The sequence below is a fragment of the Dermacentor variabilis genome, chromosome 6 (assembly GCF_050947875.1).
Source record: "Dermacentor variabilis isolate Ectoservices chromosome 6, ASM5094787v1, whole genome shotgun sequence".
Classification (NCBI taxonomy): Eukaryota; Metazoa; Arthropoda; class Arachnida; order Ixodida; family Ixodidae; genus Dermacentor; species Dermacentor variabilis.
In genome coordinates, this window is record NC_134573.1 from 174,386,011 (window position 1) to 174,530,189 (window position 144,179).

General features: G+C 44.8%; 1 long non-coding RNA gene across 1 annotated transcript; it reads right to left on the minus strand.

Annotated features, from left to right (window-relative positions):
* Nucleotides 1-13,003: 13,003 nt before the first annotated feature.
* Nucleotides 13,004-118,185, minus strand: LOC142584448 (uncharacterized). The gene is made up of 4 exons (XR_012828791.1): nucleotides 118,056-118,185; nucleotides 52,444-52,606; nucleotides 52,272-52,332; nucleotides 13,004-13,118 (listed from the first exon to the last, which is right to left on the minus strand). It is a non-coding gene; the product is annotated as an uncharacterized LOC142584448 (long non-coding RNA).
* Between the last annotated feature and the right edge of the window lie 25,994 nt (nucleotides 118,186-144,179).

Consider the following 144,179-nt stretch of genomic DNA (forward strand, 5'->3'; position numbering starts at 1 on the left):
TACAAATGTCTTTATTTAGCCCTAGGTAATCCGTAATGTCGTACAATCTTTATGTTTATACACTGCACCGTACACATATACATTTGCCCAAGAACGGGGTAGCCAAAGTATAAGGCGATCAAAGAAGCTTTTCAATGTCATGATCTGCTCCGATAAGGGGTATGCGTGCTTTGGAGATACCTGAGCCGACATTAGAGTATCCCAGCTAATGTTAGCCAAGGTTATCTAACACAAAAATGAAGAAAAAAAAAGCCATGGTGCAAAGTACGATAGCAAGACCTACGATGTTCGGTCGGCAGACTTTTGACCAGCGAACACCATATGTTTTATAATTGCGTCTTCCACCGAGCATTTTTTCTTCATGTCTTTTTTCTATCAGCTTGGCTAATATTAGTTGGGACACGTGGTACATAGGCTCTAGGTCGTGACATATTGTTTTATTATGCCGAACGGAGGTGTGCCTACTGGTAACACCTTACTTCTCATCATCACTACTATTATATATATATATATATATATATATATATATATATATATATATATATGGCAGAGGAAATCACCCTCACCCCTGTAGCAGAATGAAGAAAAAGAGTACGACGTACGTTGGGGGGGGGGGGGAGGGAATAATCACAGTATATTGAACTGACTTTGACAAAGGCTGGTCCACCAGCCGAAACGTCAGTGCAATATACTGTGCTTTTTCAACATACGTCGTACTCTTCCTTTCTTTCTCTCTCTCTCTCTACATATATATACATACATATATATATATATATATATATATATATATATATATATATATATATATATATATATAGTTACTTTCAGAATTATTCTCTTAGATTTTTTTGTTTTTGTTGATATAGGTTCGTGGAACACACCGACAATGTGAAATTGACCAAGAATTGAGTGGTTAAGAGAAACGGTCAAAGACGATGTCAAATAGCAATATGGCAGACATTACTCATGAGAAATTTCAGGTCGCGCAAAAAAAATTAATAACCAATTTATTTTACTTCCCTTTTCTCACTTCTCTCGCGCTGCCTATTTTTTCTATCCTAGTTCAGTGTAAATTTAGCTTTGACGCGGTTGATGAAAACAGCCCTAATTCTCGTTGCGACATCCTAAATTGTCTTTGTTGTGCGAGAGTGCGAGGCATGCTGCCGGGCAGCAGTGAAAGAGACACGCTGTTCTCTTCGCTCGGCAAAGTTGCAGGTCACAATAACGAGGATTTCCCGAGGCTATTAACGCCTTCGCCTGTGTGAAACCAGCTGTTGTCACCCGAATCGTCTGGCCGATTCACAATCACACTGCACCAGACGACGCGCCATTAGTGCCGCCAGCGGCCGACGCGAGATGAGAAAATGATTACGTCTTGGGTTCCACGACTGAGCGCCGTCGCGAGGTTACGCCGCCTCGACCAGGTCATTCCTGCGAGGTCAATCGCCCACGCGAACCGACTCACAGAGAAGAGGTAACGTGATTCCGTGGCATTAAAGGAGGCGTTCCATCAGAAGGTCGTAAGTAATCTTGAATTTTCTCAGTTATTCACGGAGATAACACAAAGGAAGTAAAAGGAGGCTTAATTTTTGTCTATGTTGATGGCGGTCAACTTCTTGAAAATGTGGGCATCGCTGCTCAAATATAAATTTCTTTCTTTTTTCTCTTTCTTGCCTTCCCTTTTGTTTCTTTCTTTTACTGTTTTGCATTCAGCATATGGAAAAGAGTCAAGAAAAAGCAACAGAAAAATGGCTTGGAAAAAAACGCCCATGCCTTTTAATAACATGATAGAAATGCGAGGCAGACAAAGAAACGTAAGAAATAAAACTAATAATAAGTATATGTAATCACACACGAGAGAAACCACCGAGACATCGACTTAATGAATTAAGTATATGTATGTGTAATTGTATATACTCGTACTCATCAACCTAAATACGGCAAAAGCAACAAGCTTGCAACTAGTTCGATGAATGCTTCGAGAATTCAACGTAACCAATTAGTACGATGTCAGTAAAAAGTATCTATATAATCCGCGCGAAAATATCATGTTGAATGCAGTGAATTAATTCTTAGAAATGCTGCCAAATTGGCTCGGCTGTTCTGTGCTCGAGCCGACGTGACCGCGCCTACAGCTTGCCGCTATACCCGTCAATAAAACCCGCAGCAATGTGAGATCAATATCTGTTTCTATTTTGTCACATATGCAAGACACATTTTTTCCGTACCTGCATTTTCAGTGAACAAGACGTTTTTTTGCTTACAGTTACAGAAAACACTAGGTCTAGCCTATACCGATACAGATCCCTGAACTGTAATATACGGTATTTGTTAAACAATCGCGTCGTAGGATCGCAATTAGAAAGATTCGCAATTACCCGCACTCAGTTGCTACCAGCTCTGCAGGAATATTGCCCTAGCTACACTAAATGAAAGGAAACAAATAATTGAAAAAAAGAAGTAGATCGACATAAAGACCTTGCAATTGTGGAATAACGAAGAACAGGCGATAAGAGCAGATTTAATCTAAAGAAAGAAAAGCAAGTCGGAAAGCTGCAATAAAAGTATAGGTTATGTTTGAAGTTTTTTTACGAATAGCAATTTTCAGAAAGCCGTTACCCACCTTTAAAGTAGCGAAATTTCTAACAGTGCTTTCCTATAGCTAATAAACAACCACTCGAGGCCCGTAGTGCGAAATTACCTATAGTCAATACTATATCATCACGACATATTAATGTAGGTGCAATAAATGTTGTAGACATAATCTTTTTTTTTTTGCAGTTCTTTTTCTCCCTGTAATGCCGTTTTCCACTCACTGTGTTTCCTCTCAAGCCAGTAAGCGAGCACTCGACTTCGTTCTCAGGTGAAGTTAAAAGAAAAACAGAAATGCTCAGTTATGATCTACATACAAAGAACAGTTGTGAATACTGTAGATTGCAGCCTATATGTTTGCAGACAGGACAGGCCTTTTTTGTGCTGTCCAAAATCGTAAGGAGGGGAGGCTGTTCCCTACTGTAATCATATACGGACCAGCTGTAATGAAAACATTGTTGACATAGTTGCGAAGGCACATCGTCCCAAATTATTTTGTAGGAGTTCCACTTACCTCCTCATATATAATAACGGACAGCTTACCTCATCAAGTGAAACTGGATATCTTTTTTTGTAGTGCCGTCGTTAACTGCTTCTTTTCTTTCTTTATTTTTTGTCGAACTGCAACTGATGTTTCAGGTTCGTCGTGTTATTCGCGATTGGCAAATGGTGTTCTGGCCTCACTAGCTTGAAAGAAATATATGAGCAATGAAATGTATGAGACATTCCTATTATATGGATGCTAGAGATGAGGGCAAAGTGTCCCAAGAAGATTTTTAATTTATACTATAACATGGAAACTTAATTTAGGAGTAGAGTGTTGCCCCTCACTTGCAACTCTCCTTGTCTTTTTCTTCTATTCCGCGTGGTCAGCTGACTTGTAAAACAAAGGTGCATGCCTTCAAGCATAGCGTGAAAGGGGTGCGCAGGACGACAGTGGAGATGATGAGGATATGTAGTGTTTATTGGCGCAAGGGCCAAGTGCGACAGTGGAGACGAAGACTGTCATCCCGCGCGCCATTTTGTGCTATACCTCAAGTCACGTAGGGCCAAGCAGCCCACCAGTCTGTTCCCCTGAAGATGGGTCCGTCTACGCGATGCAGTTCAACATTGTATTAGTGACGTTCAATAGCTAAGATTGGTTAAGTATGAATGCTTTACAAAGTGGTGCCTAAGAGAACAACGGAGAAAAAAAAAGAGAGAAGAATTACAATAAAATATTCGCGCAAGAAGCTGCAATAAGGCATTTGTTTCACTACCAGAAATCGCCCCTTGTGTTTTTCCATACACTTCTTGCTTTTTACCAGATATCCGGGGAATCATTCCGTAGGAAATGAGCACTACAGACAAGATAGCAGGCTTCCACGCAAACTTCCCACGTAAGACAGGGACGGCGGACGTGACTTTGGCGAGACTGCCCGAGGCGAATCGCCTTTATTACATTTAGGAGCTGCAGGCCGAGATCGTGACCAACCACTCTCCCGCGGTCGTTGTTGCTATGGCTCAAGTGCGCTGGCAAGATTATTTTCGCTATATAGATAGAAAAGCAGAGGTATCACGAGTATTGCAACGTTTGCTAACCGTGGGACGACGACAAAGCGGAATATAAGTAACCGTGATTATTATTTCACTAGCTGCAGTGGTGACTAACTATTACTTCATTCAACCTCAGATGGAAATTTCTTGAATATGGTTAAATGACGATAAAGCGACCAAATATATACGAATAGGAAAGATAGCTCAAATTTAGGTTATAAGGATTGTCTTACAATATGTCTGAGGCAGCTTGCAGAGTAGAAGAAGGAGCAGTTGGATCAGACGAAGCTAGAACAAACTATTCCCTGCATGGGAGCGTCCGATTTGAGCGATACCTTATCTAATAAAATGGCTTGCTTCGTTTTGTGTATCATAGCCGGGGAATATCTTCCGTCAATTACTTGATATACTTCGACTTCCCAAAGAATCACCTAGACTGTCATACCAGTTACGTAAAGGCAGGAGACTTCGTTGACCGGGTTTACTAGGCTGCAGCCGTGGGGGAGAACAAGAATGGAGCCACCGACACTAGCAAGAATTACGTATTATTCCGAAACACATTCGGTGCGCTTTTTGCCTAGTTGAAAATGTAAAAAAAAAATTGCCGTATTATGTGTAATAAATAACGCATGCAAAGCAGTTTTTCTTTGTTGTTACCTGCCAACTAATACACTTGGTGGAACGATAGAATAATGAGAGGGTGCAGCGACTGTATGGCCACGTGACTAAAGCTGTTTGTGCCACCCAAACGATTTTTAACCAATGAAATTAAAGATTTAGTGAAGTTTGGGTTTCATGTATTCATATCACCAATTAATGTTTTTTATCTCTAGATGTTGTCAGAGCTTGGGAGATCCCGTGTTTCGTCAAACTAGAGCCTGGCTATGTGCATAGTCCCCCAGAGCAGTGTGTCTTGGTTGGTCGGGTTCGTTTGACCTCCATGAATGGCTCATAGCCACGATGGGGGATTGGCCAAGTATTAGAGGAGTTGTAAAGACAAATCTCACAAAAAAGTAATAAACGCAGAACACTAAAATAGCATACTATTTTGAGAAGTTAGAAAAGGAATCGTCCTGATTTCGATTGGGAATTTCTCAATGACTGCGCAGGCATTCTTATGACAACGTCCTCGAGAGAAGTTTCCTAAAAACAGAACATGGAAATGTAGAATTATTCAACACCGTTTAACGGTCGTTTTAAAATGGTTTTTCTGAATGACGAGGAACGAGTTTCCCCCCTTTTATTTTACAACGAAGGCAAAGACGACACGCGCCCCTAACGCAGCACTTTGTTTTCCTTTTTATCAGCGCGGGGAGATCGATCTGTTTCGTGTCATACTTCTACAGCCGTATTAGCCAAGTAATTTAGGCCTCCTGGGCTGTTTAACGTGTACAAAAATTTCTTTGCAATTGCCTGTCGAGTGGCACAGAGCTCTGCTGTTTTCTTTGATACAGAAATCGGTATGCGAGCGCTCCAGTAGAAGTTCTTGTCTGGTACCAAGAATGTTGCTGAAGCTCGCTTAGTTAGGTCTAAGGAGCTGTTGGTATAGACGATCGTATAACCGAAGTGTCGATGGTCCTTTGTATGTTCGACTAAACGCTTTATAATTGCAGGCTGGATGACGTACTCTTTCATGGTAACAAGGCACGTCGACGAACACCTCTATGGCACGTGACCCAAGGCAGATATGTAGCATCATTATATCGTGCGTCATCTGATTCTGGTAGTTCGCTTGAAGTTCCGTGGTGTTTTGGGTAACGTAGCAAGGCAGGAGGGAGAAACGCCTAATGTAGGCTTTTCCACTTGAAATGTTCGACAACCTGTTTGTGCGCGTCACAGGTGCTTCAGGGCGCGAATAAAACATAGGCTGGTCTCCTGCTTCCGTCATGCAAGATCTCGTTGATTCAAGAAAAATAAGGCAATCGCAACGCTATCCAAGGACCTTTTCGGCGTTCTGTTCACGAAGGTTCCCAGAATGGCGTGGTTGATGATTGGAACGGTGCCACGTACGTTATTCGTGGCAGGCAATGGGCCCCTTAGGCACAGATCCCCACCGCATTGTACATAGTGGTCGAATGATGGCACGAATATCTGTGCATTTACGTGCAAGAGCGGCTACGTGCTTGCGCCACTGGATCATCTGGAGTCGAGAATCCCACTCAGATAACGAAAGTGTCGTAGACCTCATATCAAAGTGGATAGTCTCAGACAGAAGGACAAGACGGCAATAGTTTCGTCGCAGTCGGCGGGTAGTGCTTGTCAAAACAGCAGTTTTTTGTAACACACTGTGAGCCTCAAGTGTTATAAGCTCTCTGCGATGCCGTTCGGATAACCTTGGACAGGCGCACGCAGTCATTTGCGTTCAGGGTTCGACGCCCACTAACATGTGTCAGCGTAAATGATTATTACACTTAAGATAGTGGAGGCTGGTACGCTGACCGCAATGGCTGCCATGACGATAATCAACAGCTACCGTTTTCACTGCAGCTTTCTTTGTCTCTTCCGAAGGTTGTCAAGCAGTGGTCAGTAGGCTTCGTTGCGTTTCCTCTGGCGTGGCTGAGTGAGGTTGCGGATACATTTTGCCGCCGAAATCCGTTTCGCGTCTCTTACTGTGTGATGCGTCCTTTCGGCTCGCCTGCTCACCAAAGCTTCGGTTGCACCGGTTCTCACAGTGCATAGGATCTGCATTATTTTCCTGAGCACAAGTATGACAACAGCAGCTATAAGGCTGCAGCAAGAGGAACGGCAGCGTGGCGGCGCATATTTCCGCACTTTGGCTTTTTCTTCCCGAGCCCGCCGCACTCACTGCCTGCAGGCACTATCGGCGCCAGCCATTTATTTCCATGCCTTTCTGGTTTTAACGCGTCCGGCCTTTCCTCTGACAGCATTGTATCGGGGCTCTGGCAGTGCCGGCCGACAGATTGGTGCGTGCAATCACGGCTTCTGCGGACGTGGGAAAACCGCCCACGCTCGGCCGCACATTTGATCGACGCGACCTTGATCAATCCTTCCACTCCCATGCCCCGCTTCTCACGTTCCTTTAGCTTGCGGCCAGAAACCTGTCACGTTTCTCCAGCGAGTGGCGAATGCGCCGACCCTGGAGAGGCCTGCTATCAGTAACTGTATGAGCAATATCGCATTAGGCTTTTTAGTGCTTGTTTAGAATTTTGTTGCGTTTTTGAAAAGACAGCGACGTCAATACGCAGCTGGTATGAGCGGGAGCTTGCATTTCAGTGCGGAAAAAAAAGTATTTAGGGTCAACTAAAAGAAGGTCCTAAGTACTGCTAAACAACAGTTATAGTTTGCCCGACAATAGCGATCAGAATAGTGCAGACAGTGGATGCAGGAAGAAGACTGAAGACACTGGCATGGCAGCTCTGGAGTCGTAGACGCAGGACCCAGTCGTGAAACAGACAATAATAGTTTTCCTCAAGTTATACTACCGATGAAGCATAAGAATGATAAGCGTGACACTGCATGACGCTGCAGCGGTAGTACGTAGGCACAGCTCTGGACTAAAACCTGACTCACGCTGCCCAACTAGCAGGTCATGTGCGAGTGCGGGCGAGTGAGCTGTGTGGCATAGTCCATAACTGAAATATAGTGAGCGGTGAAGTGAAAGTTAATAGAGGGAAAATCAGGCATCCACCTGTTCGTAGCAAATGCTACAAAGAAAACCCATACGGGTTCCTCGAAAGAAAAGCCTCGCAGTTGAAGAAAAGTTCGTTCTCGCTCGAACCCGGTACCACCGCCTCCACGAACACCCACGAACAGGTGGATGTCTGATTTTGCCTTTATTAATTACTTCTCTCCACCTTGCGGGTTTCCGCAGAACTCGTACGTCAAACTGAAGTGAAAGTTGTAGGTGGCCTCTCGAAACTTGTCTCTGCTTTGGTGCGTTTTAGTGGCATAAAGACGGTGCCACGCTTTCATCCTGAAATGCTCCTGCAGCCGCAACACTGCCAATAAAACGAGACAGTTTTAAAGCAAAGTTGAAGTGTATTCAAACTTTTCGAGTAACAGCATCTTCGACTAAGTTGGGTGGAAGTAGAAATACATTTTGTTTCCAGATGTGAAATATGCATCCGTCCATATCAAATTATATTTGCACATACGCTTGTGTGTAAGCTTGCTTGCTTGACTGATTTCTTGCGCGAAACAATAGGCGCCAGCTTTAGACGGGATAGCGAGGCTGACAAGGGACAGGCACTAATACCCGTGTCACACGGGCAACTCGGATCTCCTTCAAGCTTCCTTCCCTTGAAGGACCGCAAGGGAGTTTCACCTTAAAGGAGTTAGCTCCGTGTCACACGGCCTATAAGCGAGCTTTTGAAAGCTACCGCTGGGGGCCCATTAGGCGCTGCTGACCTCGTACGCAGTCATGAAAGAAACACGTTATATATTGCTAAACAGTTTTGGTTACTTGTCTTTTCTTACAAAATACAATTATTTATGCATTGCATTGTAAAAAGGTCATCTATATTAAAGACAAAAAATTCCGAGAACGCCCGGTTCGAGAGTCGAATGTGGCTGCTCAACTCAAATATCTATGTCAGTGCTCAAATACTATATTATATGCAATAAAAACAGTTATAATTGCTGGTAAAAGTGAAACTAATAAAAACGAGGGTGATTCCTTGACTCGAAATTCAAGTGCGCTGGGAACACGAGCACTCCCTTCAGTCTGCAAGGGAGATCGTCCATCTCCTTTCGCTAGGAACTTGCGTAAACTTCCTTTGCTAAAGGACTGCCGTGTGACACGGCGCGCATCTCCGTCGAGATAAAGACGTCCTTGGTTGAAGGGAGTTAAAAGGACTTTAGCCGCGTCCGTCTGACAGGGGTATGACTCCCAACTGAATTTTATTGGAAGAAGAGAGAAGAGAAAGCAAGGAGAGGAAAGGCAGGGAGTTCAACCAGACGAGTGTCCGGTTTGCTACCCTACACTGGGATTAGGAAAAAAGGAATAGGAAGAGAAAAGAGGGAGAGAGTGACGCTACATGCGTATATGTATAGAAACAAGGCAGGTGCGGTGCCCGCGCCACCTGATTTATTGACTCAATGACTGATTGACCGGCTGGCTTGCTGGCTGGCTGGCCGGCTGTGTTTAACGTGGCAAAGTAACCCTGGGGCTGTAATTGACGTTGCAGTGGAGTGCCATGCAATAATTATGACCAGCTGAGTATTAATAAACGTTATTGAAAGATAGATGCTGGAGGTGCTTTTGCATTCTGTTTCGTTTAGAATTTCTCCGTGGCCAGGAATGCACTTTTGTTTCTATATGGAGCGTTTTTCAAAAGAGCTCCTGTGAACGTACACATAAATATCAGATGACGACGCATTGGCTCACCTAGCTGCCGTCTCAATAAACCACTGAGCAACGTAATCTCTCCATCAACTCCCTTCCTTTACAAAACAATAAAAAATTATACTTACGCAATTTATCATTATTCATAAATACTTACTTCGTCGCTCATTAACCGAGAATTATGAGTGGGGCAGGCCGCATGCTAGAGCGCTAAGTTGGGACTTTCTGACATCATGTGCCGCTGTAGCTTAAAAAAAAAACTAATGATAAAAAATGCGGCATATCGGCCTCTAACATATTGAAACTGAGGACGTTTCACTTGACACCTGGTGCTTTATAGCTCTCTGGCTGGGCTACTAAAGTATTTTGTTCGTTGTTGCTATTATTTAACATATATGAAAGAAGGTGAGGAAACAGTCATAATGCTGTAGTTTGAAACACCATAAAACCGGTACGACATGTGACAGGGAAGCAGAGCAGAAAACAAATTGAATTATGGGGTTTAACGTGCCAAAACCACTTTCTGATTATGAGGCACGCCGTAGTAGAGGACTCCGGAAATTTCGACCACCTGGGGATCCTTAACGTGCACCTAAATCTAAGTACACGGGTGTTTTCGCATTTCGCCTCCATCGAAATGCGGCCGCCATGGCCGGGATTTGATCCCGCGGCCTCGTGCGCAGCAGCCTAAGAGCAGAAAACAGACACACACAACTCGTTAAAAATAAATTTAATATTTTATTACTATAATAGGCGGACATAGTTGAAATAACCCCGTCTAATTGCGGTCATTTTAGCATGTTTATGCTCTCAATAAAATTTATAGTTGCCGTCTTACACGAACTTGGTAGCGTTGTCGGAGAACCCTGAAACTGCAACTCGACTGTGCCAACCGAAACACCTGGCGAATCAATCCACATAAGTAAACGCCTTTTTATGACTACAGTTTAATATGCAGTTAACAAGTGATATTACGTATAATGACGGCTCTGTCGCTGCATCACTCCTGAGGAAAGGTTATTGCTCAGCCTTGCATAAACCGTACTGATGGCGACGTTTGCTATCACAAGACCGCAACATTGCAGCAAGTATTGAAAAAGAGAGGGCATATAATTTTTTTCTGTAAGTCGTTTATATTTTGCTATATGGAAATGCGGATGTAACCGCGCGACATGCATGCATTCGAAGCCCCTGTCGGTAACGCGATTTCCGGCGACGGCGAAATCAGCTTACTGTTTCGAAGTCTGCGTTGAGAGCCGGCGCGACATTTAGTCTTTCGGGTCTCGGCGGATTAAATCGCATTTACTCGACACGACGCGCGAGTTATAGCTCTCGCAAAGGCACCACGTAGCCGCGTTGCTGGCTGGCATCATTTGCATTGAGGCAAGTTGAAGCACCGGTCGCTTAGCAACGATGTTTATGAAGCTAACGATATGCGGTTCTGCTGCTTGCTTTCAACGCAAAGAACCAAAAGCAAGCCGCGGTACAGTACAAGCGCGGGCACTTTACAAGCGCAGGTACATTTCTTTTATTTCCGTGTAGCTTCGTCGTGGTGAAAAACCATCTCGAGTATTGATTATAGGAAACCCGGCCACCGTAATAAACATATGATAATTCAGTTGGTGCCTGGTCTATCGCACATTGAGCCACTGTGATAATCGGGCGTGCGCGCACAAGTTAATCGCAAGCGATACTCGAGTGTGAACAACTATACGTATGCTGCTTCAGCGAACGACTACTCGATGCTAGCTCATGTTCCTGCAGTATTGCACGTATCTAATGAGACGGTGTACACAGACAGCACGAGTTGACAACTACAGTTGAGAGCGTACAAAGTGGATTTCAACACGCAACGCCCGAGGCCACAGGTGCTGTTGTAGCCTCGCCGTTGGGATTTGTAACATTCCATCTAATTTTGGGTAGCCTGAATTGCGATGACGTTGCCAAAGCAGGCTGGTGCTGTACCTGGAGAGGCGGCGAAAGTGCGCACGAATCAGCTTAATTAGGATAATCTTGTTCTTTTCTTTAGCCGGCGCTCTCTGAAGCTTTTGACACAAAGGACGCCGCGTCGGTGATCTCAATCCTTGTCATTATAAGAAGGAAAGAAAGAAAAAAGTTCGAGTAGCGCTGCGGTTGCGTTGCAGGTCAAAGTATGTCAGACCACAACTCACAACTCAGTCCACAACTCATTCTCTTGTTAGCGTTGCTTTAATTATCCGAAACAGAAACTCTGAGCTAGTGGTTCTTCAGGCAATTGAAAAGCCAAAAGGTTGAGTGTAAGCTTGACGAAGACGAAAAAGAACACCGAGTGGAGTAGAAGGAACATTTTTTGCCTCCTTTCTCTCTGTGACCATCGTCTTGAGTCATCGGGCTCTGTAACAACGTGATAAAGCGGGACGCTACAATCTAATGAATCTAATAACACAATTTCTGACCAGAGGAGTGTAACGTACTATATTGGAGCATCCATTCACGCGATTGCCTGTTTTGGCAGCAACATATACAAGTGTTCTTGCTTTAGCAAGAAAGATAAAAAAATTAGCTGCGCTCTCTTTTTTATATAACGAAAATAAAAAAAAATATATTATTTTACAGTTTCCTCGTTCAATATGACTTGTTATTTAGTACAACAACTCTATTGCATTGCTATGCCTTCTGAAAACCCAGAGTCCAATACAACATTCAGTGCTCGCGTGAAATAAGATCCTGCAACGCTTATGCAAGGACATCATCTTACGTAGTTGAGACTGGGCGAGCTTTGAGGTGAAACTACCTTACTTCCATTGATTGAAGCGCAGATCAAATAATGAACAAGATATATGCATCTATGGGTCAACATGTATTAGAAAAGCAGATGCCGTCATCAGCGAATGAAAACTTGCATGACATGGTCACAAGTGCTGGGCTAACAAAATTTAAGAATGCCTTTCGCTCAATTATATTGCATTTTTATCACCAATTGTTTAGGACCAGTCGATCCCGGTCATAACGAAGTCAGTGCGTCGCTTGGAGCACTGAGAAAACTTGAAAAGTACTAGGATTGAAATCAGTGCATTAATTCGACCCTAACACCGCAATTTTTGCGCAGATGGATGGAAGCTGATAACAGTAAAAAAAAAAAAATTATATATAAACGTGCTGTCAGATGCCGCGTGAGGGCCCCATTTCTCGTAGACGCAATTATTCGCCACTATACATACGCTGAGATTCCCTGATAGGAGCTCTCTAATATTATGCAGAGAACTCTCCTCAAGCCAGGCTTGCACTCAGCGGTTAAAAAGTGTGCCTTAGTATCATTGCCTATATAGAGAAGTGCGGAATTCATGCAGCCGGCTCCAAGTAATTAGAAATCGGACTTTGCATGCGCGAGTGGTCCACGACTTAGTGGCGCTGATGGATAGTTTAAAAGCAGCCATTCATTGAAAGCTTCAAAACGTGAACTCTCAAATGAAAGTAGCGACAGATTAGCCAATATCAAATATAGCCTCCAAAGCGTCCCGAAGCTAATCTCTTAACGCCAAGGATTGCTCGGTTCAAGTGAATCAATATATACATGCAGGTTACCGTATGCGCTTTCTTCTTCTTCTTCTTCTTCTTCTTCTTCTTCTTAGAATAGTGCAGCAGTCTTCCTTGATAAGATGTTGGCTTGAAGTTTCTTTTTACTTGTGACGAAATTTGTCGAGTTCTGAAAAAAAAATGCAAGGGGATTTTTCTGCCTAATTTTTACCGCAATTGGGCCAGCTAAAAATACGTTCCTTCGTGCGCTTATATTTGATTAACAAGAAAAATAAATCTCGTGCACTTGGAATGACGGTAATAAAAATTGACACTAACAATAATAAAATTTGAAAGCAGAAGAAAAAAAGGTAAATAATACAAAACGTTGCCTTCCGGTGTCGAAAACTTCCTTGGGGGTTTACTGCGAACAGATGCAGAAATATGCACGGAGGAAGGAACTAGAGCCGACCGCGTATCCGGACAGAGTGACGCATCATTTGCTAGCAGAAATGATAACCAAAACCCGAACGCTGCAGGCAGCAACAACACGATGCGTCCGGACCGTCCCTGAAAAATTTGATCAGACGGAATCGACGGGAAAGCCGTTCCTGTCACGGTCGCATTTTCGTCTTTTGGCCTGTTATGACAGCATGGCCTCAGGATGAGGCTATCCGTTGGAAGATCGCCACCACTGCCCTTTTATTCCAAGCACCGTCGTATCCTGGATCGTTGGCGATGTACCCTCTCGCTGGAATATATCGAGAGGGCAGGGGAAGGTCCACCAATATTTCCACTTCAAGAAAGCAGCAGCAGCAGCGGCCAAAAAGGGGCGGGGTAGCTGCGCTTTCAGAAATATTTCTGTCGTTGTTTGCGTCCATTCACCATATTAAAAGCCCCATTGGCGCCGCCTTTCCTAGTTCTAACGTAAAAGAGGCTGTACGCACAATTTCAAATATGCAGGTTCTTGTTGTTGTTCACGATGATGTTGTCGAAAAGGAGGAGTATCTTGAAATATAGGTTGCCGAAATGGCCGGATATCCCGACGTCATCAATAATAAGGATCCAGCAAAAAGAGAGAAAAGCAAAAAAAGAAGAGTGATGATGTGTCTAAACATTTGTTCTGACTTATACAGCTGATAAAGTGTTCAATATATAGTAGACAAATACGGAGAAACTCTTTCACAAAGCAGCATCCTGCAAAGCTTCAAACTCCCTTCAGAGTATAGTGGTTAGAATACGTGCAGAGCTATGAATTATGTGCATTATACATGCGTACCTTACCTTCATTAAATGTGCTAGGTTTGATTATATGCAAACACGAGGTTTCTGACATCGAGGGCAATCAATACCAGCATGGTGTAGGCCGGGCTAGCTTCTTTAACGTAAGATGCGTCCAGAAGGGGCTGGATGCGTTAAATGCATTTGAGATAAAATGTTAGAGTAGAATGCATTTAAAGTGAACAAGAATTCGCTTTCGTAAACGCTGAAATCAACAAAAACGAAGTGGAAGAAACCTCTTAAGTTTGCTGTAAAACTGTAACATTGCGAGTACAGAAACGCTTAAGCAAACCTAGGTTGCGGCATTGCGGTGGAATCACCGTTTCTCACGCTGAGGTTTAGCTGTATTCGATACCACGTCCAAGTTGTTATTGCGATAGCAATTATATGGACGCTTTAGACGCATTTCTGCCGTCGCTGTGATGTTCCGCATAAGGGCGATAACATCGTAGCCGCGCGCCGTTTGCTGTATGTGTGAGTGAAAGCGTGCGAGGGTGAGCCGGCGATGGCGGCTCAATCTTCCAAGTTCAACGGAGGAAAGCGGGGAGGAAGCGCGCCTTCTCCTGTCGCGCGCAAGGCATTGGGGGGAGGGGAGGGACGGGGAGAGAGCGTTTTACTCCGGCGGCTGCTGAGTATGGCGCGGCCGCGTCGGTCCTGTCTTGAAAGCGATCTGCAATGCGGCAGAGTGCGCCGAACGCTGATAGCTTCGTGTGCGCCATGTTTTCGCCGCTTAGTTCGCGTTAAAGCGAGAGGCAGCGCGAATTGTCAATTCCCTCGTGGCTGCTATCGCGCTTCCTCCCTCCAGCGTTTTGAGAGCGAGTGTGCGAGGTCATCGAACAAGATGTGTTCATGTTTTGCTGTACGCGTGACACCATGCTTGTTAACGTAATTAGTAAGCGAATGTGTACAAGTACATACGGCCGATAAAACTACTATTCTTACTGCGTATAACTGTCTACTAATTTGCTGTCGCAATCGATGCTTCGATTATTGAGCGAAACTGCGACTTCTTTTTTTTTCCTGCTTCATCCTCTGTAGTTTACAGATAGCAAGGTACTCGAAGATCCCATAACTCTGATTTATCTGTGGAACCGACATTGCATAAGAGCAGTTCTGATTCACAAATACTTACGCACAAAACGGCTGTGCGTGATTCTTCGGGGTGCTTGCCTGGGTAATTTTTGGCTATGTGGATTCCCTAGAGCTTGGTGACAGCGTTTCAACGTAAAAAAATACGCGATCAGCTTTTTAATCAGTCACATTCAGGTAAAGCTAAATAAAAAAGAAAATACGCCGCGCAGCTGTAAGGAGCCGGAGGGAAATGAAGTTTTTCTGCGCGAATATTCATACTGCGAAATATGCCTGATAATAGGAAACCAGGGCATTACAGCTCTATCATCGCCTCCTAGATAGAACAAGAACTGGGTGCACAGTGCAATTACTTTATTTCAAAGCGGCTGATGTTCATATTGTCGAACGCGCAACGACCAAAGTATGAACTCAATAGGCACTGGTTTTACCTCGTGTGCACCGCTACATTAGCATAGGTTCGTTGGAAAAGCTATTACGTTGTGGATGTTTGTACCTGTTTGAAAAAGCTAGAGCGCTAACATGCCACGACGACCTACTAAAAGACTTTGCAGCCATTATAACCACTCCCCATCTTTTCCGTTATTAAGTCGTTTCCGTAATCGTTGTAAAATCAGAATCCTTTTCTAAGAAATGATGATTTTCCAGAAATATGTGCAACAAGGACGCATACGCATTGCTTTTCTTTTTCTCCTTGTACAGGGAGGCCCGTTTCAAGAAATGACCGAACAAAGTGGCCCGTTCCGAACTGCCGTCTTCATCCCACCTCTTACAAACTGCGGGCTCCCGAATGGTTCGCTATCTATATGGCCAGCGCTTCGTGCCGATCGATGTAAAACTACAGTCGACAAACAGCTCACTTATCGAGGTGCAATCGTTTCCTGCGCCAGCATGTACAAAGCAGGCTCGGACACGACGCACCGGAACAAACAAAACGTGGCCCCGGGACGCCGTCCACTCCGGGTCGTCGCCGTGGTGTCGTTGCGGTCCCTTCATCATCGAGGGCGAAAGCGAAGTTGATTGTGGCGTGCGCGCTTCCCGACGAATCGTTTGTGTGCTTGCACGCATGTATGACAATCTCATTCGCCACTCCTCTGTCACGGGTCACGTACGTGCATGGGTGCGACGGAATACGTTTATTGATTCTGCACTCCTTTTGGACGTGCGTTGTGGATATCGGTACCTTTTGTTTACGCGCTCCCTACTTTCTTCGTCACCGATCCCATCCACCTCTTTTTTCCTTTAGGATATGAATTTGAACAAGAGCCTCTAAGTAGTGTCGGTTACTTCCCGGCGGAGGCCAAGAAACAATGAAAGCACGAAAAAAGCACTTAAAAAAACACCTAACAGAAGCGCGACGACGCATGCAGAATTTCGCACACGCGCCCGTCACGCCACTGCCTCGCCGACGACAACCCGTCTCGCCCCGCGGCGTCGCGTCGCCGTATCTGCTCCGTCGAGGCACGCTCGGGACGTGGCGCCGCAGCCAATGGGAATTTAAGTGCCATTTTGCTTCTACGGACACCGGCGTTTTTGCTCATTGGGCCGTTTGATGCTTTTTAATGAACGAATGAATGAATGAATGAATGAATGAATGAATGAATGAATGAATGAATGAATGAATATAATGAGGAGTTTCACCTAGAAAAACGCACTTACTCGTCAATACAGTATTGGAAAAGAATTTGTGCGACCCGTGCCGTTGAGTGATAAACTGCAACCCTTTTGCTATTACAAACCACCCAGTATCTGCGAAACGGTTGACTTTCTACTGCTTGCCATTAAAATGTACTTTTTTTGTGATCTGCTCATGCCTCGAAACTGTACGTGCGTTCTGCGTCACTTTATAATGCCTATTAAGCTACTAGGGAAAACACGGGGAAAGCGGGAGATGGAAAGTCAAGACAATGAGCAAAACGAGAACAAGGTTAAAGCGGGAGCCAACGTTGCGATAAGTGGGCAAGTACACTTGTGGAAAGGTTGTATCATGCAAACCACCGCAAGATTGTCGGGAGAATGTCGACAAGTTTTAGCACAACAGTTTTCCAATCAACCGTTTCCGGCAGAGCTGAGACACGTGTTAGAGGCGCTCCTGGCGTCATGCACTCTACTATACGCTTTGAACCTCCACGCGCCGATGGAATTGTGGAACTTTGCTGCCCGCGTTCGAAATTCTGTACCATCCAACTGACGCAGCTATGAAGTACATCTCAACGTGTAGATTTTGCTTTCGTTGTTCTAGACAAAACTAGTGCGGGAGTGTCTGATACTTCTTGCCTTTTTTGTATATTAAACAAAATAAATTGTGGGGTTTAACGTGCAAAAACCACTTTCTGATTATGAGGCACGCCGTAGTGGAAGACTCCGGAAATTTCGACCACCTGGGGTTCTTTAACGTGCACCTAAATCTAAGTACACTCGTGTTTTCGCATTTCGCTCCCATAGAAATGCAGCCGCCGTGGCCGGGATTCGATCCCGCGACCTCGTGCTCAGCAGCCCAACACGATAGCCACTGAGCAACCACGGCGGGTTTTTTTCTATATGTACTGCTATTTCAAACACAGATACTTCTTTTAGGCGCAAGGAAGACAGTGGTACTGGCTAACGCAAATAGGTTTGAGCGTGCATGCTTCACTACGTCTAATTTAGCCATGCGTGCTTCAACAACATTTCAACTGCAACATCTCGTTGGAGGGCGCTGACGCCGTTGAGTAACCAAGATGGTGAGCCGATTACGTAATGGCATGAATATTTCTCCGCCACACGCACACATCTCAACCATGAAGAGAAGGCGCCGACAAAATTCGCTATTTCTGCGCAGACTTATAACTTTCTTCGTAGAGGCTGCATATGAAAACGACGACGAAGTGCAAAAGTATAGTGGGAAAGGAAGAAGCAACGCTAAATCCACGTAGTGGGCACGCATCATAACGTAGGTTAGTCTGAGCTAGGCTAGGCTATGCTACGCTAGGCAAGACAAGGCACGCAACACTACTGCTGACACGGTACCTTCCAGAGTAGCTAATATTGCATGACCTAACCTCTACCAAACTCTGTGGAGAAAAGAACTGGACCACCCATTCCCAATAGGTGCAAGTTGTGGTCTGCGCTCTATTTGTGTGCCGCGTTTTCCACAGCAAAGACACCAAATCATCACCTACGCTATTGGGATCTCGCTGATTACAAGCTAAATCCTACATGTTATATTTGTCTCTCTCCTTACGTACATAGGATGCGCCTGTTTGTGCCTTTGCCTGTGAACATTTCAGGCTCCTGCTATAAAATTTTATTTTCCGCGTGATGCCTTTCGCATTTTGTTTATGTTGCCCAGCGGGTAAGTTCTTTGTTTTTAACTGACTGAGTATTCAATGAACAAGGATGGTTTGTCTATTTCAATGGATCTTGGAAGTCCGTTACTGAATCGCGGAGGACGTGTTCGCCCGAGCCATCGTCTCGTCTCAAAACTCGTATGCACGAATCTGAGGCACAGCGTGCGCCTCTTGAGATCGAGTGATCGATTCCTGGGCGGATGAAAGCAGACGCGTGGTTTCTCACGGCCGAGACGAAGTCGGCAGTGCCCTCAAGGCGCCAGCTTCGAAGAGAGGAGAGCTGGCCTTGGCTCGTGAAATGGTAATTAAAGCTGCATTCGAAATGGCAGAGCTGCGTTTGCTCCAGTAGCTCTATTAACTCTCTCCTGACGTTCCTTAACAAAAAAGAAAGAAAACCTTTAATGGAAAAAAAAATGCTGGATGCACATTTCTAAGGCCGAAATCAAGCCGCATTTTATTTTTTTTATTTGCGATTGTCCAATTGTTCTCCAACGGTCCAATTAATTTTTCGTTTAGCAATTGTCCAATTAGCAACGTTTTGTTGTAGTTTGACCGTTTTTTACAATTCGCAATCCCTGTTCTCGAAGTAGGTTTCTTGTTCCCCTAATTACTTTCTCAATTTACCCTGCATATTCGTTGTCCTAAGTGTTAGATGCCCCTCCTTCTAGGTTGCAGCGTGCATGACCTGCACCTGATTCGTCTATGGGGTGCAAAAAAAAAACTTTTTTTTGATAGTCTTTATGGGCGATTGGACTCTCTGTGAACAGGTTCATGCGCAACTGTGAATGCTGCATGTATGTAACAAAACATGTGCGGATTTCCACCTTGTGAAATGTGTGAAAGTTTTCCTTCTTTACTTGAGTAGTGTTTTCAGTAGGGTGCGTATATTAAATTTTGGGATAGCCTGCTATAAAGAGGCCTACATTACCATTTTTCTACATTGAAAGTAAAGCAATATTTTTGAAATTCCTGAATTAGCTCCGGCCGAGGCTCGCTAAACGTTCATCATCGATCGCAACGACTACACTGCGCTGGTGGTGGTGTGTCGTAGCTGCAGGTGGGTTTAGTCTGGCGATCGAGACCAGAAATTGCTTCTCCTGAGCGTCTGTTTCATTGTCACTGGGTATTCGCCATCTCTGTCAGAAAGAATCGAGCACAGATTGAATAGTTTATTTGTGCATATGTCCATAGCTAACGAAGAGCATTACACGATGCTTCTCGTCGAAACGTGCGTCATAAGTACAGGTAGAAGCCGTCAAAGAAAGCACGCAGCACATGTCTTCGCGAAAGCGTTCAACGTCTTTTCTCGCGAGTTATTGTGAGCCGTAAGCCATGCGTGCGCAAGCGCTAGTATCCTGCTCAAGTTAGGACAGAAATAGAACTATGACAAATGTAGCTTCAGATTTTTCTAACTTTGCAATAAACCAAGAAGTCAAGGCGCCAATTTCTTAATCGATATACCAGTTGCAGCACAAGGCCAGTTTTACTGCCCTACACGAGCACTTGTGTTGCAACGCTCGCTTAGAGCCACTAGCCAGTAAAGCTAGCGATATTCTCGCTTATTTTGTCGAAGTCGAAGCCCGCTGGTGTGTGAACCTTTGCAGGCGGTCACACCGACCTCGAACTCGTTTCAGTGGTTCCTTGCGTGACTTGAAATTTTGAAACTTGACAACACAGTCAGATGGAAACAAAAAGGTAATATATATATTTTTTCGTTAGCAGCGTCTCTGGGCAAAAACATACGAAAAAGTACTGTAAATTGCATGTATCGCAACTGTGCAGAGCTTTAAGTTTGGCTACGTGCACAGACACAAAAGAAAAGTAATTTCGACACACGGATACACTAGCTGTTTTCATTAGGCGTTTCACCAACATGCAATGGTGATAGTAAAATTTTTACAAATTCATGGAAGCAAGATTTCACACAGAGGGCGATACCGAGCAATCTGTTGATCCTTACCGCAATTCGGAACATTCATTTCACATAAATTGCTGCGGTTTTCATGCCTCTATCGGGGAAAGATAAACAATTCTTGCAACAAGTCGAAGATGTAGTAAGGTCAGAACGTACCGAAGAGCCAGGTTCGTTATCGCAATAATCACAACCATGCTGCTGACGATGTACGAAGCGCTTTTGGGCTAGCCTCTTTTACGGATATGCACCTGTAGTCGAGATCGTTTTAGTAGCTTGTTTTACACTTTGTGTCAGTGCTGTTTCTGTGTACTGTGCTACATCAACTGATGCATAAGTCAAAGTGCTTTGGAAAAAGAAATGCAACGCTGTGTTGCCGCACAGCGTGGTAGAGCGGAAATTGCAATCTATGTTTCTTCCGGTCGATACACTTACCTCTCTATTGTCGCCTTTGTTAGGTTTTAAAAGGAAATCGCGATGTTTTAGTTCTTCCCGGTCGATTAAACACTCCTTGAAAAAGGAGCTTTACTTTTAAATATTTCTTCTTTTTCTTTATGCCAGAAACTTTTTTATAGTGTGGTGAGTCGAAGCCTTTTAGGAAATCGTTATCGACAGCCTTAGTATGCAAAAGGTTTGAACTCTTCGCGCGTACCTATTTATAAAGATACCATTTAAGCAGAATATATAATAAAGAAGCGGTTCTGTTAGTTAGCGGGTTTTCTGGAGAAAAATCAATGGTTGCTATATTACGCCAATCACAAGGTCTAAAAGCACTTTGTCACATTATCGGCATCTGTTCTTCTTTGCTTATGCTTCTCTAAGGGGTAAACCACGTGAAAAACTAAGTAACCAAATCTCCTGGGTGAATTTAGATGCACGCTGCTCGATTTATTGCCAAAATCTCCTCGTTATTATTCAGTTTGTTTTTGGTTTCGTTGAATGGTAGGTCATCACAAGCAAGAGTGGATTGACTTTGTCGCAAGTTCGTATATGGGGCCTCGAATGAAACATCATAACTCTAATCTCACGAACTCTAACTCTAATCTCACGAACCTACTCGAATCAGTTCAAAATAAAGCCGCGCGGTTCATCTTAACTTCCTACTCTCGATATCAAACTGTGTCCGCCTTAATGAAATTACTTAATCTCCCTTCACTTGACATGCGCAGGAAATTATGTCGGTTGTCCTGCGTCCATAGCCTTTACCACAGCAACATTACATTTGCTCGAGCCCATATTCTTCCCGCTTCCCACATCTCGACCCGCACACACCATGTTCATAAAGTAAAACCTATACTTGCTAGGACTAACGCTTATCAAAATTCACCTCTAGTTTTATCTATTGCCGAATCAACCTCGTTACGTTCAAACATTGTCTCTCTTACGGAATCATCACCATTTCATGCAGCACTGCTAACCTTTTTAGAGTGTATCAACTTGTCCGAACCAACATTTGCTTGATTATTTACTTAAACAGTGCTTTCATGGGCTTGGTATTGTATGAAAGTCATTACGTTTCATCTGATGTGTATATCTGTGTAGGTTTTTTACCTAATCATCATTCAATTGTTTCCTTAAACTCATTTTCTGATGGGTACTGATTGTCTACATCGCACTTTAGGTTCTCATGCGTTTTTCACCATGCCAAATATTGTAAAACTCCTTTTCTCCTTTCTTTCTTTCTCCTTTCTTTCTTTCTTCTTTCTTTTGTTTCTGCTAGATGTTTAGATCATTGTTTTTATGGTTCCTAATACCTTCATATATTTTCGTCGTCCCCCCCCCCCCCCCTATGTAATGCCCTAAGGGTCCCTTAGGGTGCTTAAATAAATAAATAAATAAATAAATAAATAAATAAATAAATAAATAAATAAACGATGTGCTGCGCGTTCGACTTCCGCATTCACTGTTCAAACAAAAAAAAGTTACCAAAATAGCCGTTTTACAACAAAAATTTCAACATGTTCGGCTTTACCTGGCTATAAACTTCGAACACAAATCTTGTTGACAGAAACGCGTAACAGAAAAAAAAAGATAAAAAGAATTATAAGTAATTGCACAGAAAACACGTTACTAGCAACCATTATTTTACTTGCTCACAACGTATGTACAGTCGAGTGCAAAAGTGTAAAGACCACGGCATATGGAATATATATATATATATATATATATATATAGTCATATCATAAGAAGCCAACAAACACTGACACCAAGGACAACATAGAGGAAATTACTTGTGCTTAATAAATGAAATAGGGAAACGATAAATTAATGGAAATTAAAGTGGATGAAAAAACAACTTGCCGCAGCTGCGAACCGAACCCACAACCTTCGAATGAGTGAGAATAAGACGGCGCTCATGTGATTCTGCTCAGATGAGCTATAAAAGGGATTATCTGATTGTACTCACAGATTAAAGCGTGCTACTAGAATGCCAGTAACACAAATATTGGACGCAGGAAACAAGGCGGGAGAGCGCTGGGTTAGTGCGCTTAGCTGTATGCGGTGCTTGCCCCTAGCTCTTGACGTTCTCGGTTCTTCTAATATTTAAGTTTCATGCCTTGATATTCTAATGTCTACGCGCATATGTACTCGCCTGAACAAAAATATACGGACCAGTCATTCCGCTATAAAGCCAATTTTCTTCTCCGCCTACGAATGTACCCTGATATTGAGGACTGCACGTCCAAACTTGGCGAGCCTGTGGTTTGTACTTTTTTACGCGCAAGCGCACATGCGCCGTCTGTGAAATCGGAAGCCGCCGAGCTGGGAGAGGTGCGCAAGCGCCGGAAAAGGAGGGCACCTGGAAACGCAAAGGAGGAGCGTGGTGGAAGGAGGAGGAGGAAGGAAGTGAAGCGTCGCGGAGGAGGAGGGTGGGCAGAGGCGCGCTGGATTCACCTCTTCTGGCAGTGGTAACGGGCTCTGTGTGCGGCTATGGATCTACCAGGTCCGTCCGGCGATCGAGGCCGAGCGAGAAGGATGGAGCAGCAACTCAAGCGGTGGCAGGCCCAGCGCGAGTCGACCGACCACGAAGTCGTGGGCAAGCGCAGGGCACGAGCTGAATAAGACCAGCAAAAGGTGCGGGCTCGGCGCGGACGGGAGACTCCCGAAGAACGCGCAAGGCGGCTTGTGGCAATGCGGGTGCGTCAGGCAAGACGGCAGAGCTTAGAAACTCCGGAACAGCACCCATACGCTTGCGCGTAACCAGCGTTCGCGAAGTGAAACATCCCTACATCTTTTTTGCTGACGGGTGTACAGTCGAGTGCAAAAGTTTAAGCACCAGAGTTGCCGCTACATTTCTTTATTTTTTCTTCACAGCCTAGGCTGCAATCAAGTTTACTGTCCACGTGCGCCTGCTTCAGCAGCACCATGCTTTTATACAATTTCAAGCCAACAAACACTGACACCAAGGACAACATAGGGGAAATTACTTGTGCTTAATAAATGAAATAGAGAAGCGATAAATTAATGGAAATTAAAGTGGATGAAAAAACAACTTGCCGCAGGTGGGACGGACGGAATCGCCGGACGGACCTGGTAGATCCATAGCCGCACACAGAGCTCGTTACCACTGCCAGAAGAGGTGAATCCAGCGCGCCTCTGCCCACCCTCCTCCTCCGCGACGCTTCACTTCCTTCCTCCTCCTCCTTCCACCACGCTCCTCCTTTGCGTTTCCAGGTGCCCTCCTTTTCCGGCGCTTGCGCACCTCTCCCAGCTCGGCGGCTTCCGATTTCACAGACGGCGTATGTGCGCTTGCGCGTAAAAAAGTACAAACCACAGGCTCGCCAAGTTTGGACGTGCAGTCCTCAATATCAGGGTACATTCGTAGGCGGAGAAGAAAATTGGCTTTATAGCGGAATGACTGGTCCGTATATTTTTGTTCAGGCGAGTACATATGCGCGTAGACATTAGAATATCAAGGCATGAAACTTAAATATTAGAAGAACAGAGAACGTCAAGAGCTAGGGGCAAGCACCGCATACAGCTAAGCGCACTAACCCAGCGCTCTCCCGCCTTGTTTCCTGCGTCCAATATTTGTGTTACTGGCATTCTAGTAGCACGCTTTAATCTGTGAGTACAATCAGATAATCCCTTTTATAGCTCATCTGAGCAAAATCACATGAGCGCCGTCTTATTCTCACTCATTCCAACTCAAGATGGCTAAAGGTTAGAATGTCTAAGGACTTCCGAAAAAAAAAGAATATATTCATGCAAAACATAAAAATTTATGCGTGGCTCTGATATCGCAAACACAAGAGACCACTGGAGCTGGGGGAAGGCCAGTAAAGTAGTGCCAAACCGCACATAAGACCAACGAGCGCCGGCAACGCGTCCCTACGGCGTCCGCCAAAGGCGTCTACTACTGCGTCCGCATGGACAACGCCGTAGCAGGCGCCGCGGTTGTCTCCACTCTGTACGGAGCGGTGGGCGAGGAGGACATCGAGGCACCCTAGCAGCCGCCGGAGAGGAACACGCCTAGCTCCTCCCTCGCCTGACTCCCCAACCTCAAGTGCCACAGGAGGGGGCACGCATCCGTGCCGCTTTTCTCGCTCGCGTACGCGCAGCTCCTTCTCCCCCGCTTGGCTCTACCTACCCTCGCCGCGTCGCTATGCTGCACGATGCTATTTCATATTCTGCTTTCACTCTCACTCTCTCTCTCTCTCTCTCAGCTCTCCCTTGCTAAGATTGGCGAAGCTTCGCACGTCAAGAGAAACCCAGCGAGGTTCTAACAGCTCTAACATTTAAACGGCGCTACTGTAACAGTAGCGCCGTTTTCATAATGAGTTTGTGCCAGTGTAGCATATTTGCAAGGCACTGCAGGCCATCAAGGCATTATGTGGCAGTTGTCGTTTTTGTGAAACCAATGCATCCCGCGCTAATCGCGAAAACGTGCACACGAATGTATACTTCCCGAGCAGTACAGGTTCAGTACAGTACAGGCACCATACCGTTTTTGCAATTAATGTCTCTGCTGTCACCGTCCCATTCTGAGAGTGTAGATGCATGGCGAGAATGCGCACTCCATGTCGCACGTGACTGCTACTTCTCTGTATAACTAACAAGCAATTTCTAGTAATGCTAGTGTGGTCTAACGACCTTGGAACACATGCGTGCAGCTTTGACATCTTTTACTTCATCCTCATTGCGGAAGTAGCGGTAGTCATCAGCGATAACTTTTCTGCCAGATGGGCAGAAACAAGCTTTAGCTTTTCGAAAAGCTAAATGGTGCGTTGGTGACGAGTAGTGGTTATCGCATTTTCCACACCAAGGATCGTCGGGATAGGTTTCAAAACAAGCAGAAGACGGCAAATGTCGGTCGCTCATCTTATAGGCGTTTATTAGCAAACGTTAACTCAGATGACGGTATGGCTTGAAAACACATTTGCAAAATGGTAAAGGGGGAGGGAGAGAGGAGGGCCACATTTAACAGGTTTCTAGCACCAGCATCTTTATAAAAGAATGAAGAAAATTGCTACGTCAATATATAGCAATAATCTCAACATGTTTGAGCGCTGCGTAACCATCAGGAATGATAACCCTCGCCAAACTTTTGTTTTGTTTACGTATTTGCTTTTTCGATGCTTTTTATGACAGCCAAGTTGGACAAAACTAGTCAAGCACCTCTGATGCTGAGATGCACATTAGCTCATATGCCTTGTCCTTTCAGGCATCGGCAGGCTTTAAGAAACGCTATATGTATACAAAGTACACAAATAATTATCGAACTTACCATGACATCGCCCGAATATTATTTCTCATGCAAATACCGAGCCCATCTTTGTCATACCTTTTTTCTATTCTTCCGGCCTCTCTCTCAAGGCCTTTCATTCCGTCTCCCCTTCATGTGAGTAGCATGCATGCGGCTATACACACGCCAGCAGAAATCTCGCCGTTTCCTTAAAGAGCTGTCTCTCTATCTCTAGCGGCTTTTATGTTGGTAACAACTATTGCGTCGACCAGTTGCTCGGCATTGAGCATTTAAACTATGCGGACAGTGTTTCATGCCACATGTCCTAAAATTCACAGCAGAGGAGTGGAGGGAGGGGGAGCGGTAAAGTATTTAGTAAGTATTATCTGATCGCCTGTAGGGGCATCTGCTCTTGCACAGCTGCATGTGGCGTGATTTTCAATCAAGGAAAAAAAGGGGGAAATAGGGTTTCCCCACGGTCTACCGATGACTAAAGGAAATTGAATATCACGCTTGCGCAAGTAGTTCATTGCCTTCGGCGGCGAAACTTCAACGTTCCACTCCCTAATCGCTTCAGTGCTGAAGGAGTGCTCAGAAAAACTAAAGTGAGGGTCAGTTCCTTTTGTGTTCCGTACTTTATACTTGCGTAAGCGATGCCTGTCATGGGCAAGTCAAGCAGGGTCTTATTAAATTCTCTTTAGAATGACATCCCCTCAAGACCAAGAGCGGGCGCAAACGTCGTTCTCATGACTTTAAAATTTTTCGACGCGTCCTTGAGATGCAAAACGAAAAACTAGAACAACTAGTAAATTTAGGTTTAGTTTGGAGGGACAAAGAATGCGTACTTTTAACATTTCTGTTTCCAGATTGTAATCAATCTGTAATCAGAGACAAACGAGTGCTGAAAAAAAATATTCCAGAGGGACGTTGCCAGAACGTGAGGAGAATAAAAATAAATCCCAGGCAGTCTCAGACTTAGTACTGCCTAGTCTCTGTGATAAAAAGAAAGGGTGCATTATTGGCAAAATGATTAAAGCTGAGCTCCCTTTCGGCTATGTCTCAATCATTGACAGTCCGCACAGTGAAGTTCACCTACCGCCAAGAGTACGCAGAAAGCCGGTAGTCGTAGAGGACGTAGCTGTCGATAGTTCGACCAAACATTATCAATGCTCGTTCTTTTGCTGAATAACCACCATCGTGCAAAAAGAAAAGAAGAAAAAGAAGTGAAAGAAAAGCAGGCATCGTGTATTCTATATTCCTTGATGTCAATGGCTTTTTTTTTCTCTGATTCGGTTCAACAGATGAAGCGCTTATTTCTCAATTGCCAAAGTTTCTCCATTCCTCCTTATGGCCAAACCTGACTTCTTGCTTCTTCTTATATAGTTCCCGCTTTGTGTGCAGAATACGTTCCTCAGCTGCACGGACACCCTCAAGGAATTCACTAACCCAATTACAGCAGGCGCAAATGCTAATTGCCGCGGAACGAGAGGTGTAAAGGCGACTGCGTGCGTCCACTTAAGCACATCGCCCTCTCCAACTGATGAGACCCACAGAGCACAAAAAGACGAGGACACAGAAGGACGTGGTAAAAACAGACGCTGACTGCTGTAAGTCAGCGCCTGTGCGTACCATGTCTTTCTTTGTCCACGTATGTTTGTGCGCTGTAAGCCTCATCATGGCATAGCAACACGCCCAAACGCCGCGGTACTGATTTCCAACTGAGTTTTCCGGACAAAGCGCATACTCCGGCGTCGCTTCAGCTTCAGTGCAACCGTCCCCGCTTTGAGAGACTTCCTTTCACTTTGAGCCCAGTTCATTTATGTTCGCTGATGCTGCGGTCGCGACGTGGTTTAGCGCTGCTTTCCGCTGTTTTTTGCCAGGTGGTTCCTGATTTTGTTGGTGCGTTCCTGACATACTTATGCGCTGTCTAATCACGTTTCCGTTCCACAAGGACTCGTGTTCATGCGACTTGTCCAGCGTATTGCGCACTGGGAGGCCATGCATCAAGTATTGATCTATTTCGAAATCTCTGGCGAGCAGTTTTAAGTGCCAGCAACACTGGCTACATAAAATACGAGTGCGAGCCCTAGCATCCATCCCCTGTTAAAAAATAATAAAAGAAGAACAAGTAAAATAAAGGGGAAATCATTCATGTAAACTAGAAGTCGATCGCATGTATTCTTACCGCTCAAACGAGAATATTCACGGAGAAGGTGCGTAATCTCTTTGCACCCACAAACTTAATATTAGGAATTGCTAAATTTCAGCAGAGCTTTATGCTGTTACTTGAACGAAAATATGACCGACAAAGGAGAGAATGAGAAATAGACGGAAAGACAGGGAGGTTAGACGGCAAATATCGATCGACAAATATCGTGTGAGTTATATTCGTGCTGTATTCGATAAATAATATATAGCTACACTCGACGTGTTCTTTCTCTGTTTTGCGCACGTTGTAACGACGTGGCCGATGTCGAGCTCTTCGTCTGGTCCTGCTAGCAGACTTCAGTAGCAGAGAAGAAGGGAAGACTGACAGTTTCTATATGGGGGTGCGAAACAACCATTGTTTACCAGGGCAGAATACACTGAAAATTGAAGGGCATGACGGTATATATCCACATTAATGTAGCGGAAACAGGACGGCGTATGTAGGAGACTGGATATAGAACTATTCTCAGCTCTCGTGTTTATTTGTATAACACGCATACTAACATAGGAACCGTGCGCGATAATTAAGCTCACAGTAAACACCATTACCAACAAATGCTCGAGGTGAAACGATTACTGAAAACAGAAGCTGATACAGTTCAGATTGTGCTGGTCATGCTTCTCTTGTTTCGAGCGCTGCTATCTAGAGCAGTTTTATTGTCGTTGCGATTTTGATCACTTGTTTGCAATGGTGTGTGCTAGGTTCATGTACGTCACAAGCGGTCCCTGCATGATTATAAGTGTTATCTGGGTAGACAACATCGGGTAAGTTTGGTGCTGCTACCTGTCTGCTTCATGTCGCGTCGTGTATAACGTTAACTTTTGTGTATACCAGGAAGGCCCCGGGATAATCACAAAGTAGTACTTCCACTTGTTACTCATATTTCTGTGTTGCACTGCATTGATGGACACATGCTAGCACGCAATTATGTCCCAGCAAAAGTCGCTGGCGTGGTAAATTTGCGGGATAACATTGCCGGGCCATGCTCTGCAGAAGCGCCCAATGGCTTCCATCAACCAAATAACTACATCTTGTCATACTATCATATCGATAAATGCTAGAGCCAGTCTCTGGACATTGCGGAAAGCAAGGTTATGCAAAAATGGCAAGGTAGAGATGGTAGTACAGATACGAACAGTAGTCAACACTACTTTCGTAGGCGCATCTGCGACCTCTACCGAAGAAAAGGAGAGAGGGAGAAGGAAAGTGGTTTAGCAAAACCTCAAGATGTTTGCCTTGCAGCAAGCCTAGCATGCTACACAAGGTGAATGCGGTGATCGATGAAATTTTACTCTTAAGACATAGGGAGCATACGTACGAGGGCGAATCAGAAAGTAATTGCCCCCCTTTTTTAGCCGAATTACGGCTATAAATGCGAAGTCAACGCACCAATTCCTAGCGGTGGACCTTTCTTAGAGCAACCCGGCCTTATCAGCCGGTAGCTCCGCGGCACGGCACTTTATTGAAGATGGTGGTTGTGCTTTACACATCCACGGTGTACGAGCAATACCTTTAGCACATGGTGATAGGTTGGTTATGCTCTACGAATTTTAATATCACCGCCTGACTGTCTATGTCAGAAGAGTAGCGGACGTTCGCTTTTGAGTATGTGCGGTGTGAATAAGAATGTCCAAAATGTGTTTGTGCAAGAACATTCTTTTGTCGACGCATCGTTTATGTCTCTGGCGCGTACCGCGCCAGTGCCACATGTTTGTACAAAGGCGTATATAGTTGATCGTACTATGGCATCATCATCTGCCGTCTACATCTTCTTTCCCTTGCTCCTGGCCTTTTTCATTACCTTGGTGAAAAGTGGTGGATACATACTATTCTGGCTAACATTCTCCGCTTTCTCATCAATAAAAGTTCTGCCTATGTATTATTTTAAACGATGCGACGTTGAAGATCCAAAATGTCAAATATTCATGTAGCACAAGCACCCTGGCTTATGCTGGCGCTTTGGTTGCTCGGACGAGTAGAGAGAGCTCGCGTCAGTTCCAGACTGCTTGCGTGGAAGCGGGAAAAAAAACATAGTTCTTTCTTAATTGTCTTCCTGCGCAATCACTCATGGCTGATAGAACCACGACGCGTTACTTCCATTCGAGAGTTTGGAGAGAAAGAAAGAAAAAGTAGGCAGGACATAAAAACCGGAAGGTTAACTAACTTTGTCCAGTTCCCTACTCTATACTTACTTTGTTAAGTGCAGAACGACGGACACAATAAAGAAGACAAGACAATGAATCGTTTTGTGCTAAACAAAGTAATTATGGATTCGCGCCAACTAGCCCGCCAACGCATTGTGCTCACTACTCTACGCGTGGGTACGGGGATGAGTTCCATTTTGCATACCAGTCACAAGCCTTTGGTTTCATCGACCGTCATCTCCTGTCTTAGGTGGGAATATGCTCCCAGCATCTCCCAATATAAGTGTCAAGCATGGATAGGAAGTTGACTTTGCCTATAAAGCACCGACGTGACACAAAAAAGCAAGTGAAAATTAATAAGGAATAATTCGGATGTATCACTTTCTTTATTCGCTGCTGATCTTCACGAAAGGTATATAGCGTAATATCCGTGCCTGCACTGCTGACTGTTCCACGAACTGGGATTTTCCTCTTCGTTCTATTAGAATGGTTGATAGAACAATGTGATGTTGTCGATGTGAAAACAAAGAAGAAATAGATTAACGCAGATCGCCACCACAGTAAGACTAAAGGCTGCAGTAACAATGGATCTCCCGCGGTGTAGTGCTCTGTGTCAGGTTTCGCCTGTGCCAGCACTGATCAGCAGCCACCATGCAGTCTGGCGAGTAGAGATAACATTGTATAACACTGTGCCTGCCAGAGCGGACGTTAATTCAATGCTGCCTGCAGCTTTTCGCTTCTGCTGTTCGAAGCTTTTCGACATTATTATTGAGTGCACAATGCGAAGCTGTGGGGTATGGCAGAAATTTAGCCCGTAGTGCAAAAACAATCAATATATCGTCCTTACAAGCCAGGAACGGCTAATGTAGGCCACGAAATGTAGAAATGCGCACTGCGTTTGCAGGAAAGCCGCAGGACCCACGTGCTCTCTGTAGCACTGCTTTCCCACTGAGAGTTCGTGCCTTTACGTGTTATTATGGAGACAGTAAAATGCGTGCGAGACAGAAGGTGACTTCAACTTCACTGATGAGTGACAGAGGAAAAGAAAACAGGAGAAGGAGCTATGTTTGGCCACCCTCTGCCGAAGGTCTCCCGAGACTGCGCTGTTGTTTTCCAGAAAGAGAGAGAGAGAGAGATAATTTATTTGAAAGAAGGCAGAGAGGTCGGCTTCAGGTAACGCGCTATAGCCAGCTACTTTGCACAGGAAGAGCGGGAACGGGTACATAAAGGTGTGATATGGGATGATGATGACATAGAAATAGGGATGCACAACGGTGAAAGGAAGTTCAACATTCTGATGATGAACATTCAGAAATCTCATCCATGAAGCCACTGTCAGGTTCCGTATCTTGTCTGAGTCACTAGTTCAAGTGAACCTAGAGATAAAAGTGCTAAGACGAAGCTGGTGTGTGCGCTTCCCCTGCGTGAGCAGCACAGGCAAAGCTTTACAGCATGTAAAGAGCTGCGACAAGCGGCTCTGTTTTGGCAGTCTCTTCGCTATGTCTGTTTTGTAATGTAATAGAAACAATTGACCATTTTTATGATGCGCTGCAGTTTCTCCTGTCTGAGCAAGAGAGCGTTGAAGATTCCGATGCGCCAGTTTGGCTTGCCCTTGAATGTTACTGTAATGTTATTTTCCTTTGAATATTTGCATACCCGAAGCGCACGCACAAAAAAAAAAGAACATGCAATTCCATAGAGAACTTCATTTTTAACTCTCACAAATGGCTAACAATAGTGTTATTTTAACAATTTCTTTCTTTATCACAATTTGCTAGCATTTTATTTCTTTTAGTGAAAACACAGAAATGATATTATTCAAGGTTGATCGCTCAATCCCACACGTTAGTGAACTTTTAGTGAACTAAAAGCCCATTCATTTAATGCATTTTTTTGCCTGCGCCTCTTTATTTTTGGGCACTCTCCCTTGGTATAGGCCATAATATGCGACATAGTTTGAGGCTATCATCACAAAATGAAGGAGAGGTCTTGACCAGCCTATCTGCGTCATTGTTTGACCTTACGCCAGAGATTGCTGCAGCTACGTACAACGAAGGCTTCTGAGGTTTCGTCCGCCTCGCTCGTCCGATTTATACGCGAAAGGACCGATCCGATGAGGAAACAAAAATTATTTGTTTCCTAACAATACGCAATCACGAGTTTATGACAAGCGCTTGTGTCAGGGGAAAGTTCCGGCGTCTATGATATTTCTTCGGTCCTTGAAGTGACGACGACAAGACATTTAAACCAAGCGCAAGTGCAGGTGCTTGCGAGAACGGTGGTGGTGGTGGTTTTGCAGCAGGAGGGGTTAGCCTGGCATACATAGCCGGCAATTGTTCCGCTGAACGGCCCGAAGCCATTACATTTAATTTATATTTGTCCAACTATATTATGCTCTCGCGTATGGGTATCACCCCTTTCTTCTCGTTCAAAAAAAAAATACAGAGAAAACGCGGTATTTTTAGCTTCCAGAGTCATAAAAATTTAACAGCCGCGCATTGCGGTAGATACATCAAGCGAATCGCTTTTGTACTTGAACGGCGAGCTCCATGCATTAGGGTAAAGAAAGGAATTTGTATCGGGCTGTAGTAAAAACAAAAGGAAAAATGGCATTAGAAGCTTGTTTCGCTCATTATTTAGCAGTTTGCGGAACCTATTCATGCATGAAAAAGGAATGTAACGTGACTTCGTGTAGTATTTTGCATCTTTTATTGGCACTGTTTATAAGTGAGCTAGGCATGCCCACAGCAGTGTGGAGTTTTACCATGCGGTAATGTATTAATTCAGCTCTGGTGTTCTGCGTTAGCGGTGACAAACACATTAACAAAAGGTTTTCGAGAAGTTGTTAAATATGTTTTTGTCTCAGCTACATATTTTGAACAGTTCTTTTAAGCTTTAATGCGAATACGAAACACGGCGTTCAACAAAATGTGCATGCATTTATTCGATGTCTCTTTCTACATTTTATTACGTGTACCTTTCGGCAATCTTCAAAGTTGGTACGCCGCATTCAACTATATGTTTTCTCATTAGCAGCGCGAACGCTTGAGCAACGATGTATTGCAGAAGGGGATCGTGAAACACGCTGGAACCAATGCCTGGAACGGTACCGTTTGTTAAGTACTTACTGTTTGTTATTTAATTTGCCCCTCTTCAGTTTTGTGAAAGGAAACGATCGCCATCCAATGGAATGAATACGCTGGCCTATGTGATCACCTTTGTCCACGCGAGGCTTTTTGTTTTTTGCTCGCGCATATGTTTAGGTAGCTTTCTCTTTGACTCTCTCTCTCATCTTGGTATTATTTTCTTCCGCCGTACCTGTGTAGGGTAGCCAAACGGATGCTTTTACAGTTTATCTCCTTTCCTTCCTCAGTGCTTATCCTCATTTTCTTATTTTTCATTCGTTTATATCATTTACTCGTTTTTCGTGGTGAGGCTATGGGAGACCGTTTGCTTTTTGCTTAAGTTGGCTTTTCTCTAAGAAAGGAAGTAAAGAAAATAAGATTGTTTGTAAAAACGAGAGAGGCAAATGAAAACGTTTGCAAGTCCTATTATCTACAGTGGCGAAAACGTGTCATTAAGCTACCATGAGCACTTGGAATAGGATACCATGCAACCATCATTAAAGTGGCTTCGCGCAAGTCTAGATAGTAGGAAAGTGGGAGGTCGTATTCAAAATGACTCGACTTTAGTCAGATAATTGCGTTGGCCCCTATGTTTCTCCTTTCTTAATTCACCCTGCGTTATGCATCTATGGTGAAACAAGTGACGAACAGGCTGACATTTCAAAATAAATAAATTAATTAAAAGCTCATTGCTTGCTTTCGTCATACAGCAAACTGGTTGGGTGCAATTTGTCGCAAGCACATCATGAACATGACCTCACGTTATTGCAAATTGTGGCTTTGGTAAGGGAAAAAAATGTATGAGCTGATGGACACGTGCGGGTGACGATGAAAGCTTTTGTCGTTACTTTTTTGTAGCCTCTCGCAATTAAAGAAACATTCAAAAAATAAAAAAAAAGAACGCGAGATTAAGAAGCCAGAAGGAATGGCGACAGAAGCTAGAAAGGCAATTAAGAAAAAAAAATAAAAGGTTCTTTCATGTACAATTGCTTTTTAGCAGACAGAAATGTGGCCGGTCCCTTATGAAATCTATTATCAAGAGAGATGTCTTTTTCACCGCCAACTTCCCTTTCGTCTTAGTTTTCTAAGACAGGTGGTACTTGATTGTTCTCGGTACAGCAAGCGTCCATAAAGTCGATCAAGAAGCGACAAAATGGTAAGTGGAACTTAGATTGGCGTTGGCGATGCGATAGAAGAAAAGGGAAAAGCTTTAAAGAGTACACAAGTGAGAGTGAACGTGCAGGACTCTGTTGAAGAGCGGCTAACTGGGATGCTGGTTTGCAGCGAGACAGCTCTTAGCTGCTCGAGTGGAGAACCAGTGATGGCTTCATTTACTGCAGCTATCCGGAGACGTGGGCGGGCAGCCTGTTTGCCGAGCAGAATGTTGACAAAGGACTTGGCGGTTCTGCGAACAGGCTGCTTGTTGGTCGCGGTGCAAACGCTTCCGCTACGGTGCTCAGCCTTTCAGTATCGATTTCCTCTTCATGAAATTTCGCTCCCAATGCACGCTTCCATTGTGGCCGTATTGTGGGTCAAGCCTAGTAGGCGAAATTTAATAATTGCATGTTCATGTGTTAATAAACAAAAAAGTTGTCTTATTACTCAAAGAAAATACGGGTAGTTTTGGCTACCTATCTCCCATTTCAATATACAACGTTAGAACAAAAAGGTCGCTGCAGTTAGGAACGCAAAGCTACCATCTGCTTGTCACATAAAAGCGTTACTAATTGAAGCTAGCTGCTGTAGCGTTAGTAAGACTTATTAACTGGAAAATTAGTCGACGTTACTTATGAAGCTTAGTAGCTCCAAAACGTAAAGACTGTTATCAACGCACTAGCATTATCATAAATAGCATTCTAGTGGAGGCCTATCCATTTTGAAGCGTCGCGTCCGTGTCCATAATTACATCACGCTTTGAATAAAAAACAAGAAAAAACTTATAAAACTTATAATTTAATATGAGAACCATGTTTTCTTGTATTCTGTGATAATTCCTATGCTATCAATTAATAGTTGGTCATGGTGATACCCCAAGTGTTGATAGTCGGAATTACACTGCGGATAAAGCAAAAAAAGACACAAAAAGAAAAGAGAAGGAAAAAGAAAGCTAGATGACAGAGAACACGTCGCACAATGCAACTGACGGGTCTGCTATACAAAGTGTGTGTTACAATGACCTGTTAAGCATTTAGAGCCGTAACATTTTGATAGCGCGCCCCCCTCCCCCGATTCCCCTGCCCGCCATGATTATGTGCAGGTATACTCCAAATGGCACCCGTTTATCACTGACTGATTAACAAAGGTGGCAGAGTTAGATAGGTCAAGAGCATTTTTTCAGCCATGATTGCTTCGCTTGTTCCCCGCACTTTCCGTCTGCTAGCTACCGCCTCGGCCGCCCTGATGGCTTTGTGGCAATATGGCGTTGCGCTTCTAAGCGCGAGGTCGCGGATGCGGTCCTGGCTGCGGCGGCCATATTTAGATGAGGGCGAAATGCAAAAGCTCTCGTGTAGGTGCGCGTTAAATAGCTCCAGATGTTCAGAAATAATTCGGAGTCCCCCAACACATGTCTCATAATTAAATTGCGGGTTTGTGCGTAAAGCCCCCGAATATACATTTTTATTTAGCTGCGGCCTTGCAAGATGCGCGTGTCCCGGAGAAAGTGCAAACCGAGGTGTTCCGAGTCAACACGTGGCATTTGATATCGAGTGAAGACGCAAGCCCCAACTCAATAAAATGAGGCATAGACATGTGCTAAATGCGGAGGAGCTAGAGGATCGGAAGAAGCGTCGTCCGGATCAGGACTGTCTTCGACATTGAGTGAAACTGGTTTATTACTCGAGTGCATGGTAGCTTTGAATCTTCGTGTGGAGTGTGCAATAGACTCTGGTGTCTGTCGCACTTGCCTGTGGCGTTGGATCGCCACACGTTTACGATGATCGAAGCGCCTCTCAAAGCAAACGCATGGAACTTCGTCGTGAACTCTTTGACAAGAACAACGTTGCTCGCAAAACACCAGCGTGAGCTTCGCTTAAACCAATTTCCACGGAGCGTGCGAATCGCATAATTTTCCTCGAGGTCTCCCACAGACATTCGTTGCCGAGAAACAACACGATCACCCAACATGGCTCAACACAGGATAGGCCGAGTCGGTGTGTATGTAGCCATCATTACTACTGCTACAGATTTGTCGTTCGCAGACTTGGTTCTCTACGGAATTACATGAGAGGATGACAAACACAGCCTAACTGTAACATACATATGTCTTCAGGCGCGTCACTGTTTTAATAAAGCGAATTGATTTTTAAGGTGAAAGCATTATATGAGCCATGAGGCAGAAAAGCCGGTGTTGTCCGCAACTGGGGGTAACACAAATGATCATCATCAGTGCCGTCATCAGCGTCTTGTATGACGCCAGTAGCAATACCGAATTAAAGTTAGAACAAGTTAGATTAAGCTGGCTTAAGGTGTATTAAAGTGAATTAAGGTTAAGTAAAGTGAATGAAAGTGGATTAAAGTGTAATAAAATAGATTAATGTTGGTACAAATTATAGCAAGGTGAATTAAGATGTATTAATGTGGATTAGGGAGGAGTAAAGTGGATTAAGGAGGATAAAAGTTGGTAAAAATTAGAGAAATGTGGATTAAGATGGATTAACGCAGAGTTGTGAAGGACAGGTGACCATGTATGATGTCACGTAGCATGGACAGAACGAATTAATTAGAGAAGTCATTAAGCTGGCACATTAAAATAGCGTAAGGATACTTGAATGTCATTTGCTGGCTTTTTCTGACCTTTTAAAGCGAACAGCGTTCTTTGTTTTTGTTTTTCGCCCATCATCATACTTGAAAAGTCACGTTCATTAGAGGCGCGCACATGTCGTGCGAGAGCTTTGCTGCGTCCGAAGGTTTGGATGCTCGGTCGGTGGTGCCACCGCGTCGCACGTTTCTTCGCCGCTAAAGATATTCTTGCCTTCTGATCCACTCTCTCAAGATACAGTCATCCTCTAAAGGTAAAGCACATTTTAGGATCATATATTTACAAAACCTATGCGTGAGCACGTTTACTGTTCATGTATATGGCACTCAGCGGCTGCAGCTTCTGTGGTAACCTAGCTTTAATGAGAAATCAAATAGTTTAAAATATTACGTTTTTTTCCCCAGGACAAATGAAAGCACGCGCGTGTTCGTCGCGTCACAACACTTTTGCCGTAGGGTGGTGTCGAGTGCGCCATCGTGGGAGGAATGGCACTGCTCGAGCCGATAGGGAAAGGAGTAAGCTTGCACAGTGCCTCCTTCGCAATTTCCCGTCTAGCTGTTTGCCGGCTCGTTTTCCGGGCTGTGCAGACTCAACGAGCCATTGCCGATGATGCTCCTCGCTAGCGAACCGGAAATGGCATTGCGCCTTCCCGTCCTAATCTCCACCAATGAACTAAAGCTAACGTTCGGTGAATTTCTTTGGGAAGTATTTGTTCTTTTTGTTTATTGCACTGGCACGTACAAAAAAGCGTACGAAAAGCGACTTTGGTAAAGAACAATGAAACAAGCCTTGACGATTTAGCGTCTTTTCTCGATTCGTCAGTTTTCCGCTTACTTCCTCCATTTTCCGTTAGGAGCAGCGACGTCGATTTGCTTCGTACATCAGGACAGGAGATAAAGGCGCCCATGGAAGCAGAAAATCCAATGGTCGACGTATACTTCGTATGCTCCATCAGGCCAGCGAGACAGAACGTGTCGCCGATATTTCGTCTCTCACTTAGCGATAAAAGGGAGAAGACGAATGTGCAAAGAGGGAAAAGGCTGACATATCGTCGTTGGCAGTGATTATGTTTTTCAAGATGCACATTATCTGTGTGGCTGCGGATCAAGGTTTCAGAAAGCTTGCTTCGTATCAAAAGCATTCATTCATTTGTGCTTGATTATTATCATTGACTTTTTTTGAACCTGTAACATTTATATACAATTGTCTGTTCCAAACGTCCTCGGTGAAAAAAAAAGAATACGTGCGCCTAATATCTGTCGTAGCAAAGGACGAGAAGTATAAAAGAATCAGAGTTGCCAGATGTCCTTCGTTTTTTTTTTGTGACAACTGCATAAAGAAGCACTATGTGAACAGACAGAATAACAGACAAAGCAGTATAGTAAGTAGTTCTATAGGAGGGACATTACATTTTAACCCTGCAGAGGCCAAAACATTATTCTTTGATGCGCTAAATAGGACGCCTCCAAACTCCTGTTTAGTGCGCGTCCTTGTTTGTATGGTTTGTTGTTGTTATATTGCTTCCCTATATCATTACATACAAACTAATACAAAACACTACCCTTTTAACCCCTACTTAAACGCGGGAAAGATAACTGAAAGCAAATAGTAGCACTTTTGGGTAAGCTGGATCAAGATTTCAGTTGCTGGTAGTTCAGGACACAAATTGTTAATTTAGAAATACTGTACTACAAAAACAATACCAGGATAATCAATTATTTATTTTAAAAAATTTATAATTTTTATTGTACGAACGTACTTTCTGTGGCCAAAAAAACGAGGTTAAAGAGTGAACGGATTAAATGCGACATAAACATCTCACTGAAGTGCTCTTCCCCTATTCACTACGTAAGAGCAAGCAATAGCGCCTGTAAAGGCTGCTCTGCCTGCAGTGACGCAAAGCGTTAGAGAAAGAAAACTACAAAGGTAAAACTGCGTGACGGGAAAAATTTAAGCCGCACTACAACGAGAGAAGAAGGGGCGCATTGAGAAAAAAGGTTTCTGTGTTTAAAAAGCGCAGTTTTCATCGTTATACGAATGTAATAGAATTTTCTACAGAATAGTGAAGAAGTGAAAACCAGGTGAAGTGCAGTGGGGCATGGAGAACACGCCAACGTTGCAGAAATGAACCGCACTTTCAAAGAGAAAATTAGACCGACGAGGGCTTTGCGCACGCGAAGAATTGCGGTCTTATGTGAAATTTGTGTTTACTGATGTCGCATCGTTCATGCCATCATCATTATCATCAGCCTCTTTTATGTCCACTGCAAGGACGGAGGCCTCTCCCTGCGATATGCAATTTCCCCTGTCCTGCGCCAGCCGATTCCAACTAGCGCCTGCGAATTTCTTAATTTCATCACCCCACCTAGTCTTTTGCAGTTTTCGAATACGCTTCCCTACTCTTTGCACCCATTCTGTAACCCTAATGGTCCACCGGTTATCTAACCTACGCATTACATGACCTGCCCAGTTCCATTTTTTTTCTCTTAATCTCAATCAGAATATATCCCTGTTTTCTCTCTGACTCACACCGATCTCTTCCTGTCTCTTAACGTTATGCCTAACATTATTCGTCGGATCGTTTTTTACGCAGTCCTTAACTTGTTTTCGAACTTCTTTGTAAGTCTCGAAGCTTGTGCCCCATGTGTTAGCACCGGTAGAATGCATGATTGTACATATTTTTCTCAATGATAATGATAAGCTGTCTAATAATGATGCCTGCCGTATGCGCTCCAAGCCATTTTTATTCTTATGTGAATTTCCTTCTCATGATCAGGGTCCCCTGTGAGTAATTGACCTAGATAAACGTACTCCTTCATAGACTCTAGAGGCTGACTGGCGATCGTGAACTCTTGTTCCCTTGCCCGGCTATTGATCATTATCTGTGTCTTCTGCATATTAATCTTCAGTCCCGCTCTTAAGCTATTTCGGTTAAGGTCTTCAATCATTTGTTGTAACTCGTCCCCAGTGTTGCTGAACAGGACAATATCATCTGCAAATCGAAGGTTACTAAGACATTCGCCGTTGATCCTCACTCCTAAGCCTTCGCAGTTTAATAGCTTGAATACTCCTTCCAAGCCCGCAGTGAATAGGAATTGGAGAGTGCGGTAACCCATGAACATGACAAGCAAGCTATTTGCTTCAGTGCGCATGTGAGTACTCTTTCTGTCACACCTTCCCTCTCCCCTTATATTTTCTTTATATTTCCGAGCGTGAATAAACCCTGCGCTCTTAGGCTGGAACGACTGCCTCGTTCACTACGGGAGGGGCGTTGCCTCCACCCATCAACCATCGTAACAGAGATTTAGTCTTCTTGTCTGTCCCCTTTCTTTACAGCTATCCTCTTACTTTTCTTGTGGAGAAATAAGGTAGCTGTGGAACCTCTCTAGATATTTCCCAAGATATTTCCGTAAGCGTCCTGTACTACTTGATTACGTAATGCCTCTATGACTGCTGGTATCTCTACTGAATCAAATGTCTTTTCGTAATTCATGAAAGCCATATAAAGAGGCTGATTGTACTCCGTGGATTTCTCGATTATCTGATTGATGACATGGATGTGATCCATTGTAGGGTATCCCTTCCTGAAACCAGCCTGTTCCATTGGTTGCCTGAAGTCCAGCGTTGCCCTTATTCTATTGGAGATTATTTTGGTGAATATTTTATATAATACTGGACGCAAGCTAATAGGCCTATAATTTTTCAATTCTTTAACGTCTTGCTTTTTGTGAATTAGTATAATGATAGACAGTTCGTATAAAGGGTCGCCAGTTTTTCAAGCATTATGTCTCCTCCATCTTTGATTAAATCGGCTGTTATTCCATCTTCTCCTGCCGCTTTACCCCCTTCCATATCTTTCAAGGTCCTTCTAACTTTACCGCTAGTTATAGAAGAAGCCTCTCTAACCTGTTCTTCACTACTTCAAATAGAGCTATCGTGGCTGCTCTGGGTACCGTACAGGTTAGTATAGAAGTCTTCCGCTGCTTTTACTATATATTCGAAATTGCTGATGATATTACCCGCCTTAGCTTTCAGTGCATAAATCTTGGTTGTCTTATGCCAGGTTTCCTTCTCACTGATTTCATGCTGTGTTCATTCTTTTACTGCTTCTTCAGTCTTTCTCACGCTATAATTTCGAATATCCCTATTTTCTCCTTCTTGATCAGTTTTTTACAGTTCCGCGAATTCTACCTAATCTCGTGAGTTGGATACTTTCAATCTTCATCGTTTCTTTATTGGGTCCTTTTTTACTTGGGAGAGCTTGCCTACTGGTTGCCTTGATGCCTTACCTCCCACTTCAACTGCTGCTTCTGACACCAGCCTAGTTACGGTTTGAAGTCGCAGGTCCACGATTGATATCGTGGACCTGCGACTTCAAAGAGACGCGATACAATGCTGACGCAGTTCTCTCGCATATACTTTTAAATCGCCACTGATATTTTTATATTCTGGATGTGAGCAATCACTCAATAAAGCTCTGTGCGCATCACTTGCCTCTCGGCAGTATAGTACGGGCAGACACAAATTATATGTTCGAATGACTCGTCACAGTTGCATGTATCGCACGCAACCCAGTGGGTTGTTCCAGTGAAGAAGGCAGAAAGAGTTAGTAAACGTGACGCCGAGCCACAAGCTGGGCAAAACGGTTGGTTCCCTCCATAATAACTTAGGCGGTAGACGAAGTATTTGACTGGGGAACAGCGAACGTAAGGTGATGCATACACATGGGATAATGCACATTCACGGCGCATTTGTTCTAGCACTCACTCACGTGATCGGGCGGCTTCGTCGGCGCGGTCATTCCCACAGATACCGCGGTGATCGGAAGCCGTTGAAAAAAAAAACATACCATGTCCGTTTTCATGACTGTGGTGATAAATGTGTAGAATTTTAGAAAACAGTTGCTGATTGTGTCTACGGCGTATTCTGTGTTGTATGCTGGGGAAAGATGCTTTGAAGTCACAGAAAATTCAACTTTTTGGGATGGCCCCTGACTAACAAACTTGTGTATACCACGGAGTGCAGCAAGTTTTGCAGCCGCCGAAGTATTCAGATATTATGTCTTGAGCTTGATTTCTTGAGATTTTGCCGTGTTTGACGACTGCAACCGCAAAGCTGTTGAACGTCACCGAACCATGTGTGCAAGCATGTTTGATTATGTGCACGTTGCGATGTTCATAGGTTGCTTGCTTAAAAGCTTAAAACCGCATAGCAGCTATATTATTGAAGTAAGTTATGACACCGGGCTTGTTCATGTTCTTATGGAAACCCAGAATAATGCTTGTTGAAGAAAGCGGAATGGTTCAGCTGGGTAGATCAAAAGAGCTCGCGTGTGAGGAATTGACCAATATGACATGCTGATCGAGTAGGTCAGTCAAACATCACGATACTTCCTAGCTCAAAAAAGAAAAAGAAGCTACAGCTCCGGCCAAATGTCTAGAGGATTGATTTTATGAGTAGCGAAGGACGAAATATAAGAAACACTAGTTCTTGAGGACACCAGTAAAAAGAAAAAGTAAGAAAGCGTATTTCTTTGCGAACTTTGCTTTTTTCATGAGAACTTGCTTTTTACAAAGCAAGCACGTCATTTCGAGCAAAAATAGATAAAAGAAGCAATAGAACTAAATAGAAAGCGACGTACAGAGGTTTTCTATTTCAGAAATGCATTGATCGAGCTTCCAGCTTACAATACCTGAAAGCATATTGACTTTGGGATCTTTTGCTCATCAAAGAGCGTTATGGATGCAAAGAAGTTGTGTTAATGAACTTCCTCCATCATCGGCGTCTGTGCATTTCAAAAGATGGGCTCTGCCTTTGATCGTGCGGTGTCTGTTAGGAATAGGCTTGAAGGCGGGCGTATTGCGTCAAATATAAATAAACCACTCGTGCCCAAATACGCACGCACGCGAGCACGCACGCAGGCACGCACGCACGCACGTAAACAAGAAACACTGAGAAAATAAGTTTTGTGATCAAATCCTCTTCGGAGAAGCCGTGGCCTATATGCATTCAAGAAAATCAAGATATCACAACAACTGGCTACGGAGTGGAGTTGTTTCTGATTTTGTTATGCCAGAGAAATGCGAATGGGAAGTGAAAAGAGAATAAGATTTGCGCATTATGTGTGCATGCTTATCTTTTTTTAGTACTTCATGAGAAGCGATGCGTACTCGAGTTTCATGTTAGGCGCCAGTTTATATTCTGAGCATTCCGTCTTCATCAAAGGCAAATCTTTTCCCCAACACAGGCAGTCCAGCTGGTACTTGCACTGGCTAACCTCTAACCTCCACTTTTCCCCCACTTCCTTTAAACATTGTTTGATTTTAATTACTTTGTCGTTTGTGCTCGGTACTTATTCTTATTGGCGAGAGATTACCGACACTTCTGCCCCCTCTTAAAGAGATTAGCTTTCTTTGGCTATTTCGTCCGTCCTCGTGGTGCAACTTCGTGGTGCAATTGCAACCAACCCTGACGGGTTGGTTGCAATTTACTCATCGGTATACGGATGTGCCGATACAAAGGGCACGGGCTCTTGCGCAACCGAGTTGTGGGATACTTTCGTCGCTGAATCCCGACCATAGCTCTTCGAGAGGCAAGCGCTGTCGCGTACCTGCACCACCCTCCCCCGCCGTAGTGGCTTAGTGGCTTTGGTGTAGCGCTGCTAAGCTCGAGGGTGCGGGATCGAATCCCGCCCGTGGTGTCTGCATTTTGATGGGGGCCATATGCAAAAACGCCCGTGTACGGTGTATTGGGTGCACGTTAAAGAATCCCGGGTGGTCAAAGTTAACCCAGAGGGCCCCGCTACGGCGTGCCTCATAATCATATCGTGGTTTTGGCATGTAAAACCGCAGCACTCAATTCAATTCAGTTCTATACCACTGCTACATATGTACTGGTTAACGGCGTATGTCCTCTACGGAATTACGCAATGAGGCAACAAACGCTACCTAAACAACCTCCTTTCATCAAATATGTGTCATCAAGCGCGTAATTCCTTTAATGAAGCGAATAGACTGCAAGAAGCGTGGATGCTATTCGCCTATATTGACCGTCACCGCCAGCGGTTTCTGCACAATATTTTACTTCCGCGTGGTCTTAGCGCAGGGTTATTTCGCCAGTCAAACTACTACTCGACCACGACTCATAGGCGACGGACACGACACCCTGCCTCCAAAATGAGTTCTGTCAAGACTCATGGTTTATCCAAGATCCACGGGGCAGACTTTATCACAGCAGGTCTCGAGAAAGCACGCCGCCTGATGGGCGCTTCCAATCAGGCTGCCCGCAAACACGGTTCAAGCGTTTTCACTTGGTTGCTCATTTGGTCGACGTGTCCGTTGATCGAAACTTGAGAAAATCCCCACGCTCTGTCGACTTCGCTTTTTTATGACCTTTTAATATTTGGAGAAATGGCGGAGAGTCTCTCAAGGAAAGAGTGTGATTTGTCGGGTTTATTATTCGTTTTTTCCTTTGTTGTTTCTTTTTTTTTTACTTTTTGCTTTAGTGAGAGCTTTCCTCAGAATGTACGTGTTGACAGGCGTGCCAAGTGCGGGAAATTGCTTTGAAAGCCTCCGTACACAAAAGGTCAGCCCTGCGCTTTGGGACATAGCTTAGACGGAAACCCCTCGCAGTGGCTCAGTGACGATGACGTTTCGCTTCCGGGCACCAAGTACTGCGTTCAATACCCGGCCACGGCCCTCGCATGGGAGCGAAGTGAGGTGCCATGTTTTTATATAGTATTTGCTATGTTATTTGTTTGTTTATAGACCATGATAAATGAAGTAAACCATTGCGCTAAATTAGAGAGGTAGAATAAGAGGAAGTTGCAATTTCTTTCCGCGAATGCCTTCGATTGCTCACAACAAACGTAATAGCTCCTTTATCAGTGTGCTTTCAGAACGTTCAGACGATTGAAGAAGTTCGAAAAGAGAGCTAATTCCGGCTGCTTTATTTGTATACATTCCGATACAACATGAAATATGTTACAGCCATCCTCAGAAGTGCTTGGACGCTCTCTATATTTTATTCAGAAGGCCAGAACTTTTACAACTGAACTTCCTCTTGCATCGTTAGAGCGGTATTCACCTTTTAGCTTTTTTCAATACTTACATTTTTCTTAGCTTTGGAAGAGATACTGAGAAAAACGACTGAACAAAACCGAGTGAATTGAACAAGACTCAAAAAATTAAACAACGATTTATGTCTAGGCCAAGAGAGAGAGAGAGAGAGATGCAAATCAGAGAAAGGCAGGGAGGTTAACCAAAGTTAACGCTTCCGGTTTGGTTAAGTGGATGTAAAGACGAAAGAAGAGCGGGGACAAAAAGAAAGGTGTGAAAGAAAAGGGGGCGGGATGGGATTATTATAGTCTTTCTAATTGGCCACTGCCACGTAAAAAAGGTCAACAAAGCCTTGACCGACCTTCAGTGCGACGACAGTTAATGTCGGCGTTCCAAGACTGTCGGTTCTGAAAGTGCCTGCCGTCAAGGCGTGCCAACACGGCCGCTAGTGACAGCAGGTGCGCGCTGTATCGAAGACAGCAGCAAAGTACATGTTCCATGGTCTCCTCACCGCCGCAGTGACTGCAAGCCGCGCTCTCGTCCATCTTGTGATCTTGTGAAAGCGACACCAAGCCACAGTCGGCAAAGTAGTGCTGTCTCGAGTCGAGAGAGTCCAGATGAAGGTCGAAGTCGAAGGGACGGGTCCAATGGGTGTAGACGTGTGTGCTTCAAGCTTGGTGAGTTCCATAAGGATCTTATGGTTTCATTTGCAAGCACACGAATTTTCATTGCTGCCTGTATTCTTGAGAATGGAATAGAGTCTTGCAAGCCCTCTTCATGTGCAGATCGTGCACATGAGGAGGGCTGCATCGGCATGTTCATTGCCCGTTATGCCACAGTGGCTTCGAATCTAGGCCGAGACGAGCACGGTACCAAAGGGTATGATGTGGTTTAGATCAATCCGTGGTTCTCTGTGTCGTCAAATATGTCATTGTTGGGGCGCTTTTCTTTTCTTTATTTTTTCCACCTTGAGATTGCGGCTACAGCCTGAAATTGAACCGTCGACCTTTAACTGAGCAGAAACGTGACAACCACTCGCATATTAAGTGAATGCGTTGCAAATTAAGGCGTCAAGCAGCTAACTCCGGATCTACACCAGCCACAACACTGCGCAGATAGCTTCAGCAAGTCCTTGTGCTGCAGTACAGGAAAAAATTGTGTATTCGTGTGGACAGAAGTGGACCGGGGTCAAAGGACCAGGATGTGCCTTTCTGCATCGTCAGGTGGCTTCAGGGAATGAAGGGATCATAAGTGTAGAGGGGGGGGGGGTGAGCGTTGCAGGGCGATGGTGAGCTAGGACGGCTGCCTAATCCTCTGCAACCTTTGTGCAAGGAGCCGTTAAGCGTTCTGCGATGCAAAATAAACCCATCGTCGATGGAGGACGTGCACCCATGCCCGAGCGTCGCGCGCCACTCAAACAATTATGCAAACGACGCGCCATTGCCCTGAGAAGCACTCATCCAGCAAAGAGCACAGCTGTGTTTTGTGAAGCCGTCGACCCGGACAGAGCCTGAAAACGCGTAGCGTAACAGAGGCTCGCCTTCGATATGGCTTTCTTTGCCTGCGGCTTAGAACGAGCGTTCCGGTAGCCGCTCCCCGACGTTCAAGAACATAGGTTGCGGTAAGAGTACGTAGGTGCTCACATGACCGAGAAGCCCGTGGCACGGCCTCTCCAATTTGGCTCACTCTGCACGTGGTCGGGATGAACAGCATTTTCTTCTCACGGTGTCACGTCTTTCCCGCAACCTTAAGCATGCTGTTTCTCGAGAGATGTTAAAAAAATCGCTGAAATACGTTATTAGGATAGAGTGTCCCCCTTACTTCACCGGCAAACTTCGAACTTTCATATTAAAAGGTCTGATCAGCCCTTGAGTCAAAGAGCGAAGCTCCAGAGCATGTTCAAGTGTACATTAACCCCCGTATTTTACGTCGGAATATCGGATGTCCTTTTTGATGGCTTTAATGATGTGGAAGTTGTTACTCATGTACCATTAGACGTAGGGAGAAATGGACATGTAGTACTCAGCACTCGTATAACGAAAGGGAGCACTTAGTTTAAAGATCAATTGTCTAGAATTATTTTGCCGTTTGTTTCTGTAGCACTGCTAGGTCACAGTATTTCCGTTGCTTAGAATATAAATTAGTATTTTGAAGTTTGAAGTATTGGCAGTTAAAAAAGAAAAAAAAAGAACTGGGCCACTCGTCCGCAATTGAAAGACGATTGTTCAAACATAAACACCAAGTAAAGTGTGCTTAGGGTACGGTGCCCGCTTTCAACCTGAAACAATAAGCTACGGCACTATATTACGTAATGTTTCATTCCCTACCTACATTTTTTTAACGACCTTGTTGTCTTTCTTTTGTCGCGTTTGGTAATAACCTTGTCTTATTTTTTGTATATCGCAATGGCGACACACTTCGGTGACCTATATTTTCAGGTTTGCATCACTTAATAAACAACAGCGATCTCAATAAACGCCAGATAAGGTAACTACACGAGACGTTTATTTGAGGGATCGCCAGCCGTTTGTGCACAGGCGCGAGTAAGAGCGGATGCGAGAGAGAAATTCTGGGGGATTTTGTTCCTTGAATATCTGACTCTGCCTAGGCACTACAGAGGAGGTTTCTTAGCGCGTGTTGTGTTTGTCCTCTAGACATGCCGGCATGGCTAAGTGGGGTCGAGTTTACGTTCCGACGCTGGCTGCCCGGGCAGTGAGGCAGTGGGCACAGACGCGCCATTTGGTGATCGCTGTGTGTGAAGGTACGTCAGACAGACTTTCTCGCGCCTGCGGTGCTGGTGCTGAGTCAGTCATGCCGGACTAAACTTTTCTTGCCTTTGAAGGGGCTGTACCTTCAAAAGAACATGACTGATTTTTCCAGGTGAACAGTAGGGTGAAATAAATTTTGAGTGAAATACACGCACAGCGTCTTGGCAACCGCGGTTTAATGCCACTGCCTGATGTCACGCCGTGAGGATTATTGGATTTGCGTCTCGCCCACGTTAGGTTAGCTTAGGATTACGTTACCTTAGGTAAGATTAGGTTAGCGTAAAAGGCGTTAGGGTGGCACGGCGTATTCTCACAGCGGTTACACCATGAGGATTATTGTCTTTTCGTCTCGGCCACGTTTTCTTAGGTTAGCGTTAGGTTAACGTTAGGCTAGGTTAGCATAAGAGGCCTTAGGGTAGCGCGACGTATTTTCATAGTGGTTGCAAATGCGTCGAGCGTGACCGACGGCGTTTTCAGCCACTTGCGTTCAAACGTGGTTGCTAAGGCGCTCTAACTTCTAGATTTTCAATATATGCGGCCCGGCCTGTGCTACAGTCTCTACGGCTCGCACGGAAACATCTGTGCTGTTATTTCCAAGGTACATCGCCGTAAGGCGCGACAAAGCTATTGTCCGGCTCGACTGGCTGAGCACGAGCTTCGCAAATGGAAGACAGTCCGCCCGACACAGCAGTCACTAAATGGGGCGCCAGTGCCCGCTGCTTCACCTATTTGACCGCGCGGGCAGCCAGCGTCCGAGCGTAAACAAACTCGACCCCACTCCGCAATGCCCGCGCGCCTAGAGCTAAAGGCATATAACGCGCGCTAACAAACCTCCTCCGCAGTGCCTTGACAGAGTCGTATACTCAAGCAGCAAAAGCCCCTAGATCTTCTCTCTCGCACCTACTCTTACTCGCACCTGCGCACAGACGGCTGGCGATCCCTCAAATGAACGTCTCACGTTAACTACCATATTACCAGCGCCACTTAGAAGAAAGATCCCGTACTTTGACGTTCAACGTACCAACAGTCTTGTGCCGTTCACAGCAGTCTTCGGCATACGTAAGCCTCGAAAAAGTTGGGTTGAACCGAAAAGCTGGGTTCAGCCTCTAACTGGCTAGTGCATGGAGAAATTTCACTTTCAATGTTCCTCAATCAATTCTTTGCGGCGTGCCTCTCCACAAAGTGGTGGGCAAACATGGTAGCACAGTGACCCGCTTTGCCTCCAGTTCTCAACGTTTCGCCGATCGAGGAAACGGCAGTTGCGCATCGAAATGCCATCGCACATCGGAATGCGGCCGCTACGCACAGAAATAGAATCAGGAGCTTCGTGGCCGGTAACAGAACGCTTCTTACACTGAGCCACAGATGGGTGCAGAAAAAAAGGAAGATAGGCGCAGCAGGGTATTTGGAAATGTCACGAGATTAAATCAATTGCGTTGAAGGGCATCTCAACGAAAATAATAATAATGTATCGTATAATGCTATAATATAATATTCGTGCCGGTTGACTAATCCATAGCCTAATGTATTTAGCATGCCTAATTCTACGCAAAAGGTATTCAGCGTCTGAATAGAAGGTTCTATAATATAATCCTTCTGAATGCAAAAAGGCCTCGGTGTTTCGAAAAATTAAAGCCTTCGCTACAGACGTAGAAAAAACTTGTAAAACCAAAAATGAGTAAAGCGTGGATAATAATACCTCTCAATAATCTCCTGTGCACCATCTCACTCCAAACATTTAGAAATGATTTCGAAAGCAGAATGGAACTGAGCTGCTTTAGAAACAGGATAATGCTCTCTGTAGTGCGCTGAGCAATGAAACCTGATAATAGTTCTGTGTGCCTAATTAATGAAAGCATGGCGTCCATGGTTGTCCACAAAGCTGTGCTTATGACTTTGAAACGTCGGAGAGACGCGACTGACACAGCCGGAGAGTTATTATAAGCACATGCCTTACCACGAACAAAAGCGATCGACTTACTCGCGCTCACAAGTGATAGTAATAATGCACTGAACAGGGACGGAAGACGCAAACACACGATAGGAAACTTCACTCTCTCATCGTGCAGTTCCACAAGCCATATTAGTTTAAGCCACTCTCATTTGAGTCCACCTAAATATGCACGCTACTTCGAGAGCACCATTGGGGAGTAATTCACGCACGTCACTTTCCCGCTACAGCCATACTGACTCGTCCTTCGAGGGCGAATATGCGTATAGGTGTCGCAAGGCCTCGTAAATTGTGTGCTTGTGCAACTGCACCAAACTATGCAGCGTGCTTGTGTAGGTATGCCGAATAAACGAGAACGGGCTTCATTTTCCTCTCTCTTTTCGGTAGCGCTGGAAGCAAGTTCTGCAAGTCGGGTTCACGTTTCCTAACCTCCATCGTTGAGCAACCCGCGCCATCTCGCAGAAGTGCCTCTGGGTACACGAGTGGCTGATTGACCACTGGCCACGGCGGTCAGTGCTGTACTGTGCTGTCGACGAGGCAAACGTTTTCTGTGCGAACAGACATATGCAGGGTGTTCCAGCTAACTTTAGCCAGAGTTTAAAAAATATGCGAATGCCACGTAGCTAGACAGAAACAAGGCAATGTTGTTTGCCGTCGCTTGAAGATGTTATTACTTTTTTCATTCCGTCTTTAATCGCATAATCAAGGAATAACAAACAAATAATCGTTAGTCCAAACTAATTAATCAACTTTTCAAATATTGTAATTCGATGAAAGGTGTCAATGAGAAAACTGCAGAGAGACATGAAAAACTCCCGATACAGCTTTCTGCAGCTCAACACATACTTTATAAAAGTTTTTCCGAGCGCAAATGCACGCAAAACTGCCGCGCTAATGGCAGCTCGAGGCACTTTGCGTCTATTCGCGGGTTTCGTTCATGCTCGGAAAGACACTTCTATGTAGCACGTATTGAGCAATAGAAAGCTGTATTGAGAATTTTTCATGTTGCTGTACAATTTTCTCATTGACACTTTTCCTCCAAATATAATATTTCAGAAGTTGAGTAAGTAATTGGGATTAAATATCTAAATAGGTGAAATGAAAAAACAAATTGTCTTGGTATATCCAAGGGACAGCAAACAACATTACCTTGGTTCTGTCCGGCTACGTGGCATTCGCATATCTTTAAACTATGGCTAAAATTAGCTGGGACACCCTGTATACCACCATGTAGGTAGTTAAGGGAAATTTTCTTTTATCTGCTTATTCCTGACTGCTGTTTAACTATTGTCGTTTGGGCACTTCTCGGACACCTTAGTTTGAACGCCGGCCACACTTTGCGTAGATATGTCTTTGAGGCGCTCTAAGCCAAGACGGAGGGCGACAATTTTTACTGTAAACCTTTAGTGGCAACGTGAAGTAGAGAAACAGGGTTATCTGGAGAAATTTATGTGGTGGATGTGTGTAGTTAGGTTGACGAGTGTAATTTGGTTGTGTCTTTTCAGGTGTGTATTGCGCGAAATGCTGCGCGGTTCCAACACATCTCTGATGAAAACGAGTAACGGCGCCGGACAACGTGACGTGACTGAGACCGACGAAGTGCTGTCAAGTCCCGTTGTACAGCGTTCTTACTCGTGTTCTTCAGACATGTACGATGTAGCCCAAGTTAGCACGTCATTGGAGTTTAGCTCACTGTAGAAATCCGATATTGGGTGGTGCAATTGTGGTGTCACTTGTAATAAATTATGAGCCGCTGCCAAATTATGAAGCCTGAGACAGGCTGTACTGATTGAATGTCCAGGAATACGATGTCTACTCTTCTTTCCCGCCAGCATGCGAGCAAGATTTGTCATTGTCGTAGGCTGAAATAGAGGGATGCTTCTTAGTTACTACGATAAAAAGACCCTGCTACTCTCAAGTTCAGATTCGCAGCACGCAGTGGAGAGGCTACACATCGTGTCGACACTCGCTCGTAGTGACCTTACAAACAGGAATATCATTACCTGCCGCACACAGTGAATTCATGGGATATTACCTTCATTAGAAAAGGAGCACGAGGTAAGAGTAGTAGACCAGGCGCACGTCAGCTTGCTGCCCTAACGCGAGGCAGGTGGTAAAAAAAAGTTTTTTTTTTTAGAGGACACATCATAAAGCAACACGCGTAAAAACCTAGGCTGTGCTAGTGCGGGACAATGCTTGTGCCTTACCGACTTCACTTAAATGCGACGTCGACCCTTGCACTCCTTATTTTTTTCTTTTACTTTTTGTCATGTAGAAAGGGAGGGAGAAAGCTTGTCGTTAAGAAGGAGAGAGAGGTCCACCTGAGTTGCATTTATCGAGCTGCTTATTTGGCCCAGCCAGGCGAGAAGACTGAAAGATAGAAAAGCGGGTTACAGTGAGAACAGAGAGAAGAGACGAACAGCACGACGGGAAGTACTACTAAAAAATCTACAGCTCGAATCCTGGCTATCTAAAAGTGCGAGCAACGCTTCTATGGCAAATACTCACAAAGTGGCACCAAAGAGACGAAAATAACGTGCTTTCGCATGAATTGGTTCCCGAAAAAAGCAACAGGAGCAGCGAAACTTTGTTGATCGTGCTCCTTGTGAGGGAAAAGGCATAGTATATGGTCCATATATAGTTCCAGGCACATCGACTAAGCTGTCAGTCTGAAAACTCGGTGTATCGCATAAAGTCAACACAATGACATCTAAACGTCACTCCCAACATGAGCCTGCGCAGAAGACGGACGCTGCCAGTCTGTCAAACATGGCAAATATTCGAGCAGAAGATACGTTATGTAGTTGGAACAAATGTTCAGCGAAATGTTGGCATGAATTCAAATTCCCGTGGATGGGATTGAAGAAAGAGAGCAGCCACTTAGCCCAGAAAATAAACCTTGGTGCATGGCAAGCCATGCATAAACCATGCATGGCTTGGTTCAGATATTGAAATTTCGTTCTTGTTTTCGTTAAATAAGGCAAACATTAAATATATAAACCCTGCTCTGAAACCTCTGCTTTGTATTTTTCGTAGCATTTATTCCTATGATATCCATATAAATAAAACATGCGTAGTCCATCCTCAGCTTAGCGGACCACTTGTTTCTGTGGTTTGTAAGCAGAAAAACTGACACCAATATGTTTCATTTTGAATGTTATCGAATTATCTTCTATTTCCTATAGCGTAGTTACACCAAAAGCTTTCTCATAAAGCTGTCAAGAAAAGCACACAAGCACTTATCACGATTGAGGGAAATAGTGCTTATGTCGCTTTCTCAGGATTTGAACGCGGTGAGCTTGAAACACGGCAGTTTTGAGGAACTTCCCCAGCATCTAGTGCAATGCAGCTAGTGCAACTAGTGCAGCACCATCTGAAACACTGCGCGTAACAAGAGGAATCTCTATGCCTACACAATTTATCTGGTTTCTTTCTTCATTTGCTTATAATATGTGGCGATGAACCTAATAATAACAGCGATAATTCATCATTGTGTAGAAAATTGAAGAACGCGTCACTGACGCGTACTCGTAGTACATGACAGCTGGAGGCGATATAAAGAATGAAAATGAAAGAAAAATGCAGCTAAATCGAGTAAACGTGTTAGCACTTCTCTGCCCGCCTTTGGTGTTACCATGACAGAAGGTGGACAAGCCTCGGCAATAAGCGCCTTTTCTCAAATGTCGCGGCAATCGGGTCATTAAAGCAGGAGCAGCGAGCCTGGACGCAGCCACTGATGTATGGCGTTTTGAAGAAGACCAGCGCTTCACTCACTCACTCACTCACTCACTCACTCACTCACTCACTCACTCACTCACTCACTCACTCACTCACTCACTCACTCACTCACTCACTCACTCACTCACTCACTCACTCACTCACTCACTCACTCACTCACTCACTCACTCACTCACTCACTCACTCACTCACTCACTCAAACAGTAAGTGGATCAGTCAGTCAGTCAAATAATCAATCAATCTAACAATGTTAATTTGTGTACTGTAATGCATAAATAATCGTTTTCTTGAAAAAAAGTAAGTGGAACAAAGGAAGTTTGACGGCGCATATCTCGAAATCAGTGCCATTCTCAAAATTATTTCTGAGTCCGTAAACCTTATATACACGCTAGCTACAATTCGTCGACGGAAAGATGTGCCGCAAGGTAAATATTAGAAAGTTAATTAGAATTATCATGTTAATTATTCAATTAAGCTTTTTGATCTGTCGTAGAAGTAGAGACCACCTCATAGAGTAATTTACAGGAATGATTAAAATTGTGCTGTCTATCACACGAAATTTTCTTTTAAATTTGGTGCAGCTAAAAACACACACACACCGCATATTCATTGCATTCAGGATATTTAGATGGCATCTGTTGTTTTGTTGCGTAATTCTGTAAAAAAAAAAAAAAACGCTGGTGAGCGTCACCTCTGTAGAGGTAGTACCGATATAGGCATAGTCCGAACTCGCTATATCTGTGATATTCTGTGTAAAACGATCACGTATTTTCCGTGAAATGCATGTCTCCGCGAGACCTATAGAAACGCACTAATGCTGTAAGAAAAGGCGATCGTGCGGTAACTGGGCATTGACATGCAAAGAATGAAAAATAGGTATAATAAAATAAGAATAAAAATAATTAAAATAACAAAAAGTAACAAAATAATAAGTATAATAAAGAAAAGGTAAGCAAAGGTAAGATGGGCCCAACGCCTGCCTACTCTTTCGGGAGGACGGCATGAAAAGAGGCGAAGAAGAAAAGAAACAAAGAAATATAAAAAAAACAGGAAATAAACAAGTGACAGAGACACAGACAAAAAAAGTATCAACACAGAAAAAAAGTCTATAAGTGGGAGGCCAAATTAATTTTCTGCATGAAAGTTAGGAAGACTCTATGGGCCTGGTCGCGTTGAGCAGCACTCCCTCTCGGAAAGAGGCAATCTTCAAGGGTCGTACGCTTGAGCCCAGTCAGTCCATATTCCTCAGTTAGCAGTGCACGTTACGTGACGAATGCGGGACACCCCAACATAAGGTGCTCAAGTGTCTCACAGGAGCCACAGGACGTGCACGACGGACTGCCCACACGTCCTTGTCGATACAAGCGTTCGCGCACCAACACAGAGCCAACTCTCAATTTCACTAACAGTGCTCTACGCTGTGCCTATGCCATGGACTTACTAACACTAGGCCACTTGTTCACAAGAGGAACAGCAGACAGCTGCAGCTTACTGCAGCTTTCTCATCCGTAAAGCTTTTTGCAGGCACTGAAAGCTGTATGAGCCACGCAACGGCTTTTACTTGAGGCATGTGTGACCGAAGTATCATGCCGCGCTGAAGAGGAAAGTTGGGCTACCTATATAGTGTTCTTGCTATCCATGAGATATCTGGTATAGCAATAAAAAAATCAAAGGTCCATAAAGAAAATAAAGAACCATGCTCAGATGCACTTGAGGAATCCTTGAATGTACCTCGATGCGCTTATGAAAAATAATAGAGAAAACTCTTGCGTTTTACGTGTCAAAACTACGATCTGATTTTAATGCACGCTTTATTTTGGGGGAGGCTCCCGGATAATTTTGACAATCTGGAGTTCTTCATCGTGCACCCAATGCACGGTACACGAGCATTTTCGTATGCCGCTCCCATTGGAATGCGGCCGCCGTGGCCGGGATCGAACTAAGCTATCTCGAGCTCAGCAGCGAAGCACCTTAGCCACTAAGCTACAGTGGTGGGTAATGCGTTACATGGCTCAACAGTTACTTTATAGATTTCTCTTTCTAAGCGTGATATTTTTTTCATGTTGCGTATCTACTTTACTTTATGATGAATACGAGTACACAATTTTTCTCTCTAGTTTATTTTTTTTTTTCGTTGTTGGAACTTCATATGAATGGGCACAACGATAACAGGAAGAAATCATAACTGGTACATTCATGAAAAGAGCACGTAGCAAAAAGGGTTGGGCTTCTTGATGGGAAGACGACACGCTGGTATAGTCCAACTATAGGAAAAGTAATGTTACAGCGCGACAGAGTCATTTGCACCGTAATATATATGTTTCCTGATGTCAGCGACAGCAAACCCAGGGGCCAGTGCGTACACCGCGCAAAAGATCAGCGAATTGCCACGCTCCCTGACCGACTGATTGACTCGAGGCACATTAGCCTTTGCCATAACACTGCACGGAATTACTGGGACGTAGTACAGGATAACACAAGTCCGCGAAGGCGCGCCGCAATGCGCCGTCAGAAACGCTCCCGAAACAATACCGGCGTCCAACGCGAATCGTGTCTATACCGTGAAATACACGGCGGGCCGAAATTGCACGCCCGCCCATTCATACGCGAAAGGGTAGACAGAGCGAATGCTCTGTCGACCTTATGTCTCTGTCTTATAGAATAAATAAATAAATAAATAAATAAAATAGACACCGTAGAACACAGTGTCGAACGTATTCTTTTTTTTTTACTATAGTGCTGAAGCAGCCCCAACAGCCACGCGGTTGATTCATATATATTGCCATTTCTTTTGCCCCCACTTATGTGTAGATTGCCTGCGTTCCCTATGATGGCAGTATACAATATAGATAACGGTGATTGCATGTTTGTGCAAGATGCGTTTCTCTGACGAAAACGGGGATTATATTTCGTCGCTCCATTTGTCGGACAAAAGCGAGCTTGAAAAAGAATCGAAACGTTCTATTTTCGTGAAGGTCGAAGACTGCTCGAGACGAATTCAGAAGTCGGTGCAACCATTGTTCGCGATTGTTTTTTTTTCCTAAACCATTATTTGCTTATACTTCACTTTGAACCCGAAAACATTCTTGGCGCTCATTCTCGAGAGTTAGAGTTAAGTCTCTACAAAGACTTCGACCACAGTGGAAAGCACTTTAAACACAGTACCTAAACCGGTCTCAGCCAACGACGATGTGCAACTTGTCAATCTTCTGAATGTGCTTGTCAACGTCACCAGATCTCTAATCGCCGGTCGCCCGACACCAGCAGCGTCACCAGCAGAGCAACTTTTGGAGGCCCTCGTTCCAGTCCTCAACGGCCTTCCCTAGTCGTTTTACCAGAAACAATTTTAACAGTTATCAGCAGCCTCGCCCCTTTGTGCTTCAGTGGAATGTCATGTCGATGCGACTGCGGCACGCTGATATAGTTCTTCGACTCATCGCTATGGAGACTCCGCCAGACGTTATAGCGCTTCGGGAAACTAACGTAAGGAAAAATTAATATCGATTGCCAGGCTTCGTGGGGGTCCACAGTAACACCTTATGCGCTGAAGCAGCTTGTGGTTCTTTCCAGTGTGTGGACGCTGCGCATGCACGCAATGCCTCGAAAGCATCAGTGTACGCACGTGGTGACTTAGATTTAGCAGTTCATGACACAGACGGCATCTGTGATGATGAGTTTGAGTGTGCAGCTGTTACTGTGAGCCTCAGGTGTGATCCTCTACGACGGTGGCAAGCATATACAACAGGCCCACACGTTCTTCAGATACCTCACTACTTGAGTGCTTAGTGTCTCGGTGTGGTGCATCGTTTGTGTTATGCGGAGACGGTAATGCCCACCATCCGGAGTGGGGTTGGCGTCCACAAGACAATTCTGGAGCAGAGATGAATGAGATCATTATCAAAACGAGCTCCAAATACTGAATGACGGTTCACCTACATTTATGGGTAGAGGAAAGGAGCATTCCACTATAGACCTAGCGATATCAACGAGAGATGTGTGCTTAGTCTGGTCATGTGAACCTGACCCGTGGGGCTCAGATCACCTACCCTTTAGGTTAACACCAACACATACTGCGGGGCGCCAGACTGTCGTGTATACAGTGACAAACTGGGACAAGTTCCGTCAGCTAATCTCAGAGGCACCATTTCAAGACAGCCTGTTCAAACTGATGAGCGAGTGTTTACGAGAAGCTACAGTGCAACGACGACGTAGTATCGGCAACCCAAACACCGATCTAAAGCTCTAGCGGCTCCACGCATGTCGACGGCGCGCTTATAGGCGGGCAAAGCGTTCTAAGCGAGGCACCGAAAGGACAATATATAATCGCATTGACGCAGCCATACGGCGGCATATAAAACAGCTTCGTCGCAAGAGCTGGGAAGTCTTATGTAGTTCGCTGCATACTGGAAGTGGTTTACTTCCAGTATGCAGACGAAGTGATTTACTTACTCCCGAAGGCTCTCCCGAAATCTGCAAGAATCCTACGGCTGAATTGTGCATAGCGACTGGCCAGTCACCAAAAGTTCTAGCGGCGGCGCTTGCGCACCTTTTCGTCTCTCCTGCATCCAGTGACACCACAAATGGTGACCTTCCTTCTTCGACACATAACCGCTTTTTACCGTCCAGCCTGCAAGATGGAAGAGGTATATTTCACTCTTGAGGAGCTGCGACAGGCGCTGAGCCTCTTCAAACGCCGCACTGCTTCAGGTGAAAATGGTGTGACATATCAAGCATTGCAGAACGCTAAAAAAATTTAATTATGAGTTTTTGCGTGCCAAAACCACTTTCTGATTATGAGGCACGCCCTTAGTGGTGGACACCGGAAATTTCGACCGCCTGGGGATCTTTAACGTGCCCCCAAATCTAAGTACACGAGTGTTTTCGCATTTCGCCTCCATCGAAATGCGGCCGCCGTGGCCGGGATTCGATTCCGCGACCACGTGCTCAGCAGCCCAACACCATAGCCACTGAGCAACCACGGCGGGTGCAGAACGTTGATAAGAGTTTTTATGACCGTATATTGGACGAGTATAATTAAGTATGGAGAGCTGGTTTAATCCCTGCTGAATGGAAATCGTCCATGGTGATACCACTTTTAAAGCCCGGGCGCCCTGCAAGACACCTCGTGTCCTACCGGCCAATATCCCGAACTTCGAACGTCATCAAGTTAATGGAGCGTATGGTCTTGTTTCGCCTAGGTGTCATGCTAGAGAAGCTGAATTTTTCCCTGATGTCATGATTGGTTTTCGTCGCCATCGTTCAGCTCTGGACAGCATATCAGACCCCGAATTTGCTAGACGAAACAAGCATTCCACCTACATGCTCTTCCTAGACATACAGCAAGCTTCCGACTCAGTTCCACACAAGACGATTATTTTCGCTCTCGCAACCGCGGGAATTTTGGGTCGTCTGCTCCGCTTTGTGCATAATTTTCTATCGCAGCGCCAGATGAAAGTGCGTGTCGGAGGAATAACTAGTGAATCCCGAAATGTGAAGTGCGGTGTTCCACAAGGCAGCCTTTTATCGCCGCTTTTGTTTAACATCGTACTCGCCGCGTTTCCAAGTGGTTTGCCTCGGGACAGTGACTTCCTTCTGAGCATAGCTGTCTACGCAGATGACATTGCTCTGTGCATAAGCGGCCCTTCGCACCTTGGTCCGCGGCTTCGTGCAAGCTTGCAAAGAGCTCTTTACTTAACTTCGGACCACTTGGGTGAAGTTGGTGTCCACATATTATGTGCTAAGTCAGCTGCAACAGCATATCACTGTAAACAACGCGCTCGTCGAACAATGAGCCGACTGTACCTTGATGAAATACCTATAAACTGGGTGCCACAACACCTTTATTCGGTGTTAATTGTGGATGATCGCAACTCTTGGCGCCCTGCCATTAAATTTGTACGACGCAAATCGCGCTCCCTCCTGAAGTATGTGGCCGCCTTGACTGCTGGAAGTGCTGGCTGCGACCAAACAACGGCTGTCCATGCGTACCAGTCATCTCTACACCCAGGCATTGTGTGTGCGCTACCAGTGCTGAGCTTACCCACCTAGTTTGATGGCCCAACTGGGACGAGATCACCACGTTGCCCATCGACTAATGCTTGGATTAGCTCGTGAGGCGTAATCTGTTGCATTACTCACTGCCCTGAGGCTGAAGCCCCTGAGGCTGCAAGCAGACCAGAGAGCTCTATATCATATTGAGTGTCTTCACCGCGCATCTAGTGGTCAATCACTCCTTGCTCGTCTCATTCAGCGCCCGCTATCTTGCAAAGGGAAAATGGCGGCATTTTTTAAAATAAATATCACTGACATTTCTGAACATGCTGCCTCAGTTACAATTCCGCTTCCGAAAGGTATCATGAGACAAGTGTTCTCCATTTACCTCACAATCCCTGGCATACACAAAAAGTCTGATATGCCTGTTTCGGCAATATTCCAATTGGCTCAGTCTCACATATTCGAAAGATTTCCAGATTATCTTGATTTCTAGATTGCATGATTGCGTAATTTACCGTAACATTACGAATGACACTGACCGCCACTCCCTACAAACTGACCTCCATGCAGTAAGTACATGGCGCTCATCCTGGTTATTGTCCCTTAACGTTTCTAAAGCTAAACTCGCGTTTCACTCGTACATCTCGTATTCCAACCACTTACATGCTTAATAGCAGTACTGTAGAACTAACAACTTATAAGTACCTTGGGGTGCACCGTCAGGGTGACTTAATATGGCATCACCATATCGACCTCACCTTTGCGCCTGCTAACCGCTCAGTTGGTGTTCTTAAACGTAACCTCAAACATGCTCCTATCCACGTAAAAAAGCTTGCTTATGCTATCCTAATACGCCCTAAAATTGAATATGCTGCGTCAATTTGGAACCCCGATCAGGCCAACGCTATTTCTAACATCGAATCCTTGCAGAGCCGAGCTGTTCCTTTTATTTTTTCAGACTAATTATCCCATACAAGCGTGTCAGAACTAAAAAAGCGTGCCCATCTGGAAGACCTATCGTATCGCCATAAACTTGCTCATTTAACACTTTTCCATAAGCTTTATCACCATCCATCTCTTCAGGATGATTTCTTTCAGTCACCCCATGCCATCTTTCAACGACGTGATCATTCTTTCAGAGTTAAACGCCTAAAGCGCCATTCATTATCTCATGCCAACTCATTCATTCCTCGCACGATTATTCAGTGGAACAATTTGCCATCGCACAACGCCACAGAAACTGACACGAAAAATTCCAAGATTTATTTCGCTGTGATGGAAATGTGTAATAATATTTTGTTCATTCTTCTTTTATTCATCCTTTCCTTTCTTATTATGCTTTACGTTTTCATTGCTGTTTTTATTATTGCTCTATATATTGCTGTTGCTTTTTCTAATATCTACAGCGTTATTCATGATTGTATCGCCCCCCCCCCTACGTAATACCCTCCCCGGGGGGGGCCCTTAGGGGTAACATGAATCAATAATAATAATAATAATAATAATAATAATAATAATAATAATAATAATAATAATAATAATAATAATAATAATAATAATAATAATAATAATAATAATAATAATAATTTAAGGGCATATATTTACTGCGCTCTATTGGTAAGATTGGTCAGCCAAATGAATTACGAGGATACCTGCAAGGTTCAAGTAGATTCGAAACACAGAATCATTGGACTTCTACATAAATTCAGGTCGGAGCTTGAAAGTGAAGCCTATGGGCTCCATTAGAAAATAAAAAAAAGAAGAATAGACGTTCGCAGCTGAAGAAACATTGCATTTTTCTTCTGAACCTGATGCTACAGTCGGCTGAACAGGACCCTTCTTTCTCTAGACAGAGGAATCAGACGGAGCACTCAGACAGCCGCCTGTATGTCCCTAATGGGTCGTCGTTTTTGTTTCTCCACGCTACACCATCCGTACTGTTTCCAAGAAAGAGCATTCTCACTCGGCCTCTGCCCTCGTATTGATGGGAAGTACAGTGCAGTCGGGATCTTCCTCCGAGCTCAGAAGGAAGATCCAGGCAGCACTGTGAGCGCGTGCTGGGGCAATGGCGGCGAAGCCCCTGTCTGCATCGCGATACAGATTTCGAGAATCCGCCTCTCGGTCTACAATTTAGAACGTTTCGATGAGTACGCTCGGTCAATACGTACATTGTCTCTCTTTAAATCCGCGCATCCTTGTAAAAGTTGGAGCCAGGGACAACTCATTGAGGTTCTGGTCACAAAAGGAACTGAATATGTCTATATGCGCACGCGTCCTTGTGCATTTTGTATGATGAAGCTCAATTGCGTCTCTTCTGCCTGTGTATTATGTAATATACTTATTTTTCTCATTCGTGCGCCTGTTTATGTAGGACGTCATCGCAGTTTAAATGTATATATCTTGGGAACTGACTATGCGCGTATGTCTTGGGACTCAGTAGCTTGTATCGTGCGACTTGTACTACCCCTTTGTCTCTGAAATTCTAGTGTGTCGATGACTGTATGCAGTTGTCATTTGCTCTTTTTAGCTGACGCCGCTGTACATTTTCTGAGCCTGTGATGTTTCTTCCTAAAGTACGTTATTATTATTATTATTGTTATTATTATTATTATTATTATTATTATTATTATTATTATTATTATTATTAGTAGTAGTAGTAGTAGTAGTAGTAGTAGTAGTAGTAGTAGTAGTAGTAGTAGTAGTAGTAGTATCCGCCACTATTATAGGGTGGCTCAATCTAGTTCCTTTAATTTTATTTCAATAAAAAGTAATTAGACAGTCTAATAGAAGTTGATATACGTTCAACGATGAGGTGTGAAAAAGACAAAAAGAAAGCCGGAAGACTTGAGGCGTCAAACTTCAAGTGTTATCTTTTGGCTTTCGACTATTGACGTGTTTGGAAGTCTATGAACTACAAGCGAGCAGAAAGAGACTTGTTAACAAGAAAGGTCTGTGTACCGTGTATGGCAATGGCGACGTGTATGCAAGAAGAAAACACAGTCTGTTTGACGTGTATACGCTTAAGACTAACTATGGTGGTGTTTGTAAGACTTTTCTAATTCAAGGTTTCACTGTCTGCTCTAGGTTCAACCACTGACGACGGTTTTAGCTACACACGTTTAGAAAAGTACACTTCGCCTTGCACGGAGCAGTAAATGCAGTATCGACAAAACCTCTGAATAAATTTGCATCCTCTTTTCTGCTGCCTTATCGCAACAAAAGGAGATCTCTTTGTTATTCAGTCATTGGACATTGTTTCTTGCTGTGGAACCGGAATAGCTCCAGTGCCATCGACTCAGAGTTTCCTTTGTATTCACGGCATGTTCCTCGGCAGAGACGAGATGAGCGTGTGTGGTGGCGTAATGGCGGTCGCTAGGCTAGCCTCTCCAGCTATCGTTAAACTTTCTCTTTGACGTTTTAATGAGGTTCATCACGAAATAAAGCCTTTATTCTGTGTCTGCGAGGTGACCATTGAGTTAAACAGCTTAATACGTAGGCTTCTTTGTGTATGCGAAGGAGGGCATGCCTCAGAATTCCCTGGGAGGGGTCCTACCGAAGATAGCTCTCACTTTTGCAAAGAAAAAGTGGGAGCTATCTCTCTTTTGACATCTGAGGCTTCACATCTCACATCTGAGCCCCACATCCCAGATCTGAGGCCCCACTTTTGTGATGTAGAAGTAGGGTTTCAGATGTGGGCCGTACAGATCTAACACTTGAATACACAGGGAACATTATGGCTCCTCGCTGTATGTATATACTGACGTATCTGTCTCGTCATAGGCGTCAGCCGCGGCTTTCGCCGTGCCTGCACATCGTGTCATTCGACGGTTTCATCGCCGTAATGGAAGTAGTGGCCATCAGAGAGACCATTCTCTATATTTTGCTACAGTCACCTTATGTACGGATAATCTTTAGTCACCCGAAATCGACTCTTCTGCTAGTTAGAGTGGTTATGAAAGAAAGCTCCTCATGAGTGTTGGCTCTTCAAACTGCCGAGCTATACACCCTAGTGAAAGAGAACTGCCAGCACATTACATTTCATTGGTTTCCCAGTCACTGTGGTGTTTTGCATGGTAACGAAATGGCCCATGTAGAAATGAAGAAGGCACTGGAAGAATCTTAACCACTGCTTGCAATTCATTATTCAAGAGCGGATGCCAAAATGCCTTCTCTCAAGTATCATGCGAAAAGCAGCAGAAAATCACTGGAACTATCCGGAAAATTGCCACAGACGACTCCAGATATTGGACCCTAACATTAAATTTAGGCTACCACCACTGTGTCAGTCTTCTGCACAGACTTAGGCTGGAGTGGCGTTTACGTGTGAGTATGTGTACCTAATACGAGTCACTGAGTCTCCAGACTGTGTTGTGCCATGTGCATGAGACTATATAGTACATGTGCTGTGACTGTCCTCGGTACGTGGAAGAGCGATAGACGTTGAGTAATGATCTCGCGCGCTTCGACAGTCCATAGTTGTCGGAGAACGTTATTTTAGTCCCTTCCAGCTCTTACCTTACTGTTTAAAAAGTACGGATCTAGAGTGTAGGCTTTGGGTAGTTCTAATTGCGCGAGACAGGAAGACAGCTGTGGTGGATTAGAGAGCAAAAGGGGATGGCCGATCTTCTAACTGACAATAAGAGGAAAAATCGGAGCTGGGCAGGCCATGTAATGCGTAGGAAAGATAACCGGTGGACTTTTAGAGTTACAGAGTGGGTGCGAAACAGAAAATATGGTAAGGGTTATGAAATTAAGAAATTTGTAGGGGCACTTTGGAATTAGCTACTGCAATACAGGGGTAACTGGAGATCTCTGGGAGAAGTCTTGGTCCGTCAGTGTACATAAAGATAAGCGGCGGTGGTGGCGGCTGCTGCTGAAAACGATAAATTGCTTGTTATACGTATTGCATCTTCGTTCTATCGTCATCGTCATCCATCATGCTTCTGTTTCTTTCCCCCAGCGAAGGAATGTTCTCAGGCTAACATCTCTGCATTTCGTATGCTTAAACTTCTCTGTCTCTCCCTCTCTCTCTGTCCATCTCCCTATCTCTGCTATGCATTATTTGCCCGGTTAGTCTGTCTGATTGCAGAAGGCCGGTGCCTGTCTAACGTTGCAATGCTCTCCGCATAGGGGGTGGTAAGAGACAACTATCTCCCATTATTAACAAAAAAGCGGATTCGAGACACCACCAATTTTCTTGCCAAAGATTCGCAGAAGAGGCGCCAGCCAAATTAGTGAAATGACCGTAAATACGCAACATGAACGATTACCTAACTTAACACTTTATGTTTCAAATTTATTTTGAGGACTTTCGCGCTCATGTCGAACTTAAGCCGATCGGTGCCCAAAGCACTAAGCTAGTGGCTTAAACTCAAAGCAGTAAGCAGGAATGCCGAGACTAGCAGCACTGAAATATCCGGCTCAAAGCATGCGGTGAAATGCGTTGGTGGTCTAGTAATTTTCCCAGCAGGTCTTCCTTCTGCACTGAGTAATGAGACGGTTGAAAAATGGCCTATCTTGTGGTAGATTTTGATAAAGATTATTGCGATCTTAGTCGAATTTGGTCTCCAATAGCTATCAAAACGTGACAGAAACAAGTTCTCTTTCCGATACATGGCTCTTGTGCAAGACAGCCCTTGTTCAACCACTCGACTGTAGGCCACTGTGGCCGCATTTCGATGGGGGCGAAATGCAAGAATGCCCATGAACCGTGCATTGTACGCACGTTAAAGAATCCTAGGTGGTCAAAACTAACCCGGTGTCCCCCAATATGGCGTGTCTCATAATAATATAGCCGTTTTGGCACGTAAAACATCATAATAAAAAAAATAAAAAAAAGCAACTGATGCTCGAGCTGTCGGAGGGCGACAGAAACCACGGCTTCAACGCCTCCGAGCTGAAAGCAATTGTTTCTAAAAAAAGAACGATTATGAAAAGTGCTGTGCGGCGTACTGATTTTAAATAAATAACCTAGAGCTATCTATGGAGGAGTTAATGACATCTTAGTTGAAATCACGAAAAGGAAAATGGCATAGGCAGTACTTGTAATGAGGAGCGAAGATAACCGATCGTCATTAAGGGTTACGGACTGGATTCCAAGGGAAGGGAAGCGTAGCAGGGGGCGGCAGAAAGTTAGGTGGGCGGATGAGATTAAGAATTTTGCAGGGACAACATTGCCGCAGTTAGTACATGACCGGGGTAGTTGGAGAAGTATGGGAGAGACCTTGGCCCTGCAGTGGGCGTAACCAGGCCGATGATGATGATGATGATGATGATGATGATGATGATGATGATGATATATGGAATAGCAGGCCTGACTCAGGAAGCAACAGAATTCTGTATTAATACCGCCAACTCGGCCTGTATTAATACAGGCCGAGTTTGCGGTCGTGTTTTGCAAGCCGTATTGGTCTGCATGAAGATGCCAGTATGAATGTGACTCGGCACAGCAGAATTCTAAGCCACGTTTGCATGAATGCGACAAGTGGCGGCATCTAATCGCTTTCGTATAGCGTCACATCGGCATGTGTGCGACGTTGATGCGCTAGAAAGGCGAATCGCAATAATGCGCGAGGTGAACGTAGATTGAGACGGGTAATTCGAATCACGTGGTGCACGTAAACGCTTGCGTAACCAATCGAGGTAGAGAGAAAAATCACCGCCGGCGAGCGCACTCCTCCACTCACCGGCAAAACACACACTCCTGAAATGTCTTCAGCCTGTTTCGGACGAAATGTGTTGCGCAACATCTAAATGCTGTCGCATAGTACTGCTGCGATGCGTCATAAAATGTGACACGCTGCTGTCGCATTCCTGTAAACGCGGATCTAGAAAGGCATAGCAAGAAGTTTCCTGTGTGCAACTCGGTATATTTCCGAAAAAAGTTGGTCATGTGCTTTGCCTGAGAATAAGACAAGTCATCTATATCTGATGTGTAAGCATCGCGTTTTCTGTTATTTCTGGCGCTGGTTTCCTAAAGGAAACCGCACCTCAACAAACAAGAATCATTTAAGTTATCTCGTGCGACTTCGTACACAACGGCTGACAGTACGTTACCATTTGATATACATAAAATGACTGGCTCAATATGCGCTCTCAGTGGAAGAGGAAAGGGATGAACCCCGGCCAGATAGATCCAGGATTAAAGAGCCACAATATTTACGAATCTCGATGATCTTGCAGTATTGCCTCTCCAACGAGCGTGCGCGACGGTATTTAAATTCGCTGAATCTGCCTTGAGTACCATGCATAGTTTTCGGGCTTCAAAGACAATTCTTTGCTATAATTTAAAACAGCACTTGTAGAAAAAAAAGGTTTCTAAAATTTCAAAAAAAAAAATACAAAGGAATGGAAGGGGAAGGTAAATAAAACTGTTTCCTCCCACACGTGTGTGTGCAGGAAAAATAAGGCAGAGCGGCGCGATTGCTGTTTTTTTGTTCGTTATTTCCTTGCGGACAAAATAAGTCTAGGGCTTTTTCTTTAGAAAAGCCATATCTAAGCTTCCGATCTACAGCAGTAACCTCAAAATCGCTAACGATATTGCGTTAATGTGATTATGAAGTGATACGAATCATGATCTAAAGGTGGTTTAAAAAGACAACTTTTGTGATGGTAACGGAATCGACCACGCATAGGTGTGGGCGCCGACTGTAATCTGTCTTGACTGCGTAGTGTTGTAACTAGCCCGTAAACGCATATTCTGTCTCACAACGTTTTAAACGGAGTTTACCACTGCAAGCTGTGAAGGAATACATTTCCCTCTTCTTACTGAACTGAGTGTAACAGGCTTTCAGCGGCTAGCTGCTGTCATCATGTCATTAAGAAGACGAACGGGCTGCGGTACAGCGCTCAACCAAGTCCCAAGTAATGAGCACACAACACACAGCGTCTCCCTTGCAGTTCCATCGCACCGCCACAGTCAATCCATTTGCGGTGCCAGCGACTTTTTCTTGCTGATGTTTTCTCCAATGTTTCGGTTGTTATTTCAGGGAATGAGAGAGAGAGAAAGTGATAAATTACAGTCTCGCTTGCGTACTGGGCACGTAGTTTATCGTTCCATTAGGACTTCTCCTCACTATAGGCTGAGCTATCTGTTTAATTTCGGTTTGGAAACTGCAGTCCGGGCTTAACGGAGTCCTTTACTTCTGTTTATAAAGAGACAAGTTAGGGCGAGGACCTAACTCGATTCAGGAGATTCCTTTTTTTTATTATTCTAGTTTTCCTGAGGTGAGCAAGATTACGCAAAGCTGCTTAACTCGGAGCACCTCTACCAGGTATAGCTTAATTCCATATCAGCGCCAAGCTATTAGAAGAAAGTCATGAAAGCGGCATACATAAACAACCTAAATGCCAAGGGCCCTTAGGATATATGCCATTATTTCCAGCCAGTCGTATCGAATCACAATAATGCATACGGCTGAATGTTCTTGCCGATTAGTAAGGACGCTAATTCAAACCAGAATGACCTATACTGCGCAAGAGACCATTCGCTAAACGGCACACGGCAACTGTTGGTCGGGAAACGTGCGCGCTATGTCGGTTTCCGCCTTTAGCAACACGATTCCGGCTTTGCAGTAAGGTTGTGTTGAACTCTGACTGTTAAACTCGACATTGTGACCTTTTCTTGTACACAATGAGCCTAGAGAAGTGGCAAATTACCATTTAGTTTTAGCGTTGCCGCTTTCTCCATCGCGAAGAAATCTTACGTGCGAAACTTTTTCTGTGTATTTGAGAAAAATGGCAATAAAATATCATGGTGAATGCAACAGCGCATCATTTCAAACTTTTCATGTCTTAAAGCTGATTTCCCGTCTTACAGCTGATTTCCAGTCTTACAAAAGTCCTCCAGAAATCTGGCTTCGTTTCTAAGATCTGGGATTAAGTTCTTTTCTATTGCGGCCCCATCACTTTTATTTCTTTTATATTAAATGCCACAAGCCAAGAGTATAATATTTCCTTCAGGAATGTTAATTGATAGATGTGAGAAGAGGTTTAATATCAGCCCCTTATGCAAAGTCACAACGAGCGGGAACGGCGAGGCATCCCGAAGCACCGTCCAAAAAGGCGCCAGCAACCAACAGCGCGAGCCGAGCCGAGCCGCGCGTTGGCGGTGCGGATGTACCGCGAGACGCGTCTTCTTCTTCACATATGAAACAAAATATTCGTTGAATATATTTAGCGCAATGCAGAGTTTACTTAAGCCAGGTTCGCCGTTTGCGCATGGCAACCCGAAGCGACGATATATTCAAGCATGTTCTACTGCTGCTTGACCAAAACATCGGAAGGCATGTTTTTTGAAAGCTTGGCACAAAGACACCCATTCTTTGCCTCTTCAGAGAACAATGTGCAATATTTTGACAATACATCTCAAATGCAATTTAAGAACTGCCGTAACTGTAATTTCAATCTCAAAGAAAATTGTATAGCACGCTGGCTTTCTTGAAAGCAAATTATTTCGTCTGTGAATAGAAACGAAAGTGATTTGAGCGAAAATAAGGAGCTGAATATGGCCATAGAATATGTAGAAAAGCGACAATGAAGACCCACACAGAAAATCCGCCAGAACCTAGCCATAGATAGTTTCGCTGTGAAAAATCAACCGAAGTTGGAATGGATCAATGGGAATATGCAGAGACCGTTCGCAATTCGCAATTCCTTAAACAGAATCAGGGACGCTTGCATACGCGCCAAATCAGACGCTACGTTGTCGGGTGTTCGCACGAGGGCATTTTGACGAAACCTTCGCTTGTGGCGAGCATCGGACGCACCCGAGTGCACTCGGCATGAACACATTTTCCTGGTGGTCTTTGTTCGATGTTGACGACCACTCGTGTAATTTGACAAATAAGGAAGAACTAGAGAGAAAGAGACCAGTAGAGATAAATCGATAATCACCGAAAAGAGTGGGAGCGTCTTAAATCTTGCAGCAAATACGTTGCCGTTGAGCATAGCTCCGTCCCTTAAGCCCTGAAGTGCACATAGAAGGATTTGTAAGAATACAAGCAGAAAACCAAAAGATTTCGGACGTCATCTAGGGACCGCATATGTTGAGACTGATCCTGAATTCCACAACTGTAACAAAAGTGGTGTATGTATGAATGTATGTATGTACGTATGTATGTATATATGTATGTATGCATGTATGTATGTATGTATGTATGTATGTATGTATGTATGTATGTATGTATGTATGTATGTATGTATGTATGTATGTATGTACGCACGCACGCACGCAAGCATGTACGTACGTACGCACGTACGCACGCACGCACGCACGTATGTATGCATGCATGCATGCATGTATGTATGTATGTATGTATGTATGTATGTATGTATGTATGTATGTATGTATGTATGTATGTATGTATGTATGTATGTATGTATGTATGTACATACGTACGTTGGGTCCGCAATCATTTGATGCACCCGCGACTTGGCCACGGAGGAAATGGGCGCCACATGCCCAAATTCAGCTTCCCTTGAGCTTTATATCTTCTATTTTTATTCTTCTTTTTCTTGGAGATCCCCGGCAATCCAGTTTCTAGCATTTCCTTACTGCAAACGAGCCGTTGCGAACGAAGCTACTCCCTTACGAGTCGAGTGCAGGCATGGTATCAGCGCACTGATGGAGTCATTACACGAAGCCATGAAGGGTCTGCGCCGTGATGCACTTGCATTTCATCGTACGAAACAGCAAAACCCATATGTGGACCCCTGTCCTCCCTGTTTTATTATTGTTTTCATTCCTTCGTCGAAACAAGAGGCACAGTTCGCCGAAGCGCACACGTGCCGAAACGCAGGCGAGGTGATGCTGGTAGTCATGCGGCAAAGGCTTGTGGACGCGTTGCGTTTCACGACGGCCGAAATGGTGGCTATAGACGTAGTTAGCAGAGAAAGCGTAAGATCGAAACTAATTCCAAGAGATTGCTGAGGGCTGGGGTAAATTCTGCGTAAACGTTATATGCAGTTTACAGTGAGCGCTATATCTGTTGTCATCACTTGAAGGTTATGCTATGGATCAAACGTTTGTTTTTTGACGTTCAATTGAAACAGTGCGTGCAAATGAAGACTGGTTAGTGCGCGCGTTATTTACGTTTAGACGCAATACCATAGCTGTCGTCACTCATTGTGTATCGGACCGAAAAGGCAGCGTTTGTGTTAGCTATGAGAATTCCTAATTAGAGAAAACAGTAAATCATAGTATTATGCACCTAAGTACACTCGAGCTTGCTTAACAGATATTATTATATGGCATATTATTATACCACTGACTGGCTTCTGTGACCTCACATAAACCGATGCAATCTGCATGAAAGCGTCGACTTAAACTGCTTCAATACGCCATTAATTTTGTGTTTTGTACGGCGTCTCGACTCGGTTTTTAAAGGGATTTCCACGGAAGACGTCACTACTGTGATAATCAAAAATTTGCCTGCTGGACTTACGTAACATAGGATATCATGTTGCAGCAAAACAAGATGCCCATCAGTGACTCCCATAAAAATTTCGTCGACACTGGGTAATCGTTTCCTTAGCGCGAACCTGCAAGCGAGTATTGCTGAAAATAAAATAAAATAATAACGTCTACCTTCATTAGTTTCCTTTGAACTTTTAAGCCGATAATGACTCAGCTTCTTTGTTGTCAGAGTAATACCTTCCTCTTTTGATAAATTTGATTTATTTTTTTAATGCATGAAAATCACCACTGCCTTTTTTTCATTGTGATACAAGACCCACGCCAAAACAACTTAACAGACGTTAGAATAACCACAATGGTTTAGTACAGCATTGCCTGTAGTAATTCAGCGTTGCTTGTTGTGATTCTCTGAGCTTTTCCAATTTGTGAGAGACCAAATAAAGAACACTGACATTCTAATCAAGAACACAGACAAAACGTTGCGGTCTGGGTTATCCACGTATTAACGATCTGCTTCAGAAAAATTCAGATTAGGAGTGCAGAGCCACGCAAGTACACAGGTCCTACATTGGAATCAGTAATTACGTTTCCAGGAAACAGACTGGTTTCATTCATTTCATTAGCAGTTTTTAAACGGAAGGCTGCGTGTTTGACTTGAAGCGAGAAACGCTTCCTTCTGAAAATAAACGACAAAGAAATAAAAAAATATAGAAAGAAGTGTGGTTTCAAAAAAACTTCCAATCTAAAAAATCTCACCGCACTAGCTGACGTCTTGCATTTATCTGGATACGCGATAGCTGAAAAAAGCTCAATAATAATTTCGCACATAGCACTGGAAAGATTTCACAAGTATTCAAATTCAAGAAGGGGGCTGACAGATGAAGTAGCGCACCGTGGTATAAAAATTACAAACAGGGATAAGGTGGCTCAGAAAGGCTGGCCAACGTTTCGATGGCAGGACCTATTTTCGTCGAAGGTGACATTCTCATCCTTGGCAGCTTAGTGTTAATATCTTAGTAGAACGACGTCACATCGGGTTGTTGTCGGAGGCGGTTGGCTGTAAAGGGAGAAACTGAAAAGCAGGTGCGTGCGCATCGAGGCACCCTAATCGAAACGTTTGCCAGCCTGTCTGAGGCACCTTATCCCTGTTTATATCTTTTATACCAGAAGAGGTACTCAATAGAATCATTAGGAGAATAATTATTAAGTGTATCTCAGGGTTGACACCTTAACTTACAACGCGTACTTAAGCCGTGGACTAAAGCCACCTGTGCGTCTCTGGCTACAGAATCACTTTACACTTTCTTGCGAGACATTGGTCTTAGCGAAATTATTTATTACTGTATGTTCTGTTGCAATGGTCCTGCAACTATTAAGAGTCGTATGTCTTGTGCATATAATTTATTTTTGCAGGTACCTGAGGTAGCATGCTAGCGGTCTTGCGAGGCAAACCTCTACAATATTTAATAAAGAGCCATTCCTCTCTTTTATTTTAGGAGATGAATGCGATTATACGCGAGAGCATGATCAAAATCCACGCACAGAAAAACGCCTCTACCTTATGTAATGAACAGGCTCAGCGTTGATACGCACGCTACAGCGTGACAGCGTGAAGCATGATACAACCACGATAACGCACTCAGGATAGCTGCTGCAGCCTTTGGCCAATTAGAATGCTCTATTAAAAGTGACAAGCTGAGCTGGAACACACGCGAGCAAACAACCCCTGCCATATATCCTATGAGCGACATATGCCGGAATAACCTATGACAGGGTATAAAGATTCCATCGTGCGGCATCCGTATCGCTTCACCACGTTCCATATTTCTTTCTGGTGAAGATGCTCGGGTTTTTGATCTGGGCGACAAGAAGTGGGCTCTTTCCCTCTAGAGTTGCCCATATCATATGCACGCTTCTATTGCAAAAGGATTCGCAGCAGAAAAATACAAGAAAAATAAAGGTTTTCTGAAGTTTCGCTCTGGATCCAGTCATGATTCTGAGGGTGCCATATACGAGGAGGAGGGTCATAGTGGTTTATGCGAGCTCTCAAAGCATCCAGGCAAGAGCAACAGTGACAAATATACAGCTTATTTTTTTCTCACTTTGAAATGTACCGCACCATCTGCAGGTTCGTTTCGTAAATGCGAATCCCAACGCCATACATATTATACGAAGCTACGAAACAGTACACCGCCTTCACAGATGATGTTCTTTGCGTATTATCGCTTTTTAGAGCGCAGCTCTCGAGGTCCAACCACTGGCATGCTTCGGCACGCGTCGGCGCGCACCGACAAGCCAACGCGTCGCTTCGCGTTAGTTGAAGGAAAAGGGCGCGCAGTCACGGGACAGAAGCTCAGACGCGCGCCGACGCTTGCTCCTTGGTTGCGGCGGACTGTTGCTTGACCAGGTTGTCTTCAACAACCCAAGTCCGGCCTAAAACAACCCTATGCAAACTGAGCTCGAAACAATAAGTTAGTGACCTGTACGCTCTTTCACATATAAAAAAAACGCGTTTGATTAATGAATGTATGCCTGCCGGAAGCTTTCTTTTTAGCCTTTGAAGTAGCGATAGTGCACAAGATATCGACATGAACGCTCGCGTTCAGTGTTCTCTCGTGGTCGTCTGTCTACAACATCACTGTGCTAACACCTCCACAACCGTGCCATATTATATCAAGCGCTGTCGTACGATTTCATTTTTGGTGTCTCATTGTACAGAAAACTGTGTAAGAATTAGGTGCGCAAAGTATCATTGAAAAATCTTTAGTGGAAATATAGTTATGCTTGTTGGTGTATGCAAGAAACGCGAAAAATTTGGTTCTGAGAAAATCATCAAGAAAGAAGCGAAACACCTGCAGCGCTCGCAAAAAGAAACCGTCTAGAACAGTTCAACTTAACCGAATTTGTCGCTTGTTACCTCCTGATCCTTGTTTCTGTCTAATCTTGCCCATGGAGCACATGGTTTATTTTAGAGTGTAGTTCTTATGCACCTGTTCCTGCGGCGTGCGTCGGCATCGCCGTCGGTGTGACCGAGTGAACGAGCATAGCGAAAGAGGAAAGCAATCGCGGAACGCAACGCGGGATGAGAGACGCAAGGAGGAAAGTGGAGGAGGAGGGTATGGCGAAAGGGTGAGAAGTAAAGCGTATTGCGGCGACGATGGCTACGAGATGGCGTCAGAGTAGCGCGCGTTGTCTTTGAGGTCTGTCGGCGGCGGCTGCTGTGAAAGGCGCCCCCGCGACAGCCACGCGCTGGCAATCACGATCTCCAGATTATTGAGTCAGTCGTGCCACACTTCACTCAATTTGCAATGTGCCACACGAGACCGGTTGTCCGCGCCAGCCAATATATCGCGAAATTAAAACATTAGTGGAGCTGTGCTCAAATTTAGGATTAGGGAGTGTCGTAATTGTCGGTGAATTTTTATTCGTAGACGTCTCTATAGCTAGCTTATATAAACATTGCGAGCATTGCAGAAAGATCTTAGACGTCAGCGAGAAGGAGAGAGACAGACCGAGACAAAACAATATGAGCGATCATAAATTCTTGAACCTATTTATGCTTTTCCCTGTTAGCTGAAAGGAGAAGGAGGTGCCGAATTCGCAGACTTTCGCTGAAAAAGAAATCAGATACAATGCCGCTTCTGTTACGGCTGTGCATGACGACCTGGCGGCGTACTATGGTGTAGACAAAGGACATATTTAGTGATTATCGCAAACTCGATTGGGCTTCTTGTGCTCGGAGTACAAACACATTTGAGGGCGTACAAATCACTAATAAGACGTTGCCAAACAGTGTTCGTTTCTCAATCTAGTATGTTTTGCGATGCCACACTGGTCTGGATTCCACACTTCTCAAGTTAAATTTGCAGAAACTCTTCTCGATCCGTTGAACGTTAGGATCAGAGGTAAAGCCCATTTATGACGGGGAAATTCTCTTCACATTCAATTGGATGATATTTTTCCAAGCAATGCAAAACACCTACCGTACCGAATGTGAAGTGCTATTTACAGGGTTATTTAATAAAATCACAAAAAAACGTAACCATAACCACTGATGCGGTGTTGGTATATTCAGCTCTATTCTCAATTGGTAGTTTTCCTGCGGCTTCCAGACATTTTACCAATATTTCTTGCTGAATTTTTAGCAGTAGCACAGGCTCTTCATAAATTAAGGCCAATAATACATTATGTAGTCAATGTTACTGATTCTCTGTCCTTGCCTACATCACTCACATCGCCTAATGAACTCAGGACTCTGCGAGTGTTTAAATTCTTAGAACATCAACACTTCATATTCATTTGGTCTGGGTACCTGAGCATACAGGCCTAGTTCTAAATGAAACGGCTCAGTCATTGGCGAGAGCATCGTTAGCCTGGCCCAGACATTCAAATTCTCCCTACATCAGCCTTGATCATAGCCGCAGGATTTCGGAAGAAAATGATGATGCGAGAATTCTCTTTCCCATCTATAACAAATTCTTTGTATTTTAAACACTTGTTGTATCCCTGGAAAACCACTCCTTCCCAATCTAGAAAAAATGAAGTAGCCGTGTGTAGGTTTCGCTGCCGCATACCTTCTTTAAATGTTTATTTATACAAGGCTCGTCGGCACCCTCACCGATTTGTCATGTGTGTAGGTGAGATGAAACTCTATAACATTTTTAATTTCTTGTTGACGACTTATTAACTTAAGAAAACACAGCCTAGAAAGACCGCTCCGCCTTGTTGGATTATATATAACTGTTCAAAGTGGGCTTTCTTTCGGTGCCTCTATACTTGGGCATAGCGACGCGAAGGTTAGCGCTTACACCCAAGATTTTCTTTTAGGATCAATGAGATTTGAACTTTGAATACAAAATCTTTAGCCTCTTTTTCTTTCATTAAAATTGTACATGAGTTTTTACTTCATGGTAATGGTAGAATTTTCAGTTTCATAAAACCATGCAGGCTCTACAATCTTGATCTTTCGTTTATAGCTTACCTATCATAAAATTTTGGCTTATTTTACACTTTAGTATAGCCTACCCGGTTCTTTGCCAGTCCGCCGGAGTGGGTACCCGCCAATAAACCACAAGGATCTACATCTACATCTATATTATCAATCCAAGTTTTAAGGGTACATAAGTAACTTTGCAACGATTGATGAAGCGAATGCAGATAATCAGGATGCAAAAAGAGCGATGTCAACGGCATAAACGTGTGCATGAATGTCCTGGAACAAAGGAATTGAGCTTAAAAGTATATTAACTAAAATAAGAGATAACACTGACATTTTTGGTATGCCGCGTTTCTGCTTATGCCTAGACGATGGACATCCGCTTTGAAAACAGTAGAATTCTCTTTTACTTAAAAATTCTGAAATGCATGCCGAGATGTATTTAGTAAACCTGTAATTCTCTAAAGGCTTTTATCAGTATGCCATGCTCCACGGAATCATGAGGTTTAGCTGCATCTAGGGTCACTAATGCTGAGTATCCTGATCAGCAACGAGCAAGTTGTGTGCAACTCTCCAAGTCTACGTGGGCACACCATATCGAAAGCCCAGATCTAAAGCCAATTTGACTGGAGCTAAGTATGAAGTTTTCAGAATTGTAGGTCGTGATTCGGCAGTTCAAAATTATTTCTGTAAATTTAACCAATTTGAATGTGAGAGAAACTGGTCTAATATTATCTAAATCATATCCACTTCTTTGTTCTTTAAGTACAGGAGTTACCTTAGCATTTCTCCATTTTGGAGGTATGCAGGCATTCTTTAGAGATTAATTTACCATGTTCAAAATTTCTTGCGGGGACAGCTTATACAGAATTTTTATCACGGCTGCGGTAACTCCGTCTGGACTTGGCGCTGAAGAAGGCAGACAGCGAACAACAGCCACCAATTCTTGTAATGTGACTTCCCTAAATTCCTCTAGCGGCAATGGTTTCAATCGGTACTGTTGAACTTGAAGTGAATCTGTCTTCTAGACCCATTCCAATATTTTCCACTAATTCGGACTCTTGCACTATTGCAGGCCATTACTGGGCGTCTCTCTCAGGGTGACGAAGCTTTGTTTAATTTTTGGCAACAATCACAACACGAATATTAAAATCTTCAATGTTTACGCGTTCTGTTACATACTTCGTTTTCTGCGTCTAAGACAATATTTCTTTTCCGAATATGACGGTTGTTAGTCGTGGTCAGCACCGTACAAGAATTCAGCCTGTTCGCAACGAAGAAAAGGACCACAAAGGTCGTCGTTCTGTTAGCTTGGTGGTCTGTTCTAAATCAGCATGGTGAAGGATCGAAAAAAAAAGAAACGATATGAAAATAATAATATTTGGGGTTTTACGTGCCAAAACCACTTTCTGATTATGAGGCATATGATTACTATATGAAAATAGTATACACTCAAAGAAACACAGGTGAGAAAGCGCAATTATGTGCTAAAACACTCGAACCAGCGAAGTCGACGTAACTTTTAGGGTCTATGTATTTATTACGGAGTTTCAGACAGAGACGTGTGTTGTTTTTTATACGTATTTATTATAAATTCTCCTTCCCTTTGACTGTTGAGATCAGGGTTTAGTGGCGTGGTCGGGGACTTTCTTTTAGAAGGGTGGGGGGGGGGGTAGATTATGCACTTAGCGGGGGAGAAGGATTGGTCAGGCGAGTGTTGTCACACTTTGGTTTATGCCAGGTTTACTGCGCACAGAAATTGCGGGAGTTGGAGGGGGGGGGGGGGGAGGATAAACGTGTTCGGTACGTTTCTCACCCTTGGCTACGCCTCAGCTAGGGGTGCTTTGTGGCGACCCCTTTTGTGAGCTAGTCTCATGTCTTGAGGTAGAAGAAGAAGAAAGAAGAAGAAGGCAGGAATTCTGTGGCCAAGCGGAGACAGTAGACCATTTCTTGTTGTCTTGCAGGCGTTTTTCTGTTATAAGAAAACGACTACTCGAAATCCCGCTTCGCACTATTGGTCTAAATTTATCAGTGCATGTGATTCTATCTTTTGGAGCCTCCATAATTGGGTTCAGTCACAGAAATGTTTGCTTGGAAATCCAAAATTACCTCAATGAAACCAATCGATTTCCATGTTAGACTGATCGTTCTCCCTCCCCACCATAGCTTTCTTTTAGTTCTTATCTATTATTATTATTATTATTATTATTATTATTATTATTATTATTATTATTATTATTATTATTATTATTATTATTATATCCGGTTTCCTTGTGAATGTTTTTTTTTCTCTTCAAACACAAAACGTCTACTTTTAAACTCCAATGTTCAAATTGTTAACTCCCTTATTAACATTTTTTGCACCTGATTTAACCACCCGATTCATGGCCAATCCCCAACTGTGGGTATGTGCCACGGCCCCACAGGACAGTAACAGCAACATCATTGGTCGACGCGTCTCTGATCGGTCTTCCATGCCTGAAGCAGCCTGCTATCCGTCACATATGCTAAGCTTCGGTAGCACTTTGCTCACGTTGATTTCCATCTTTGTGGTCACTGTTGCCGTGGTCGTGAAAGCAGCACTCATTAACATAAGCTAGTGGTGGACCTTACAGGAAGAAGAGGCCGGCGAGAGAGGAAGCTTGTTCTGCTGCCAGGAAGAGATGCGCGAAAGCCTGCGCTACATCAACACTAACGTGAACCCCTGCCGAGATTTTTTAGCTTACGTGTGTTCGAGCGCCATCAAGCTTCGATTCTGGCCGGAGGCCAACAATCAAGACGAGTTCGAGCGTATGGTGTTCATTGCAGTGATGCTGCGTGGTGCACCAAGAAGTCAAGCCGGGGAGTTTCTCGTCGCGTGTCACAGGTCCTGCCTCGAAACAATGTCGCGCGAGAGCATCGCTAGCGCGCTTGCCGGTGCCCTCGTTCGAAAGCAGCAAGGCGTTCTGAAAAATATGGACGCGAGAAAAGCGTTTATCTACGCAACAAAGGCGACTGTCGAGGAACTGCTTGCAACAGCCTTTTACGTTCTTAAACTGCTTAAAGAGCAAAGCGTCAGTGTAGGCACAACGCCCACTTGTAACGACGACTCCTATTCTCAGGACGCCCTTACGGCCTCGGTAGATGCTGTCAACAGTGTTTTACGCCTGACGGTCACCGCAAAAAGAACGCTCGAGCTCAAAGGCAACATATGCAGTATTTATCGTGCTAATCGCGAAGGCATCGTGGCGTACAGAGCCGCAAACCGTAGCGACTTCCAGAGTGACGTTTGGGACATGGAAGACCTCGAAGCTGGCTTAGCAGCGAACAGGCTCTCGCTTTCGACCGTGGCGTTGTTCAAAGTTAACAACTCGCGTACTGTCCGAGCTATACTCGACGTCTTTTCCCCGGAACGAAACGACGGCTCAACTGGTGCCGCTTATCTCCTGTGGCAAAGCGTTGTGAGAGGCGTCTTGCAGTTCAAAGTTTCGAGAGACGGCCCACCGCAGCGCGTATTTCAAGTCTGCGACATAGAATTCTCTCACATCTGACGACTGGGCCGCCTGTTCCAGACAAATATTTTTACCAGCCCCGAGAGAGACGCTCAGCTTCGCGCCGTCTTCGACGCCGTAAAGGACGCCGTGCATGCTGACTTGCAGGCGAGTGGGCTGGTTGAAGCAGACGACGTCGCTCGCCTTAAGAGATTCTTTAAAGCTCTCAAAATGATCACACCTGCAGAAGTTGTAGACACGGCCTTAGTAGTTCCAGTGGCATCACAAAACTTTGCGAGAGATTTGCTTCAGAGCCATGAATTCGACTTTGAAGCTGCCAAGGCATTTTTCGTGCATTTCGACCGGGAACGTTTACTTACCTTCGCCAACCTAGAAATTGCTGGCAATCACAGCGTGTACGTTACCATTAACCTTTACTACTACATCCACATCGGTGCAGCCAACTTGGACCTGCCCAACTTTCAAGCCATGTTGGGCCTGTCGTCCGTTCTGAACGCATTTTACCGGCCGCAGTGGTTAGCGGCGGTGAAACCTGCCTGGGGCTTGTGGCGCATGTCGCACGCCCAACTGTACTACATTCTTGCCACGTACGCGCGCTGTCCGAGAGCGTCTACACCGAAGGATGTGAGCTCCATCAACGGGCCGTTGACATACCTCGGAGACTTCGTAGACGCCTTTCAATGGCAATTTGATGCACTGATGGGGAAATGCCTTCGTTATTCTCGACCTACCCTTGCATGATTCAAAAACCCACGTTGACTTCTTGCATAAATTTAAGCATACTTCCCTTTATTACTGCAGGTGAAGTCTGCGTTTTTTTCTTCAAGGTGTGCACACCAAATGCGTGCTCCACGATCTGATAGATTTTTGTTCACACCCACTTTCTCGTATCTTTGCGGCAGAAAGCTATATTTTTGCTACTCTAGCCGCTGAAGCCCCTGACAATAGAGCTGGTTGCAATATCTATTGCGATGCCTTTAGTCTACGAAATTGTCTCGGCATTTCAGTTTAGCAGTAAACGCGAGGTAATTCTTACATCAGTGTAATAGATTTGTCGTGCAGGCAGCTTAATTTACACAGTTATTAAAACAGCCTCTCAAGCGTTTAACCGTCTTTAGGAACGTTCAACGCGTTGTACTTCTTTGGTAGGAGTGAGCAGTTATACTGGTGGGAGCCTGAATTACATCGCAGGATGCACTGCTTTCACGTAAAGGCGGCTTCAAACCTCGCTTCAAAGTATGTTTTAACAGTTGTAAGAACCTTTCTCAGTCGCAAAACTGCTGGGCCCATAGCCATCGAGAATATCGCAGCGAAAAGTATTCAACGCACTTCTACACTATCATGAAGAAACAGCCATGCCATCCTTAACAAGTACTAGATATTGCACTGAGTAATCACATGCCAGGTTCATATTGGAATATGAAACTGGCAACGTTTAACGCTAGAACGTTATCTAGTGAGGCGAGTCTAGCAGTGCTATTGGAGGAATTATAGGGCAGTAAAGGGGTATAATAGGGCTCAGTGAAGTTAGGAGGCCAAAAGAAGCATATACAGTGCCAAAAAGCGGGCACGTCCTGTGCTACCGGGGCTTAGCGGAGAGACGAGAACTAGGAGTCGGATTCCTGATTAATAAAAATATAGCTGGTAACATACAGGAATTCTAAAGCATTAACGAGAGGGTGGCAGGTCTTGTTGTGAAACTTAATAAGAGGTACAATATAAAGGTTGTACAGGTCTACGCCCCTACATCCAGTCATGATGACCAGGAAGTCGAAAGCTTCTATGAAGACGTGGAATCGGCGATGGGTAGAGTGAAAACAAAATACACTATACTAATGGGCGACTTTAATGCCAAGGTAGGCAAAAAAAAGCAGGCGGGAGACAAGGAAGTGGAGGAATAGGGCATAGACACTAGGAATATCAGGGGTGAGTTATTAGTAGAGTTTGCGGAACAGAATAATATGCGGATAATGAATACCTTCTTCCGCAAGCGGGATAGCCGAAAGTGGACGTGGAGGAGCCCGAACGGCGAGACTAGAAATGAAATAGACTTCATACTCTGCGCTAACCATGACATCATACAAGATGTGGACGTGGTCGGCAAGGTGCGCTGCAGTGACCATAGAATGGTAAGAACTCGAATTAGCCTAGACCTGAGGAGGGAACGGAAGAAACTGGTACATAAGAAGCCGATCAATGAGTTAGTGGTAAGAGGGAAAATAGAGGAATTCCAGATCAAGTTACAGAACAGTTATTCAGCTTTAACTCAGGAAGAGGACCTTAGTGTTGAAGCAATAAACGACAATCTTGTGGGCATCATTAAGGAGTGTGCCATGGTAGTCGGTGGTAACTCCGTTAGGCGGGATACCAGTAAACTATCGCAGGAGACGAAAGATCTGATCAAGAAACGCCAATGTATGAAAGCCTCTAACCCTACAGCTAGAATAGAACTGGCACAACTTTCGAAGTTAATCAACAAGCGTAAGACAGCTGACATAAGGAAGCATAATATGGGTAGAATTGAACATGCTCTCAGGAACGGAGGAAACCTAAAAGCAGTGAAGAAGAAACTAGGAATTGGGAAGAATCAGATGTATCCGTTAAGAGACAAAGCCGGCAATATCATTACTAATATGGATGGGATAGTTCAACTGGCTGAGGAGTTCTATAGAGATTTTACAGTACCAGTGGCACCCACGACGATAATGGAAGAGAAAATAGTCTAGAGAAATTCGAAATCCCACAGGTAACGCCGGAAGAAGTAAAGAAAGCCTTGGGAGATATACAAAGGGGGAAGGCAGCTGGGGAGGATCAGGTAACAGCAGATTTGTTGAAGGATGGTGGACAGATTGTTCTAGAGAAACTGGCTACCCTGTATACTCAATGCCTCATGACCTCGAGCGTACCGGAATCTTGGAAGAACGCTAACATAATCCTAATCCATAAGAAAGGGGACGCCAAAGACTTGAAAAATTATAGACCGATCAGTTTACTGTCAGTTGCCTACAAACTATTTACTAAGGTAACCGCAAATAGAATCAGGAACACCTTAGACTTCTGTCAAGCAAAGGACCAGGCAGGATTCCGTTAAGGCTACTCAACAATAGACCATACTCACACTATTAATCAGGTGATAGAGAAATGTGCGGAATATAACCAACCCTTATATATAGCTTTCATTGATTACGAGAAAACGTTTGATTCTGTCGAAACCTCCGCAGTCATGGAGGCATTACGGAACCAGGGTGTAGACGAGCCATATGTAAATATGCTGGAAGATATATATAGCGGCTCCACAGCCACCGTAGTCCTCCATAAAGAAAGCAACAAAAGCAACAAAATCCCAATAAAGAAAGGCGTCAGACAGGGAGATACGATCTCTCCAATGCTATTCACAGCGTGTTTACAGGAGGTATTCAGAGACCTGGATTGGGAAGAATTGGGGATAAAAGTTAATGGAGAATACCTTAGTAACTTACGATTCGCTGATCATATTGCCTTGTTTAGTAACTCAGGGGACCAACTGCAATGCATGCTCACTGACCTGGAGAGGCAAAGCAGAAGAGTGGGCTTAAAAATTAATCTGCAGAAAACAAACATAATGTTTAACAGTCTCGGAAGAGAACATCAATTTATAATAGGTAGCGAGGCACTGGAAGTAGTAAGGGAATACATCTACTTAGGGCAGGTAGTGACGGCGGATCCGGATCATGAGACGGAAATAATCAGAAGAATAAGATTGGGCTGGGGTGCGTTTGGCAGGCATTCTCAGATCATGAACAGCAGGTTGCCATTATCCCTCAAGAGAAAAGTGTATAATAGCTGTGTCTTACCAGTACTCACCTACGGGGCAGAAACCTGGAGACTTACGGAAAGGGTTCTGCTCAAATTGAGGAAGACGCAACGAGCTATGGAAAGAAGAATGATAGGTGTAATGTTAAGGGATAAGAAAAGAGCAGATTGGGTGAGGGAACAAACGCGAGTAAATGACATTTTAGTTGAAATCAAGAAAAAGAAATGGGCATGGGCAGGACATGTAATGAGGAGGGAAGATAACCGATGGTCATTAAGGGTTACGGACTGGATTCCAAGGGAAGGGAAGCGTAGCAGAGGGCGGCAGAAAGTTAGGTGGGCGGATGAGATTAAGAAGTTTGCAGGGACGACATGGCCACAATTAGTACATGACCGGGGTTTTTGGAGAAATATGGGAGATGCCTTTGCCCTGCAGTGGGCGTAACCAGGCTGAAGATGATGATGATGATGATGATGATGAATCACATGATGTTACTATAACTTTCTTCTAATTCTAATTATTATTGCTTGTATATTACGTATTATATCTTTTCTTGTATTCTCTGCGTGTATTATTTGAACCCTCTGTGATTCCTCATCTATGTATATGTTCATCGCAGTCCACATCACGGCCGTTTGTGTGTGTTTGTGACTTTGTTTACAAACTCATTGTGGTGCAACTTGCATTTGACTTTTATATTATGTTCATGGGTGCACAGGACTGTGGGCGGTGGATTTCTGACAGTATGACATGAGTTCTTTTCATTTTCTTACATATTTCTATATTCTTTTTTCCGCTATGAGAAAAGGGTGTAGCTGTTACCATTACAAGGTGACTACGTCTCTTTCTTTTATTTTCATTTCAATAAAGAACAGTTGTAAGCTTTTTGGTTTATATTTTGTTTATAGAGCCGGTATGTTGTTACCCGCACGGCCGGTAAACTTACTGGTGGCGTTGCCACGCTTCGTGTCCAGTTTAATATCTAGCACATTTTAACGCGATAGCGTTAAGGGTCCCGTGTCAAAGAAAGGTGTCCGACGCTGACCGTCTCGTGAATGAATAATCATTCCGAACCACGGATACCCAACCACACAGGCCCTCCGTGCAGCGCAGAGGCGTTGCTGTTCTAACTGAATTTCTCGAAGTAAAATGCGTCGGAAAGATCATAAAGTACGACTTATACACAACCTACAGACATGATAGTGTGTGCATGTAATTTGAGTGTATGAGAAAACCTAATCGTGTTATGCGGAAACTCAAACACAAAGCCTTTTTTCCAGCATTTCTACCATTTAGAGAGCGACAGCACGGTTCCTTGCCACATCATCCAGATGGCGCTTGTCTCCGCGCATGCGTAGCCCACGCAAGAGGTCGCGTTTCTACCAGAAAGCTCGCCTTCGTGCACAACGTTTGCCGCCAGGGTTTCCCGGTAAACATTACGGTTACATAAGCTGCAGCTGCCAGGAAGCACGAGAAGCAGTCAGGGATCTTTGAATGCTGTTGCTTTCTACTCTTAAAGGCGAACTTATTAGAAAGACCTCAGCGGGCTCAGTACCCGGAAGTGAAAGCAGCTTGCAGTGTTCTTGCTTCCATTATCAGCATACGCGCTTCATTGTAGCCATAGAGTTTCTCACTACATTAAGTTGTAGTGAGAAACTCTATGACTGCAGACATGTTTTTCTGAGTACCCAACCGCTTCCACTTTCCTTCTCGCTATTAATGAGTTTAGTGAGCGATTAAATATTTTATAGTTAAAAAAGTAAGTAGACGCGATTAAAGTGGACGGCGAAAACTTGTATAGGGAGGGGCTTTAGGGTCGATTAACCTTCACCGGTGTCGAATTCGGCACATAAACCTTTGCATGAGTAACTGTGGGTTCACCTCATTGAATTTTTTCGCTTCATTCGATTATGCAGTCATTGCAGAATTTTCTCTTTCGCTGAAGACATGCTTCAGAAAGTAGGATATACTTTAAGAAAGTAAGAAAGTAGAAGCTGCGACATTCGCATGCTGGCTGCTGCCTCACTGCTTTGCTCTACTTGCGCAGGACTACGTCGTTATTACAGTAAGCGAGACGTGCTAAACGCTTTAAATTATGGGGTTCTACGTTCGAAAGCCTCGATCCTATAATGAGGCACGCCGTAGTGGGGGGCTCCGGAATAATTTAAACCACCTGGGGATATTTAACGAGCACCTATAGTTAAGAGCGCGGGGGTTTTTTGCATTTCGCCTCCATCGAAATGCGGCCGCCATGACCGGGATTCAAGGTTCAAGGATTCAACAACATCATCTTAGGGACCCTGGACTGAGGGTTCCTTCCACACTGCCCTCGCCATTCAAATAATATTAATAAAGATGTTTTACTCTCAACAACAACAACAACGACGACGACGACGACAACGACAAGAGTATCAGGCTGATGTCCCGGAATGCATTTCGCCACAATAGCTCTAATTTTTCCACTCGATTCAGCTTAAAGAGTATGACAGGTATTCTGGTCGCGAATAGATACTGAGTCAAGACTGATGAAGATATTTCTTTATTTACTTATTTATTTATTTACTTTCAGGGCCCGAGGCACTACAGAAAGGAGTGGGGGAAACATAGCAAACAATTTGTGCAAATAACATTGGATTTAAGAAAAGACATGCTGAATGGCGCTCTTGAAGTTAGTAGTGTCCGTGATGGCATATGCGATATAACCGCATCGGGTCAGAATTTCTCACATATGCCATAGGAAGTTGATGAATGGCTCATTCGGCTGCTCCTTCTCGAGATTAGAGCCACAGAAAGTCTACCTGAGTGGAACCTTGAGCAGCCATGTCACCAGATTTCTGTAGGATCTCGGTTGTGCTCCCAGCTCGAAGGCGAGAGCTCGCCCTAGCGCTAAGAGCAGGAGCGTGCGGCTCATAATGAATTCTAAGCGACGGTGTTTCGAGCGTTACATTGCGACCAGACGATTCTAAAGTGCACCACCAGAGTGTTATGGAGGACTAGAAAGCGATGACTTGAATGTCACATCAGTATCCGGGCATGGTTTCCCCACTAATACACCATCATCGGCCTATTCTTTAGTTACACCGAAAAGGCAGCCAACACCTGCCGCTCATGAACTCATGGGAGAAAATGCAACGAATGTGTTGCAGTCAGTGGCAGACGCAGAAAAGAAACCAGCGCCCTCCCCTACTTCCCAACCCTGCGACAAGCCTTTCTGGCACTTCTGACCCATGACCTAATTGTGGAATACTGTGTGTCCTAGCTAATGTTAGCCGAGCTGTTCAAAGGAAAAAAAAAAGATTAAAGTCATGGTGCAAGACACGATTATATTGTGGTTTTCGGACGTCAGAGGTCTGACCAACGAACACCGTATAATTTATAATCATAAATTGCACCATGTTTCTTTTTTATTGTTCTTAAGATTTAACAGCTTAGCTAACGTTAGCTTGGACACCCTATGCAAGTCGCGCAGAAACATTCGTGCGCTGACAAATTGATCGTGCAGTGCCTCAACATCACCTCACCCCTCCTTCCCACGCTCCATATTTCTTTTAATGAGCTTACCTCCTCCTCCCACCCTTCCCCAATTTATGCTACTCAGGAGCACCTTCGCAGCAGTGAGCCATATGTAGCACTAATCGCCAGAGCAAACGTATACATGGACCAGATATCCTGCGACGAAGCCGATTTTCTATGGCTTTTTCGCTTATGGCTGTAAATTGAAATATGTATAGTGATACAATTGAAACTTGTCATTGCGAACTTTCGAGTGCAATCGTAAATTTTAGTTTCTGCGTTTGGATTACAAAACAATGCAGTATTTTCAGAGAGCCTGTGCTCCGTATGCTTTAGCTCATGGGTGTACAGGGTACATGCTCGTTGTGTTGCACTTCGGAAAGTCTGCACTTTCAATTAAATGCCGAAGAAGTGCACCTGGAATTTCCTAATAAAATGTCGCAGTTTTTCATTCGTGCGACAGTGACAGCGCGAACGTCGGCGAATCAATCATTATCACCACGCATAAGGAGCTGGGGACAGGGCACACGAGAACGCTCGCGAAGAACCGGGGAGTAGATCTTGTGATCCGATATGCTCTTCGTGTAGCCCACAGTTCTTTGCTTGCTGCAGTGATCACTTCAGATTGTAGTTCATGTAATTGCACTTCGGCTGCTGATCGAGCTTAAAGGTTCACAAGAGCCATTGCAGTTTCTGTTGTGTTGCGGATGATTTTTTTCTGCCAGCAATGAAAAAGACTTATCGGTAGTGTATAATCAACTCAGAACTAAATAAGGTGGCTTGCAATAATAAACGGGCCTGAACAGTAAGAAGAAACGTTTATTAACTCCGCGACACAATTTTTATATGAACCAGAACAAAATTTACACGTTATTCTTGTCTTTTTCGAAACTTTCTTTTCATTCAAGCCTTCTTGATGAAGGTTTCATTGCTTAACGAGCTCATTTGTGAAGCAAGCTGACACCGACCAAGTTGTGCTTCTGAAAAGTGTTTCTTAGCTCTCTCCCTATATCGTGTGGTGGACCAGAGCCAATTTGTATTACTGGAAATTCTCCTAATTATATCGGCAAATCATCGCCAATTTTCTTGTATTTATTCTGCACCGAAGAGCCTCTACCATTTTACCCACTAAGATCTTCTGTTCGTTCGCGTGGACGGCTTGCCTTTTTTCGATGGATTTCTCTGTTGTCTTTTGGCCCCTTTCCTGCCTTCAGATGCAGTTCATTTTGTTGCTGCCTGCTTTAAGCACGAAACGAATTTCAACACGCTTTGCACTAATCTGTCGAGCTTTCGGACTTTTTATGGGACCTTGATGCCCACAGAGTGCCGGAACTAAATCCTAATCTGTTAAGCTGCTGGAATTTTAACGGATGGCGAAGCAATCCGTTAAATCCAGCAGAAGCAATGGGAACCCAATTTCTCTGATCCTCTAAACCGGCGAAAAGAAAGAGGTGTTGTAAATGATGAGAAAAAAAAGTGTACGCGACTCAATAAACTCTTATACAGCGTACAATACGTTCAAATTTCAACCGTGTAGATTGCGAAAAAAAATTAAGCCTTTATAATTTTTTTGTCAAGGAACACTTCAACTTACTGTTTTGCTACTGTTTCATCTCGCATGCTCCACGTGTTAGTATTGCCTATAAGAGAAGTATAATAGCTACGTGTCTTGTTACTTACCTCAAAAGGCATTCGATACACTAACGCTTACTTCGACATTTCAGTTTAATTACTTGGATGGCTGTGTTTTCGTAACTCATTCCGGACCATAGGTTGCATTTCCCTTATCACAGATGAAATGTTCTGTAGAAAGAATGAGGCTAACACCCACAAAATTAAATATGAACGATTGTCTTGTAGACAGCTTTATGGTACGACGTGGTTGCTTGCTTTGAGTTTTCGTTCTAGATGAAGCAAATCAGAGAGTAGTTGGCACTTTTGCCTTAACGTAAGCATAGCCTCCTGCCGTAGCCTCAGCTTTTGCAAGGGCTACAGAATTTCCAGCTCACTATTGCATGACGATTTCTTTCACTGTATTCAAATATTTATTGAAGTAGCCATGCAAGCTTACATCCCATAAATCGATAATTCAGGTTTCTCTATGGATGCGATGCATACTTTTCATCTGGACCGAGTCGGAATTACCTGAGGTAATGGTTCACCTGGTTACTTCATAACGACCCCGTTTTGCCAGTTACTGGGGCTATATAACGTTATGGTGCTGCGACAACGCAATTATTATTGTTAATTGCTTCTTCGCAAGCGGCTCCGTAACTATATTGGTTGGTGCGTTTGTTTCTGCCTGAGTGAGTTCATAGTGCATCATCGCACGCCTGATTTTCGCTTTGTCATTTTGCAACTTTCTAGCTGTCGCTCTAGCCGCGCTTCAACTAAAACGCATTCTCTCTTTTTTTTTCTTTTAGACCACCGGTTATCTGTCCAACGCAGTAATGGAGAGCCGAACTCTATTTATTCCTCTCATTGTCAACTAGAATTATCGGTTACCCCCGTTTACTCTCTAATCTCCACCGCTGTCTTCCTGTCTCTTAACGTTACATCTAACATATCTTATTTTATCGTTCATTGCGCCGTCCTTAACTTACTCTCAAGGTTCTTTGTTAACCTCCAAGTTTCTGCCCCGTATGCTAGCACCGGTAGAATGCAATGATTGTACATATATTTTTTCAAGAATAGCGGTAAGTTGCCGGTCATGATTTGGTAATGCCTGCCGTATGCGCTCAAACCCATGTTTATTCTTGTGTAAAAAATTTGTTGAAGCGCATGCGGTAGGCATTACTTTCTTCAGGAATGCAGGATACGAAGAAGTGGGACCTCCCGATGCTTTAGGATCTCCCGGTGCGAGATTAGATTTAACGCCAACCACCGCTGTCCTCTACGTACTGCCAACAAAGGCTCGTTTCTCGCATCTGTGGTCCCTCTGGCGCTCGAACCGCGTGATAATCTGGCGCCACCGACTGCGGATAACGGCTTTTCCAGCACGCCAGCACCATCTCCCAGGTGATCCATTTCACACCGTCTCTCGTGCGCCATACTGAAGAAGCGGCGAGCGCGCCTGCGCGTTGAGAGCGAAGCGCAAGAAGTAATGGCGGTGTCTATGAGCGGTAGGGTAGGGAATACTGGCAATGGTGTCGATCGAATCAGGGCATCAAACGATAAAACGCAATCTCAAAGAATACCACGGTGGTTGTCAAGAACTTGGAAGTTTGTATGGCGTTTAACGAGAAGGGCGGGGGTCGGGGGGGGGGGGGGGGGCTGCGCTGACACCAAATGCGAGTAAAAAACAAATTCCTGCGTGCGAGCGTCTGCCTAGAGTATTCACTGGTTCTTGAAAACAGTGTTAAAAGGAACAAAAAGGAACAAAAAATAGCATTACTCCCGTCTATATGACTTCTGGTCCAAGTTTTGCGCGTTCTTTTTTGTTATACCATACCCCAACCAAGACCAACTTTCATCGTTCGAGGGTCCCTCCTTTACACGCTCAATAGTCGGCTGGACATTCGATTTCAGCGTCAAGATGGTGGCCAGTACGACACACTGAAACGACATATTGATGCGACTTCTTTGGTTCCCCTCTTCTGCTGCGACAGCAATTAGGAGCTTAAACTGTGTTTTCTGTGTTCTTCCTTCTCGTTACACCACCGATGACGGCCGTCGTGAGCCCGGATGTTTGTCCTGAGTTTCGCCATTGGCATAAGGAGAAGAATAACAAGCAAACAAGCAATCAAACAGAGCCAACGCGACTCGAAGTACCCGCCTGTGGTATTCTGATGTACTTAAGATGCGGAAAACACGAATACAAAAGCTCATTACAAAAATTGGGCATTCTCGCCCTATATTGGGAAATGGGTTTTTGACTTCACATGGCATTTTTCAACTGACTCGCAATTTAATGCTACGCGCTAAAAAACAAACGTCAAAATGACGCGGACGACAGTGTTCTCAGGGTTCGGGTTGTTTCACCCACATTCTTCTTCAAGCTACATACTTTGGATGTCGCACATAATTTCGCCATCTGCAAAAAAAAAAAAAATGCTAATTTCAGAAAAGCTGGTGTTTGTGGCAGGTAGCTTTGCCTACTACAGAGGTGACAGATGGTTGGTGGAAAGCGACTATCTCGCATTCTCCTCGCCACTTCCCCTTCAAATTGGATGTTCCTTCTTTTCTTCCTCTCCAATCAGTCTTATTTTGAAGAATCCATCGAGAAATCGCGGTGACGTTAGACACATCGCCTGCGGGAATCGTTACCAAAGTACTTCTGTAGCTTCAAGGAGCCGAAGCACATTCTTTCGTCTCTATCGAGCAAGCGGACTGATGAAGGGACGAACGGACCACCTAGTGCGCACGAGGAAGCTCTCGCTCTTCCCAACATTCTCGCCTCCGTCGAAGTCGCCTGGGCCCCATCGGCACGGAACGCGAGGACGCCCTTCATGCGCTAGCCATGCGGCAGAATAGCACAAAGCGCAGGAGCACCAATCGGTGGCATACCGAACACGTGCCAGTCTGTGAGGCAATTTTCCCGTCTGCGTTTACTTGTTTTCGTTTCGGCTGGACGTAGTACTTGAACGTACGTCAGCTTGTTTTGTTAGCGTTATAGACTTCCCTCTTTCTACACTGTGAAAATGGTGTTGCTAATGATCAAAATAACGCACACGCGCCCTTTACTGCCTCTAATTGAATTGTATATAGCGATAATTTTGACATTAGTTTAGCAAAACGAGCATCTCATATTATCAAGCCTCCATAATACCATGAAACCAAGCTATACCATCATTCGATATTTCTATGGTTACTGCTTGTAACGTAATGAAATTAAATACTGCACTTCAATTTTATCGCCGAACAAGGTTGCCTTTTAGGGAAGTAAGACATCATTGTTCCAGCTTGATGGCGCGCAAGAAAAGTAACAGAACACTGCGTTAGATATTCTTTAATGACATCGTTATGGCATATATGTTTCTTTTTCTAAACACGGCTTTAACGTTCTGGGATGTTGCTGCTCCTACATTCCACGTTGTAAAATCGCTGGCATCTATTGCACGTGTCCCTATCCCCCTTGCCCAATGTATAGTAGTAAACCGGTTTTAAGATGTTAAGATGGAAAACTGGGCGAGCTTGAAGGCGTTTATGTTGAAGGTATTGCAGCGCAGTTTCTCTTTCCCTTCCAGAAGGAAACTGTTCAGGTCTTTATTTTCACAGCATCGCTCATACTGTCATCGAAAGCAGCGCAACGAGCGTTACATCGAAAAGAGGTCTTAGCGACGCAAGCCTCCACGTTTTCCCTCAAATGGTTATATTGTTTTCACTAATTATGACTTTGGATTACTCATCTAAGTTTTTCTTTTAATTTCCTGCAGTAGTATTCGTTATCTTAAACATGTTGCAAATGTAAAACGGGAAATGGCGCTAAATTCCTAATTTATTATAGTTGAATATGCAATCCCAGTTACGTTATAATATTGCGATGCGCTATTGTTTACCGAAACCTCGTATTCATGTTTCCTTATACTTTATTGTATAAAGTATAAGTATTGTATGCTTCCTTATTTCCTTATACATGTTTCCTCATACTTTAGAACACTGCAGCAAGGTATCGTAGCCTGTGCACGGCTGAGCAGCTGCTGTGAAGGCTGCACCGTACAAATCTCTCGCTGATGAAAGATAGCAGCGTAACGACCACGCGAAGACATCTGACCGCATCCCTTAGCTACTGTAATGGATCCTACACCATTTCCAGGCGCTTGCGCAAAAGGGTATAGCGCAAAATATTCACTTCCCTTGTAGCTTTTTTAACGGCGCGGGAGAAACCCGTTTCCAAAGACTGAGAGCTCTTCATGGCTTTCACTGAAGGGATACAGCTGCCCTCCATGCGAAACAACGTTGACTGACTATGTACGTTCGTTTAATGACAAAGCTCGTCAACGTAAAGCTTTGCAGAATGAGACTGCGCGCTTTAGGGATCTTTCTTTCAGAAATCTATATGTATACTTTTAGATATTGGGACATTTGGTTTTCTGAGTACATTTATTTGTAACATGAATACATGCTTGCATACATACATACATACATACATACATACATACATACATACATACATACATACATACATACATACATACATACATACATACATACATACATACATACATACATACATACATACATACATACATACATACATACATACATACATGATGCGTTTCTTTTGCTGCTGAAACCTTCTGCCACTTGGGATATATTTCTACTATTCTTATGTTGGTAGACGTAGCCCCCACTATTTGCTGTCCTTGCCTGCTCTTTTTCTTGTCACTAATAAACAAACTAAATAATGTATGTATGTATGTATGTATGTATGTATGTATGTATGTATGTATGTATGTATGTATGTATGTATGTATGTATGTATGTATGTATGTATGTATGTATGTATGTATGTATGTATGTATGTATGTATGTATGTATGTATGTATGTATGTATGTATGTATGTATGTATGTATGTATGTATGTATGTAAGCATCCACGTTACAAATGAATGTGCCCAGCCCACGGATATAGCTTGACACCGAGATACTTAGTACACGTCCATGTAGAAATGACGAGCTTGCATATTTATACCCACATTTATCCACTCATACACAGTCGTCCCCATTTCGTGGCTTGTCGACCATAAGTTCCTCATGCAGGCTACCATGGCTAAACAACAGAAACCTAAATTTTGACAGCTCGTGTAGTTGCATTGAAACAACGTAGACGTTGATCATCAACTTACGTTTGGGAAGCAATGAAATAATAAATATTTGGTTCCCTCAAACTTTACCATGTTTAGTGTATTTTTTTCACTTGTGGCGCTGTGAGGCGAGTAATTTCGTCACGGATATTTAAGAAGACAGTAATAAATGATGGCGTAAGTTCACAAAGGGAGTAATTAGCATTTTTTAAGCCTGACCCTCATCAGTGCATGTGACGCAGCTAAACTTCAAGAGAAGTTGTTGCTCCACTTCCTGTTTGCTTATTTGCCTTCCGCCAAAGACGCTAGAAAGGACACCGTACCGCACTTAAGTCGGACTCCCAGACCGCAACAGTCGCACCGATCGATAACACACGGAAATAACCACACTGCTACTACTGGCACTCGAGAGCTTTTATTTTGTTGCCAAATAGTTGCGACTCGTGTCATGACAGTTCTGCAGCTTCCCAAGCGAATCGTGCTATTTTCGTAGCGTCAGTCATTACTGTTGTCCATGTTCTTCTCGCCAACTGCGTCCACGTTTATTTCGTGTTTTTGTTTGTTTCATTGCTTACATTTCCACGGATGCTCATTCCCCGCGGACCTCCTTTATCTTTGGTGCCTGCAGTGCGAGCTTTCTTTCCTTTCTTTTAACGCGACAGCGTTGAGCGCCCCGTGTCGCAGAAAATCTGGCGTTGGTGTCGGTGGTGGTGGTAAACATTTATTTCCTTTATTTACAGAGAGAGTTGAAGACGACCTTAAGGGCCGGCCCCTTACAAAATCTAGGAGGGGTCCCTAGTCCGGGACCCCTGTGGCCTCCGCGGCGGCTCGGGCCCTAGCCCCGAGAGCTCTTTGGCTCTCTAAGGTAGAGCTGCCGAGCAGGGCAGCCTCCCAGCTCTCTCGGGTGGGTTGGGGGAAGGGTAAGCCGGGTTAGAAGGGCAAACACATACCATATGGAAAACGTCCGAGAACGCGTAACCACACAGTGGGAACTCCCCAGAGAAAGCAGGGTTAAAGTACTGCAGTACTGCCGGGTACAGGACAGTGTTAGTATAGAGATGTCCGCGGCCGAGAAAATCATCCCGAATCACGCAGGCCCTCCGCGTAGTGTATAGGCGTTAATAAATTAATTGAATTTTTCGAAGTAATATGAGTAAAAAAAGTGGTAAAGTACGACTTACACACATACTACTGATACGATAGCGTCGCATTGTAGTTTGTGTATACGAGAAAGCATAATTTTGTTGCGCGGAAACTCAAACACAAACCCCTGTTTTAGTATAGAGCGGCGCGATCCGTTGGGTTCCTTGCAACACCATCAAAAAGAAAAGAAAAATAAAGGAAAACGCCAGAAAGCTCGCCTTCGTGAATAACGTTAACCGCCCGGTATCCAGGAAACCATTTCGGTTACATGAGCTACAGGTGCCGGGAAGAGTGCGAAGCAGTCGGGGATCTTTGAATACCATCGCGTTCCGCTCTCAAAGGTGAATCTTACGCGCCCTCCCAAATTTTGACTTTCCTTACAAGCTAGAGAAAGATTTTATGATTACAATAGCAATGTAACTGACGCTAGAGCAATGTAATATTATACAGGGTAACCCCGACGGTTGCCCCTCGGCTTCATGTCGTGCACGATCAAGGTGCGACGACTGTGACGCCGCTACTATTGTTCACCATCACGCCAGGGTTGTGACAAACCTGGTATCTGCCAGGGTGCTGTTGCTTCTGGTTATGCCTCCCATGCTGCGTCACGCGAACGTGAAGCACCCCCCACCCCCCTATTCTTAGAACGTCGCCCGAGGAGTTTAATAGCGACGCTAAACATTGCTGTGGCTTTCAGCACTTTGCTCTTAGTGTGAAACTGCCATACTTTTATATAAAACGTAGCGATGTCGGCCTGAGAAGATGCGCAGTAGCCGGCCACTTTAAGTTTCAGTATTGTCAAGAAGAAAAACAATGGAAAAACATTTTACGTAACTGCACTGCTATACCTGAAGAGGCTATTAATGTTGATTTTCGGCTTTCGCGTTACCCTTGCTACGCCATCAATTCAGGACAATCGTAGCAAACAGTTTGTGCAACGCTGAGTGACAGTGCACATTGACCAGTTCTCCGCTCAACACTTAATCGGCGCATGCGTACTAAACAAGTGCGTCGACTACTAAACACTTGTAGCCCACAAACCCCACGTTTATACTATGATAAATTAGGAACGACCTAAGGCTAATTACGCGCAAGGCCTCAATGAAGAAACATTGTTCACAATATTATCGTTTCTGAAGTAGGCACAATATTTGCCGATAGCGGCGCAAACCCAATGATTACTGCGGTTTAACTCTTCTTGCAGCCATGGCGGTTCTATGGTTCTCTATGCTGCCGCGAGAGACGCCATGACAATGACTTCGACCACGAGAATACATTGAAATGAAGTAGGAAAAGCGGGCCAATTGGTGACGTCTATATTGCAATATTATTTACTGGCGCTAGATTTGGAGTGGAGAAAGCAACATGCACGCTAGACACGCACAGGACTTGGCCTTTGTTCTGAGTGTGCTTTTCCTTTTGGAGGGGGGAGGGGGGATGCAAAGGTCGTGACGCCGGTGGTACGAGGTTGTTTCACTACTGCTGCAAACCACGATCTGATTATGAGGCATGTCATAGTGAAGGGCTCTGGATTAATTTCGACCACGTGGGGTTCAATAACGTGCACCCAGAGCACGGTACGCGGCCGCTTTTTCACTTCGCCCCAATCGAAACGCGGCATTTAACCGCGTATGATCATTTCATCCCGCGACCTCGTGCTTAGCAGCGCAACGCCAAAGCCACTAAGCGACCACGGCAGGTAATGCTGACAAGGCCGTGAGTGGCACTGGCTGACACTCCCAGAGGTAATCTTGCGCGAGCGCGCGCGCCCACGCACGCACACACACACACTTTCTTTATTCTAATACATATATTTTATTCCCTTAGAGTTTCTCTGGCTTGTGTCTTTGAAATCTCAAGGCTCTCTCTAAACTGGCACGCATACATCAATGTACGTCAGTGTATTCCTACGAGACAAACAAATAAATGGCCCGTGGCACATGCAAGAACAAGCTACGGCGAACGGAGCCTATAATAGTTATTGCCTACAACGTTAAATAAGTATGACGCCTTCGATAATGTTTATACTCTGTCGTTTGGCTCCCTTTAATTGATTTAATACTTTCTTTACTATAAATAATACTGCTCCCTAATACCTGATTTGTTTTCATTTTTCTCGTGTGCGATATTGTTCGGGATGTTTAATTCCCCAATAGTTCATATTACATGTAGTGTCGTTTTGAGAAATATAATTTGGCCATTGACTCCTGGCATAAATTGTGTCTGCGTGCCGCCCAATGTATGCCTTAATTTGTTTTCTCGGATCCAGATCTCCTCATGCTACACTTTCGTCTAATTGACTGGGACGATTAAAACATTCATTCATTCATTCAATCAATCAATACTCGATGAAGTTTATTTATTTATTTATTTATTTATTTATTTATTTATTTATTTAACGAACCTTGTCAATGAAAGCATGATCATATCTCAACTTCAGAACAGAACGGCTGTCTCGAAAAGAGACTGATGCGTCCCAGATTTTCTTCCGAATTAACCGAACTCTAGAAGAGAGATCTTGTTTAATGACGAAATTTGAGCCCTTGAGTTTTGAAGCGTTCCTTCATTTCAATAAATACTGGTTGTAAGTACACACGACTAATGCTGATATGCCGCATAAGCCCATAAGAGCCGCATACCCAGATACCTCCACCAGGCATAACGCCCTGTCGCGGGCCAGTCTCGCTGCAGCCGACCTTGTTCATCCATTGCCGACCTGAGAGCAGCACAATAACGTGCAAGCGCAAGCGCCCCGTCACGTGGTATTTTTTAATATTTCGCGGGCTTTATTTGAACGCGGAAAAAAAGACCACGTGAGATATATCGTCTTGGAAGCAATTTATTGAGAGGTTTCTCAAGGTGCTCTATAACGTTGCGCATCACACTTGGGGTCTGCAGCCAATACTTAAAAAGATGATTAATCAAACATAACGAATCCGTTATTTAAGGGTAATATAAAGAAAGATAGCCTGAGTAGCTCTAGGCCAGTGCCAACATTATGCATTCGGTTCAGCTCACGTCCGGAGTGCCTTTCATTCTTGAAGCTCTGACTCAATTTATGTGGGACAACCTGTATATATAAGGGTCTACTGAACTTGTCTGCCCAAATGCGCGGCCAAGTTATTCGGCAGAAACTGTCACTCTTCTAAGACAAAATGTTGGAATGCATGTGTCATTTCATTCCCGGACAGCGGCACTTAATCATTTCTATATTAGTTTTGTAATTACACTTATGCCTTAATCTAAAATGGTGACTGTAGATGGTGCAGGCGCGTGACTGTGCTATAGTAAAAGATCAAATAGAAATAAAGAAACGCAACAATTCGACAGATAAACTGCCTGAAGATCGCCTGCCTGAAGCAGGGCCTGGAATAGGAGTCGGATATCTTGAGGGACTGAGAAAAGGGGCCCATACTTTATTGCATTTGGTCACGAATGCGAGAGTGGAATAAATGTGCGGGAATGGAAGGGCTTTTATTGAGATTATGGTTCACTTCAAGAGAAGAATAGGGTATGCTAGTTTTTTATAGATATCTAGCGGCTGAGTAGAGAGAGAAAGACACCAAATGATAAATGAAAGGTAGGGAGCTTAACCAGGACTGAGCCCGGTTGGCTACCCTACACTGGGGAAAGGGAAAAGAGGATGGAAACATTAAAAGGAGAAGAGAAACTCCACTGGAGATATCATTCGGTCACTCAGTCCAGGTCACAGACGGTGACTCAATCCGGCAGCTTTCAACTATAGCAGCAGCGCTTTTGTGGCTTTTTATAGCTGCGATGTGCGAGGTCATGGTCCCAAGATATCGTTCAAGGTGAACGGTTTCCTATCTAACTGATTGACAGCTGTGCAGAGGTCATGTCTTTCATTTTCAAAAGATGGGCAGTAGCACAGTAGATGTTCTATAGTTTCCTCGACGCTGCAGGCATTGCACTCGGCGCTATAAGCCATTCCAATCAAAAACGTGCATGCATTGGTGAATGCGACGCCCAAGCGTAAGCTGTACAGCATTGTTTCCTCATTGCGCGGAAGCTGTGATAACAGCCGCAGTTGCATAGATGGCTCGAGGGAATGCAATCGATCTTGGGTGAACTCAGGTGCGCGCGACTTCTCCAATGTCATATGGTGGGCTAGCTTGCTTAAGTCTAGGGCTGCGTCATTCCGCGATGAAGGTACAGAAACAAGGGTTGCTCCTTCGAGTGCTTTCCTAGCAGCTTCGTCAGCGAGGTCGTTGCCGGAGATACCGCAATGGCCAGACAGCCAGCCTGAGTATAGAACTTACCATAAGCTATGAAGGTGAAAAAGCATACGATACTCGTGGGCGTGGCACTTTTATGACACAATCTCATCCGAAAGGTGCGCTCTTCTTTCGCAGGAGTGATTTGCGGCACTCCTACTTGATGTCCTGGCGTTTTGACACGGAAGATATATCAGCGGGAAGCCTGATGAAAACCGCAGACAAAAGCCTACCAGTGAAATCAACTAATATCGCAGTTGTCATAGCATTCACGTTCGAGTGCAGTCAGCCGGATGTTTTCTTCAATACCAGTAAGACTGCTTTAGCACTGATTAGAAAATAGACAAACTAATCTTTCCGGCAGCAGCTGAAGTAGGTTAAGGACGGCAAACGTCAATAAACTGCGTACAAGGGTAGGACAGATTATGTCAAGTCACGCTTGGTGCTTTCCCGCAAAGGTCAGCAGGCCCAGCCGGCTTGCCCAAGAATCGGGTCAGGCGGTTCCCTAAGGCGGTTCCCTAAGGATGTCACCAAAGGTGCGTCACGCTTTCGAGAGTACCGTCCCGAAATGCGCGAAAATGGAATACAGAATACGTGCTTCCCCGTTCGGGACTCGATGAAGTAATGAGCGCGTCCCGAGCCCTGGCACAGTTATGCAAACGAGGCGGGAATGCGACCCAGGAGAGGGTCTTCGCTCTTGCGAAGACAACGCTGCAACGATCGTTTGCATAGACAGGGCTCGTTGTCAGGAGATGCGAAGAGCAACATTCGCAATATGCCCGCTTCTCAGGCGCACTGCCTCATGACTGGCTGTGATCGTATGTCTGTGCTCCCTGTCTTTCTCCTCTCTGTGTCCTTTCCTGTCTCTTTACTTCCCGCTTCCCCGTTCCCTCATCTAGAGTAGCAAACCGGATTTTGCCTTCTGGATAACCTCACAGCCTTCCTAATTTCTAATGCGTTATATCACTCCTAGTCGCCCCCGTATTCCAGAACGCTGCTCCACTAGGCTGTCCACTTCGACTCGGGGAAGTGGATGGCAGCGCCGCACCTCTACAGAAGTGGTCACTGCTCTGCACTGAAGCTCCACCGCAATTCAGGAGAAGAGTAGCGTCTTTCGCAGTCGAAGCGCGGCGCTGTGGTCAACTCAATTGCGTGAAGGAAGCGCTTCTAGTGAAGGATTGTTTGAGAATACGGGAATCATGGTGATTCACACATTTTCGGTGGCTGATACTGAGAAGAGGGAATTTATAATTTGGTAAAAATAAAGCATGTCCATTGGGTTTCCTTTCGAACCTAAATTCACTTGGGCTTTCCGCGGTGGCTCATTCTCAAAGGCCCCCACTATCAACAAAATTTTGCTCTCCTTTCCTTTTTTCGAATATCTCTTTTCTATTATCTTTTATTCCGCTTACCCCCTTGCTCAAGCGCACTGTAGCCAGCCGGACTGAAGACTGGCTAACCTCCCTATTTTTCCGTCTATTCCTGCTTCCTTCCTTCCTTCTGCCAAAGGGAAACAGGCTCAGTTGTCACCAGTGGCTTGGAGGGAGGTGGAACGACATTAATTCCAATGCGTCTGCAGCGCTATTAAAACGCTAGAATATTGAGGGATTGGTCTAGGCTTTGATTGTTGAATCTGAGGCTTTATAGGGACTGTATGCGAGCAGGGAGGCTAAGTATCAATTGCAAGTGCAAACAACTTGATCAGCTTGTATTTGATAAGGAAGGGGAAATTTAAGTTTCCAGAACACTGCGCACTTTTACGCGGTCAACAGAAGGAACCCAGCTTGTTTTCTATGCTGTACAATGCCCACGTGGTATATTTCATCATCAAATGCCATAGCCTTTAATAAATGATCCCTGCATGATCTTGGGTATGCAGAGTGTTTTAAACAAATAAGGTGTACGATGCTCAAAGGAATACCATAAAGCTGAAGGGACCAAGATTTGAAACACGCTCCGCATGGTTTGGTCGAAAGATCTCTCATTCGTTACCTGTTTACCCACCGACATCAGTAAAGACAGTTCATATGATGCCCTTCGATTATGGATGTTGTTTGAACTTTACGGTTTGTAAGTTTACGAGTTCACGTTGACTCCCTGAGAGGCGGTTCGTTTGACATTTGCTTTATGCAAAAAGAAATAAAGAAAACCTAGTGCCGGTCTTGTTTGTGACCCATACTGCAAGAAAGGAAATACTGAAAGGAAGTTGTTCGTTGTGAATGAAAGGTCGTTAGAACCAGCTTTTCTTGAGAGGGCATCTCTGGTTCTGAAAAGTGGAAGCATACAAGGTACACTTATTTAAACAATGATGCCCTAGGCAAAAACAAACTACGGGAGCAGCGTAAATATAGGGAGGTTAGAAAAAAAAGTCGCACTTTCACCTGAAGGGTGACGCATATGGTAAAGATAGATTTATCGTCCGTATAAGCTTGTAGACACAGGCATACTAACTGAATTAGCAAGCATGGTATCATGCGCGCACAAGAAAACGAGCACATTTCATTCGATGACTGCGGAAACTCACTGTCAAAACGCTGGAGTGAGGAAGCGCGGCAGCAGCAGCAAGCGAATTGACCTTCGTGCTGCGTCTCACATCGACTTGAACTACTTCGCGACAACAGCGCGCGGCGGCCTCTGTCTCCGTCGCAGATGGCTTTCAAGGTACAGCGGCCTGGGCGGGCGAGCGTGCGCCCCTCCCTGCCCTCCCCTCCGGAGCCTCGCGCGCGACGGAAGACGGCGCGTTTCCTCCCCGCTTCCCTGCCCTGTGTGCGTGAGATTGAGCTGCGATCGCCGGCTCACGCTCGCACGCTTCCACTCGCTCATACGGCGTACAGCGCGCAGCGACGATTTCGTCGACAATGGATTTTATACGTAACCTCACGACGGTGGCAAAGCCGACAGCGACGGCTACTGCTACTGCAGAAATGCGCGTATCCGTACAATTGCTATCTCAATAAAATTAATGATGAGAAAAGAACTGCCTGTAGCGGTCCCCGAAAGGGTAAGTGGGGTTGCGTTTACGTTGTTGATTCTGAAGTAATGAGTTCGATGCCCTGCCATGACAGCCACCTTGCGTTGAGGTTGGAGTGGAAAAAAAAAAAACGTTCATGCAATGCGCACTGCGCGGGTGGCTGAACAGTCCCAGGAGGTCAATAATATTCGGATGTCTTCCACTGCGCGTCTCTCATAGCTCTTGTGTCAGTTCAGGACGTTATTATCAATCAATCAATCAATCAATCAATCAATCAATCAATCAATCAATCAATCAATCAATCAATCAATCAATCAATCAATCAATCAATCAGGGATATACTATGTAGTGATCGAGCATTTTTCAAGCAAGCGATATTTTGTGCAAGAATGCTGAGACATACGGGAAGGAGAGGAAGCGGAGGAAGGTGGAGTTCGACAAATTGCGATACGTATTCAGACCTGAGAGGAGGGTCTGCATGACCAGCGCTAGCCCCACAACCACAGACCTCACTCCGCTAATTAAGTATGCGTTGGTTTTACTTTCAGCATTCGGAAACTTGTTTAGGAAACGAGAACACATTGATGCAGCGTATAACGTAGCAAGGGAGTGTTGGCACCGGCTAACACTGCCAAGTTTAGTTCTAGTAGGAACACATAAATACTCAAGGAAGTGGATGGGAAAATCGCGACGCTGTAGCTCACTTGGTTAGAGCATAGCACGCGTAATGCGAAGACGTGGGATCGTTGCCCTGCTGTAGCAAATTGTTTCGTCATCCACTTTCATTGCCATTAATTTATCATTTCTTTAATTTAATTACTAAGTACAAGTAATTCCTCCTATGTTTTTCTTGATGTATTTGTTTGTTGCTTCTCATAATGGATGGATGGATGGACAGATGGATAAACCTCAGCGCTGCTATAATAAAAATCGGGCTCCTCGGTTAACCCTCTTTTTACCTCGACATAATGTATGCTATTCTTCTCTAGTTGTACACCGACGGCTATGTTATCGAAGAGAATGGAGCTATCGCAACGGCGTACGTGATATCGACCCTAAATGTCAAATGCGCTGCCAGACTTGACTGCACCGTGTCTTCTAGGACATGTGAAAGTGTCGCCATTGCAGCAGTCTTGCGGAAGCTGAATTCCTGTCAGCCTCAGCCCGTAGTTCTTTTTTCAGACCACCAGTATGCGCTGCAACTATTACTGCGCGGATCTCCCCTCAATGAGTACATTCAGCATGCACTACATGCTGTTAAAAAATAACAGAAAGTCGCATTTACTATTGTGTTCTAGCGGGTACTTTCCCATATCAACTAACAGGCAACGATACCACTGACAGTCTCGCGCGCCAAGGGCAGCAATTCAAGCCAATGAAGAAGGCTCCACAGGACGCGAAAAATAGACAAGAAGGCCGTCTTAGCTGAGGCCTCCACCACATCAAGCTTGTGTGGTTACAGCAATTAAGAGAACTGATGCCGGCCGCTTTTGTCGCAAAATCCAGCTTGGTGGTGCAAGACAGGACTTGGTTCATCACTCTTGCGTGCACATTGCCAAGCTCTTGGCGACATTGAACATTACATGCTTAAGCGTCCTGAATTTGAAGCGGAACGTGAGAAATTAATAGATGGCCTTAAGCGCAAGACGGCAACACACTCAAATGCAAGTGACATTTTGTTCCCGCGAGGACTTTGGATATTTGGGAGGGAGGTTCTTCGGTTCTTCCTGAAGTTCCTCCGTGATAGAGCGTTAGGAAGTGAAGGGTGAGCCGTATATGGGTCGGCGTGGTTCAGAACGCGCGCAACGTATTGTGCCCCCAGTCAACTTGTTTTTGGAACCTGGTTAATTAAAATTAAATAATGCGTTTTACGTGCCAAAACCACGATCTGATTTTGAGGCACGTCGTAGTGGGGGACTCCGGAAATTTTGACCACCTGGGCTTTTTTTTTATTCATATGATATAAGGAGATGTTGGCGCGCAATTTAAGGCGCCGGCTACTCCTTATCTCTTGGGTGGTTCCGTCATACATCATTCAGGGTGCACGGTTACATATCAAATAGTCTTTTCACACAAGCACACCTATGGCTCCACACCTACGTAGTCGAAAGTCTCAAAAGTACAAACGATACTGTCGCCTAATAACACTGTCGCCTAATAACACTTAGCACACTATGTCTTCACACCTATGTAGTCGAAAGTCTCAATAGTACAAACGATACTGTCGCCTAATAGCACATCTTCTAGTCAGCGGGTCAGCGGGTACATACAATATACATGGCAAATGTCTTCACACTTATGTAGTCGAAAGTCTCAAAAGTGCAATCGATACTGTCGCCTAATAACACGTTGTCTAGTGAGCGGGTGGTATATACATCGTGTTAAAATATTAGCACATACAGTCACAACAAAGCAGTCAACATAACATAATTCCCAAACAGATGGATATATAGAGTGACATTCAAATGAACAGAACAATGAAAGCACTAATAACGTCCAACGATGCCACTGTCTTTAAAAAAAGTCCTTAGTGCTTTTAAAGCGCTCTTCTGCAAGGCCGTTGTTGGCCAAGGGCCCAAAAGTTTCCTTAAACTGAAAGGTCTGCGGTATAATTTACTTAGCGCTGATTTAAGTCGGCATCTTGGTGTGTCGTGATGTGGGCAATCTAGAAGGAGGTGATATATATCTTCATCTACAAATCCACAATCACATTCGGGGGTTTCCGCTCGGCCAATTCTGTGTAAGAAATGCTTTGTGTAGGCAGTGCCTAGCCGTAATCGATTAATAAGCGTTTCCATAGTTCTATCTAATGACAATGAAAATTTGAATTCAATAAATGGATCAATATGATATAAGTCAGAGCTCTTAGAATTCTGGTCAAACCAAGTGTTTCTAGACATGTTGACAGACGTTGTCCTTATAATGCAGCGTAATTCATTTTTTGATATTGGGAGCGGAGCCGTATCATCTTTCAGGTGCGCTTGTCGTGCTGCTTCATCGGCTGCTGTGTTGCCAGGAATGTTGCAATGCCCTGGTATCCACTGGAGTGCTATTGCATGTTTCGCTTCGCTTGCCTTTGTGAGGTTTTTAAGTGTTTCATAAATTATACTGTCGCTGAATGCTTTCCCCTTTGTGCTGCAGAGTGATGTTAGAGCCGCCTGTGAATCGCTGAAGATTACCCATTTTTGCGCTTCTGTTACTGACAATATAAATTTTACCGCACATAGGATTGCGAACAGTTCAGCCGTTGTGGACGAAGTCGCACGAGATAACTTAAATGATTCTTGTTTGTTGAGGTGCGGTATAATGAATGATGAAGTTGAAGAGGTTGCTGTACTGGAGCCGTCTGTATAGACGTGTGTGTATCCTGAATACCGCATATATATCTGGTATAGTGCGAGTTGTTGAGCAGCTTGAATGAACATGTCTCTTTTGCTGAATATTCCTTCTACTGACAATTCGATTTTTGGAACTGTAAGCAGCCATGGAGGATATTCGATGTCTGAGTTCCAAAATTCATTTCCTGGCAATATGTGAAGATTTTTTTCAATTTCTATATGAACATAACTTCTATCTCGTTTCATTATGTCTAGAGCCAATGGGTGGTTTTTATGCTGGGTTTGAAGACGGAAATAATGCCGGCATGTTTCTGTAGTTCGCATAACTGGAAATGGTGATTGGCGAGCCTCAGCTATTACAAGAGAACTCGAAGTCGCTCGTGGAACTCCTAGACATAGGCGTAGTCCTCTAGCTAAAAGTCTTTGAGGTCTCTCTTCTGACGTGTGGGAAAGTCCGTGTAAGATGGGCGCGGAATATGCAATTTTTTGTCGTATTAATGCATTGTAAACAGTCAGCATGGACGATACTGATCCGCCCCATGATGTGCCTGCAAGTCTGCGAAGTACAGTCACTGTGGCATTGACCTCGTTTTCGAGTTTTTTTAAGTGGGGTGCCCAGGATAGCTGCCTATCAAGTATTACGCCAAGAAATCGATGCTGTGTGACAATCATTAGAGGGTGTCCTTCCAGATTAAGAGTGAAATTTTTTAACTGCCTCCGAGTGAAGGGCAATACAGCAGTCTTTGCGTGTGATAGTACCATTCCTCTTTCTCTCAAAAATTGGTTGATGATATTTATGCCGTCTTGCAATGTTATCTGGAGTAGTTGAGCATTAGATCCAGATGTCCAAATACACACATCATCTGCATACAGAGAAAACTTTAACTGTGATGGCAGTCTTCGTGTTAAATCAGCCATGACGCAGTTAAAAAGGAAGGGGCTGAGTACGCTTCCCTGTGGTACTCCCTGTTTGACGAGATGTTCAGCACTCTTTCCTTCACCCGTCTGAACAAATATTTTGCGACCTGATAGAAATTCAGAAATCCATCGCAAGGACCTGCCAGACAGACCAAGTTCCAACATGCTTAGCAAAACATGAACGTGACTAACAGTGTCAAATGCCCTCTTGATGTCTAGGAATACTGCTATAGTCATGTTTCCACATGCACGCTCGTGCTCCACACAGGTTACTATATCTAATATTGCATCCATTGTGCATCTATGTTTTCTAAAACCTACTAAGTAGTTGGACAACACATTCGTTTCATTACACCACCATTGAAGTCGCGCGTCAATCATTTTCTCCATTACTTTGCATAAACAACTTGTCAAACTAATGGCGCGGAAGGATTCAAGGCACAAGGGCGTCTTACCAGGTTTTAAAATTGGTATGATCCGAGTGACTTTCCAAGAGTCAGGTACAGTTTCCTCTATCCATAAGTTATTATAGATGTCTAAGAGCGCATTTGTACCTGTCGGTCCGAGGTTTCTTAGCATATTGTACGTAATGCCGTCCGGCCCAGCAGCGGACTTTTGGCGACATGATGCAATTGCACACTGGAGCTCGCTTAAAGGGAAGCTGAAACGGTTTTCAATTTCCATGAATTGCTGGGATTGGGAAGAACAGACCTAATAATTTACGGTTCCGAAATTTTTTTCTTCGTTTTGTTAATATATGAGGCGGAAATCGCTTTCTAAATCACCCCCGCGGACACGCCCCCATCGCTTCCCGGAGCACCGGGTGAGGTGGTTGCCAGAGGAGAGAACCGGCGAGAGTGACGTCACGCGCGGGGACCGAGCTGCCGGACCGGCGTGCTGGCATGTGTTGGCATGCCTCTTTCCGTCCCGCGCTTTACTGAACGACGCTACGAGAGATTTGCCACGGCCGACGACGCTCACGTTTGTTTTCTTTTGCGATTTTCGTAAACTGTTCTTTCCTTCGGTGCTTCGTGAGTGCCTACAGCCAAGGGCGCCCAACATGCCCTCGTTCTGTGCAGCATTCGGCTGCGCGAACACAGGCGGGCGAGACGATGTGGTGTTTCACAGGTTCCCAAAGGACAAGAAGCTTGCAGCGCAGTGCGGTGAGGAGAGATAAGTTCGTGCCGACGAAATCAACTGTGCTGTGCTCGGACCATTTCCGCGATAGCCGGATAGCCTTACGACAAATGCGGAAATGCGTTGTTGCTAGCGTTGCTATACTCCGTTTCATACATCAGGTGCAACGCTGTGGAGGCTTGACATACTTCTTGCAGTGGCTGCGTTCGCATTTAGAAAAAGTTCGGTGTTTCTTGACCCGATTTTTGAGAAAATTTTTCATATATAACCTCAGTTCTGAATGAAAAAAAAAAGAATTTACCCTTAGAAACAATACGGCTGCTAACACGTTCTTTTAAATCAATTTTCTTTTCGGCATTCTTTAATTGCATCCCGTCGCGGCAGCTTCACGTGCATGCTCGCGCGACCAAATGCCGCTGGCACGCTGTGAAGCATATACGGAAACGCGCGCAGTAATAAATTTTGGTAACCGGACTTCGTGCGTAGCTTCCACAGCGTTGCACCTGAGGTATGAAATGGAGTATAGGCTTGCCTAGTGACATTCGACGTACGCTTGCAGTTATTGTGTTCACCACACGGCGGTGCTAAAACTGCCTAATATCTTTATGTCAACAATAGCATGGAGCACGCATACTGATTCTTGATTGAGCCACAATCCCAAAGTCGTCGAACCATAGTATGAGTATTGCACATATAATATCTCTGGACATCTCTGGATGTGTATGATAAGCAACTCCCATGACTGTACCTCGCAGCACTGCATGTGCGCGCTTTGAACGCGGCACTTATGTTCGCGATCGTGTATCAACACTAAAAAAACCACGGGACTTTAGACAAGCAGCGGCAAGGTGCTTGACATCGCGGAATTGCACCCGTGTTTACAATTAAATGAGAAGTTAGTGCTTCGGCATTCTTCCAGCAGCAAGTTCCCAGTGACACACTAGCGCATTTTTTCTCCCGTCGTTGGAACGTGCAGCTACATGAAAAAAAAAACAACAACATACGTACCAGCTAAGATTTCCAACGTGCGAGAAGGTGCACACATCGCTCTCGCTTTTGGCACACTCAACATCGTCGTTACCGCCGTTGCCGCCATCGTTTTCCGTATCGGCTGTCGGTTCGAACATGTACGGCGAAAATACAAACTCTCCGAGACAGCGAGAACGTTCCATAATGCTTACAACTCAGCTATGAAGCCAGAACAGAACAGCGTGCTTACGCTCTGAAACGGCGGCGCCGACCGGCGACTGCCGCGAGTGACGTCACAGCGGCCCCGACCAATCACGGGCAACAGCGGCGTTCGCGCGATACCCTGAGGCGCTGGTGCGCGTTTTCATGAAAAAAGAGTCGTTTGCGCTTGTTTCCGCCCTTTTTGAACCAGATATGCGTGTTCAGGGGACTCAAAACTGTAGAATGCCGTAGAGAACTCATTTTTTTCGAAAAGTGTTTCAGCTTCCCTTTAATGTGAAAGTGTGATCTAATTGAGGATGTTGGGCCCAGTAGCAAGCAGTAATTTTTCGCTTAGCCAACTCTACTGAAATATCAAATTCTGCACATTGGGATGAAAAAGCAGATCTCGAAATAAGCTCACAAAATTCATCTGCAACTATTATTTCACACGTGTCCCGGGCTACAGCGAGAGCACGAAATGGGAAGCTTTGTGTTACAGGTCCGCTTAAAGAACGAATTACAAGAAAAATTCGTGGGACAGGCGTGTGAGGAGACAGCGTGCCGCAGAAATCGCGCCAGCGCCGTTTGCCTAAGCTTTCCATTCGTCTGCGCATTACATTGTGTATTTTCTGAGCGTTTCTGTATGCTTCCAAACTTCCGCTCCGTCGGTAAGCTCTTTCGGATCGGCGTCGGATGGCTCTTAGGTGTTCATATTCTCCGTCAACTGCAGCATAATCTTTTGGTATTGGGACCTTCTTTGTGCATATGTTCATATTATCCTGCAAAAATCCTGTAAATTTTTCCACTGTTGCATGTTGGTTAACTTGATTCGTTAGGCGGTACCGAAAAGCTTGCCAGTTGGTTAGTCTGCTGTAACGCCTGATATCATACTGCATGCTAGGGTGGTTAACAAGGATGGGAAAATGATCACTTCCGCGCGTTTCCATATCTGTTGTCCATCCCACACCATTCACTAGATCATGTGAACACAGGGTAACATCTATGCAGCTTGAGTAATTATATCCACGAAGGAATGTTGGCGACCCATCATTTAAAACAGTCAAGTTGCATTTATCTATGGCGCACTCAATAACATTACCCCGTGCATCACAATGATCACTGCCCCAGATGATGTTGTGTGCGTTGAAGTCGCCACATATAAATACATTAGAATGAGCTATTTTGAAGATATCCACTAACGCTTCTACTGAAACCCGGTTTGAAGGTTGTAGATATAGATTAATCACTCTTATACAGAGCTTGCCAAAGGATACTTTACATGCGATGAATTCCGGGAAGTCTGAATCACTGGACTGAATTTGATAAGATGGTAGGTCCTTTCTGACGCACAGGAGCACTCTGCTAACATTACCTTGACGAGAAGTCTTATATATCACATAATTCGAGAGGCGAAAGTCGTCAGTGATTCCCGTCTCCTGAATGCAAAGTATTGGGAAGTTGTATTGTACAAGCAGTTTACGAAAGTCAGCGCACTTTCTTCGAAGACTGTTGGCATTCCACTGAAATATGGAGACATTTTTGTAGCGGTTATTCATGTAGTGCCTGCCGCAGTTTCGGCCCGGATTGTTGACACAACAGTGCTTCTAGAGGCAACAAGGCTTTTACTTCTGGTAGGTTGTTTGCTTCGGGCAAAGCAGATAGGATTGCCTTAAGAGCTGCGAAAAGCATCGGCAAAATCAGTTGTGTCACCGATGCTGTGGTATGTTCGCTATTAGCTGTATCTGTTCGGTCGCTGTTTTTATGTGGTGCTCTGAGTTTTCTGGTTTTTTGGATAGTTACGGTTACCTTTGACGACGATTGATTAACAAGACATCGGGTGAAGATTCAACGAGCCAGGCGCCTTACAGGTACGACATTTCTTTTTTGAAGACCTGACTATTACCCTGCCGCTACGGTGGTCGGAAGCCGAGAACATCGTCACGAGCCTTATGCTTGTCCAAACGTAACAAGCCATATGAATGACGCTACGGGCCGTAATGAAAAGCCTGGAGCCTTGCAAGCGTCACAGAGCTTCATAAAGCCGGCACGTTTGGTTCTCCCCAACTCAGAATCAACTTCAGCGAATTCAGGAATGATGGCTGATGGTGAGGCCGAGACCAAGAAACCTCGCCTAGAAGACAGCAAGTACGATGATAGAACATCGACTTATGAGCTAAGTGATGAAGAAGAGATGGGTGAAGATGCACCATTTACTGTGGTCACATATAAGAAAAAGCGAGCCGAAGGCATTCCGGTTGTCTTTCGCCCAACAAGTGAAGGTGCTACTTTTTGGCAAGTAAATCCAAACCGAGTGTCTGCCGAAATAGTTTCTGCTGCCAAAGAAAAAGTACAGTCTTTCAGGACGACCAGAGATGGAAGTTTCAGTGTCAGCGTTGCTTCCTTAGCATCGGCGAAACGCCTTTTGATGCTCTCAAGTGTAGGCGGCCTGGAAGTCAAGCCATTCATCCCACAGTCGTACACGCGAAACGTTGGGAAAGTGAAACATGTGCCTCTGCAGTACACAGACGATCAACTCCTAGACTTCTTGAAAGACGCAGGAGTTATATCAGCACGCAGACAGATAAGGTATTCCCGCCAAGAAGATGGAGCAGTGAAGTCATATCCACTTCACACGGTAATCCTGACTTTCAGAGACGACCGCCCTATTCCTGGAAGAATTTACTTGGGTTTCACCAGTCACCCTGTCGAGGAATACCTAGGACCCACACTTCGCTGCTATAATTGCCAGAGATTTGGGCACATGGCGAAAACCTGCCGTAGCACACGTCGATGCAAAATCTGCTCAGAAGACCATGACCACAAGGAGTGCAAGTCACTTCTTCAACCTAAATGTGCAAACTGTGCGGGGCACCATGCCGCCTCCTTCTCAGGCTGCCCACAGAAAAAAGCAGCGGCACAAATGCGTCGACATGAACTAATTCATGGAAGACAACCGCGACGCAATGAACCCGCACCAAACCTCGAGATCGTGCATCCAGTGCCAGATCACCCACCTCAGCGGGCACCGGAACCACCACAGCCAAGAGCACCAACAAGATATCCCTCCTCTAGAGAACAACCAACAGTGCAATCAAGAGACCAATCAAGAGGATCAGAGTCAAGCGCCCAGTCTTATGCATCAGTGCTACGGAAAACCACAGGACAACAGGCAGAAAGTAATACACAAGAAAGCTCCTGTTCTCGCACACATTTCTCTCAGCGACCTTACGCATCTACTGCAGAAGTAACACCAGCTAATAGCGACCACCTGGGCTTCTTTAACGTCCGCCTAGATCTAATTACACGGGTGCCCATCGAAATGCGACCGCCGTGACCGGAATTCGATCCCGCGTCCTCGTGCTTGCAAGCCCAACACCATAGCCACTAAGCAAACGCGGCGGGTGTTGGAACCTGGTATTGTTTCAGATCGTATCGCGGTTGATAGGTGGCGTTCAAGCGGAGAAATTGCCGGCAACTTTTGCAAGCCTTGGTCCATCTACAGCAAACACCCCACCTCATCCTCGGCTGCAATAGTATGTGGTATGACCTGTAATTGTGCGTTGGAAGAAAGTAGTGGCTTGCAGGATTTCTCTCAACCCAAATGTGCCGAAAATTTAAATTATTTTTCACTCACCTTTCACTTCTTCATAATTATACGGCACTAACAGTGGTGCTGACGTGGAACCCTTCGAAAATTGCGCCGCACTTTCGCTCTGGGTATTACAGGCATCTTCATCTTTTCTTCAACGCCAGCCTGAAATGAACACGAAAGTCTCAAGCGATAAACGAAAGTGTGCGCGTTATCGCTTTCAGACAGAAAACATTTGCTCAAGGCCGTTTTCCCAGGTTGGAATGATGCACCGCGCTGTCTCGCAACTAGCTCATTTTCGTACCCTGCTCTTCAGCGTGAACAGGTGATGGTTTCGCCGCAAAACAAAAATTAATTACATGGGAACAGTCATTAGCTCTGAAAAATTGCCGTGTCAACGGCTCCGAGGGCTCATTAGCATAATATAGATTGGGTGGAGAAAACTAATAAAGAGAAGAAAAAGACGTGGCGTAAACCGAGCGTGAAAGATTCGCCGTGTCCGTTATCGATAATCGTGGAGCCACGCGTTGCTTCATAGTCGTCATGCGAGGCTCGGTCGCAGAGCCAAGCGAGTAAATGTCTGTTGAACTGCGATCTCACGAGTGGTCGAAGGCATACCTGAACTAAATAACTAACTAACTAACTAACTAACTTATTTCATTTTGTTTATCATATCCTTCGGAATGTTGAAACAAGTATGTCGACGGCACGACCCATTCTTTAAGAGAGAGGGAAACGAGATGCGAAAGGCGGGGTTGTAATCAGAAGACAATCCTCCAGTTTACTACCCTACATTGGAAAAGGGGCAAGGAGAGCCGGAGAGATAAAAAAAAGAAAAGCAAGTGCAATGAAGGAAGAGAGAGAGAGAGAGTCAAGATTTAATGATGTCAGCAATCATGGGGACGGACGCAGCCTCCCTCCGCCTACAGATGGCCGAGATCCCCTGGGTCTCAGCGGCTGCCTCGGCTAGCTTGATGGCCCAGACCTGGTTTCGTTGGTCTGAGATGAGCAGCAAGGTTTCTCACTGCTGCCAGTTTTGAATTTTGCGGCCCTCGAAAGAAGCCGCATTCAAGCATGCTCATAGAATATCTCGAAGGTCCGCCCTACCCTTACGTAATTTACATAGATCATTGTATTGCCCTGATCATTGTATTACTTTCTGCGGGCAACCGGGCTGGGATACATGTTTGTTTGCAGGAGACAGCAGGCCACCGCCTGTTTTTTGGTAAGCTCAGGCGTGCTGGTGGGTACTGGTTCCTTGCCAGCCGATAGCAATCAATCATTTCTTTGTAGCTGACCATGCCGTCTCCTATCGTTCCCGGCGGCGCCGGCTCTCTTGCTCGGCGAGTAAGTCATCGAGCTACGTTGTGAGCAGCCTGCGATCTTTGAGTCGCTTTTAATTCTAGCTTTGGTGGAGGCAACCGGTAATGCTATGGATGGTTCCATTGCAAGTTCGGGGTTGTCCTTTTTCACGGTTCCTCTCGCGAGGGGTTCTCCGCCCGCGTCTACCCCTACGATGGACAACCCGTTGGGTCCTCTATATTCCGCGGCCTCTGCGTAGGCCATGCCCTCTACGTCATGGTATTTGCGCTTCATGTGGGGCGCCCTTGCTTCTCGTCGGTATTTGTGGTGCTGTGGGTGCATGTTCTTTAGTGGTAGGGCAGGAATTTAAAGTTCGTCCTCGTCTCTAGGAGAATGCTGAGTTTCGTGTCGTGTTGCGCTTCGTAGTGAATATTGAGTTTCCGTAGATGTGTTGCCACGTGAGGCTCTGCGAATCTTTCGTATTGGGCAGTGGTGTACGGCTCGATTAGTTCGTCAAGCGTATTGTGCAGCCCCAACTCTTAAGAGTATGTCGTTGGATGTTGTGACTGGGACGCCAAATTTAATACTGTCTGAACGCTCGTCTGATGTCGCATTCAATTCCGTTTTTTTTTTCTGCCACGCCAAATGTTAGGTACGGTGCCTCATAGACGACGCGGCTGATGACGAGAAAGAGAAAGAGAGAGGAAGAAATTGCATACACACGCACACACACGTATAAAAGAAGGCGGTTATTTAAGAGTCGTTCAACTAGGTTCACTTCCTCACGGAGAAACTTCACCAACAGCTTCGTCGCCCCCAACGTTGAATCGTTGCATGAGTGAAATGGGTGAAACCAGTGCTTCAGCAATTATCAATCGAGCCTCTCTGTAAAATATCGCATCTTGTTGCAGCTGCCGCTAGAATCACGTTGATAGATTTCACGAGTCGTGATTGCGCATGTCAGTGGTTCTCAAACGGTCTGTGGTCGCTTGCTTATCCGTCAAGGTAGCCAACGAAAAGAACTTTGAAAATTATTTGTTCCGGAATAAACAATGTTTCAGGCGTGTGTTCTTCGTGGGATGAAATCTTAGGCCCTAGCATACTCGTTGGTCCGCTCGCAAATGGCCTCCAAAGTTTGAAGGAAATTTAGTTTGCAATTGCCTGAACAATGTTACATACATCACTACGTCGTCAACCGTCTATATAAGTTGCTATGTGCTACCTTCATTATAGAGCAAGTTTGCAAACAAACAATAAACTGTTATCTATTACATATAGGGCATTTATATGCAAAATAGGCTAATCCTGATATAAAATATATATGGTTGCAGAATAGTTTGTATGATGCCTGCAAGCAATATGTACTTGTGTACAGTTGGAGAGACAAATCCTGAGAGTTGGCATTTCCCTGCCTTCGTGTTCTCTTATATGCCGCTCCCACCACGTGATAGCCCATTTTTTCCAGTCTGAGGTCAGTGCAATCTATGTTTTTGGTTACAAGACCAATGCCGTGTTTTATGACTATAGTCTTGAAAACTGAAGCTATGCCAACCGCCAATTTCATTGCTTCACTGGTACTTCCCTTATGCTTACCTTTCAAACTTTCTATTGTTACCTAACCAAACGAAGGTTTCTGACGCCGTTAAGTTGTTTACGCTTTCTATTCATTCAAATTAAGCATAGCTCATTCAGGCACCAATAATATTATCCTTTAAAATTTCGTTTCATTGAATTTCTTGCACCTTCGAAAGAATGAAAAAGGACAGCGGCAGAAAATATTAGGAAGTTTCAATTTTTTTCAGTGAATTTTGTCAAGTATACAGGATGTGGACTCAATTTGAGACCCTTTTACAGAAACATCACAGTTGGGAATATCAACTAATTCATCGTTGACATTCTTGGAAACCACCTATCCGGACACTTGAAATGTATGCGTGATGTGTGTAGTGTGCAAACAATAACAGAAGTGAACTAGCTACGTGAAGACATACCGAGGCACTGCAAGAGCAAACATCCAGCCGTCTTATTTCCGACTTCTTGTACAAAAACACTGTACAGATATACAAACTTGCACTGCAGGTCCAATCAGAAGGTCTTCAAAATGTTTGTGACGCAGCTTAAGTATAATAATTTTAATGAGTTCTTTTGATTTTATGCAGTATCTTCGTCGTGCACAATTGTGCGCATAGCACCCGAAGGGAATAGTTATCTTGTTTGTTAAAACTTATACGAACAATATTTATAGTACACTAGCCGAAAGAACCAAAAAAAAAGAAAGATCAAAAAGGGCACAGAGGAGGTAGGGGGTGCATCGCCTATTATCCTTTGGCCCGCACTCTAAGCGACGTATTACAGGCCTTACCAGCTCGAAGCTCGTACTAAGAGCAAACCTTTGAGCCGATTCTCACTTGGCACGTACAAGATATGCTTGCCTAAGGCGTCACCGTCTTCACAATATGATTCTGACTGAAAATACTCTCAGTACTCTTCTCTCATTTACCACGCATACATTGAAGCAAGGGGTTTCGTTCGCAGTTTAAATGACGAAGACGTGACGGGCGGGATAGCATCATTAAGCGAGAGCTCGAATAAAACCATTCTAGAAGGTCAAATAAACCAAAGCTTCTGTTGAACCCACAACAGTGATAAACGAGTTTACGGCAGGACGAGGGAATGAAGAAGACAATTATGGCACGATGACGGTTCAAATTTCCCGAATGCAAGATCGAATCATCAATAAGGACAAGCCAGCTTAAATATATTGTTTTTTTAAATATTATTATCCAAAAAATCATAGTGATGGTAAGCGTGGCCATATTATCAGTGACAAGCACTACGAAATCTGCACGAAATAATATTAAGTATAGTGTCGCTGTAAAAGAAAATCAATGCATAAAAGTTCTCTACACCGTTATAGTCTAATTTTAAATCACAATGAGCTAATATCTAAAAGGCATGAAGAAAGAAGCTCGCAAGGATTCACTGTCGGGTTAATTGGTTCATTATCAAAGAAAGAACAGCGCTTGAAGAGGAGACACAAAGGAGCAACCACACACATAGCGTAGTGTGTGTAATTCCTCCCTAGTGTCCCGTCTTGAAGCGCTATTCTTTCTGTGATAATGAAGAAAGAAAATGTATTCTTTTGTGCATTAAAGCAAACGACAACTATAACGCATGGGGAGAAACAAGCTATGAGACCGAGAGAAAAGCAAGCAAGAATCACCGTGGCTTAATCTACGGAAGGGTCGCGGTCTTGCTTCCCGAAAGATATTTTTCGTCTGAGCTCGACATTTTGACATCGTGTCAGTAGGACGAGGCAACGCACGAAGGTTCGCTCGCTGGCCCCACTTAGCAACACCGCAACAGAGGCCTCCTGCGATGAGGGGAACCGGAAAGGTCGAGGAGAGAACAGAGATCGCTCCATCATTGTCACCGATGACCGATGCAGCGCAAACAGAAACCCGTGTCGAAAAGGTCAAGCGAGCCACCAATAGCGAGCCTTGGCTGCGGTTGCTTCAGCTTCCCTAGTTAAAAGTATCAGTGGTGGAGCTGTCATCAATGAGCCACGCTTCGAACCACTTCGTACGCAAGTTTTGGTGGCCACTGCTGGAAGCCACGGGAGCGACGTCTGTCTGTACAGCACGAAAACGGCCGCCCCCTTTATCGATTGTTCTGTTTCTCATCTTAGCGAACGCTAAGCTGCGGCAGACAGACAACGTCGCAGGCATCCGTGGTCAACGACACTTTACACGAGAGAGAAAATGACTAAAACGGCCTTGCTGTAAATTTGCCTTCGTTCTTTCGTTGCCATGTAACTGTAAAGACAAATCGTTTGATGAACACATCTTTTTTTTCTTGAACTGTTCACGGAAGACGTCATCTAACTGCGACATACGAAACCACGTGGGCACATTACGGAACTCAAGCCAGTTACCCCCTCCAGACTCATTTACTTCGTCCCAGTTGCAAGTGCTTGGCACGTGAGAAATGATATAAGGAACCGCTGGAGTTAATTCTAGGAAAAACAGAGGTTGAAACTCCAAATCCAAGCAGAGAATGCTTAACTCCTCCTGCAACTCCCACAACCTCTCGCGAAAGTACCAGAACGGGAAATAAAGAGCAAAACAATCAGCGCAACCGATTTATGTTGTACGTCTGAAACACTGCATAAATTGCAAAAGAACAAAATAACTGAAAACGAACTCATTCGTGGGAAGCACTGTAAAGACAAATAAATAAATAAATAAAACCCCTTGATTCAAGTAATCTTTTCTTGCAGCACACGGCTTTCATTCTTTATCTGTTCTTATTTTTGTATAGGTTCTGCCGGGAACATTTTGTGACAGAATCTTTGGAAGTCCGTGGAAAAATCAGAGAAAAAAGTCATACCTTGTTATGAAGGTTGATCTTTTCTGAAGCTTTTTCGAAGATTTTCAGTGGTGCCCGAAAACTGGATGTTGCGATCCTTTCGGTTTCCAAAAATATCTCGAGTGGAATGCAGAATCTAGCAGGAATCACCATCGTTCTAGAAACAAAAAAAGTGAGTGAAGCCTAACCATACAAATTGAAACTTGGCTGCACGACAGATGGTTATTAAGGTTAGAGAAAGAGAGTAAGTTTATTTCTTTCTTCTTTTTCGAAGTTGTACCGAGGCGCTTTATCCATCCTATGATGCGAGATTGCCATATAGTCTGAAAAAGAAAGTTGACTTATCTTGTACAAGGGTGTCTGCAGGTACAAAACTTCCTAACCATATGTTTTACGAGTTGAGCCAGCTAGTTCGCGAAAAGGACGAACTCTTTTCTCAATATAGCTTATAATGAAGGAGTACTGCGTTAAGAAAAAAAAGGGCGATATGTTGTTGTTATTGTTTTTTTCTTCTTGCTAGCGGCAGCGTGAAGTGACGTGATATCAACGAGAACAAGAACAAATGCGAGCACACTCGCACGCAAAGGTTATAGAAGGAAAGACAGTTATCTCTGGATGCCTGGAAGTGAATTCTCTCTTTCTCCGGCGCTGCTAGAAGTCAGAAACGTTCCAGCTTCTTTCTATTCTTTCTCCCCCTGCCCTGGAGGCACGCCTGCAAGCCATGCGTGTCTTACGCTGTCTTAGACCCAATGCGTCATTCTTCACACACACCAGGGTTGTGTGAAGTCAGGAACGTCCCAGCTGCTTTCTGTTCTTCAAAGGTGTGATTTAGAAGATTACGCTGAACTCGATAGCTAAATCACATCACGGAAATACCAGTAAGGTCAGTCTTTGACTGAATGTATGCTTGGTAAATTAGAAAACACGTTACAAAAAGGCAGAATTGCTGGCGCCGCCACTTCACAGTTCCCGAGTTAACTGCGTGTGACGTTCTAAATTTGGACAGCACCAGCTTTGGGCTTGTCACCTGTTTATCTGTATACGAAGATCACGTTCCATTCGAAGGGGACCAAGGACTGAAGGCAACGGGATTTGAGAACTTTTTAGGAACAACGATTGACTCCGAACAGGTGCAAATACATGACACATACATGACAATCTCCTGTATTTTCTGTAAAGTCTACGAATTTGGACTCGTTTTGCGATATTACGAATGTCCATCGAGTATTACGAAAAATAAGATCTCCTCTCGCAAAATGTTTTGCTCGTCACTCTCGGGCAATATTATTGGAAGTCTTGTGATTGGGAAAGTACACAAGAGGGATACCTGCTTTAAGCAAGCTTATTCACATGTTACTCCATACCAACTCTACCTTCATTGGCGTAGGACCACATGTACTGACTTGAGACTTTTCAGTCCCACACGACAGAGTTCACTTTATGAAATACATTTCGCGAAACAAATGTGCGCCCCAAAAGCCGTCGCCAAACGCTGCGTTTCTTCATTAAAAAAAGCATTACTAATTTTACACTGCTCTCCGCCTCCTTCCCCCCCCCCCTCCCTATCTTCACACCCTGCTGGTATTGTGTCCTTGGGAATATTTTTGAATTTTAGTGTTGGCGGGTTGGCAGTCATGCTATGTTGATCCTGGCCTAACACTGACATGCCAGATATGCACTTTTTGTGCACAGAAATTCAGAGAACAAGACGTCGCGATTCGTTTTATCTGCTAGTAGCCAGCGCTTTCCCACGCAGTAAGAAAGAAGATAGTCTAGACAAACAATTTCACCCGGCTACGGTGATTTGGCCCAGCCTCTCATTTTCAAGAAACTCTCTCCGCATTGCGGATTTTGCAGAAGGTTTCGGCGTTCACTGTCTCCGTTTCTTCTTTTCCTTAAGTCACAAAAGAAATTACGCAGTCCTTTGACAACGTTTCCCTAAGCCGATTATTTTGACACCAAATTTGCGAAAGGCTGCGGCAGGCACTGGTTCCGTCTTCACACATGGCGTAACTTACATGAAATTTACGTATGCCACAATGAAAAGACATAAGGCCGCCCCTAAGGCGCCGTAAGATGGCGAACATCTTACGACACCAAAGAAAGCTCACAAAAGAAGTGGTGCGAGATGGCCGGTAATTGGTTAGAGTAACCGTGCAGTACGATAGTATGCTATAGGAATAGAAGCACTGGGCAATGGTGGCATTGAATTGGGTTAGATAATTTTAACAACGCGGAACAGAACAAATTTCGAATACAAATACAGAAAATAAATTGACGAGTCGAGCTCTCGCCTCACCTATACTTAATTGATTTTTTTCGTTTACTACTCTTCTTCCAGCCTTGCGCTGCCAGTATGAACGCTATTAGTAATAATCCAATGTCTCCCCTTTCGGTCCTGACAGTGAATTGGTGCTGTGATAAAATGAGGAAATTTGCATGTATAATAGAATAGAGTGTTATGGCGAAAGATAGGGGTAACTCTACATTGATGGGACAGGCGTTCGCCCTGGAGTGGACATGAAAAGACATTGCCATAATGAAGACGATGCAAAAGACGACAACGGGTGTCATGACTGGGGTGAGTGTAGGTATGATAATCACGAGCTGCTGCCATTAAGCTACTAGTGTGTTTCTTCTGAAGTGGCCCACCAAGTAGCTAAAACATTCGTGCGAAAAATTCACAACCTTCCAATAGAGCAACGAGATTTTGGGTAATATATATATATATATATATATATATATATATATATATATATATATATATATATATATATATATATATATATATAATTATTTTTAGACCTCTTCACAGTCTACTACATCAAAAGTGAAACTGATTCTCGCGACAACCTCGCCGTTAACGTACCCAAGGTATTCTTGTTGAGGGCAATGGTGAAATCGCGCAGACAGACACTGGTGTCGATGATAGGTTTTACAACAACCAGCAACACAACCACCTATAGAACTCGTGTACAGGCGCCAGCATCGGTAAACGTGGCCAAGTTTCATACTGTGCAAGACATGTGCCTTACACGGTAGCCACGCGGCCACATAGAGGCGGGAATTACAACTCGGCAAGCATGGGGCGTAGAAGACACACGCCGACGCCCGGCAAAACGGCCCCTTAATTTGGAAGTACTTTATGTGTCGTTTTCGCTTAACCCTTTCCCATGCAGAAACTCATCCAACAGTTTCCAGCATTTATAGTTGTCATTGTTACCGCAACCGTCGTATAACGGACATAGCGGAATGGATGCAGCACCTCCGGGACGCCAACATCCAAACCACTAAAACAATCCAGTGTACGGTCGAGACGCCCGAAGTCGACCACCGGCTCTTACACCTGTGGGAAGCCCGGAAGGGCCTCCTCAAACGGTGGAAGCGACAGCGGTTAAACCGGAAACTACGTCTACGAATCTAGAAAATAACAGACAAAGCCAGAAATTACGCAAACGAGCTGACGCAGCAAAATTGGGTACAGTTTTGCACCTCGCTCAAGGGTACCCTGAGTACGGCGCAGACGTGGGCCATCCTACGTTGCCTGATCGAGCCCGACAAGGCGAAATCAACAACCAGTCGGACGCTTATAGAAATCGCTCGCAAGTTCCCCGGAAACGACCAGGATCTGACTGACACCCTAAAAACCAGATACCTGGGTAGCGACCCCATACAACCCTGCCTCCTAAAATATGAAGGAGAACCAAGACCAGAACTGGACGCTCACATCACGGAGGAAGAGGTGTATGCCGCGGCACGAGCCTCACAGCGCAACACTGCTCCCGGAGTTGACAAAATCACCAACGCCATGATTAGAAACCTGAGCCCGATGCACATCCAGGACTTGACCGAATACCTAAGCGAGGAACTCTGGAGCAAGGGCCACGTACCGAACGAGTGGAAACACGCGGAAATCATGACCATTCCCAAACCCGGCAAGAAGCCCGCGATCGACGCCCTGCGTCCCATCTCGCTGACTTCGTGCCTCGGCAAGCTGTACGGGAGGGTCATCGAAACCCGCCTCCAACATTACATAGAGGACGGTGACCTCTTCCCGCACACTATGCTTGGCTTCGGGCCGGGACTTTCTGCGCAAGATGCGTTCCTAATCCTAAGGGAAGAACTTCTCAAGGGCATCCCGAAGGGAGGAGAACACCTCCTGCTCACACTCGACCTAAAAGGGGCCTTCGATAACATCTCCCACGAGGCCATTCTCAAGGGACTGAACGACATCAGCTGCGGGGAGCGCATCTTTAATTACGTTAAATCGTTCCTGACGGGCCGGACGGCAACCATCGGTATAGGCAAGACTCGATCGGATACGATCGACGTGCCGAACAAAGGAACACCGCAAGGGTCAATAATCTCCCCGATTCTCTTCAATGTCGCGATGCTAGCGCTGACCAAAGAGCTGCGGAAGATCCCCGACCTAGGTTACGCCCTGTACGCAGACGACATCACGCTCTGCGCCACCAAGGGCTCCCTAGCGCGGAAAGAGGCGACCCTTCAAGAGGCCGCGACGGCCGTGGAAAGATTTGCGGCAGCGAGCGGGATGCGTTGTGCGCCCGAAAAGTCCGCTGTGATCCGGGTGCACGGAGGAGGAATCTACAAGTCCCCCGGCCCTATCGACCTCTACCTTGAGGGCCAGAAGATAACGGAAAGCAATAACACTAGGATTCTGGGTTTTTGGATCCAGAGCAACCTGAAAGCCTCCTACACCATCCAAACCCTAAGGTCTGCCACCAACCAGATCTCGCGGATTATAAAACGAATTACAAGAAGCCGCAAGGGCATGCGAGAAGAGGACACGATTCGCTTCGTCCAGGCTCTAGTGATCAGCAGAATAACGTATAGCATGCCGTATCACTATCACTCGCTAAACAAACGCGACCAAGAACAAGTCGATGCCATCATCAGAGGCGCGTACAAAACGGCCCTGGGTCTCCCTGTCACCACCTCAAACGACAAGTTAGCGGCCCTCGGGATCCACAACACCTTCGCTGAGCTGTCGGACGCGGTTATGGCTTCGCAAAAAGCCAGACTACAGAACACGGTGGCGGGCAGAGCCATACTCAACCGGACCGGAACGGCAACGGAGCTCCGTGCCCTCGATGGGCAACGATCACTCCCGCTTGAGGTCAGAGGCAAGATCAAGGCGAACCTGATACCGAAGCACATGAGTCATGAACTCCATGAAGGACGACGCAAGGCTCGCGTCGACAGACAGCGTCGACAATTCAAGGGTGACCCGTACGTAACGTACGTGAACGTGGCGGCGTACTCTGTAGGGGACCTCTTCGCGGTGGCCGCCGTGAACGGGAGAGACAACTCCTTGAACCTCGCGGCCTCCGTAAGGGCAGAGATCCCAGCTGGGGCTGAGACCATAACCGGGGCGCTGGTAATAAAGCAAGAAGACAGGGTAGGCAGGGAAGTCCATGTCTTTACCGACTCGCAACAGGCCTGCCGTAACTTTACCAACGAACGAACACCGCTGCTGGCGGCTCAAATTCTAGGCCCGAGGCTGCAAGAATACCATCAAATCACGTGGACGCCGGGCCACGCGGGTCTGGAGGGGAACGAAAGGGCGAACGCCCTAGCTCGAGCGCTAATCAACCGAGAGGGGCAAGACCAATCGTCTCATCAATCCCCACCCTTTACCTTCATGCGCCTGCCATCCAATTACTGCGACCGACTCGAGATCCAGCGACTCAACCGCAGGATTTATCCTCCGCCTCACAAAAAGCTCACCATGAAGATGCCGCAGCTCTCCAACTTATTCAGACCAACACATTTCCAAACCTACACAGATACAGTAATATGTTCCCACATACATATCGCGGCATCTGCCCCTGGTGCGGCGACACACGCCCTACACTCTTTCACATCTCGGGGGGGGGGGGGGGGGGGTGCGAGGGCAAACCTCAACACTTAAAGACTCCTAGCACGTCATTTGAGCGGTGGGAGGTACAGCTGACCGGCGATACCCTGGCGGGACAAGCAGCTCTCGTCCAGCAAGTACGTCGAGAAGCCATGGCCAGTGGAGTTCTGTAATGAGGACACCACCCACTCGACCTCAAGAGCAACCACCTCGATGGTCCGAATAAATGTTTTCTCTCTCTCTCTCTTTCTTTACCTAAGTCCACTGGGGAACGTGGGGAACGGGTATTGGCGGCTGGCGCAACACTTGAGCTCAGTGTGACTCACAGAGACAGCGAGAAAAGTACAAGACGGTGAAAAAATTCCACCGAAACCAGAAACGCACCTTAAACGGGGCAACGCTTTGAGGTTCCATCAATGAGAGCGCAGAGCGCCACGTCCTGTTTGATTCGAGGAACTCTGCTTTCCCAGCACTCATTTTGCATTCATGCAAGTTCCCGCAAAGTTTCTTCTTTCTTTATGGATTTTATTATTCGCCAGCAGCGTCAGCAAACGTGCTGATACATGCATGCATGCATTAGTGTTTATGGTGAAGCAGGCGCTTTTGGATGTCTCAAAGTGAACGCTTTTTCGACGAATGTATAGTTCACGGCTAACTCGTTTCTTTATACCACCACACTGATCATGGAATCCAATCCATGTAGTTTCGCGCTATTACTCATATGTGGCCCCCAACTTCTTACGTAAGGCCTAAATGCCCGTTTGCAATATCTTGTGTAAAGATTATGTTCCCTTTCTCCTATTTTCGCTCTTTCTATCTTTTAACCTCTTTTTCTTCGTAAAAGGTGTCAAACATGACTCTCCAACTAAATTTCTTTACTATTGCTCTGTTTACGTTGTCTCTCAAGCTAGCGCCAAATGAGATATTCCTTGCGTCCAACTCGATGTCTGTCCAAGACCACTCGAAAGACGATAGAACGAAAGGTGATCATTCTCTCGTAGAAAAAAGAAGCAAAAGTCGGATAAGAAGCGGCAATTGAAGGGCTGTGAAACCGTCCTTCACACCGGACAGGCGGCTCAAAGGGGCGACAACAATAGAGGTTTGTATGAGAAGAGCGAAATCCTGCTGTGTTTACCGGCACGTCCACTGATGAAATAAAAAAGGTGGGGGAGGGTTTTTTTACGACGCGCACGACTAGAGCCAGAGCACTTTCGCTGATGGTCCTGTACATCACGCCATGGTATACCCTCACTACGGCGCCAGCATGAAGTCTTGTGAGACAACCCTAAGGAAACGAACGGCTGGGCCCTGACTTTCAAGAAGCTCCTGAACATCCTTGAATACTGAACGTCCTTTGCGTCCTGAGAGTCATTTACTAATAGTAGTGTGAAATGATTTCTCTTGCAGCTCCGAGTTCGCGTGTTTTCGATTCCCTAGTGTTTCCGCTTGCTCATTTCTTTTTAATACCTTTCTGAAATTTCGTGAGACGCCGGCAATAAAAAATGTATTTTTTTGGTGCCATATGCGCCAATAAAAAAAACGCTCTGTTGGTACTCGTCATTGCATGTAACTTGATATGCGATGCACTAGATTGAAAATCTCTCGCCGCAGCAGCAAGAAAAGAGTAATAAAAGGTACCGCATTATAAACACTTTTATCCTCAATTTGTTCTGTTTCACCTGCAGAACGCGAAATGAGGAACGCCGATAGATAAGGCTCCGGGCTGCAGTGATTGGAACGCGAGATCAAGTTTCTATGAAATCCAACACTGCAAAAAATGAATTAACGCAAATAACTGAAGTTGATTATCACGAAAAAAAGATATAGAAGACGAGACCTGTTAACTTTACGAAGTATTAAAAGGGCAAAGTTTGGAATTTCCTTTGAGTTGGCTTTTTTAAGGTACTCAGTCCCGACAATCAAATGTTTCACAAGAAAAACTTGGCCAGAGTTATCACTGCGCGATGGTATTCGCATGAGTATTTATTCGTGACCTTTACCTATCCAAGGATGTCATCCTCTACAGCGCTATAGTGCAAAAAGAGCAAGACAAAAATGAATATTAACGGAATAACAAAACAATAAAGGACGACGTTTATCACGCTAAATCAGCTGCCCATTATCGTTGCTTGTCTTTCTGGATCGTATGCTACTTAAGTACGTTATTCGCCGATCGGGTATAATGGTTATGTGGTTCAGCATATGGTTATATATATGGTTATATGGGGAGAGGAGTAACACTGCGATTCTGGAAGTCGCATATCACGACGTCTACGGCGGCAGAACTCAAGGCTCTGCGCACTTCACTTCTATTCATTGACAAAGAGAGTTCTGGTAAATGGCCCGTGTTTTCCGACTAAAAACCGGCTGTACAGTGTACACCAGACAGTTCTTTGACTTGGATCTCACGAACAGCTGACGTGCGAAATCATCAGGCTTCACCATGGCATCAAACAAAAAGACCACGAAATTTCTTTCCAATGATTACCCGGCTATATCGAGACCAGCGGTAGTCTCCACGCAGACATAGCTGCTGGAGCGTGACATTAAGAGGACAGCGTTCCCATTCCTCTGTTCAGCACAGATGCTGCAAGACAGCTTCGCCACCTGGCACGCACGCTCTCGTTAGCAGAGTGGAGCACCCCAAATATAAGGTACCCCAGGCTACCGGATCTTAAAGTAAAGTATCGACAGGAACTAAATCCTTTGCTACAGCTCCGAGCTCTACCCGTGCTTAATCGACGCGAGGCATCGCTTCTGTGCCGGCTGCGGTTAAGAATGACCTTCACGAAGGCTCACATTACATTGATAGAAATGACCGACAGTTCTACGAGCAATGTCTGCGGTAGCAAACAGCTATTGTGTCCTCGATTTCTGTCACAACGACAAACACTTTCCAATGCATTGCGACGACTGGATGATGGTCCGCTTTCCATGCTGGCGCTGCTAGCACACCGTCCCCATCTCTCGTCGGCCAACGAGGCAGTCAAGGCACTTTCGAGTTTATTGAGGGCGACTGACCTGAGCGCACGCCTTTGACTTAGTGGCGCCTTCCGCGTGCGTGCACGAATTAACCGCGTATTTCGTTCCTCTCTCTCTCTCTTTCTCATCTTTCTATCCACCCTTTCCCGTCTCCCAGTGTAGAGCCAACCACATGCTTCCCTCGTTGACATCGCTGCTTTCTCCCTTTGTTTCCTTCTTCTCCTATTCGCCGATCGCTATAATTTGAAATTCAAGACGTGATGGGTTTGCAAGAATGTCGTCATTGACAAAACTATAACTGACACGATGGCGCATAAGTTTTAAGGCGTGGAACTTGACGAAATAGCTTGCAGTGTCCACATCAGTAGGTCTAAGATTAGGCTCGGTTCCTTGCAACACCATAAAAAATAGAACCAGAAAGCTCACCCTCGTTCATACCATTCGACTCCAGCGTCTCCAGGAAAACATTACGGTTGCATAGGCTGCAGTTGCCGGGAAGCATGAGAAGCAGTCAGAGATCTTTGAATGTTGTCGCGTTCTACTCTTAAAGGCGAAGCTGAAGCATTCTCCCTAATTTTTGTAGATACATCTGGAATAGCTCAACGAATAGGCGTATGTGTGAGCTTGTACGAGCAGGCGCGCGTTCTTTGTTTGTTTATTTATTTCCTTGTGTGCGTGTCTGCGTGAGTGTGCCCTCTTATGTATGTGTGCACGTGTGTGTGTTTATCCGTTTGACCGCGTATGTGTTTGTGTATTTGTATATGTGTATTTGTTCGTCCGTGTGCACAATGGTTCTTCAGTGAGTTCTTATACGTGTTTCTGTGCTCGTGCCTATTTGTGTGCGTACTATATCGTCGTCCGAGAGTGCGCTAGTATGAGTTCACGTCTGCACTTGAGATTGCGTGTGTGGGAGGGTGAGTTCCATTGTGTAAATCCTCACTCTGCAAATAAGGCACCCGCAGTGATGTAAAAAAAAGTAATAATGACTAGAAGCATGAAGGGTAGTATACGGCATTCTCAATGCGCGACCCACTCTAGAGTTCGCTTTCTTTCGTCACAATGCGGGGATGATTAAAAATCGACCGCCGGTCTACGTGTTCTGAACGGCAGTACAAATTCTGACTGCAGATGCAGCCAGTGAACGAGGCAAGAAGAAGTAATACACGGTGCACGTCCACAGTGGTGACGTCCTGACGGCATTGTGTTTCTTGAGCTTTCTGCATTCTTTAGAATAATGCCCTCAGCAGTGCCTCGCTTTCCTCTCAAAGAATGTCTTTCTCGGATAATTTTGCAAATAAACCAGGCAGGAAAATAAAGCAATGAAAATAGAGATATACCCCTAGAAAAAATACTCTGAGTGTAATTCCATCTGGCGATACCTAGTTGTTATTTCACTAACTGCATCACCCATTGTGTCCGCGCGACATGGGTCAGCGCACTCCCTCCAGCAGTGAATTCGGTGTAGGTCTTTGTCTTATTATTGTATCGATTTCTCTGAAGGGGCAAATAAAGAAAGTACCAGATTGTCTGGAGAGGCTGCTCATCAGTGACAAATTTGTTGCCCGCAAATTTCCAGTTTTTTAGCCTGCTCCGTTCGCCATCTTGGTGGGCTCGCACTTGTAGAGGAGGCGCTCTGAAAAATGAAAGGGAGCGAAAAGAACTGCTAGATGGGTTCAGCAGAGCTGATTCCTATGCGAAGATCCAGTTCCCCGTGTTGTAGCGAGCTTGTCCTGCACCTCCACCAACATTGTTACGGGGAAAAGCTATATGCAGAGGATATACAAGTAGTTACAAGGGAAGCCGCGCAACGCTGCAGCAATGGTAGGGCTAGCGCGTGCACTCGAGGCAGTCACGCCGTCGTCGTCATCGTCATAATACAAGCACCGACCACAGGATTGCCGTCCGTGACAACATGTTTCGCCCTGGGACTTGTAAGTATTTCATTTTTTTTTTCGTGTTGTATCATCTAGATAATTTCTTTTTCAGTCAGTAAAGAAGCGTCAATCGCAATACACCACGTTTATTGGTGTTTTATTGCGATAGTAACTATATGGACAATCAAGGCGCATTTCCGCCGTCGCCATCGCCGTGAGGTTCCGTATGAGTGAAAGCGTGTGAGGGGGAGCCGGTGAACGGGGTTTAATCTCGCGTGCGCAAGCGAGGAACGCGGCCCGGATGCGTGCCCTCTCCTGTGACGCGCGAGGCATGGGGGTGAGGCGAAGGTAGTTCTTATCTTCGCCAATCTCTGCCGTTTCACTGTTGCCAACAGAAATATTAGATATACTTTCGCATTGAAAAATCAATAATATAAGGCATGAAACACATATTTAGAATACAAGACAGAGGTTCACTGCAAGACGAAGACTTCAAATAATCAACAGTGGTCGAATGAGAAACATATGTGGTACAAAGATTTCGAAAACGGGAATTGTCGTTAATATACAAACGAAGTATGTTTTATCACGTTGACAAAGATCATCCGATACCACACAATGGCTGGTTGTGATTGCTAGTCCTGAATCACCTTGTAGTTTGAGGCTTGAAGCAATGGGACAAGTTGCCGCTGTTGGAAGTCTTGCAATATGTTCTCCTTGCAATGCTCTCCGTCTTCCCTGGATGTGCCTCTACTCTATTACGAGCCCTTCTTGTGGCTAACTGAGTTTCGCAGAAACTGTCGGAATGCATGCAGTCTTTATCGAATGCCTTTTCAGCAACATTATTGCATTGTACGAGCCATCGCCAAAATTTGTTTGAGCGAGTCAGCCGCTCTTTAGGCGAAACGTTTTTCAATCAAGTGAGAGCTTAGGAGGGACAACGTGCACGTTTGAAGGGCGCTACGGCATTCAGGTGGTCCTTTTCAACCCATATTCCCCAATTTTACGCTTCTATCGACTCTGTTCTTCCCGAAAATTAGCTAGGTGTAGGGGCACTTTTGGTGGCACACGCACACCAGCCCCATGTCTGTCTATCTGGACATATCTTTTCAAGCCGAATAACGATAATAAATATAGAGTATCAGACCGAATTTCGCCGTCTCTGTGCTATAATTTGCTACGTTGCTCCATTGTATTGACTCAATGTTAACATGCCTCTTAACCATTGATAGTTACTTCCTTCAGTTCAGGCGGTAGTAGCGGAGTATTGAGCAAGTACAAGAATAAAACATTTGCCATACACTTTGGCAGTGCAGTCAAGTACAAGGGCAGCCTTTGAAGAATATAGGTTCAGCTTTTGGCACGTCGCCAAACTAGCGCGAGGTGCGCGACTCTTGTTCAGGTCTTTTTGTACGAGGGTGTTTTCAACGGTCGACGGCAGCGTCACATTTTTAGATTCACATAATATACCATGTTACCTTTAACATACTACAAACGCTCATGATCTTTCAAGCAGGGTAGCTTGTGGAATAAATTTCGAGGCTTGAAGCGAAAATATGTTTCCGATACAAATCCATCACTACCTCTATCTCGGGTCACGTTCACGTAAGCCTACTCCGAGTCCCGTCACCGCCACGTTTACAGATTCTGCCAGAAGCGAAGATTTTCGGGCGAGTTTCTCCTGGGAAATTAACCGCTGGCGATAGAGGCTCGTGTTCTATACTTTTACGTGCCGACAGAGTGAAGGACGAGGTCATCGCCGAATCTGACTTTAAAAAGAATAAGGAAGCACTGGAAAAGCCCACAGTACTGCCAAATGACCCTGACTCTTGAGCCTCCGTTGCTAGCATTATTTAATAGATTATTTTGGTTTTCTGTCTCGTTAATCTCTGTTTTCATTTGAGAGACTTATCCTATCATACAATAAACTTCTATTGAACAAGGCAGGCTTTCTTTAGTTTTTATATTATTGCCTTTACTGACTTCTGGTTCCCCTTACCCGCCGTGGTTGCTCAGTGGCTATGGTGTTGGGCTGCTGAGCACGAGGTCGCGGGATCGAATCCCGGCCTCGGCGGCCGCATTTCGATGGGGGCGAAATGCGAAAACACCCGTGTGCTTAGATTTAGGTGCACGTTAAAGAACCCCAGGTGGTCAAAATTTCCGGGGTCCTCCACTACGGCGTGCCTCATAATCAGAAAGTGGTTTTGGCACGTAAAACCCCAAATATTATTATTATTATTACTTCTGGTTCCCCATCTTTTAACGTTACAACTATCCTAATGGAAGTTGGGATAGTTACGAGTATTCCTCCTAGTGGTGCCTAGAGATCTTGTGTTGATAGAGATTCTTTAAAGGGAACCGCTTAAGTTACCCTCTACACGTGAGCAGACTGAAAAAAAGCCTCAGTGGAACAGATCTAATCCAGTCAGCCAGTGGGTAAAAAAACAGAAAATGCAGGTGCCGCTGCAAAGAATCGTATTAGGCTATATTTATACAATCCCAATTCTTTCGTTTCTTGTTGCTCAACCAGTCCATAATTTCTTGTTTGATAAAAACACAATGTCAGGACCTCTAGTTCGTCTTTTTCTTATATTAGCTTCTATTTTTCTGTTTTCCCTCGCCCTACGTAAGGCCAACAGCATTCTGCTTGCCTAACCTCCCCTCTTCCATCTATTCTTCTCTCTAGCCACAACTACTACATTTATTGTTACCTTTACGTAGAGAGCACGATATTCGAACACGCTCAATTTTGGCTCAATGCATCGCTAAAACTGCGTATAGAATCAGCGCAAGAGACGGAAGAAGGACAAAAAAGAGAGCGCATATCCGCGAGGGTTGTATATATGTTTGGAATGGGTGTCCAGTCTTTCGCGCTCTTCGTTCCTAATGACAATTGATGGGGTTTCATGGAACAAATGCGACTAAGGCCAAATATTACCAGACAGAGGGAGAGAGAGAGAGAAGTAAGGAAAGGCAGGGAGGTTAATGAGACGTACTTCCGATTTTCTACCCTGCACTGAAGGAAAGGGATATAGGACGGAAAGAAAAAAAAATACGAAGAGAAAGAGCACTAGTTGCAGGCACAATTCAAGAGGCGCGTCGCCTATGAACAGTCGTATTGAGACCTGTCGACTTCAGCTATTGTAGCAACGTCCTCGTTGCTTAACGCCTGTGCCAGGCCACGCGTGTCCATGGTCCTTCAACTACAGCCCCATGCCATATACCTTGCAAACAATGCCAGAAATTTTGATTGTGCTAGCTCCTTATTCAGTAGCGCCACAATGGGCTCCCTCTTCGTTACTTTACTGCGTTTGGAGACATTAAAGATTCATAGATCGGCGTCACATTCATCAGCTTCTGTGCCCTTCTCACTTGAATGGTGGACAGCCTCCTTGCGAAACATGCATTTGTCACGAGGCCTTCCCACACTTTCACTATGGCTACCGGCACATTACTTCGGGGAGAAAAGTAATCTACGCATCGCTTGCCAGACTAGACAGTCGTCCAGTACAAAAAAAATGAATAAATAAATAAATAAAAAGATAAAAACAAGAAAAGTGCAAAATCAGCACTCGAAAACTAACTTCATGCAGAAGACTCTATCTGTGCGGCTGAGGTTCGTGAGGTCTTGGGGGCTACATAATAAACTATGAGAACACTGCCTGCAACCTCAGGATCGTTCACGCGGTATACTTCATATTCTAACAGCGCAAATAGACAGCACATAAAAAGAAGGCTACCACGGGACAGCGCTTGTCCCGTGGTCGCTATCGTCTTTGTGTGTTGGCCTTTCGCGCTGTTCCAATGTGCAGTTTCACCAACTCGCGCAAACCTCCATATTATTATGGCTTACTTTGTTCTGCTCCATTTCACTTTCTATTCCCTTAACCTTACACCCGTGGAGGGTTCGCCAAGTAGATCAAGTTAATCTCCTGCCTTTTTGTACATCCTCTCTTTCTCTCTGAAGGTCGTTAAGTTGGGATAAATGCAGTATACTTGTTAGTGGAAGGCGTCTTCTTCTCCGCGGAAAACGTACACACTGGCGGTGAGAGCGGAGAACACTTCCCGGCGCATGATCGATTCTCGAGAGCGGTCAGAAGCAGACGCGTCGTTTCTCACGACTGAGACTATGTTGGGAGCGTACTCGGGGGACTGGCACCGCAGTGGGACTAAGTGAGCGAGGCAAGAAACTTGAATCGCGCTTCGAACGACCCGAAATGAGCGCTTTTGACACCCTTTGGCCCTTTTAGTTTCCCAGATACGAACGAGAATGGAGTTTCGTCTACGGACAGCGGACAAGGCTCTTTCTTCTCTGCCTTTTTTTTTCTAGTTTTACGGAAACGACTTCACCCCGACTGGTTCAGCGATCTGCTTAATTGCAGTATTTCATATAGCCTCACGTTAAGATTTTGGTTTAGACGAAAATCTAACGCTGTGAAAAGTACTTGGACATTTACCTTGCCAGGATATCTAATACCACGGTAATCAAGTACATAAAAATATTTGGCACTAAAACTCCAGTTCATTCTCTCTCGTTTTATGCGCTGTACCCGCGCATCACTTGTTTCTTTCCTTTCTTCTTTCCTCTTGTTATTTTCTGCCCTCGTCCTTGTCCCCCAGTGTAAGGTGCAACATGAATATCCTCACTGCATTTCCCTTTCTCTCTCTGTTTCTATGCGCTGGCTTCTTTGCGCAACGTTAAAGGAAGATCTACCTCTGAAGGAAGAGAAGGAAAAAGAGAGGGAAAGACGGGGAGATTAGCAATTGTGAATACCGTCTGGCTACCCTTTGCAGGACAAAAGGGGTAGTGGGAATGAAAGGCGATAGAAGTAGAGATGCGAACACACACACACACACACACACACACACACACACACACACACACACACACACACACACACGCACACGCACACGCACACACACACGCACACGCACACGCACACACACACACACACACACACACACACACACACACACACACACACACACACACACACACAGATGCATCGAGTAAATATGAGCACGAATGAGGCAGTGCTGTTAAAGCCCTGATTTCTGAACCCAGTCCGGTACCTTAGGGCTGTCTTTCATCAAGGGGTGATAGTCCAGTTTGTCAAGCTCGGTTTATAGCGCTTTTCTAGCCACACAGTAACGGGTACAGTCACAGTAAAGGTTCCTGATCATGTCGTTGCAGTCGCAATTGTCACAAGCAAGGCTTTCAGTTATTCCCATGCGGAAGGAATGTACTTTCGTGAATGCACACCGGGCAATAGGAGGCACAGAAGTGTCTCATCGGCTCCTGGTATCCCTGGTGCAAGACGGGTTTGCAGACGTGGATCCAAGCCATGGCGGCGTCTGTTGGTAAATTGGTGTGAGTTTCACTCTTCCAGTGTGCGCAATATTTATATGGTGCAAGTTGAGGCTGTTATTATTATTAGTTTACATGTCTCAAAATAAGAAGAATGTTCCAGTAGACGCTCGCGGTTGCGTCTGTTTCGACAGTGGTATCGGTATACTGTGCACACCACCGTGGGCCAATCTCTACCAACGAATCAGCTACTGCCTAAATACATGGGGATGTAAAAATCCTTACGTTCGGTAATAACTGTCCAGACTTTCATAACGTTGATTTATAAATTTACGTACAAAACCCAAAAGGTCCCAGTGAAAGGTTCTACATGAGGGGTGGGCTGTTGGAGTAGTGTTAACGTTTGTACAGTTACAGAATCGTTGTTGTACTGGAGTGGAACATTTCTCTAAAAGTGATGCCATAATTCGAAATTGTGATTCGAAAGGTCGAGGTTTAAACATTCTCTGTTATATTCAAAAGCGTTTGAAGCTACTTTGTCTCCTGGCCAAATAAAGAATTCTTACGTTTCTTATCTGCCTATATATGTTCTTCGATTGGGAGATCATTGTCGGGCACAAGCTAGAGCTTGCTTTTGCGAAAAAGCTCTAGCTCGGGGTCATAACACCGAGCTATGGAATAGCTGCACAATATGACAAATTTATAAAACTATGGCAGCAATGTTCATAAAACTTTACTATTGAAAATAAGCAATACGTGCGACTATACAAGAATTGTGTTCCACAGTATATACTTTTTGCGCTCATACTTCAAGAACTGGCATAACATGAGCGACACATAAATTTGAGTTACGTTCTTTGTTAGCAGATGTCTGAGTTGCAGGTTAGGGAAGAACGGACAAAAAGAAAAAGAAAGAAGAGCAAAAGTGCGAGGAGGGAACGAGGTAAGGAGCGAGACGTGTCACCTTTGTAACGCGGGACCTTAGTGCAAGTATCCGACATGCGTAGACAAATGTCGGTCAGGAATGTCAGACCCTCGTCCGCAAAAGAATTTCTTGACCCAATCCTGTAAGCAGACACCCATCGAATGGGGTCCTTTTGTGTCCTTTGTACGGGTCCAGAGCGCTGCGCTCGGCACCTTGGGGAGCACTGTCCACTGCAACTACGTAAATAATCGGCTGAGCATTCGGTGCCGAGCCGGTCCAGTCTCTGTCTCATTCAGACTCTCTTTCGGAACTTTTTCAAGGTTGACTCGCCCGTATTTTAAAAAAGTACGAAAGATCAGGATACTTGACTGGTTACACATCTCAACTCATTTGCTGCGACAGTTGCGTCTCCACTGAGGACGTCCAACGGCCCGAGCTGCTTCAATCGTGCGCGAACTATCACCACCGTATTGGACGATGGCAGCAACGGCACGTTCACTACATAGTTGGGGTTACGTAGATGAGCGCGACGTTGACTGTGATGACACCGTGACGACACGACACGACGAGAACAGGAATTCAGTAAAGTGGAAAGTTGGGCTAGTTGGTGAGTGATCATCATCCCTTACTGGTGAAGCAGCGCACTGACACGGACACAGTGAAGACAAACAGTGCGCTGCTTCACCAGTAAGGTATGATGATCACTCACCAACTAGCCCAACTTTCCACTTTACTGAACTTCATTTCCATTACAACGGGCCCTTTTACATGTTCGAACAACTTCAAGCAATATGACCCTAGCACCCTGGCTACAGTTATGGCGATATGCGTCTGCAAGGCAAGAGTGGCATCTTGGCATATAAGGTACAACGTGTGCCCCCAGGAACTCGAAACCATGTGCAAAAAAAAAAAAGCAGCGAGTGTCGTCTTTTCCTGTTTGTCTTCACTGTGTGCATGTCAGTGCGCTGCTTCACCAGTAAGGTATGTTGAGAACAGGAATGACGACCTGACGATGGCGACGACACACTGCAGTGAAACATAACGTAATGATGGGCGTAGCAAACCATGTTTCAAATTCTTAATTACTCACATCTTAAATAGCGATGCTGTCGATGTACTATGTATTAAATTGGAACTTGGAATACTTGCAATTTCAGGATACCGTGAAAGGGCGCGAATCAGAGTTTTTGAGTGTACGACGGCTGTTTATTCGTCCGGTTTCGAATTTTCTGAGGAAAGACACATGAAGGATAAGCATTCCTGCGTGACGCAAACGGTTCACAAGCGCCGCTGTCGCCAGCAGTTGAGCGAGTTTTCGTGTACGCCGCGCCCACCCCAGGACATTCAGCCATAAACAATTAGCGACGCACCCAGGCTTCTACAGTGAGGCGTTAATGATGACACGTGATCACTCACGACCAGCGAGTCTGCTTGAGAGGCGGTGCTGAAAGGGATTTCTAGTCACAGGCTGCGCCGAGAATTAGCTATAGTTTTATTTTATGTTGTTGCGACAGCAATTAAAAGCTTGAAACTTGGTGCGCCACGTTCGTTTTTCGCAATTTCGTTACCACGACATCGTCATGCCGCCGTCGTGTCATCGTCGCAAAGTCCAACTCCTCATCTTCACCTTCACTTCACGTTATGGCGAATACAAACAAAAGTTGGGTAACTTGCACGCTATTTATTGTAGCACGCTTACTTTGAGAGCACGCATGGGTTTCGGAGGATCCAGGGGACAACCTCATGGCATTTTCAGTTTTGCTGCTTTCTTCGCCGTCACTACTACATGACAATATTGTGCTCTTTACAAATAAGTTGTTTCCGAGAAGAAAGAGAAACGTATAAAAAAACTGATTTTTCTTTGCGTGTGTGCGTGGGGGGAGGGGGGGGGAAGGGGAGTGTAGCCGAGGACTAACCTCTTTCGAAAGGCATAGATGGTGGCTGCACGCCAATCATTCTGGCGCTGGTTATTCGGAGCCGCAGGCGAGAACAGATTTCTTGGCGTGTAATGAAAATGAAGTTCGAAACAAAATATCAAACGAAGATTAGACCATATTCTGAGTGAATCACCACGCGCTTCTTTAGCCTATGCGCAAGCTCAACGAAGTCGCGTAAAACGGTGTTTGCTCCCTTCGTTCTGCTCTGCCATCGTTTCTCACTTGATTGCATCTAATGAGATACTCGTCTAGAGAAAGTACACCTGAGTAACCGAGACCTCAGTGTACCTCGCCGCGCTACACGCAGAAGTAAAGGAAACGCGGCTTGGAGAGCCAATCAGCTGTTTGCACATTGGCTGCCATCTTGCGGCGCTCAACGTCAATGACTGGAGCGGAATCAACACATATGTCGCTACGGCATTAAAAATCGGAGTACTTGTACTTATTTAGAAATGTAGTCGAGCGCTTTTGTGTTGAAAGAATATATCATAATTTCGCTTTCATTTGTACACATGTGTTCATTTATTAGGCTTTTCTGTACAAAACGAAGTTGTTATACTGATCCGCTCAGACAAGAATTGATGCAGAAACAATCGAAGGTGATAAACTAAGTAAGCGAATAGTTTCGTTATCCGGCGCGGTCCGTGCGTCTCTGAAATTCGAATGACGCACTAGTAATAACTTGAAGACATCCCCTGGAACACAGCTATAGGTGACCGCTCACACCGCACAGTCCTTAACGAAGTGGTTCTCGAAATAATTGACAGTGCAGCAGTCGACAATGGTTGCTGACATTCCGCTTCGCGACATTGAGTTCTAAACTTTCTCGTGCGGTCCAGTCGTTGCTGCCACTGCGCACCCCTTTTTACAGCACAACTCTGTCGAGACTTTGCGACCCGTGGACGACGTCACTATGCCAACTCTTCTTCAATGAGGATCCGTCTTGGCGGCATTTTTAGAGCCAAGTTGCACGTCATTCGTGATCGTCGAGAAGCCATTGCAAGTTAAGCAAGGAAGTGTGGAACACTCGCAAATTCCAGCTCCGCTCACTTAACTTCTGTCTGTACTACACAACGCCGACGTGACGTCAGAGTGGCTTCCAGCAGTCGGAGAAACTGGCACGATCCTCTTCTCCCTTTGATCTACTTTCCTAATGCTGGCTAGGCCCCACTAAAAATCCCTTCACCTCTGATGGGTCCTCGCCTGTCGTCTGCCTGTGAGATGAGAAAAATCTGTCGCCGTTGGCAATGCTACTCGCTTTAAAATAAAGAAAAGGACCACCTGTAAACGAGGAGGACGTTTGATTGGGCTGTTCAGAAAACGTTGAAATTTCATACCGACGCTTGCGTTTCTAGTTGCGTAAATTTGAGCACAGAAGATTCAAGAAAAAATCTCAATTGTATATATCGCTTAGCAGTATAGCGCCCCACATCATGCGGATGCAGACTGCGACGCGTCGACGCTGCAATGTCACGAGTGCGAATGCTAGTTAAGAGAAGAATGATGAGGAGCGATGTATGCAAAGAGGAGCGCAAACATGTGTTAATGCATTTAAGCTTCTATACCCCTCCTCTCACACTGGCACATGCTCATTCCTGGAGACTGGCTAAGAATGGCGCGCATCCGGCGATGCATTCCCAGAAACCCAATAATGGGGCGGCAAAATATCAGAAATATACGAAGTTCAAAACAGCCATTAGAAACCATGCGCCGTTTCGTTACGATGTCTATGCAGTTTGCTGATGCCTATGAGCCGACATTTTACTCACAAGTGTTATATAGGAATTCATTGCTTGACTGTGCATAAGATAGGTGCGTTCACTAGAATCTCTTTTCCAGTGAGAATCTCGTGTTATGCGGGGTATCCGGTGGCACATGCGCAGTTGCCAAATAGGGAGATCTAAGAAGGCATTTATTATCATGTGCTATACCTTTAAAATATCGGTTTGTTTTAGAGATACCTGCGGGGAAAGCCTACATGTTCAGGTTTTGTGATATATTGTTTGAAAACAAAAAACAGAGATGGGTTCACTGCCACTACGTCGTCGATCAGCACTCACTGCTGTTGTGTATCTGTTGTCTTGTTGTATTCCAGTGCCAGATGAGGTGCAGGGGTCGAGATAAGCATACAAGATTTAGCCCTCGAAACACGTGGTGAAATGAATGATGATGGATGAAAAAACTTTATTAGGGTCCTTTAGGGCGCGCCCTAGCGCGCAGCGGGCCGGTCCCACGTCGGCACAGAGAGGCCGAGCCTCTCCGCTGCGTCGCGGGCCCGTTGGACAGCCCATAACTGTTCTTCGAGGTTGGGGCTGCGTAGGACAGTATCCCAGCGTGAAGAAGTGTTACTTTCATCGCCGCGTAACACGGGGCATCGCCAGAGCATGTGAGGTAAGTTCGCTAAGTCATTGCATAGTGCACATGCATTTGTCGTCTGAATTTCGGGGTACATGTTGTGAAGAAGTAGGGGTTTGGGTATGCCCCCGTCTGTAGAAGCCTTAGTGTCAAAGCCTGAGGTCTATTAGAAAAAAAAAGCCACCCAGCGGTGTAAAAATCTCTTCGCGAGAAAAGTTTTCTCGGCATATAAATTATGTCAACGTGTCCTCACAATCTCCTTCATTTCTCAATCTCGTTATCAGTAAGAAAAAAGAAGATGACTGTGGTTCGTCTCTCCAGCTGCCATTTATTATTATTTCCGTACTTCACGCAGCTTATGTCACTCGCCACCGGCAACACCCTCAGCGTTGGCTTGAGCACCGGTACAGATTAGTTTTCGTTAGAAGCACCAATTATTTCATACCTAGCCTATTCTCTAATTACGAGCAGCCACTTCATCAAACCCGCAGTCTTCGTTACGTTTTTCAAGAATCTGCTTTTCTACCTGATATAAATCTTCAATTGCACCTCTTCATTTGGAACGTGCTCATTAAGTATAGCAAAGACACTGTAACTTTTTTTATTTCCGCCAGGGTTGATCTTTTTACTGAATCCTAAGCCTGGCTTTTCTGCCCCTTATTTCTGCGCATTTTGTTACGGCAAACCCACAATACATTCTAACCCTGTGGTAAAGATGTGCAGAAAGACGTGAGAGATGTAATTACCGAGGAGGCAAAAATGAACTCTATCATTGCAGGGGGAACAGGCGACAGGCCGTGATTTTCCCGAAGCTCGGTCATTCGTACTGTGTGGTTCTTTTCTAGAGATAAAAAAAAGACGCAAAAAGCAAGGAGAGGAAAGGCACGGAGCTCAACCAGGCGTGCCTTCGGTTTGCTATCCTACACAGGGGGTAAAGACAGTGAGTAATGGAGCGTTGCTAGTGAAAGCTAAAAGCGCATTTTCCCAACACTGGTCCAGAGCCTCGTTTATGCTTCGATGCGGCTGCCTTGCGGAGCTCTGTATCCTCTCAACCAACTTCATTTATATTCGCTGAGGTGGCAACTGGGACACGGCGCTTAGCAGCTCGGAGGTTGCGTCCCCGCGATCAGACTACTTAAGCTTATTGCTGCGCACTCTGCAGCGTTGTGCTGTTGCGTACGAGATCGCGGATTCGATTTCGCGGCGTGGCCACCACAATCTAAGGCGGGGAGGGGGCGGGGTTGTAATGCAAGAAAACTCGTTTACAGTGCTTTGGGTGCGCATTAAAGGGCGTCGAGGGAGACGCTAACTACAGAGTAACTGTGCGGTTAGCTGCGCTGCACTGGGGGAAGTGGAAAGGACAGAAATATAAAATCATTCAGAGCGCTTCACTACGGCGACTACCAAGAATCGCGCGTTGGGGCGTTAAATTGCATAAATTAAGTCAAATTGTGACCCACGCTTCTTACTCCTCCTGCTAATAATCATTATTTTGACAAGCAAATACTTTTACGGTTACGTAATGCACTAATGTTGAGAAAGACTACCTACCGCAAAGCTTTCGTTCCAATGGAGAGCCCGATGTAACAGACACTTTTTTTTTCAGAATTATCTAGAAGAACATTCAGAGCTGTTATGCAAAACCTCTGGGAGTTCGTTATTACCTGATGTCTTGAAGTATCTAAGTAGCACTTATTGTCAGTTCCAGTACGTGAACAGTAGGTTGTTTAAATTTTTCGTTATCTCTTTAACTACTGCATAAAAGTACTTTGATAACATCGCTATTATTTATGCACTTTTCCCTGTGAGCGATATTGCAGCTGGTAACATTAGCTGCCGCCGTCGGCTGCCATTAATTTTTATGTCATTCCGTCGTCTTTGTGCCGTCTTTGTTTCTGCTATGAAGCAGCGAATGTAAGGCGATCTTACGCTGTTGGAAGTTTCAGCAGCGCCACATTGCTGTCCTTATCTAAAAGAAGTATATCCTTTTTTTTATATATACTAAGTTGCGCGTAACCCTCCCTACATGCATGTTAGAAAAAAAATTAAATTTCTCTTTTTCTAGTTGATCTTTCTGCCTTAGGCTAGTTTTTAATGATTCCCTTTAGCAGCGCACTGAAGGCAATTAACGGACAGGAGTGCCTGATAAAATGTAGCTTTGGCAGGTAAGGTTCATTTTTTTATTTCTTTCTTTCGTCTTTGTCTTCTTTAAGTGTCAATCCCGAAACCTTAAGAAAAAGCAATTATTTTGGTCAGAACAAAGCAGAAATAAGAGAATCATATATGTAAATATATTATGTTCACCTGATTAAATATGGCCCGTCTATAGAATTAATTTGAAGCAGCGACCAAAAAATAAAGACAGAGAAATGTGAGACCTTGCAGTGTCTTACATATTTCGCTTACGCTGACCGAACATAACGACAACGGCGGAACGCAGCGACATAGGTTTACAATTTCGTCACGACAGAATACATGAACTGTTCACTTGTTTGTTAATGACGTTATTGAGTGAGTGAGTAAATAAAGTAAATGTAAGTAATAAATAAGGTTAAGTAAACCATTAAATAAAGTTAGTTCTTTTCCTGTTTTCTTTTTATTATTCATTTATTCGCTCTATTGTCGATTACTTGGAGAACGAGAGTTTGCCTTGCATTAGAGATGCATTGGTGAGCAGTGAAACAGGCTCAGGGCCCGCCTGAAAAAAAATACTGAATGCATAACAGAAAGAAAGAAAGAAAGAAAGAAAGAAAGAAAGAAAGAAAGAAAGAAAGAAAGAAAGAAAGAAAGAAAGAAAGAAAGAAAGAAAATGGTATAAGGAAAGACAGGATCGGCGATGAAACACACAAGCACAGAGTAATATGATGGATGCCCGTGAAATAGCTGTGCAAACTTGAGTGAAAGACCAGGCTCTGCTTCATTTACACAAGGTTGTAGGAGTCGAGCGTATAGGTAGCCTGTTTGTCGAACGCCATATTGACAGACGATTGCGAAGCCGCACACACACACCACTGGTTGATCTCGGTGCGGCTGCTTTCCCTCGCACTCTCCCCTTCCGTGTCGACTCACCACTGATGGCCGAATTTCGACTGGGAATGTTGCATTCAGTTGTGTTCCTGTTGCGTGACCGGAGGGAGAAAATGTTTAGTGGAAACTGAAGGTGTCAGTCCAGCTGTTATGCAGAGCTTTCTGCTTCAGATGAGGTGTTGGAGATGACATGAAGAGAGAAAGAATATCAGAGGCGGAGTAGAAAAGAACACAGAAAACTAAGAATAAGTAAACAAATCAAGCCGAAGTGGCTAACAAAAAATCTAAGAAAATCTATAACCAAGTCCCAGAGAAAACCGCTACTAGTAAAGCCGAGATGGGCTCAGCGTAGGGTTTCTTACACTTACCGCAAGAGTGAAAACTAGCCTTTCCATGCTTTTGTATGCACGGGAATGCCCGGATGGTATGGCTTCGGAATGGCACCTTTACTGGAGAAACAAATCACCGCGAAGATGCGTCCGGCTAGCAGCATTGCGTCTATGACAATGGCTCATTACCTACCGCGGTAGCTTAGCGGCTATGGTGTTGAGCTGATAAGCACGAGGTAGCGGATTCAGATCCTGGCCACGGCAGCCGCTTTTCGATGGAGGCGAAATGCAAAAACATCCGCGCTCCGTGCATTGGGAGCACGTCAGAGATTCCCTGGCGGTCAAAACTAATCCGGAGTCCCTCACTACGTCGTGCCTCATAATCAAATCGGGGTTTTGGCAAGTTAAACCCCAGAATTCAATGGCTCATTCTTGACTAATACAACGTGAGAAATACAAATTTTGATTTATTATTACTTAAAACCGCTTTTATTATACTACGAGAACTAGTGCTGGATTGTAAAACTATATTAAACGGGGACAGTACGGGCGGCTGCTTCAGTATGAAGAAAAATAACCAAGACTTCGCTCATGGTGTGCCAGTTCCAATTGTCTGTTTAGTTTCCTTCAATTGAATTACATATGATTATACGGCTACCAAAGATGAAATGCGGGGAAGAAACACATAAATGTTGGTTCAATAATACAAAAGCACTATTTTGCGAAAATGACTATGTTTTAAGCAAAACCTCACACACCCACATCCCGGAATTTCCATGATTGCCCAAGACCTGTTGAAAAGTTTGCATGGATAGCATTGCCAAATTTACCTTTAGGTAGTATTCTAATGAACTGTACGGGGACCAAGTAATGCGGACATTGCCGCCGTAAAATATAATTGAAAAGAGAAAACGTTGGTTTTTTGTAGGTTTTGGCAAAGTCATGTCCTTATTAAGGGGGGGGGGGGTTGTCTCGACAAATCCTGGAGATCAAGCCACAGAGTTCAGAAATATTGTGGGTGTATACTGACGTGTGATAGCTTGAGCACACTTCGTTCTTTTGCTGCAGGTATGTAGAACCTGGACATCGAACCTCCCCTTTGCCACAAGCCATAATAATAATATTTGGGGTTTTACGTGCCAAAACCACTTTCTGATTATGAGGCACGCCGTAGTGGAGGAGTCCGGAAATTTTGACCACCTGGGGTTCTTTAACGTGCACCTAAATCTAAGCACACGGGTGTTTTCGCATTTCGCCCCCATCGACATGCGGCCGCCGTGGCCGGGATTCGATCCCGCGACCTCGTGCTCAGCAGGCCACAAGCCATTCCCGTAAACCTGAATGCAATGCCTGACGGTAAAATGAGTATATGCGACTGACCATTCACTGTGTCCCGGTGATTTCCAGGTCACTTTCACAGTAGATATTTTATTTGAGCTGTTTGACTGGCCGAGAAGGCGAAGTCAGTATCAACCATGATTCGTTACTCTCTTACCGAAACAAACAGTAATAAAAAAAAGAAAAGAAAGG